This window comes from Xiphophorus maculatus, chromosome 23 (assembly GCF_002775205.1).
Source record: "Xiphophorus maculatus strain JP 163 A chromosome 23, X_maculatus-5.0-male, whole genome shotgun sequence".
Lineage (NCBI taxonomy): Eukaryota > Metazoa > Chordata > Actinopteri > Cyprinodontiformes > Poeciliidae > Xiphophorus > Xiphophorus maculatus.
This window is the reverse complement of record NC_036465.1, coordinates 29,316,414-29,447,539: the sequence shown is the minus strand read 5'-3', so window position 1 is coordinate 29,447,539 and position 131,126 is coordinate 29,316,414. Positions and strand designations below refer to the sequence as shown.

At 43.0% G+C, this 131,126-nt stretch overlaps 136 non-coding genes across 136 annotated transcripts; all 136 read left to right on the top strand.

Annotated features, from left to right (window-relative positions):
• Positions 1–40,814: 40,814 nt before the first annotated feature.
• On the top strand, positions 40,815–40,886 carry trnae-cuc. The gene has a single exon. It is a non-coding gene; the product is annotated as a tRNA-Glu (tRNA).
• A 103-nt stretch (positions 40,887–40,989) lies between these two features.
• Positions 40,990–41,061, top strand: trnae-uuc. The gene has a single exon. It is a non-coding gene; the product is annotated as a tRNA-Glu (tRNA).
• Positions 41,062–41,340: 279 nt separating this feature from the next.
• trnae-uuc lies at positions 41,341–41,412 on the top strand. Its single transcript has one exon. It is a non-coding gene; the product is annotated as a tRNA-Glu (tRNA).
• A 280-nt stretch (positions 41,413–41,692) lies between these two features.
• trnae-cuc lies at positions 41,693–41,764 on the top strand. Its single transcript has one exon. It is a non-coding gene; the product is annotated as a tRNA-Glu (tRNA).
• A 1,041-nt stretch (positions 41,765–42,805) lies between these two features.
• Positions 42,806–42,877, top strand: trnae-cuc. Its single transcript has one exon. It is a non-coding gene; the product is annotated as a tRNA-Glu (tRNA).
• Positions 42,878–43,390: 513 nt separating this feature from the next.
• trnae-cuc lies at positions 43,391–43,462 on the top strand. The gene has a single exon. It is a non-coding gene; the product is annotated as a tRNA-Glu (tRNA).
• A 280-nt stretch (positions 43,463–43,742) lies between these two features.
• On the top strand, positions 43,743–43,814 carry trnae-cuc. The gene has a single exon. It is a non-coding gene; the product is annotated as a tRNA-Glu (tRNA).
• Positions 43,815–44,093: 279 nt separating this feature from the next.
• On the top strand, positions 44,094–44,165 carry trnae-cuc. Its single transcript has one exon. It is a non-coding gene; the product is annotated as a tRNA-Glu (tRNA).
• Positions 44,166–44,679: 514 nt separating this feature from the next.
• trnae-cuc lies at positions 44,680–44,751 on the top strand. The gene has a single exon. It is a non-coding gene; the product is annotated as a tRNA-Glu (tRNA).
• A 279-nt stretch (positions 44,752–45,030) lies between these two features.
• trnae-cuc lies at positions 45,031–45,102 on the top strand. Its single transcript has one exon. It is a non-coding gene; the product is annotated as a tRNA-Glu (tRNA).
• An 864-nt stretch (positions 45,103–45,966) lies between these two features.
• trnae-uuc lies at positions 45,967–46,038 on the top strand. The gene has a single exon. It is a non-coding gene; the product is annotated as a tRNA-Glu (tRNA).
• A 279-nt stretch (positions 46,039–46,317) lies between these two features.
• On the top strand, positions 46,318–46,389 carry trnae-uuc. Its single transcript has one exon. It is a non-coding gene; the product is annotated as a tRNA-Glu (tRNA).
• Positions 46,390–46,668: 279 nt separating this feature from the next.
• On the top strand, positions 46,669–46,740 carry trnae-uuc. Its single transcript has one exon. It is a non-coding gene; the product is annotated as a tRNA-Glu (tRNA).
• Positions 46,741–52,909: 6,169 nt separating this feature from the next.
• Positions 52,910–52,981, top strand: trnae-uuc. Its single transcript has one exon. It is a non-coding gene; the product is annotated as a tRNA-Glu (tRNA).
• Positions 52,982–53,435: 454 nt separating this feature from the next.
• On the top strand, positions 53,436–53,507 carry trnae-uuc. The gene has a single exon. It is a non-coding gene; the product is annotated as a tRNA-Glu (tRNA).
• A 454-nt stretch (positions 53,508–53,961) lies between these two features.
• Positions 53,962–54,033, top strand: trnae-cuc. The gene has a single exon. It is a non-coding gene; the product is annotated as a tRNA-Glu (tRNA).
• Positions 54,034–54,312: 279 nt separating this feature from the next.
• On the top strand, positions 54,313–54,384 carry trnae-uuc. The gene has a single exon. It is a non-coding gene; the product is annotated as a tRNA-Glu (tRNA).
• A 454-nt stretch (positions 54,385–54,838) lies between these two features.
• On the top strand, positions 54,839–54,910 carry trnae-uuc. The gene has a single exon. It is a non-coding gene; the product is annotated as a tRNA-Glu (tRNA).
• Positions 54,911–55,189: 279 nt separating this feature from the next.
• trnae-uuc lies at positions 55,190–55,261 on the top strand. Its single transcript has one exon. It is a non-coding gene; the product is annotated as a tRNA-Glu (tRNA).
• Positions 55,262–55,715: 454 nt separating this feature from the next.
• Positions 55,716–55,787, top strand: trnae-uuc. The gene has a single exon. It is a non-coding gene; the product is annotated as a tRNA-Glu (tRNA).
• A 279-nt stretch (positions 55,788–56,066) lies between these two features.
• On the top strand, positions 56,067–56,138 carry trnae-uuc. Its single transcript has one exon. It is a non-coding gene; the product is annotated as a tRNA-Glu (tRNA).
• A 454-nt stretch (positions 56,139–56,592) lies between these two features.
• Positions 56,593–56,664, top strand: trnae-uuc. Its single transcript has one exon. It is a non-coding gene; the product is annotated as a tRNA-Glu (tRNA).
• Positions 56,665–56,943: 279 nt separating this feature from the next.
• On the top strand, positions 56,944–57,015 carry trnae-uuc. Its single transcript has one exon. It is a non-coding gene; the product is annotated as a tRNA-Glu (tRNA).
• A 103-nt stretch (positions 57,016–57,118) lies between these two features.
• On the top strand, positions 57,119–57,190 carry trnae-uuc. Its single transcript has one exon. It is a non-coding gene; the product is annotated as a tRNA-Glu (tRNA).
• A 103-nt stretch (positions 57,191–57,293) lies between these two features.
• trnae-uuc lies at positions 57,294–57,365 on the top strand. Its single transcript has one exon. It is a non-coding gene; the product is annotated as a tRNA-Glu (tRNA).
• A 279-nt stretch (positions 57,366–57,644) lies between these two features.
• trnae-uuc lies at positions 57,645–57,716 on the top strand. Its single transcript has one exon. It is a non-coding gene; the product is annotated as a tRNA-Glu (tRNA).
• A 280-nt stretch (positions 57,717–57,996) lies between these two features.
• Positions 57,997–58,068, top strand: trnae-cuc. The gene has a single exon. It is a non-coding gene; the product is annotated as a tRNA-Glu (tRNA).
• Positions 58,069–58,347: 279 nt separating this feature from the next.
• trnae-uuc lies at positions 58,348–58,419 on the top strand. The gene has a single exon. It is a non-coding gene; the product is annotated as a tRNA-Glu (tRNA).
• A 454-nt stretch (positions 58,420–58,873) lies between these two features.
• Positions 58,874–58,945, top strand: trnae-uuc. The gene has a single exon. It is a non-coding gene; the product is annotated as a tRNA-Glu (tRNA).
• Positions 58,946–59,224: 279 nt separating this feature from the next.
• On the top strand, positions 59,225–59,296 carry trnae-uuc. The gene has a single exon. It is a non-coding gene; the product is annotated as a tRNA-Glu (tRNA).
• A 103-nt stretch (positions 59,297–59,399) lies between these two features.
• trnae-uuc lies at positions 59,400–59,471 on the top strand. The gene has a single exon. It is a non-coding gene; the product is annotated as a tRNA-Glu (tRNA).
• Positions 59,472–59,574: 103 nt separating this feature from the next.
• Positions 59,575–59,646, top strand: trnae-uuc. Its single transcript has one exon. It is a non-coding gene; the product is annotated as a tRNA-Glu (tRNA).
• A 279-nt stretch (positions 59,647–59,925) lies between these two features.
• On the top strand, positions 59,926–59,997 carry trnae-uuc. Its single transcript has one exon. It is a non-coding gene; the product is annotated as a tRNA-Glu (tRNA).
• Positions 59,998–60,277: 280 nt separating this feature from the next.
• trnae-cuc lies at positions 60,278–60,349 on the top strand. The gene has a single exon. It is a non-coding gene; the product is annotated as a tRNA-Glu (tRNA).
• Positions 60,350–60,628: 279 nt separating this feature from the next.
• Positions 60,629–60,700, top strand: trnae-uuc. Its single transcript has one exon. It is a non-coding gene; the product is annotated as a tRNA-Glu (tRNA).
• A 454-nt stretch (positions 60,701–61,154) lies between these two features.
• trnae-uuc lies at positions 61,155–61,226 on the top strand. The gene has a single exon. It is a non-coding gene; the product is annotated as a tRNA-Glu (tRNA).
• A 279-nt stretch (positions 61,227–61,505) lies between these two features.
• Positions 61,506–61,577, top strand: trnae-uuc. Its single transcript has one exon. It is a non-coding gene; the product is annotated as a tRNA-Glu (tRNA).
• Positions 61,578–61,680: 103 nt separating this feature from the next.
• Positions 61,681–61,752, top strand: trnae-uuc. Its single transcript has one exon. It is a non-coding gene; the product is annotated as a tRNA-Glu (tRNA).
• A 103-nt stretch (positions 61,753–61,855) lies between these two features.
• Positions 61,856–61,927, top strand: trnae-uuc. The gene has a single exon. It is a non-coding gene; the product is annotated as a tRNA-Glu (tRNA).
• A 279-nt stretch (positions 61,928–62,206) lies between these two features.
• On the top strand, positions 62,207–62,278 carry trnae-uuc. Its single transcript has one exon. It is a non-coding gene; the product is annotated as a tRNA-Glu (tRNA).
• A 280-nt stretch (positions 62,279–62,558) lies between these two features.
• On the top strand, positions 62,559–62,630 carry trnae-cuc. The gene has a single exon. It is a non-coding gene; the product is annotated as a tRNA-Glu (tRNA).
• A 279-nt stretch (positions 62,631–62,909) lies between these two features.
• Positions 62,910–62,981, top strand: trnae-uuc. Its single transcript has one exon. It is a non-coding gene; the product is annotated as a tRNA-Glu (tRNA).
• A 454-nt stretch (positions 62,982–63,435) lies between these two features.
• trnae-uuc lies at positions 63,436–63,507 on the top strand. The gene has a single exon. It is a non-coding gene; the product is annotated as a tRNA-Glu (tRNA).
• A 454-nt stretch (positions 63,508–63,961) lies between these two features.
• Positions 63,962–64,033, top strand: trnae-uuc. The gene has a single exon. It is a non-coding gene; the product is annotated as a tRNA-Glu (tRNA).
• A 279-nt stretch (positions 64,034–64,312) lies between these two features.
• Positions 64,313–64,384, top strand: trnae-uuc. Its single transcript has one exon. It is a non-coding gene; the product is annotated as a tRNA-Glu (tRNA).
• A 103-nt stretch (positions 64,385–64,487) lies between these two features.
• trnae-uuc lies at positions 64,488–64,559 on the top strand. Its single transcript has one exon. It is a non-coding gene; the product is annotated as a tRNA-Glu (tRNA).
• Positions 64,560–64,662: 103 nt separating this feature from the next.
• On the top strand, positions 64,663–64,734 carry trnae-uuc. The gene has a single exon. It is a non-coding gene; the product is annotated as a tRNA-Glu (tRNA).
• A 279-nt stretch (positions 64,735–65,013) lies between these two features.
• Positions 65,014–65,085, top strand: trnae-uuc. The gene has a single exon. It is a non-coding gene; the product is annotated as a tRNA-Glu (tRNA).
• Positions 65,086–65,365: 280 nt separating this feature from the next.
• On the top strand, positions 65,366–65,437 carry trnae-cuc. The gene has a single exon. It is a non-coding gene; the product is annotated as a tRNA-Glu (tRNA).
• Positions 65,438–65,716: 279 nt separating this feature from the next.
• On the top strand, positions 65,717–65,788 carry trnae-uuc. The gene has a single exon. It is a non-coding gene; the product is annotated as a tRNA-Glu (tRNA).
• Positions 65,789–66,242: 454 nt separating this feature from the next.
• trnae-uuc lies at positions 66,243–66,314 on the top strand. Its single transcript has one exon. It is a non-coding gene; the product is annotated as a tRNA-Glu (tRNA).
• Positions 66,315–66,593: 279 nt separating this feature from the next.
• trnae-uuc lies at positions 66,594–66,665 on the top strand. Its single transcript has one exon. It is a non-coding gene; the product is annotated as a tRNA-Glu (tRNA).
• Positions 66,666–67,119: 454 nt separating this feature from the next.
• Positions 67,120–67,191, top strand: trnae-uuc. The gene has a single exon. It is a non-coding gene; the product is annotated as a tRNA-Glu (tRNA).
• A 279-nt stretch (positions 67,192–67,470) lies between these two features.
• On the top strand, positions 67,471–67,542 carry trnae-uuc. The gene has a single exon. It is a non-coding gene; the product is annotated as a tRNA-Glu (tRNA).
• Positions 67,543–67,996: 454 nt separating this feature from the next.
• Positions 67,997–68,068, top strand: trnae-uuc. The gene has a single exon. It is a non-coding gene; the product is annotated as a tRNA-Glu (tRNA).
• A 279-nt stretch (positions 68,069–68,347) lies between these two features.
• Positions 68,348–68,419, top strand: trnae-uuc. Its single transcript has one exon. It is a non-coding gene; the product is annotated as a tRNA-Glu (tRNA).
• A 103-nt stretch (positions 68,420–68,522) lies between these two features.
• trnae-uuc lies at positions 68,523–68,594 on the top strand. The gene has a single exon. It is a non-coding gene; the product is annotated as a tRNA-Glu (tRNA).
• A 103-nt stretch (positions 68,595–68,697) lies between these two features.
• Positions 68,698–68,769, top strand: trnae-uuc. The gene has a single exon. It is a non-coding gene; the product is annotated as a tRNA-Glu (tRNA).
• Positions 68,770–69,048: 279 nt separating this feature from the next.
• Positions 69,049–69,120, top strand: trnae-uuc. Its single transcript has one exon. It is a non-coding gene; the product is annotated as a tRNA-Glu (tRNA).
• Positions 69,121–69,400: 280 nt separating this feature from the next.
• On the top strand, positions 69,401–69,472 carry trnae-cuc. Its single transcript has one exon. It is a non-coding gene; the product is annotated as a tRNA-Glu (tRNA).
• Positions 69,473–69,752: 280 nt separating this feature from the next.
• trnae-cuc lies at positions 69,753–69,824 on the top strand. Its single transcript has one exon. It is a non-coding gene; the product is annotated as a tRNA-Glu (tRNA).
• Positions 69,825–70,104: 280 nt separating this feature from the next.
• Positions 70,105–70,176, top strand: trnae-cuc. The gene has a single exon. It is a non-coding gene; the product is annotated as a tRNA-Glu (tRNA).
• Positions 70,177–70,456: 280 nt separating this feature from the next.
• trnae-cuc lies at positions 70,457–70,528 on the top strand. Its single transcript has one exon. It is a non-coding gene; the product is annotated as a tRNA-Glu (tRNA).
• Positions 70,529–70,808: 280 nt separating this feature from the next.
• trnae-cuc lies at positions 70,809–70,880 on the top strand. The gene has a single exon. It is a non-coding gene; the product is annotated as a tRNA-Glu (tRNA).
• A 280-nt stretch (positions 70,881–71,160) lies between these two features.
• On the top strand, positions 71,161–71,232 carry trnae-cuc. The gene has a single exon. It is a non-coding gene; the product is annotated as a tRNA-Glu (tRNA).
• Positions 71,233–72,681: 1,449 nt separating this feature from the next.
• On the top strand, positions 72,682–72,753 carry trnae-cuc. The gene has a single exon. It is a non-coding gene; the product is annotated as a tRNA-Glu (tRNA).
• A 280-nt stretch (positions 72,754–73,033) lies between these two features.
• On the top strand, positions 73,034–73,105 carry trnae-cuc. Its single transcript has one exon. It is a non-coding gene; the product is annotated as a tRNA-Glu (tRNA).
• An 865-nt stretch (positions 73,106–73,970) lies between these two features.
• On the top strand, positions 73,971–74,042 carry trnae-cuc. Its single transcript has one exon. It is a non-coding gene; the product is annotated as a tRNA-Glu (tRNA).
• Positions 74,043–74,322: 280 nt separating this feature from the next.
• trnae-cuc lies at positions 74,323–74,394 on the top strand. Its single transcript has one exon. It is a non-coding gene; the product is annotated as a tRNA-Glu (tRNA).
• Positions 74,395–74,673: 279 nt separating this feature from the next.
• trnae-uuc lies at positions 74,674–74,745 on the top strand. The gene has a single exon. It is a non-coding gene; the product is annotated as a tRNA-Glu (tRNA).
• A 103-nt stretch (positions 74,746–74,848) lies between these two features.
• trnae-uuc lies at positions 74,849–74,920 on the top strand. Its single transcript has one exon. It is a non-coding gene; the product is annotated as a tRNA-Glu (tRNA).
• Positions 74,921–75,200: 280 nt separating this feature from the next.
• trnae-cuc lies at positions 75,201–75,272 on the top strand. The gene has a single exon. It is a non-coding gene; the product is annotated as a tRNA-Glu (tRNA).
• Positions 75,273–75,552: 280 nt separating this feature from the next.
• trnae-cuc lies at positions 75,553–75,624 on the top strand. Its single transcript has one exon. It is a non-coding gene; the product is annotated as a tRNA-Glu (tRNA).
• Positions 75,625–77,073: 1,449 nt separating this feature from the next.
• On the top strand, positions 77,074–77,145 carry trnae-cuc. The gene has a single exon. It is a non-coding gene; the product is annotated as a tRNA-Glu (tRNA).
• A 280-nt stretch (positions 77,146–77,425) lies between these two features.
• trnae-cuc lies at positions 77,426–77,497 on the top strand. Its single transcript has one exon. It is a non-coding gene; the product is annotated as a tRNA-Glu (tRNA).
• An 865-nt stretch (positions 77,498–78,362) lies between these two features.
• trnae-cuc lies at positions 78,363–78,434 on the top strand. The gene has a single exon. It is a non-coding gene; the product is annotated as a tRNA-Glu (tRNA).
• Positions 78,435–78,714: 280 nt separating this feature from the next.
• Positions 78,715–78,786, top strand: trnae-cuc. Its single transcript has one exon. It is a non-coding gene; the product is annotated as a tRNA-Glu (tRNA).
• Positions 78,787–79,065: 279 nt separating this feature from the next.
• trnae-uuc lies at positions 79,066–79,137 on the top strand. Its single transcript has one exon. It is a non-coding gene; the product is annotated as a tRNA-Glu (tRNA).
• A 454-nt stretch (positions 79,138–79,591) lies between these two features.
• Positions 79,592–79,663, top strand: trnae-uuc. Its single transcript has one exon. It is a non-coding gene; the product is annotated as a tRNA-Glu (tRNA).
• Positions 79,664–79,942: 279 nt separating this feature from the next.
• trnae-uuc lies at positions 79,943–80,014 on the top strand. The gene has a single exon. It is a non-coding gene; the product is annotated as a tRNA-Glu (tRNA).
• A 103-nt stretch (positions 80,015–80,117) lies between these two features.
• trnae-uuc lies at positions 80,118–80,189 on the top strand. Its single transcript has one exon. It is a non-coding gene; the product is annotated as a tRNA-Glu (tRNA).
• A 103-nt stretch (positions 80,190–80,292) lies between these two features.
• trnae-uuc lies at positions 80,293–80,364 on the top strand. The gene has a single exon. It is a non-coding gene; the product is annotated as a tRNA-Glu (tRNA).
• A 280-nt stretch (positions 80,365–80,644) lies between these two features.
• On the top strand, positions 80,645–80,716 carry trnae-cuc. The gene has a single exon. It is a non-coding gene; the product is annotated as a tRNA-Glu (tRNA).
• Positions 80,717–80,996: 280 nt separating this feature from the next.
• Positions 80,997–81,068, top strand: trnae-cuc. Its single transcript has one exon. It is a non-coding gene; the product is annotated as a tRNA-Glu (tRNA).
• A 512-nt stretch (positions 81,069–81,580) lies between these two features.
• trnae-cuc lies at positions 81,581–81,652 on the top strand. Its single transcript has one exon. It is a non-coding gene; the product is annotated as a tRNA-Glu (tRNA).
• A 280-nt stretch (positions 81,653–81,932) lies between these two features.
• trnae-cuc lies at positions 81,933–82,004 on the top strand. Its single transcript has one exon. It is a non-coding gene; the product is annotated as a tRNA-Glu (tRNA).
• A 279-nt stretch (positions 82,005–82,283) lies between these two features.
• Positions 82,284–82,355, top strand: trnae-uuc. Its single transcript has one exon. It is a non-coding gene; the product is annotated as a tRNA-Glu (tRNA).
• Positions 82,356–82,809: 454 nt separating this feature from the next.
• On the top strand, positions 82,810–82,881 carry trnae-uuc. Its single transcript has one exon. It is a non-coding gene; the product is annotated as a tRNA-Glu (tRNA).
• Positions 82,882–82,984: 103 nt separating this feature from the next.
• Positions 82,985–83,056, top strand: trnae-uuc. Its single transcript has one exon. It is a non-coding gene; the product is annotated as a tRNA-Glu (tRNA).
• A 279-nt stretch (positions 83,057–83,335) lies between these two features.
• trnae-uuc lies at positions 83,336–83,407 on the top strand. Its single transcript has one exon. It is a non-coding gene; the product is annotated as a tRNA-Glu (tRNA).
• A 280-nt stretch (positions 83,408–83,687) lies between these two features.
• Positions 83,688–83,759, top strand: trnae-cuc. Its single transcript has one exon. It is a non-coding gene; the product is annotated as a tRNA-Glu (tRNA).
• Positions 83,760–84,038: 279 nt separating this feature from the next.
• trnae-uuc lies at positions 84,039–84,110 on the top strand. Its single transcript has one exon. It is a non-coding gene; the product is annotated as a tRNA-Glu (tRNA).
• A 103-nt stretch (positions 84,111–84,213) lies between these two features.
• On the top strand, positions 84,214–84,285 carry trnae-uuc. Its single transcript has one exon. It is a non-coding gene; the product is annotated as a tRNA-Glu (tRNA).
• Positions 84,286–84,564: 279 nt separating this feature from the next.
• On the top strand, positions 84,565–84,636 carry trnae-uuc. The gene has a single exon. It is a non-coding gene; the product is annotated as a tRNA-Glu (tRNA).
• A 279-nt stretch (positions 84,637–84,915) lies between these two features.
• trnae-uuc lies at positions 84,916–84,987 on the top strand. The gene has a single exon. It is a non-coding gene; the product is annotated as a tRNA-Glu (tRNA).
• Positions 84,988–85,090: 103 nt separating this feature from the next.
• Positions 85,091–85,162, top strand: trnae-uuc. The gene has a single exon. It is a non-coding gene; the product is annotated as a tRNA-Glu (tRNA).
• Positions 85,163–85,265: 103 nt separating this feature from the next.
• trnae-uuc lies at positions 85,266–85,337 on the top strand. The gene has a single exon. It is a non-coding gene; the product is annotated as a tRNA-Glu (tRNA).
• Positions 85,338–85,616: 279 nt separating this feature from the next.
• trnae-uuc lies at positions 85,617–85,688 on the top strand. The gene has a single exon. It is a non-coding gene; the product is annotated as a tRNA-Glu (tRNA).
• A 280-nt stretch (positions 85,689–85,968) lies between these two features.
• trnae-cuc lies at positions 85,969–86,040 on the top strand. The gene has a single exon. It is a non-coding gene; the product is annotated as a tRNA-Glu (tRNA).
• Positions 86,041–86,320: 280 nt separating this feature from the next.
• trnae-cuc lies at positions 86,321–86,392 on the top strand. Its single transcript has one exon. It is a non-coding gene; the product is annotated as a tRNA-Glu (tRNA).
• A 280-nt stretch (positions 86,393–86,672) lies between these two features.
• Positions 86,673–86,744, top strand: trnae-cuc. The gene has a single exon. It is a non-coding gene; the product is annotated as a tRNA-Glu (tRNA).
• Positions 86,745–87,024: 280 nt separating this feature from the next.
• Positions 87,025–87,096, top strand: trnae-cuc. Its single transcript has one exon. It is a non-coding gene; the product is annotated as a tRNA-Glu (tRNA).
• An 864-nt stretch (positions 87,097–87,960) lies between these two features.
• trnae-cuc lies at positions 87,961–88,032 on the top strand. The gene has a single exon. It is a non-coding gene; the product is annotated as a tRNA-Glu (tRNA).
• Positions 88,033–89,481: 1,449 nt separating this feature from the next.
• trnae-cuc lies at positions 89,482–89,553 on the top strand. The gene has a single exon. It is a non-coding gene; the product is annotated as a tRNA-Glu (tRNA).
• A 280-nt stretch (positions 89,554–89,833) lies between these two features.
• Positions 89,834–89,905, top strand: trnae-cuc. Its single transcript has one exon. It is a non-coding gene; the product is annotated as a tRNA-Glu (tRNA).
• A 1,212-nt stretch (positions 89,906–91,117) lies between these two features.
• Positions 91,118–91,189, top strand: trnae-uuc. The gene has a single exon. It is a non-coding gene; the product is annotated as a tRNA-Glu (tRNA).
• Positions 91,190–91,463: 274 nt separating this feature from the next.
• Positions 91,464–91,535, top strand: trnae-cuc. The gene has a single exon. It is a non-coding gene; the product is annotated as a tRNA-Glu (tRNA).
• Positions 91,536–91,815: 280 nt separating this feature from the next.
• Positions 91,816–91,887, top strand: trnae-cuc. The gene has a single exon. It is a non-coding gene; the product is annotated as a tRNA-Glu (tRNA).
• An 864-nt stretch (positions 91,888–92,751) lies between these two features.
• Positions 92,752–92,823, top strand: trnae-cuc. The gene has a single exon. It is a non-coding gene; the product is annotated as a tRNA-Glu (tRNA).
• A 1,449-nt stretch (positions 92,824–94,272) lies between these two features.
• Positions 94,273–94,344, top strand: trnae-cuc. The gene has a single exon. It is a non-coding gene; the product is annotated as a tRNA-Glu (tRNA).
• A 280-nt stretch (positions 94,345–94,624) lies between these two features.
• Positions 94,625–94,696, top strand: trnae-cuc. Its single transcript has one exon. It is a non-coding gene; the product is annotated as a tRNA-Glu (tRNA).
• A 1,212-nt stretch (positions 94,697–95,908) lies between these two features.
• On the top strand, positions 95,909–95,980 carry trnae-uuc. The gene has a single exon. It is a non-coding gene; the product is annotated as a tRNA-Glu (tRNA).
• Positions 95,981–96,254: 274 nt separating this feature from the next.
• Positions 96,255–96,326, top strand: trnae-cuc. Its single transcript has one exon. It is a non-coding gene; the product is annotated as a tRNA-Glu (tRNA).
• Positions 96,327–96,606: 280 nt separating this feature from the next.
• Positions 96,607–96,678, top strand: trnae-cuc. The gene has a single exon. It is a non-coding gene; the product is annotated as a tRNA-Glu (tRNA).
• A 512-nt stretch (positions 96,679–97,190) lies between these two features.
• Positions 97,191–97,262, top strand: trnae-uuc. The gene has a single exon. It is a non-coding gene; the product is annotated as a tRNA-Glu (tRNA).
• Positions 97,263–97,542: 280 nt separating this feature from the next.
• Positions 97,543–97,614, top strand: trnae-cuc. Its single transcript has one exon. It is a non-coding gene; the product is annotated as a tRNA-Glu (tRNA).
• Positions 97,615–98,127: 513 nt separating this feature from the next.
• trnae-uuc lies at positions 98,128–98,199 on the top strand. Its single transcript has one exon. It is a non-coding gene; the product is annotated as a tRNA-Glu (tRNA).
• A 279-nt stretch (positions 98,200–98,478) lies between these two features.
• On the top strand, positions 98,479–98,550 carry trnae-cuc. The gene has a single exon. It is a non-coding gene; the product is annotated as a tRNA-Glu (tRNA).
• A 279-nt stretch (positions 98,551–98,829) lies between these two features.
• On the top strand, positions 98,830–98,901 carry trnae-uuc. The gene has a single exon. It is a non-coding gene; the product is annotated as a tRNA-Glu (tRNA).
• A 280-nt stretch (positions 98,902–99,181) lies between these two features.
• On the top strand, positions 99,182–99,253 carry trnae-cuc. Its single transcript has one exon. It is a non-coding gene; the product is annotated as a tRNA-Glu (tRNA).
• A 280-nt stretch (positions 99,254–99,533) lies between these two features.
• On the top strand, positions 99,534–99,605 carry trnae-cuc. The gene has a single exon. It is a non-coding gene; the product is annotated as a tRNA-Glu (tRNA).
• A 513-nt stretch (positions 99,606–100,118) lies between these two features.
• Positions 100,119–100,190, top strand: trnae-uuc. Its single transcript has one exon. It is a non-coding gene; the product is annotated as a tRNA-Glu (tRNA).
• A 280-nt stretch (positions 100,191–100,470) lies between these two features.
• On the top strand, positions 100,471–100,542 carry trnae-cuc. Its single transcript has one exon. It is a non-coding gene; the product is annotated as a tRNA-Glu (tRNA).
• Positions 100,543–100,821: 279 nt separating this feature from the next.
• Positions 100,822–100,893, top strand: trnae-uuc. Its single transcript has one exon. It is a non-coding gene; the product is annotated as a tRNA-Glu (tRNA).
• Positions 100,894–101,173: 280 nt separating this feature from the next.
• On the top strand, positions 101,174–101,245 carry trnae-cuc. Its single transcript has one exon. It is a non-coding gene; the product is annotated as a tRNA-Glu (tRNA).
• Positions 101,246–101,758: 513 nt separating this feature from the next.
• trnae-uuc lies at positions 101,759–101,830 on the top strand. Its single transcript has one exon. It is a non-coding gene; the product is annotated as a tRNA-Glu (tRNA).
• Positions 101,831–102,109: 279 nt separating this feature from the next.
• On the top strand, positions 102,110–102,181 carry trnae-uuc. The gene has a single exon. It is a non-coding gene; the product is annotated as a tRNA-Glu (tRNA).
• A 280-nt stretch (positions 102,182–102,461) lies between these two features.
• Positions 102,462–102,533, top strand: trnae-cuc. Its single transcript has one exon. It is a non-coding gene; the product is annotated as a tRNA-Glu (tRNA).
• A 280-nt stretch (positions 102,534–102,813) lies between these two features.
• On the top strand, positions 102,814–102,885 carry trnae-cuc. Its single transcript has one exon. It is a non-coding gene; the product is annotated as a tRNA-Glu (tRNA).
• A 513-nt stretch (positions 102,886–103,398) lies between these two features.
• trnae-uuc lies at positions 103,399–103,470 on the top strand. Its single transcript has one exon. It is a non-coding gene; the product is annotated as a tRNA-Glu (tRNA).
• Positions 103,471–103,749: 279 nt separating this feature from the next.
• Positions 103,750–103,821, top strand: trnae-uuc. Its single transcript has one exon. It is a non-coding gene; the product is annotated as a tRNA-Glu (tRNA).
• A 280-nt stretch (positions 103,822–104,101) lies between these two features.
• Positions 104,102–104,173, top strand: trnae-cuc. The gene has a single exon. It is a non-coding gene; the product is annotated as a tRNA-Glu (tRNA).
• A 103-nt stretch (positions 104,174–104,276) lies between these two features.
• Positions 104,277–104,348, top strand: trnae-uuc. Its single transcript has one exon. It is a non-coding gene; the product is annotated as a tRNA-Glu (tRNA).
• Positions 104,349–104,627: 279 nt separating this feature from the next.
• On the top strand, positions 104,628–104,699 carry trnae-uuc. The gene has a single exon. It is a non-coding gene; the product is annotated as a tRNA-Glu (tRNA).
• Positions 104,700–105,155: 456 nt separating this feature from the next.
• trnae-cuc lies at positions 105,156–105,227 on the top strand. The gene has a single exon. It is a non-coding gene; the product is annotated as a tRNA-Glu (tRNA).
• Positions 105,228–105,507: 280 nt separating this feature from the next.
• Positions 105,508–105,579, top strand: trnae-cuc. The gene has a single exon. It is a non-coding gene; the product is annotated as a tRNA-Glu (tRNA).
• Positions 105,580–131,126: the final 25,547 nt, after the last annotated feature.

The window sequence follows — 131,126 nt, the reverse complement described above, 5'->3', positions numbered from 1 at the left end:
TCTCAAGGGCCAACATCCTGTATGTTTTATTTGTCTCTCTGCTGGTGGTAACGACCTTTTCAGCAAGTCAATGTTCGTTTTTGGCCTTCTATAGAGCCATCATTAGATTCATGTGTGCTAAACCAGTTAGAGAACTAAAACATGCAGGATGCTGACATATGATGACAGACTTTTGGCACCCCCATTCTAGTGGTAAGTTATGTGCCTAAGCGGCTCATTTGTCTAGGCCAGGGTGTGGCAACTCCAGGCCTCGAGGTTTGTTGTCCTGCTACCTTTCCATGTGTTCCTGCAACACACCTGAATCAAATAATGAGTTCATAAGCAGGACTCTGGAGAACCTAACTGCACGTAGGAGGTGATTCAACTATTTGATTAAGTGTGTTGAACCTGAGAAACATCGAAGAGTTTCAGCACACCGGCCCTCGAGGACCTGGATTGCCCACCCCTGGTAGGGGTATGATTCTTGCGAGAGGTCCTGGTTTCATATCTCGGACGAGCCCCTTTGAACACTTGTAGACAACACACGTAATTCCTGATTGTATTATTAAGTCTTTATCCGCAACAGTGTGGACTAATTTAGGAAATCTTTCAAATGATTTGCAATTTTAATTCTGCAAGTGACTAGTGGACTATAAGCTGATTACGAATGCAGCTACATACCTGGTGGTCTTCAGGGAATGTAAAATGATGGCCTTACTATAGACTTTGAGAGCTGTTTCTCGCTACAAACTTCTCCAAATAGTTTCAGTGTCACTGTAGTAAATGTTATTATGCTAATGGTTAAAATTGGTAATTGAGGCATTCCTTGCTAATGGGTATTTAATTTTTAGATCAAACAAAGTCAACAGGTCTTTTTTGAATCATAATAAAATATGACAGTTTTTTTTTTTTTCCAGGACTAAACAACACTTAGAAAAAACTTTTAAAGGATAAATAATACTGCAGAATTCTGCTTCCAGGGAACCAGGCTTTCTTATAATGCTTTAAAGTGATCTTGATAAATAGCTCCTGAATTTCTGACAGTTTCTTTTCTGGCTTTGGCTTTGTCTCTCCAGTCTTCATATCTGACAAAGACAGATTATTGTGGTGCATGTGGAGAAAATGAGGAATATGGACATATGGAAGCAAAAATGAGAAGTTCCAGGGAAGAAAAAAGAAACAAAAGAAGCTTCCTACAGCAGATGAACAGTACAGGTGCATCTTGAAAAATAAGAATATAGTTGACACGTTAGTTTCAGTAATTCTACTTCTTTACTCAGCTCAGAGTTTGAGATTCAACAATGAAAAAGAAAAAGGGCAAAAATGGTAGCCGTCATGCCAGAGTTCCAAGGTCAAACCTACTGTTGACCAAAAAGAACACATTTCAAGGCTTCGTCTGTTTTAAATGTTGGTTTAAAACAGATAGAATTTTTCAGTTATTCTAAAATTGATACTAAATATACATATGTCAAAATTTGCAGGGTTGTTGAGATAATAGTTTGGGTTTCTCTTTTCCAGTCACATGGAGAGGATGGATTAACACCATCAATGAGTGTGAGACCAGCTATATAAACTTCTGTGTGGGAAAACACACGTTCTTTCTTAGAGTAATGTGATAGAAATTCTATATTATCTTAGAATGATGCGTGCTGAAAGACTATGTCACTGCTATGCCTAATGTGGCCGAGCATTAGACAGTCAGAGCAGCCAGACAGCAGCCCTGGCTCTATAATGCATTGTTCAGTGATGATGTTGAATAAATAAGTTCCCCTACAGAGGTGCACAACTTCTTCAGAATGTGATTCTCTTGTACATATTTTATTTTACCTCATTCAGGGATAAATGTAAGAAAAGGTTCAGCACCACTCAGAATAAAGACAACAGCCAAATGCAGCTGGATTAAAGTGATGTATCTACTGTATTCCTACACCATTGTAGTGAATACATTACCTCTAACAAGGTGACAAAGTGAGGAAATGAAAAGAAAAACGAATGGAAGTTTTAGTAACTAAACCTCATCAACAAACACAAAAAGTAGAAAGATAGTGGCAGGAAACTGAGATTCCGAGGCTAGAAAAGATATTCACCCCGTGGATGTTTTACTCTTTTTGCTTCTTTTACAAATCAATCATCAGTGAAATTAAACTTTTTTGACAAATATAGTAGAAAAGGAACTCTGTAGTGTCAAAGTGAAAGCTGATTGGTACAAAATACTGACAAATAAAAATATGTAACTTAAAATATGACAACTGTAATGATTTTTTTTCACTCCTTTGCTTAGTGCCAGGGTAGCATGTTAAATTCAGATAGTAAGAAAATAGTCTAAGTCTGACCTGATGCGGTTTGTCAAAGAGGAAACATATGTCTGGTGTATAAGACAAACCCAAAATGTATACAGTTAAACTTATTGAAACTTCACAAATTGTACAGTACTTAAAAATGTTTGTACAATGCGTATGAAAAAGCCAATAAGCAAATACAATTTAAAAGAAACTAATTTTTTTTTAAAAGATTCAAAATTATAACAATAAAAATGATGCATTTCAAGTAAAGGTGAGTTTATGGAACAATCATGACACTGAGATAAAACTATTTAAATCACTTACTGAATTTAAAAGAATTTTGAAAATTAGTATGATAAAGTGATATGTCACTGAATAGCTGATGTTTTGCTGTGTATTTTTTGTGTATTCGAAATAAGTCTGCAGTAATCTTCGTTTTATATTTATTATTTTGTTACATGAACTATTCATATCTGTTATTGAGGGAATGAAATAAAAAATAAAAATAATATAATAATATAATATAATATGATATATATATAAAAATGGAGCTACATGCAGACTTGTTGCCATAGCAACAAACAACAATGCCAGGGATTATTAGTCGACGTCACGTTGGTCACCAGCCACTCTGCATGTCGAGACAGGCAAAACATTTTTCTAACTACTTTAACAATTCACAATTAGGCAGATGAAACAATTTACAACTCCTCACCAGCACAGACCACCTCTCTTTTCCCGCTCGACTACTGCACACCTGACGTCACGCTGCAAGGGATCCATACTTACCTATCCAAACACAGGTAGAACGTCTTCTTCATAGAGGAGGCCTTTTCACGACAACTGGGAGTAAAGTCTCCTGTTTCTTTATAACAAGTATTAATTTATAGGTGCAAAACAGTTATCTATTTTAGATCTCACTGGATGTTGAAAACCGAATGTGGATGTACCGAACGCTCCAGGTTCGGTATACCGGGAGAGAACGCCTGACTCCAGGCACACTAAGAACTGCTAGCTTTCCCCTCTCCGTGGAAGTTAAACACTGATATTATTTAGTCAGAGTTATTTAGTTGCCATAATTTGAGACATGGCTGTAAAATCTTGTTGAATCTAAATTTGTTGACAGTAAGTGTATATTTTTTACGAGTAGTTTGATGTTGAATTATTCTTCAAGGTTTTTTTTTTATAGTTCAGAAACTGAACTTCAACTTTTAGTGAAACTGCTTTGGTAAAACTACAGTGGAAATTAGAGCAGCGTCCCAATAAATTCTGTTGGATCTAATCAAAGGTGAACAATTGCCACCTTCCACCTGTTACCATTGCTGATTGAACATATAAAAAGTGTATATAGGTAGAATATGTTCTTATACAGCATAATGCATTACTGCTGTTTATTTTTAACAACATTATTTGACCTCATCTATGGTCATGAGCTTTGGGTCATGACCGAAAGAACGAGATCGCGGATACAAGCGGCCGAAATGGGTTTTCTCCGTAGGGTGGCTGGGCTCTCCCTTAGAGATAGGGTGAGAAGCTCAGTCATCCGGGAGGGACTCAGAGTAGAGCCGCTGCTCCTTCACATCGAGAGGAGCCAGTTGAGGTGGCTTGGGCATCTGGTCAGGATGCCTCCTGGACACCTCCCTGGTGAGGTGTTCCGGGCACGTCCCACAGGGAGGAGGCCCCGGGGAAGACCCAGGACACGCTGGAGAGACTATGTCTCTCGGCTGGCCTGGGAACGCCTCGGGATTCCCCCGGAAGAGCTAGAAGAAGTGGCCGGGGAGAGGGAAGTCTGGGCCTCCCTTCTGAAGCTGCTACCCCCGCGACCCGACCTCGGATAAGCGGAAGAAGATGGATGGATGGATGGATGAACATTATTTGACAAGGTGAGGGCTCAATCTTACAAAGAAGTAAGACCCGGAAGTAGCAGTATTTCATTGTAATTTGGAGGGTTTTTAGCTAATCTATATTCATGATAGAAGTTACATCTCTCTTTTCAGTTATTGTACAATATTTAGTAAACTTGTTATGGACACACCGTCTGCTATCAGAGAGCTGTTCAGTACAGAGGATTGTAATTATGAGTTTAATCACGGGGAGTGACAGGAACACAGCGTTAAGTTTTGTAACGGAATTTCAAAATAAAAGCCTAAATATTCCTCTCAGGGTAGTACTAACTAATATTAGCCTGTACTATATTTTTCTCTCAGGTTTTTGCACTGCCCTGCTGTGCAAGACAGTGAATTAACATTAGCACATACCTTTGCATTTCACTGCCCTCCATTAGCATTAGCCTTTTCCCTAAAAAAAGCTTTTAAATATTTTTCTTATTTATTGGATAGGCTAATAAATAAGAAAAATATTCTTATTTATCTGCGACAGATGGATGGAGTGATGCTCCACATGCTACTGACAGCATTTTGGCTAATGTTAGCAGTTTGGCTCATTTTAACTTGTACACTAATTTCAACATACTGAATGGCATAAGTCCATGTTACTCAACATGTTTGTGACTCTCCACATGCTATTGAGTACATTGTAGCTTACTTTAGCATTGATGCTAATTTGTAGCTTTAGAACGCCCACAAAGTGTGCCAACTGACAGGCACACTTTTGCAGGCCCCGTTTAAATTTCTTCAGAAATGTTCTAGTTTTTAATATTTTCTCCATTGTTTGTTCAATGAGTGTATCAATAAATATATGAATTTGAACAAACAGCAGCACTGCAGGTGGAACTACATCATCATTCCTTCACACAGGACATATTTATGCACTGTAGGATTTAATATGTGAGACAGATGAATAACCCACTTGTGCCGGGGTGTGTGTGTGGGTGTGTGTGCGCGTGTGTGGGCGTGTGTGTGGGCGTGTGTGTGTGTGTGTGTGTGTGTGTGCGTGTGTGTGTCTGTGTGTGTTAGCGCCTGTGTGTGACACTGTGATTTGTCATTGGAGTAAATGCAGCACTATTTGCATATTAAGTGATTTGTTAGAGACGTGTCCCTGGTTGATAGAATATTAGACTTGTGCTCGCTATCATATTCTGGGAGATTTGTCAGTGTTGCCTCGTCTCAACCTTGTTGTCATTCTCCTCTTCTCTGCTCCAAAGTATTTATTCTAAGAGACAACCTTCTTTGTCTTTGTTACTCTCTTCATTCATTCCTTTGTGTTCTTTTACACTCCTGACTTTTACCAGTTATCCTCTCTGATTTTTTTTTCTTGTATCAGAACAAAACATCTATTTCATTGTTTATTTTCATCCTCTTTCAGGAAGTTTTGTAAAATTGAGAAGTAACTCAGTAACACTATTCTGAAAGGTAAGTTGGTGATAGGAACTTGCCATAATGACTGCCGTGACTGGACACTGTGAATGCTAGCCTGGAGACTAATTTTTGGTTTCTAGGTAGGGATGCCACCTTCCAGCAATAAAAAATATGTTATGCCCACCACCGCTCCTCAGGGACATGACCAACATGACTCTGTGTTGCCTGACTCTCATGGAGCAGTGGTGTGGTATGCCTCATTTTATGCTGATGTTTTATGTAAAGCAGTGATCTGATCAATTAAGCTTTCATACACAAAGATTGGTTAGAGTACCTGAAAATTATACTCAAGTAAGCATAATAGAACTGCGGCTGCCATCGGTGGCAGTTGTGCAGTTTGAGTTGATTTGGTGGTTTTGAGTTACAGTAAATAAGTTGAAGTAATGTAGGGTGTTTCCAGAGTGGAACCAGTGTTTGGTTTGGATCTATGTTTTCAGTTGCATGACACACTCAGTAGAGGGCAGTGTGCTCTCTTTTTCTTTTTTCTTTATCTTTTCCTTGTAAAAAATGTTCGCTGCAAATCTGCGATTACACCGAGGGCTGACAGTCCTTATGATTGACAGCTGCTGTCCATCCCCACCGTATCTTTCTTCATTAAAAATGACACAAAAAAATGACAAGTTTGGTTTGCATCCTCGTCTGTTTGTGCAGTTGGCTACACAGCACAATGTGATCATTTTTAAAGTGAAATCAACTAAATAGAAATGACATTAAGTAGGTTACACATGTCTGCTTTTAGCCTAGCTTTAAAGGAGCGCATTGGTTCTTTTGACGTTTGTCATTGTGGAGTGGGCGGAGTTCTGGAGAACGTGACGTCACTTGCAAAGGGTCAGTATGGCACCCCTGGGCAACGTTGCTCCCACTCAATTAATTTCCAGTGGAACTTGCACAATGCAGTGACATGCAGGTCGGCGGTCCAGCAAAAGAAAATTAAAACACATTTGTTGCTGCCGTCGCGCCCGCGTTCCAAGTTTTGGAGTCACCCCAAGAAAACTTTTGCCTTTTGCTGGCGCTTTGTGTATGTCAAGCCTATAATCTCCAAGCTACTCCTCCATGGCAACTTTTTCTCCTGATAATTAAATCTTTATTGCTTGAGCTCACATTCAGACCAGTCTTGGCTGTTACTACTAGATCTTAGGTGGCCAACGTTATATAAATTGAGGTCCGAGTTAATTTTTTCACTAAACTGTAATGTGAAGTTTAAGTGAATATTTTCCCCCCTCGGTGACAGAACACTATAAATATTGGATGCATCAGATCAGATATTTTCAATCATCTTTTTCTGTATATTTTTGAGCATATCTTTCTGGCCCTTTTATCATCAGACAACACACAACACAAATGCTTTGAAGCTGTTTACTGCACACACACAGAGGAACACAATAAATAAAATGAGATCAAAGCAAAATGACTGCAATAAAGCTCGTAGTAATACCTTTTTATGGGTTTCATGTGGCTTTTATTTCCAAGTCTTCTGAAAGGAAATACTGATTATCTATGAAGAAGAATATATCTAAAGGTCATGGATATGTTAAGTGATCTGTGGATTGTGAAATATACCAATTGGTAACAATAGGTCTGTTGGGAAACAGTTACTCTGCAATACTGTCAAAACCTAATGCTATGTAATGTGGGCTACAGGGAAAACTTGCATTGTATTTTAAGCAGATGCAAAGAATCATAAGTTTATCAGTAGTGGTTGGCAAACTTGTGACTTATCTTGAGTTGACATTTGACTTTATATATATATATATATATATATATATATATATATATATATATATATATATATATATATATATATATATATATATATATACAATATCAAGTTTCCTCTGGCTTACTTTGTTAGTAAAACTTTTTTTGTAGTGTAGAGTATGCTGATGGAGGTATTAAATTTTCCAGAGGTATAAAAATATTTGTGCCTAATTGTGTGTATGCTTATTATTTATCTATCTTAATCATGTAAGCAATTTAATACTCAGGATTGGTCACCTCCTCCACCATGTTTTTAGTTGCACAGTCCAGAATGTTCTCCTCTGTCTGTCTGTCTTGATGGTTGTTGCTGGGGCACTATTTTTAGGCAGAACGGTAAAATAGTGTTAGGTGGAAGCACTGCTAGTATCTTTTATTTTGAAAGATGGGCCATTTGTGTTTAAAGTCCTTCCCCACTTTAAACACATGTTGAAGCCTTTGTATAGTAACAGGTCTGAAGTTTACACTATCTTATCCTCTCAAGTTTATACAATAACTCAAATAACAGCTTTATCACCTGACTCACAAAATAAAAAACTACTTTTTTCTGAAAATCTGTTCATTATTCCTTTGTGTATAGCACAGCGTGAGGGCAGATACTGATGTTTTCTGAAGGTGTGGTTACTTCCTTTCTGAGGTCATCATACATTCCCCACATGCATGAGGACCTCTTACAAAACATCACGAAATACCCAAGTGTGTCAGACGTTGGACCCTCCTGAAATGCAATGACGGCTTTTGGTGTGAATTTCTCTCCTTGAAGTTGCAGAGTAGATGGGAATTCACTCAGAGAAAACTGTTTTGGATTGGATTGCTTCAGAGTTGTGGCACAGCTTTTTCCAAGGTCTGTGTCTCTAAAGCTGTAACTGTGACAAACTATCCCTGCACAGAGCATTTTTTCCTGACATATCTGTTTTAAATACTGTTGGACATTATCTTTAAAATGATAATGGCACAAACGAAAATATATTGAATACGGTTGTGAATGTCATTGCATTAACCCACCAGATTTTGTTTACTCAGAGTTTGGTCTCCTCTTCAGTTTGTGTTGTTTAGTTGTAAAATGTTCCATTTGCACTTTCTGAAATACTAAGTCGTTCCCATCAGCACAGTTTTCTCAGCAAAACTCTCATAATCACACCATAACATATAGAAGAAGCTCACAAATTGTTCTTTGATCACTAAAGTGATTATTGGTCCATGTAATCCTCCCATTCTCCTCACACTGACTGTTCTCTGCAAGAATAGCAGACTTCATTTTCCCTTGATTTAAAAAAAACCTGCTGCTGCTTTCATTTGCAGAGTAAAGCATCTTTTTGTGGTTTGTAGAAGTCTGTTTGATCCATAATCTGCTAAATAACTTTTGCTGACTTCCTAGGACCCCACTCTGGTATGCGGTCTTTTGAAGTAGCCATTTTTTAGTTGTGCCCATTGTCAAAATATGCACAACAGACTAGAAACGACGGAAACATTTGAAAACATCATGAATTGATTCGCAGTATTGACTCAAATTTGTGTTACGGCAAATTTAAGAGGTGCTTTGGCATCTGAAAGTGCTTCAGCAGATTATACTGAAGCAGCAAATGAATGGATATTAGCTGTCCTGCTGTGCCCGAAGCCATGGCAACAACAACAAAAGCTGCAGACCGGTGAACACCTTCTTCAAACTGCTTACACTGAAATTTTACATTGACTTATGAAAGTGATTGGAAAGGTTTCTTTGATCTCCATTCCACTGATCTGGTTAAAACAACCTGGAACTTTTTAAAAAGCAAAGCAGGTCCAGACTGAGGATATTGCTCTCACCATAAGAGATCTAAATAGTTTCAGTGACTAGTTGTCTAACACCTATGAAAACTGAAAACATGTTTCATTCTACGTGTTTTCTTTTGTCTCTTTTCCTACACAAACCTGCTGGAGTCGGCCTTTTGAGTTGCTTTTCATGTCATATTTATTATCTAAATGCGATTTCATAGTCATGCAGCCTAGCATATTTCCTCATTTAAAATATATTTACAGCACACAGTCATTCCACTAGTGTGTGTGTGTGTCAGTTGCATGTCAGTCTCCATCATAGTTTTTTTTTTCCTTACGTGATTGTATACATATTTTTTTCTTCTTTTTATGAAACAATTTACAGAGCAAAAATATTTTATTTCCCCATAAAACATTCAAAATAGAGCAAACGATATAAAAAGGTGGAAGAACAGCCAACTGCCATGGCAGTTATAATAGTTAAAATCTGTATAAAACACATTTTTATTTATATGCACATTTACACAGCCAGTACTTGCCAGAAATTCCTGCAGCTTCTTCAGTGTTAATGTCGGCCTCTTGCCAGCTTCCCTGACCAATTTCTTTCTCACCTTAACAACAATTTTGGACGGGTGTCCTGTTCTTGGTAATGTCACTGTTGGCCCATATTTTCTCCACTGGATGATGACAGTCTTCACTGTGTTCCATGGTATATTTAATTTCTTGGAAATTCTTTTGCAGCCTTCACCTGACTGATATCTTTGAATTATAACATCCGTCTGATGTTTTGGAAACTCTCTGAGGATCATGGCTTGTGCTGGAAGATGTAAAATGTAAGGAAAAGCCTCCTAGAACAGCTGAACTTTATTTTGGTTTGAACAGAGGCTTTTTAATTGGTCACAAGTGACAATTCCAAAGGCACCAAAGGTTTTGACTCCAATTTAACATGAGTTTGAATGTAATTGGTAGATGTGTGTGGAGGAGCTGGCTGTGTGCTGAGGATTATGGTCACAGGGTATGTACAGACCCTTTCCAAAGAAGTAGAATATCATGGAAAAGTTGTTTAATTCCCATAATTCCATTCAAAAAGTTAAACTTTCATAGGTTATAGATCCAGGGCCCACAGTTTGAACAATTTCAAGTATTTGTTTATTGTTACATAATTTGGGCTTCCAGCTCATAAAACTCACAAAAACAGGAATTCAAAAAATGAGAATACTATGATCATCATTTATTTATTTATTTATTTATTTATTTATTTATCCTTAGCATCCTAGTTGTGTTTCTACTATATTTTTATATTTATTGAGTTATACTTATTGTTGGGTATTTTAACCTGTACATATAAAGAACCACACAGAGATTAGTATCACTTCAGCCTTTGCAAAGAGGGAGAGTCTCAGTGTTGCCTCAGGACAACACCAACTCGTCCCCCTGCAGCAGTCTGGTTTTATTGAAAGCGGGCTGGGGGTCCGTCATAAAACAGAAACTGAAAGATAAGGGGTAGAGGGGTCTCTCTGAATTAGCTGAAACTGGTTTGTCCAAGAACAGGATGGTCCACCTCACCTTGTTTCCAGAGACAAACTTATTCATGAGATAACTATTTGCAAAAGTCATTCAGTTATCTGGCTTGCCTTCAAGAGTTTTTTTTTTTTTTTTAAATTTTGTTGTGTTTTCTTTTGTACACGACTGTAAAAAATGACTATACTTCCGTTATCCCATGTCTCTTAATTTTTAAAGTTCAAATGTTCAAAACTAACTTTTTATATACAAAAAAATAGATTTTACTTACCAATGTTATTCAGAGAAAACAGTTGAAATTTAGCAGACCAGGGATGTTTTTTTCTGGCTTTGAATATGTTTAGGTAACGGTGCTGCAGTTTTGACCACTTTCAGTCAGGTTTTCCTAAATCCCATTTAACTGAAGCAGATCTTCTGAGAGTAAAGACTTGAATGCAGAATGCTTATTCTGCTTATGTTGGACTTTACCTCTACTTTCTGATTTTTAGTGGACCACCACATTCTGGGTTGCTGTACTGGGATCTGCCTTGGAGTGGTTTTTTTTTATACCTATATGGCAACAGTTTTTTGTGGCTACTTATTAGTACAGACCTCCTGACCCTAACCTCCCTTTGAAACAGCCCCTTGTTCTACGCTTTGCTTTGGAATGACTGTGTTCTGGAGGGTCTGGATACTTGGATTTTGAGAAACTGGAGGCATGGATTCTTTTGAAGTTTTCATTATGATTGGATCTGATTTTACCCAATTATTAACGTTAAGCCGTGACATAGGTCATGCCTACTGTATGTCACGGCATGTTTCAAAGCCAGTTAGAGACACTCATATTCTTAATGTCTTCCGTTTTTATACATTGCTACCTTAAAATGTGGTACATACATAAAGTTTTACGTCCTTATTTAAAAGGCATAAATCATAAAAATGGGAACAAAGAACAAAAACAAAATAATCTGACACAAAGCAAATGATGAATTAGAGACATACCAAATTCTGCCTTACTGTCTGTTGGACACAGACATAAAGAAAATGTACTAAAAATGCTGCCCACAGTGTTAATGAATAATAACTTAGTCAAAGTCACTGCCCTGTCATTAAACCAGCAGTAAATCTGCAGTGGAGTATTTCATTAAATTGGTGTGATGCAGGTTTATTTTTGGGATGTGATTGTTAGTGTGATGTGTGACTCAGAAGGAGTTCAGTCTGGCTCAGTAATAAGACCCAGCTGGGGGTGTATTGCAGAACCTGGCTCTGTTGAGGTTGCCCCCTGCTGCTGATAGCCTTTGTTGTTGTAGGCTGCGACTTCTCTGTACTCAGGGGCACCACTTTGATGTTCTTCTGCTTTATTGTTTAACCTCAATTAAATCCCATTGTAGCTTAGATTTATTTATTTCTTTAAAGCTTTTTCTGGCACAAGTCGCCTTTATGTGCAACTGATCAGTCAGGAAATGGGGTAAGGAGAAGGGAGGAAGAAATGCTGCCGAGGTACCAGAGTTGGGAATTGAACCGTGTACTGGTGCCTGGTGAACCTACAGCTTCTGTGGATTTGGCAGCTGCTTCACCTGTAAGCACCTACCCCCATCTTAGGTTTTTCAGCTTAACCTCACAAGTAGACCAAAATTCCCTCCCATACAATCTTGTTTCTTGCCTTGCTTGCTGGAGGCGTGAACTCGGTTAAAGTTTTAAACTACTGGATTTAATTTTATCCAATCGTTAATGTTGATGCATTGCGCTCGCTTGACCGTGAAGGAAGCTACTCTGTGACACTTACCGGAAATTGATTGCACTGTGAACAGCCATCCCTAAGAGAAGAGTTTAGCCAAACAACATCTTTGCCAGTAATAAAATATCTTAAGCATTTTTCTTGCTCCGACTTTAATTACTTTACTTATTACGTGGAAATATATGCTAGCAACTAGAATATCAATAGTTACAAAGCAGATTTCAAGTCTAGAACTTATTTTTCAAAGTAAAAAATTTTTCGTTTCAAGCTCAAATAAGATCAGATGAGTGGAAGTCTATTGCAGAGGAGTTTGAGGACTTCCCTCTCTGTTGTTGAGCTCTGGATGGGAAACATGTCAAGCTGAAAGTATGGAGGAATCTAAAGGTGCCTAAACTCATGGAATATATAAATAAAGAAATACAGGAGACTTGGAACTCCTTCTGCTCATAGTCGAACAGGAAGAGATTTTAATGCACATCTGCGGAACCAAAACATCACATTCACATTGTCCCAGAAATCCAAAATCTCTTGACTTCTACTTCTGACATCAGTTTTTTATAGAGTCCCAGCTCTACTGGTGTGTATTGGGAAGCCTCGACCAATGGCGTTGCCCTCCTCCATTTGCTTAGCAATTCTGGCTCCATTTTACACTGGATGTGTATTGGAAGTTCCAACAATTAGGAGTTGACTTCCTGGAATAATTAGAGACGTCTTAACCTCAACATCTGCTCCATTTCAGACGAACTATTAGTCAAATTGTTTGTTCCTTATCTGTCCAAACAGCTTGCTTCCCAAGTCATATTTTGGTCCAACTTTGTTCTTCGCAAGCAAGGGAAGGGAGTGTGTCAGGTCAGTTTGACCCAGTCCATTTGACACAATACATTTCTTTTGGGTTAAAATATATCTTAGTGTGAACCAACCAAACAACATACATTTTAACTATTAATATAATTATATTCCTCTACAAAAGCACTCTCCAACATTAACTCCCTTTTCTTTAATTACAAGGGAGACTACTCATTGGTTCTTCTATCCCTTGTTGATTCCCATTACAAGTTCTGGGTGATTGATGTTGGTGGATATGGCAGAACGAGTGATGGTGGGATCTTGGCCACCTCCACCTTTGGTCCGGCTCTGCACACTTCATCTGCCCGACTATCACCTTCCTGAAGTTTTCCACAGAAGACTCCTGCCACATGTCATTGTGGCAGATGAGGCGTTTCCACTCCACAGAAATTTGATGCAGCCCCTTTCTGGACGCAGCTGCCAATACTGGAGCAGCGTGTCTTTAATTATCGACTGTCCCGGGCTCGACTGGTGGTGGAAGACGCGTTCGGCATCTGGTCTTGCTGGTGGAGGATGTTTCGCCGCGAGCTACAAATCTACCTAGAAGTTGTGGAGAAACGTTTGAAGGCATCTTGTGTTCTCAACAATTTCATGAGGGCAGATGGGCAGGCACCTACATAAAGGAGCTAGAATACACAAAGAACCACTTCTAGGTGTGGAGCGGATGGGAGCAAACCGTGCGACCAGTGAAGCAACAAATGCCAGAGAAGCATTCATGGCCTACTTCTGTGAAGAGGGAGCAGTGCCATGGCAGCCCACATCATAGTCATGTCCTCCACAGGATTGACCCACAATGGCTCTTTGAAGTGCTACCCACAACAACTTTAGAGCCTGATCTATATGTAGTTATTATTAACAACCTATTTGAGCTAATGTAATCTAGAGATTTCTTTCTTGTAACATTTTGCTTTTGTTTTGCTTTGTCTTTTCTATATGTCTCCCTCTTGTTTGTATATAGTACCTGCTTGGACAGTATACAGCATGCTATAATTTGAGGTTGATATAGAAATGAAAATGAAAAGCCAGTAACCGCTCAAAGCATGTGTATTTTAAACAAATACATTATGTTTCAGCATAATAAGCTGAAGCTGATGCAGACGGCTCAAAACCCGTGTCTGTGTCTGTATGCACCGACATACAAAAGTCAGCATAAGTTCCTTGTCAGGAGTTAGCATGTATGTCACAATCTGAAACTATGCACATATTTCAAATTTTTGTGCCGAAACCACACTGAAAAAGAAAACTCAACACTGCAAGCTATAGGTTAAAAAGTGTCCCATAGCATCGTTCTGCCACCACCATGCTCACCACATATTCTCACAATTACTTCAATCAGGGCATCATTCCTTTGGTAAAAAGCATTATTGAGTACTGAGAGGGATCTCAGCAGGTACAAACATGTCGATCACAAGTGGTGCTTTGAACAGTTTGTCACATTTACTTTCAGAGCACAAAGCATTTCATTCTCAAGGTTTCACTTTGACTCAGCAGACTAGATAAGACACAGACAGACAGCTGAAATGATATCCAGCATCAATAAACAGACAGAGTAGTGCAGAAGGATAAAGCTGTTCAGGGAAAAAAAACTGTATTTATAGAGTGATGCCAGCAGAGATAGAGTGCCTTATATACCAGAGCACTATGACAGCAGGAAGCTGAGTTCACGCTTAACTGAGAGTGGATTCAATCAAAGAGAAGTTCGGATTCACTAAGCTGAAATGAACCAAACTTCAACACCTTAATATGTTAAGATATTATTCAGTCATAGGACTTTTTGTCCTTTAAGACTGGCGATTATTTCCAGGCCACTGCTTCTGTGATGCTTTTAGAAAGGATCATAGAAGCTACAGAAGTAGTTGCTTTTATGTCTTGAATCTTAACTATACATTGCCTTGCAAAAGCATACATGCCAGAAGTGTAAAGGTACACAAAACGAGGGTTTGTTAGGTTTTAAAGCCATAGTTCAAATTATAGGAATAACGTTTTTGTTGTTTTACTTCATTCAGCTGTGAACAAAATAAATTAAAATACAATTTGATTTCATCAGAATGTTCTAGAATTTCAATATGTTGCCAGTATAGAACTGACTGGATATTTGGTTAAAAATCTGCATGGCATAGCATATAACTCTGCTCTGCATTTCCACAAAAAGACATTATGAATATGAAAGACTCACCAAGATTGTATAGAATATGACTTAGGGACCCCTCCATCAGAACATCACCACCACTAACAGTGTTTCAATACAAATTTCTTGGAATCTGGGGTCAGGAGGGCAGGTTTAACTGGCCGAACTTAAAAGCAATCACTGATAATTGGTTGTTATTTGATGAGACGTACTTTTGAACAAACTGAGCTCAAACACAAAGATTAAACTCATTACATTATAGCCATGGCAATACAGCAATCAAATTATAAATATTGGTGTTTTTTTACACTTTTTAAAAGTAACCCTGACAATTTGTTTAAACCTTAAATTGAAATGTTACGCAGCGTAAAATATTTCAATTGATTTATGCTGAAACCAGTCTCAATGAACAAATGCAAAATTTCCAGATCTATGGTCTGTGCTAAAATTCAATTATTTGTGGAGCCCTCTGGTGTTCGGGAGGGCCTAAGCAGCTGCTTGGTTTGCTCCTGCCTTGGGCTGGCACCATTCACAATAAAAAATATTCTAACACTCAAGAGAACAGCAAAGACACATTCTTTGTGTTAAGTACAATCCAAAGTTACGCAGAGAGGATTATACTGATTACAAATCCACTATTTCACACATACAGGTATTTTGAGACTATTTTCTCTCCATAGATCTCTGTCATCCACCTCCCGACATTGACCTGCTGAAGCAGGTCATCTTTGCTGGGTTCTGACGTTTGGGAGCGGAAAACTCTTTGTAGCCAATTGAGCCCATGATCATTGTTTTGCATAGAAAAATTGAGTTGTATGACTTGTTTCAATGTGCATTTGCTCCATCTAATGTCTCTCTTATTCTATATGCGAATATTTTGTAAAAAGAAAAAAAAGAAAATACAACCCACTTTCTTTTTCATTAACTATTTGTAGGACTGCATTATTTTTCTTCTGTCCTTCTCATGTGAAATTGTGTGTGTAATAAACAGTATAAATAAAAAGTATTTTAATAAAGCTTACATATTTTATAATTTGCTTGGTGAAATATGTTTATTTTGTCATCTAATATGATTTTTACTTGAAAGAGTTTCATTTAAATAAGCATTTTAATCAGTGAATTAAAGTTCTATAATAATTGTCAGGCTACAAGCACAATCATCTCTGTTATAGTCCCAGATGTTCACTTATATTAATCAGTGTACTGCATAGATACTTATTTAACAAATATGGTTTGTAGCCCATATGTATTCTACCATGTGTTAGCAGTCTCGTTTCCCTCTAAAATCTATAACGCTGATAAATGTCCCTGCCACGTCTAAAAACACATTGATTAAACAGATAATTAATTAGTTCTTTATTGCTCAGGTAGTTACCTGAAGTTGTGGAAGAAAGTAGGAAAAGTTGTTTATTTGCATTACGCCTTGCCGGAAGCCCTTCAGACTGACTGACAGGACTGAGATGTTTGGAACTATGAGAGTTTCAACTCTTTAGAGCTACATGGCTGCGTATCAGCGAGTCTGAAGAGAATCCTAACTCTCTCTCTTTAGTGCCTGGTTACTGATCGACATGCTTTGTATTAACAGGAAGCAAAGCACTGTGGGAATATTTCAACCCATCAGTAAATGCCTTTCCCTCAGGATCCATGGGATTTGTGCCAGCAACTTTTGGATGGCTGGAATACCTACTTCTGAAGCTGCAGAAGCGTCTGCCTTTTTGTTAAAAGCCATAAAGAAGCATAGAAACAGAAACATGTTTCCATGGTGTCCCCTACATATATTTGCCTCTTCCACTGGCTTTGTCATCTGTCTGGTGGCACCACGTTTCCACGCTGGCACTTTAATGAATTATGATGTATTGCATTGGAATGAAAAAATAAAATAAAAAAAACTGAAGGGAATCAGTCTCAGATAAATAAAACATCTCTTGCCCTCAGTGGAATACATTTACTCAAGGCTGCATTCCAAATGGGAATGTCATCTGAGGAATAGTTGGAAGATTCATTTCTCCTACGAAGAATGGTAGAACTGGGGCACTTAGCTTTATTTACATTTTTGTTGTGAAGAAATTCTTTTTTTTTCTAAATTAATGAGTAGGGAGGTGTTGGGAGAAACTGAAAAAAGAAAGTGTGAAGGGTGATCAGTAATGGAGTAAGAGAGACTGAGCAAGGTGATATGAAAGACAGCCATTTTTTTAAGTTATCCGTCAAACGTGTTCCTTCCCAAAACAATTTCCACAATGCACAATTTCTCCATTTGAAAAAAGGAGTCAGACTGTGGATATTGGGAATGCACATTTTTCCAATATCAGTTAAGCTAAGCTAGCTCAGGCAACACAAATGCCACTGCCATTTTCAATAAAACAGATAATAATGTCTTTATGCACAGCAAAGCAAGCCATGCTCAGTAATAGAGTGAGAGGACACTCAGGGAGGAAGAAGCTATTACTCAAAAAGCAACACAAAAACGACATGATTCCAACTGCCTCTGGAAATGAATAAATACATTTTATCTTGTGTCTTGAACAGTTCAGGAAAACAGTATGACGAGTTGAGTTGTTTTACTTTGTTAGTAGATGTTGGTTTCCTTAAGTAGAGGTTTGGAGGTTTGAAAGTGGGAATTCAGCTTGTTTAGAGTAAATCTGAGCTGTTTCCTGTGGAACCACAGCTAATCAGTCCCTCCAGGATTTCAAAAATATTTGCATTCATGTAAGGTGGTAAAATGTGACTTTTTATTACTCGGCATATTGACCACTGATGATATGGCGACTTTTACTAGGATGTGTCCGACGTCACTAATTTTCAGGGGAGAGGTTTTAGTTGCACCTCTGTCAACTAGTTTTGCAGAAATTAAAAATAAAAACAGACACAGAGGCTCAGTTTGGCACAGGCCACTTCTTATTTTCTTTGCAAAATTTGCAACAATTCAACAATTTCTCAGGTCGTTCTGGCTGTTTCCAACAAACTTCAGAAGCAAGCTGAAGAAGCAAATGTCATGTGAAAGTAAACTGAATCAAAGCTAACATGAGTTAAAAGGGTTTTTGGAAGACAATGTGGTCTGGTGCTGCTTTAAGAATCCTGGAACTTCTTCGGAATCTCAATGCCGGTAACGTTAATGAAACCTGCTGGCAAGGCATCTTTTTTCAATGTGTTTTACTGGAATCCGACAAACTGCTCAAACGTTGGAAAATAAAGTGAAAAATTATGTTAGAAAAATGTATATATAAATATTTATATGTATACATATATAGACTGCTAACATCTAGCAGTCTATACAGTACAGACCAAAGGTTTGGACACACCTTTTAATTCAATGAGTTTCCTTTATTTTCATGACTACTGACATTGTAGATTCACACTGAAGACATCAAAACTATGAATAACACATGTGGAAATATGCACTAAACAAAAAAGTGTAAAACAACTGAAAATACCCCTTATATTCTAGTTTCTTCAAAGTAGCAACCTTTTGCTGTGATTACTGCTTTGCACACACTCTGCATTTTCTTGATGAGCTTCAAGAGGTAGTCACCTGAAATGGTTTTCACTTCATAGGTGTGTCCTGTCAGGTTAATAAGTGGGATTTCTTGCCTTATAAATAGTCATGAAAATAAAGAAAACCCATTGAATTAGAAGGTGTGTCCAAACATTTGGTCTGTACTGAATATCGAAAGATATCTGTGGATAGCAAACCCACAGATGTACTTTAAATAGATCACTGTTATTTGCTTTCAGCACATTGTATTTATTTTTGTCTATTTTTTCTCTTGGATCATTTTGTATTGACTTTAGTTGTATGATTTTTTTTGTTGTTTAATATACTTTGGAGTTTTATAATTCTTTCTTTTTGTAATTTGGTGCCGTTAATTTGTGGCACTGTTGGACCGCCTATAAATAGGTTGCGCCAGGTAAAGGCGACGCCCTCCCAACAACCACTGAGGATGCGTTCTGATGACGGTGCGCACGACTCCAGCCTGCACACCGCAGGCTGGAGACGTTTGTTTGCTGTTTTTTCGTTGTGATTTTGACCTGGTGGGACCGGTTGTCCTGTTTTCGATTTTTCCTTTGCTGTAGTTTCTTTTTTTCCTGTAGTCCGGTACTAGCAGGGGCTTCGATAAGGTTGGCCCCCTGCTGTACCGTTTTGTTCTTTTGGATCGGCTCACCAGGTCCAACTTTCTGTTTATACTTTGGGATTTTTGTTTTCTTTTTTCTTTGGGACACGGGGAACTGAGGATTTAATTCTCTCTTTTCCTCCACAGGAAAATCAAAATAAGTTGAACTCAGAAAAGAGGTCAAGAGAGTTTTGAAATAAACCTGACTTTTTGAATCCTCATTTTGCCTTTGTGTCCTCAAATATGCTGTGCCCTTTGTGGACGTAACAATCACACAACACAGCACAGGCAACTCAGCACAAACTCAATCAGGAGTTTATTTACAGTAAATTTATAAAATGGCCTTTAAATCATTTATTTTGATAAGTTTGAATGTTATGTTGTCCTTCGGAGACAGATTAAAAATCCCTGCTTCGTGACATGGTGATAATTAGATTTATCTGCTCTGATGATTTCTGAAATAACTAACCAAGCAATTAGTGCTCCTGCTTTTGATGTTATCGCTATGTTCCTTTTTGGCAACAGCAGCCTTTAACCTTTTTTGGCAGATAACAGTTTTTCCAGTCATACTAATAAAACATCAGCCAGGAGGAATAAAATCAAATGAATAAAAAGCGAAGGATTAAATGAAAGATCCCCAAGTTGATGTAACCAAACATAAATGCTGCTAAAAAAGGATTTCAGCACAAATTTAAACATCATCTAGACATGATGAGAGCCGCCGATGGTCTTCTGGGCAGATTACCATTGTTAAATTTGATGGACTGAAACACAACAGTGTGTGTGCAGCAAGAAGAGCAGAAAGCTCAGCATGCAGCCCTGTGGAGAGCCTGTGCTGATGCTGATCCCTCTCTTTAGGTTGCTCCATGCCAAGCGGTAGTGATCCTTGTCCACAGACTTGAAATCAGCATTCCTTTCTCTAAGCAGCTGCTGGACTTCTCTGGTCATCCATGCCTCTTTGTTTGGGAATCGGGATCAGTTTTAGTACGGGTCTTGATGTAACACAGAATGCTACCAGTGAATAATTTCAGGTCTGTATGTTTAGAAATGTCCCAGTTTGTTCTTTCAAAACAATCTTGCAGCTGCAGAGAGGCACCATCAGGCCAGCTTGTGATGGCTCTGATGGTGGTACGTTCAGATTTCCTCATGGGGGTATATGCAGGAATCAAAAACAGTGACATGTGGTCAGACTGCATCAGGTGTGGTAACTGCTTGGCTCTACAAGCCAATGTGATGTAGAGTAGACCTTATCCAATGTATCGAGTCGTCTGGTGGCGCACTTCACATGTTGATGGAATTTGGGGAGCTTTACCTTTAAGTTGACGTGATTAATATCTCCGGCAATAATGAAAACTGCATCTGGATAGCTCTGCGGATAGTGCTGTTATACACTGTTCTCAAAGCCGAATTTGCATATGTCAGAGGGTGTAATGTAAACAACAGTGAGTCCATGGTCCTAATAGAGCGCAGTAGAGACAGCACAATCTGCTACAACTCAGACTGACTCATGACAAAGGCATGAGACAATCCTGTTTAAAGGGGGAAAAAAACTGAGCAAGCAAATTTACAGACTTTCAAACCATAAACAAGACTCAACAACAGCAGTATAATCTTCTTTCTAAATGGTGTGATTTTGATACGTGTAACAGGTAAAAGGATAAAAAATAGTCCTGGTGCTTGTTGCGCTCAGCAGGACTTCAAGATAACATCGTTTCACCAGAAGGGTTCTTTCATGTCCATCTTCCTGCGTTTTGTTGGAGGACTTACAAAGCAGCAAGCAAGACAAAAGAGTTGTGAAAAATATAGTGAAATGGCATCTTAGCCTTCAGTGATAGCTTTAAAATTCAGAGAAATAAAAAAAACTCTGAAAAAAAATGTTTCTGTGAAAAGATCCAGGAGCCAAACACAGAAGTAGCTACAGCCAGTGACGCGCACCTGCAGCCATTACAATACACTGAGTCATGTCAACAAAGCACACTGTTCTGAATTAGAATGAGCACAAATCAATCACAAAACTGTTGATCCTCTTCATGAGACTGTCTTGAGAAAACAAGAGTTTCTTCTCTCAGTGGCTTCTTCAGATTTACTGTTATACAGATTGCTACAACACACGTTTCCTGCCAACAGCTATCACCATCTTCAATAACTCTTTGAAGGATCTGAAATAATGGTTAGAACTTTTCATTTCCCTTTAGGATTAATAAAGTACTTCTGAATTTGAACTTCAATAGTTAAAATATATTTCATCAAACCAGTCAGTCACCAGTCAAGATCTTGTTAACTCTGAAACTTTTACCACGACAAAATGATGTAATTGATTTATAACTGATTCAGTGTGCTGCAGTTCCTCTGACTGAGGAAGATGGTATGTAAGTGACAAGAAGTATGTTGGAAGAAAACTTGAAAGATTAAAGCAAGCAGAATTCCATTTGAATGAGGTCCGAAGGGATACATAACAGATGAAGTCAGATACATATGATGCTGAAAGTCTGTGAAATGATTTAGTCATGACCAGAAGCACTTAAATCTAATGTGGCAGGAATTGAAGACACATAGGTTGAGGCCAAACAGGATGGATTTTTCAAGGTTTTATAATTCCATTGGTGGCATTTGTACAAGTTTAAGACTGCAGTTCAGTGGTCAAAGAAGTAAGATGTTATTAATAGAATGTTCTACAGCTGGAAAATATTCCTTGCTAAAACTCTCTCTACTCTCACTCAGAAAGCACAACAGTGGATTGACTAAAATGTTCACAAAAAGCATTTATTTCATCTTCTCTGTTTGCTGGGTCTGACTTGTGGAAAAGTGCAAACAACCATCAATTGCCATCTAGGATTTTACTAGCCATGAAAGAAACAAGTCCACTTCAACCTGTACAACAATGCGTATGCATTTCACCAGCAGTTTGGCACTCATGTCAGCTTTGGGGCAGAATTATAGAGGAGTTCAGGATTTCCATTACACACAAAACTCAGTCTTTGAGAAAAAGGAAAGGACCAGTAGGTAAGCTGTTTGTAGGTAAGCTAACACAGTTTGTTTTGTCTTCATTATGATCCTAGATATCATAATCTCTTGAAACTATACCAAACTATCAGCCATTTTAGATAAATGTACTGTCCATAACTCAGTTAATCTCACTCATTGTCTTAATCACATGAGTTTAATCTGAAGATGAATTCTTAACCTTTTCAGGGAGTTTTCTTCTGTTTGTAATAACTCTGTGGATGGTTGTTTTATGATTCCTGTTACTTTTCTGTTTATGGCTCACAAGATGATTTTGATTTATTTAGCCCCCCATCCACTCCTTTTGCCCCCCACACCTCCTCCTTTCCCCTCCCAGAGTCAGCCATCTGCCCAAAGGGAAGAGGAGACAAAACAGAGAGAACAGAAAATCAAGACAGGCAGTGGCTTCAGGAGGAAGTCATCAATCTTCTATGACCAAAAGTCCAATTTCTTATGTGTCATCTTTGTCAAAAGAGAAACACAAGGTGTGAACTCCAAAGAAAATATGACAGGAGAGGAAACAGATGTAGCTTCCATTTTCCCCCCTGAGTAACAGGGTTTTGACACCAAAGGCTACGACTGTGGACAAACTGTGGTGATCTTTCCTCTGGACTAAACTCCTATAATCATGGCAGAAACATAAAGATTAAATATCTAATTTAAGACAGACTTATTTGTGTTACTTTACTTTTATTTTTTATTTAATAGAAACACCCTAATTGCAAAATTATGTTTTTTCAAAAGTACCAAAACATCCACTAAGTTTTGTGCTATTTTGCAATGGAAAAACAGCTTGTGTCAAGTGTGTTATAATTATTATTTTTTTTGGTATTATGACTTTCACTGCTCTTAAAATGCAACAGAGCGGTGGAGGAAACTATGTAAAGTGTTTGAGGTATATTTCTTCTTGCACTCTAGAAAACACATTTTAGAATTTTATTTTAAAACTGACTTTTGACGTCAGAAGCGAGATTTTTTTTTTCCAAGCTTCTGGCTTGAACTAAAACAAAGTCAGTGTCAGGCTAGCTTCTCTCCTCTGTGCCACTAACTCTGCTCCTCTGCCAGCGAATTCATCAAGTCCACCCTCGGAGACGAGGAAACGCCAGCAGAGCTCAGCATGGCGGTCTGCGGCTGATAAGAAGCATAAACCTGGCTGCAGGAGCCGTTGCCACGGTAGTTGTAACCTGGACGTGATGGACAGGATTTATTGAGGACAATATCCTTTTACAGGTAACCAAGTTCCTGACACTGTGAATAATTTAGGGTTTTAATTTAATGTCTATAACTTCCTGGAAATATACAGTCTTGACAGACAGTTGCTGCACTTTGGTCATGTTCACTTTCCAGTAGCTAAGGTTGGTAGTGATGTTGCTGTCCCCGTCCTCCCCATCCTGTCTGTCCTGTCTGTCTTCAGGTATTTTAGGGACCTTTTCCATGTGGAGCTTCCTTTGTTACATTCAGGTGGGTTTTTGCTTCCAAACACATGGACGGTATTTAATTGGTAGCTTTAAATAAATCTTTCACAGCGGCCATCGTGGCTGAGCACTATTGGTAAACACATGCTACTCATGACATTATTACAGGTTCTCTAGGGACAAATTAAATGAATGTAATTAGTGTGAATACCTATTATTTCTTGTCATTATGCCTGCTGTATGGAAGGTTAATATAGGGTAAAGATATGGAAAGGTAATGTAGGCGTATAGTGGAGAAATGTCAATGCTATCTAAATGTAAAAAGTAAAAAACATTTTTTTTTAAGGAATGAGAATCATTAAAATAGAGGCCCACACCCAAAGGTGAGAAATAAGTATGCATGCAGTGGATGGACAAGTAGATTATATCTTTCTTTTTTCTTTTTTTTAGGATTCTGCTAAATCATTTTACAAAATTAACCAAATGGGAAAATAGCACAAATCCCTACTTATTTCTGCAAACATTTTTTAAGACATATACATCCTAAGTAGGACAAAATCAGTCATTTACAATAAAATCTCAACGTTGAATGGCTTCTATTCGTGAATTGTTGTCTTGATGCTAAGAAATAAAAGCTTTGTCGGATATTTTGTGGTTTCTCTCAGGTTTAAGGATAGGGAATCACGATATCTAGTTCAGAGTTTCTCTGACAGTGTTACTGATCAGTGCGCTCCGCTTGCAAGCGTAATAAAGCTGTTTTTGTTCTCTAACTTTGACTCTTGGTTTTCCAGATATTTTCAGACTTGACAAGCTAGAGGGCTATAAAGACATGATCACAACAACGGGGCAGGTGAAAAAGAGGTGGCCTTTTTCAAGCTGGACCTTACTTTCAGCATTCCTTCATTCAAACATTGTTTGGAATCAGAAGACATTCTCCATAGAGATTCTCCAGTCTATGGAAACAGATTAGTGAAAATATATCTACATTTTCTGGCTCAACAACCTTCACAATTTGAAGTCATCCTCTTTATTGGCATCTACAATTCATTGTGTTTGGTTTTACCTCTCCTTCTCCTTCTTGTTTACCTAGTCATCAATTCCTTCTTTCTGATTTCTGAGTATTTGTCTCATGTCACTGTTTCTTCTTTCCAAATTTTACTTCCTTTTTTTGTGGGTCAGATTTGAACCTTGAAAGATTCGCAGCTTTTCTTTGATCAGTGTTTCCGTTTGATTCTTCTTCCCTGTCTCGTGTGTCGCATCCTAGCCGTTAACCAGTCAGTGGGAGTAAAACCACGGAGGCTGTTTGATTTTGCCTTTCTTCTGTGTGGTATACATCCTGAGAAGTTGTGTTCACACCAATCCTGGACAGAAATGCTGAGTGGTCGAATCATTGCGAGACATCAGGAGAACTCAGGGGAGCTTTGTGCACAAGTGTACCATTCTGTGTAGCTCAGAACTGTGCTGTGAAGATTTAGATGTGATTAAATAGGTTTATTTGCAAAATACTGTACATTCACACCACAGAGCTCTGAATGCAGCTTGCCTGTTTGAAGTAATTATAAATGTCTGCCACAGATAAGAAAATGACTTCAAATTAAAGTCCTTCTTAGTCACTCAAACAGGAGGCTGCTCTGTTGGCAGGCTATTGTGATTCAAATTCACTTTGGAGAGGAAAAACTTCTTTAATAGTCTAAGAGAAAGTAAACAAAGAAATTATCATATGAATCAACATTTACTCTCTTGGCAGTTTGAGGTACTGGGTTGGCTTATCAGCATTTGTCTTGAACTGGTTTTCTTATCGTTTATTTAGTATGTCTGCTTCAAATGACAGGCTTTACTTAAATCATCTTTTTTATGGTGTACCTCAGGGTTTGGTTTTGGAGCCCTTGTAATTTCCATTTAGATGCCCCCTCTTCAACACATTGAGTACTTTTAGAACGTCTCATATCATTGTTATGTGGATGACAGTCAGTGATACACCATTTTAAGTCTTGTGCTGTCTATAAACGCAGAATTATGGGTGGTCGACATGTGGACCTTTGGGGTTTGGTGAAGCTAGCAAGAGGTCTTTGACGCCCAATACCAAGAGTGCTTGGTCGTAACCTGTCATCAACAAAATGTGGCAGACTAAAAATAAAAGCAGTTTCCCTGATACATTTTTATGCTTGTATCCACACTTTATAGATTTTTACAGTAATACACTGTTGTAATAACAGTACACAGTTTGGTTGCAAGTGACAATTACAGGATCATATCTGCAGTTTAAGTAAAGTGCTAACCAGAATCTAATTTCGAAGAAGCATGTATATATATATATATATATATATATATATATATATATATATATATATATATATATATATATATATATATATATATATATATATATATATATATATATATATATATATATATATATATATATATATATATATATATACTGCTCAAAAAAATAAAGGGAACACTTAAACAACACAATATAACTCCAAGTAAATCAAACTTCTGTGAACTCAAACTGTCCACTTAGGAAGCAACACTGATTGACAATCAATTTCACCTGCTGTGGTGCAAATGGAACTTTGTACAGAACAAAGTATTCAATGAGAATATTTCTTTCATTCAAATCTAGGATGTGTTATTTGAGTGTTCTCTTTATTTTTTTGAGCAGTGTATATAAATATACTATATATCTATATAGATATATAGTATATTAGGATACTAATATTTAAACATAGAGTGGGGTTGTACGTGCATTTTATGTTAAAGCATTTAGAAGTACACTCTACATTCTTTGACTGTGGCAGTTTAGAAAAAAAGTCTGGAATGAAGTTAAACATGTAGGTTTAGGAATATTTAAAAGCAATGTGATGCCATCCATTGTTCTTGGCAACAATTATTAAATATTTGTACATGAACATTGGGTATCAAACTGGTTAGCTTGGGGAAAACAGACTTTCTAAACCTAACAGGGACCCTTTAGAGAAATGTGTGGATGACCCTCACAGGAATGAGGGGTGGTTCCAAACAGATCATCAAGGCTTGCTGCTTTCCCAGTTTTTCCGTTGGTTCTGGGAATCCCTCTGGTGACATGCTGCCCGGTGGTGGTGGGTCCATGGGAGGAAGGAGGAACAGGTTAAAAATCTGTGTTAAACTCTAAATCTCCCACAGTGAACAGACTCTGCAGAGCCTGCTAAGCATATGGCCTGATTAATATTCCTTGATGTGGAAAAGTGTCATAGTTGTCTCATTTATTATTAACAAGATTCTGACCCTCACATTCACTGTGTCCTCTCTGCTTCAAACATCATCATATCGTTTATTTAGAACCTTAAAGTAACAGAGCTGGCTTTAAAGGTGTCTCGCTAAAAATCTCAGTGCATATTTTACCCATTCTGTATCACTGACAGTTATTAATACAATATTAATGGCGGAGCACTGTATCATTTCCTTTGAGCAGACTGACTATCTTTGGATCTTGGAAATCCATAAAAGCCTGGAAGGAGTTTCCCATCAGCCTCTCTGTCTCATTGACATCAGCGTTGTTGTTTTTGTCATCGTCTGCAGTATTTTTGGAGCCATCAGTGGTGCATCATTGTTATCCATGCAGAGATAGATGGCTGTTGTTTAGGTGAGAGATGAGATAAAGAACTCAGCCAGGCATGAACCTCTCCATATCTGTTCTACATTCTTCCTCTGGACCCGTCTCTCATTTTGTCATTGCTCTTCCATTATTCTGTCTTTTTTTGTTCTTCATTGTTAGTATTTTTCCTATTGTTAGTCTGCATCTCCTTCTGTAGCTTTCCCATGACTGAAAATGGACAACCACTGAATTTTGAATCAAAAGACTGATAGAACTGTTCTGCTTTAGCCTATGTTGTGAAGAAGTGTGAAATACAGCCTGACTACACCAAAAATAATCATTATTATTATTGAAAATAAATATTTTGAAGCATGATGTGCTCTGATACTTTCTGCTAGATCACTTCATTGACTGTGGACTTCAGAAAACCCAGTGGATCAAAACCAGCAGATAACATGTTCCCCCCAATCCATCACTGACTGTTGAAACGTCACTCTGGAATTTAACCAACGCAGATTTTAACCTTCCAATCCTCCTCCAGACCCTCAGAGCTCGATTTCTAAATGAAATGCAGAATTTACTTTCATGTGAAAACAGGACTTTGTATGACTGGTCTTGGTCAGTTTTATGATTTGTACATAAAAAAAAAGCAGGTCATATTTCAACCATTTAATCAATGATTTTTATTAAAGTTGAAGAATGTGACAGTAGAGCCCGACTCCAACATCATTCTCATCCTCAAGTCACTGCAAATTCCAGCGTTTATTGCAAATATCTCATTTTCTGCTAAACATTCTAAATCATTCAATCAAGTTCATTTGTTAAGTACATTTGAACAAGAAAGTTCAAAGTGCTTCACATCATAAAAACACAAGAAAAAGAAGTCATAAAAGCAACATACAGTCAACTATTGAGAAACCAATGAGTGACAAATATGACATTATACAATATACATCAAATATGTTGGTCAATGTTCCATTTATTATCGTTCAAAAGCAATTCTAAACAACTGGGCTTTTGACCTTGATTTAAATGAAAGCTTGTTCCAGATTTGTGGTGCATAGAAGCTGAATGCTGCTTCTCTCTATTTAGTTCTCCTTATGGGGAAGACCTTACCTCTATTATTTGTTTCCTCAGTGTGTTTCTGCATGTCATGAAGTTATCTCCCAACATGATGATGTGTCCAGTCAGTAGTCTTCCCCATTGCTTGACTGGTAGTACTTTTACAACCAACATGGTTCGGAGACTTCCACATTACTGTCTGGCTTGTGATCTACCTCTCAAATTGCAAAACATGACATCTACTGTAGATCCCCAGGAGACTTTGCAGGTCTCTTGAAATAATTCGCTTTTTAAGGTGTGGCGTCACACTTTTCTGACATTTAACGTTTTGAGAACATTCTAGTCTTCCGAGACGCTCAATTTTAGGTTTTCATTATCTGTAAACCATGAGTATTAAAAAGGTAATAAGTAAAGGCTTAAAATATTTCACTGTGTTGTGATCAGTATGTAAGGGATTCACTTTCTGAAATGAGTGACAAAATAAACTTCTTCTGGATGTCCTAGAGTTTTTTTATGCTGTATGTCTATACTATTATTATTATTATTATTATTATTATTATTATTATTATTATTATTATTATTATTATTATTATTATTATTATTATTATTATTCCATTGTATCTCAAATTTCCCAAAATTTTGTGACCAACTCTAAAACTGCTGCATTTCCCCCCTCTGGACAGTAAATATCTCCATCATCTCCTGGTTACTGTCTACTTAGACATTTCCCATGAACTAACTTTGGAAGACCCCCTCAATCAATTTATGTGTGCCAACGTTGAGAAATCATCTTCCATTCCTCATCTAACTGGCTCACTCTGTGTTTTTTTTCCCCATCTTCTCGCCCACTCTGTCTCCTTCTTTGATATGCAGTACCTCGCCCAGATCACCAACATAGCTAATGAGCATTTGAGGCTTTTGGGTGACTGAGTGCGGCTGAATGAGACACCTTCCTATCCTCGCCGCTGTGCTCCAACAGGCAATTATTCAACGACAGGACAGTGTAAGGGCTACCAACACTTTGCCCTTCCCGTGTGTAATTAATTCTGTGCGCTGACAGTGCAAATTATACCCTTCCTCTGGCGCACGCTCACACATACAAGCTCAAATAAAGCCATACGGACGGAGATCAAATTGTCGAAAGGCCCACGCACTTTCTGGTTTATAATGGATTAGCGCTATCTGTCATGTGTCATGACACCGATTATGAGAAATGAAGTCTCCACTGGGGGAAAAGCAGCTGCCTTCCATGGGAAATTAGTTCCTCTGTAAAATGATGAAAGCCTCCAACTCCTTTCTAATCTACCTTTTTTTTTTGTCCTTCATATGAAAAAGTTTGGCCTTTCCAATCTGACTCCTTATTAACATCTGGATCTATTTTTTATAATATCTATTTACTACTACCCTGCATGTAGATTCCTTGGCATGCTTTGACTTCAGTTTCTCTGTACAACCCGTGGATCACTAAGAATAACTTTTGCTGAGAGGATATGCTCGATTTCTAACTAATGCTAAAAAAAGATTCTCAATTACTATGATTTAATATAAATTAAAAGTATAACAAAAACCTGTTTGCTGTCAGTCCTCCATTTTTTAACTCCGCGGTATGTTCTGACATCATCACACAGTCAGTACTGCCACAATATAGACACATTACAAAAGTTACAAATGGAGAGATTCAACCGGTTTTTGTTGAAGGCCAACATTTGGACTCATTTTGGTCGTCACTGAAGACGGAGCTTCACCATGTGGAAGGCTCCCAAAATAAAGGTTAAGCACTTTGGGAGCGCCGCAAATAACAGCTTGATATCTGGGCAGACGATAGTCCACATTGACGTGTCCCGGATGACACTGTTACACTGCAAAAGAAATGAGTTGAAACTACTTAACTGAATTGCTTCAACAGGTAGCAAGTAAATCAATTAAGTTTATCCAACTCAATTAATTTCTTTTTACTGAATTCATTAAGTGTGTTTAAAATGACAAATTTAAGTCAGTCTTACTCAAATCATTTAGTTTACTTCAAATGAAGAAGGAAACTAATAAATGATTTCTTTTTTTACCACGGTGTTTTGGTTCAGGCCTTGTACACCTTTATTTGAGAGTAATGACAGAAAGGGAAAACATGAAGCTAAAGTCATCAGGCTGGAATTGAACTTCATTATGGCCTCATGCGAGTTGTGCTTTTTTATTCTCTCAAAGGTTTTGTTGGCTCTAGTAGCCTTTATTTGAAAGTGGTTTGACAGGAAACAGGGTAATGAGAGAGGGAAGACATGTGGCAAATGTCACCAGGCTGGGAATCAAACCTGTGACCACCGCCACGAGGACTAAGGCCTCAATACGTGGGTCGTGCTGTGCCCCTGCACCACCACAGAACCCCAGTGGGTACAGGATCTGTCCTAATGAAGCGTGCATCATGACGTCAGATGTAGGATACAAACACGGCATTGACCTCAACTGTTTCAAATACACTTTTGAGAATGCAATCTAAGAAGTGTATTCTAAAAACACACTTTTTAGAGAGTACTCTAATCCATGACGACATATAATATTAATCTAGAATAGGATCCTAATTTTGTTGCTGTCTGTCTTCAGTAGTAATGGTTACATTTACTTGAACAACTTTTTTGGGTGGGAAAAGCTTTAGGACTTGTAGAACATTTCCTGTCCTTTTTACAGCTAAAATAAAAATAGCTACATTTTGAGGCCTGAATGTAAAAGGATTAAAGAAATTGACTTCAGCAATTGGACACATTAGGCTCTTAGATTTCTGCAACATATGAGCTAATGTTTATGACAGAAAAATAGTTAAAGGACTGAAGAGAGGATGTTGGACACAAAGAGTTCGTCTGTCACATACTCAGTGGTGTCTTTTTAAACGCTATGCTTCAAATATGTCCTGCACCTAGATATTTTCCCCTGTAGCCTGCTGTTCTGTCACCTTCTTTCGTTGCTCTCCCCTATGAAAATAAAGAAGTCGTATATATTAGAATGGCTGAGATTTATAGATTTGTTCACCAGCGAGTAACGCCCTCCATACAAGGCTCAGGTACGGCGAGTGAAAAGATCTTTCTGAAACATTTATTTAAGATGGAACTTTAATGAGAGGAAAGGGTCGAAGAGAAGTGGCCATGCTGTTCTTGGTGGAACTGAGTGTGTGCGTGCGCGCGCGTGTGTGCCTGTACATGAGTGAGACAGAGAGGGAAGCAAAGAGAGTCTGGCTATATAGACCAGGAATCATACAAAATTCATAGCCAGGGTAAAATCTGACACTGCTGTCTGGGGACAGGAGGTGAAGAAGGATGAGAGAGCTGTGTAGTGGAATGAGAGCGAGATCAAGCGGAATGGAAGGAGGATAATGTGGGTGGAAAGCAGAGGAGGGAGAGTATAGGGGGGAGGAGGGGAGCAGGGAAACAGAGGATGAAATGTACAGTGTGAGAACAGAAGTTGGTCTTTCATTAATATCACTCCAACAGAAGGTACAGGAGGTATTAAGGAGCCAAAAGAAACATAATTAATATGGGCAGCCTTCATAACTCTAGAAATCTTCCTGGAACTCTCTGCAAAGCTTCGTAACCTGTTTGCTTTCACCTCAGAGAGGCTCTGATAAGGAACCAGGAGGATGTGCGGTTTCTCCTACCATCCAGAGAGACGTAGGCAGGTAAGACAGGACTGCATATCACAGCATATTCAGCTGTGAGAAAGGCCTAGTCAAAGTCCATATCTAAATCTGATTGAAAATCTGCACCTGCATTTTCATTACAAATGTGGGGAAAAACTGATTCTGCTGATTTAAAAAAAAAAAAAAACAATTTTGCAATTGCGAAGTTTCCTTTAAATAAGAATCACAGTTAAAATCACACATGAATAAGTTTGTTCACACTATAAGTCAAAGGAAAACATCCTCCTCCTGCCACTGCCTGTCATCTTCTTTGTCTTTTCTGTCAGTACTAACATCTTGTTGTTGATCACGTAACTTGTGAAATGCAAAAAAGAAAAGTGTTTCCATTGCAGTTTTTTGAATCAGCTGAAAAACCTTCTCGTCCAAGCACAAAAACTTTTAATTGAAAAACGTGAGTATCTTTGAAATTGAAGGTTTTTTTATGTTTGTGATGAAAAGAAATTTATGATCATAATTCCAATTTGTGCAATCTCATGCACAAACTGGAAATGCAGCTTATAGAAAATTGATGCTTCCAATCAGACTGAGTTTCCAAAAGAAAGTGTTGAGCCTTTTCGTTCTCTCTTCCAACTTTGTACATTCAGAGAAAAAACTTGCATTTTCACCCAAAACTCAAAAGTTGAAAAAATTTTCAGATTTATGCAACTTATACATGGTAAAAGGAGGTGAAATTGATTGGTCCTTCAGCTTTACAATTATGGCTGAATACATTTTGTCATACAGTGGATCTCCAACTGTTTGAGGTCCAGTATCACAAACTCACATATTTGAATATCTTTCTGCGGAACAGAACGCCACAATATTCACAGAAAATTAGCCTATTCATGGATTTTTTTTCATAGAGCATGTCTAAAATATTTGAAAAAAAAAAAAGCAAAAAAGTTTTGTCGCCCTGTGTCAAAATGTGTGAAAGTTTAAAGACACATAAACACTTTGGCGAGCCCTGCATGTTGCATCCACTTTCATCGACTTTAACATCCATCAGTCCTGATATATACTGAAACTTCAGACTTTTACAGAGTATTCTGTCAAAATCAATCTGAGCAAAGAAGAGAGAAAAATAGGTACCCGCACTACTGAAGTTAAGAGGAAGAAAACTTTTAAAAGGAACTGTTATCATTCATTTTCAGGGCGCATTAAATGACAGGTGCATTTTTACAATACTCTGCAGTTTCTCACCTTGTCTGACTGAAAGGTGAGCTACAAATCAGAAAGAAAGAAAAGGCACAAATAAAGGCCACTAGTGCTAGAGAAACCTTTAAAACGAAAACGACCCAGATTAACCATGTGTCTTAGTTCTGCCAAGCTGCAGCAACACATATAAATTGCAAATTGATAAGAATGTAGAGGAATGTCTTTATGCTAATGTGATTGAAGGTGTGAGTGTGTGTGTGTGTGTGTGTGTGTGTGTGTGTGTGTGTGTGTGTGTGTGTGTGTGCGCGTGCGTGTGTGTGTGTGTGTGTGTTGGTGTGCGTGTGGGTGTGTGTGTGTTTTAAGTTGTTGTTTGCATTTGTAATGGGATTATGGTTGCTCTAAAAACCAGGTTTTCCTCCAGTACAGTATAATGTGAACCCAAAAGCCTCCAGCACATCAGTTCACTGAGGACTTAAAGGAAAAAAATAAGTCTGTTAAAATAGCCATGTACATACAGTATATACACACACATATATATTTTAGTTGTGTAACAACATCATATGTTATGAAGCGAGGAGGTTTTTTTTTCACCACTCTGCCCTGCCTGATGGGAGGGGGGAGGTACAAATCATGTGTTGGCAAAGAAGACACATTTTTTTAATGAATGAATGAACGCTCAAATCATCTCATTAGTGTAACAGCAATGTTTAATGTGATTATGGTTATTAAGAAGCTAATGTACCTCACAGTGAGTAACACTTAAGGCTGTGAATATGTTGAAATTTGTTCAGAATACACACACACACACATATATATATATATATGAAAAACACCCAAAAGGATAGTGAGCACAACAAATTACTGCTGAGGGCTTTTCACTGAATCACTGAAGTAGATATAAAAAGGTTCCATCAAGGTATCCATTAGACTTCTTTCTGCCACGTCTGAGAGCGACCGGACGTCACTCAGCGTTCGGCGTGAATCGGAGCTTTTGTGCGTCAAATCTAAACTCAAAGACCTCAACAAACTATCCGTCCAGAAGAATACATTATAAGCTTTCTTATTCTGTTGACCAAGTTCCACATGCATGTCTGCTAATTTCCTGAAGACAAGCCCAACCTCAGAGCTTTTTTGACATGATTTTTAGACTCTTTAAAAGCTATAAATCTTACAAACTTAAGTGATGAATTTGATTTGCAACCTTTTATTTTTTCTCATGGACTCATAGGGATTTGTTACTCCGGCACCTTGAGCATTCTACTATTGTATATTCTTTATGTGTAAATAAAGTTCATCACAATTCTTATTGTATCCACGGCAACAAAAACATTCAATTATGTGACAGCTTGTACATCATAATAACTCTTGCAAAAGAGGAGGAAATTAAATTAAAGACTAATTATTATTTTATTGCAGGAGGTAAGAATGTTTTTTCCCTCTACATTTTATTTTCCGTGGTCATTTCTGTGACCTTTTCCACCGTGGAAACATTTTGAAACAGAGTGAGTATTCTTACCACAGGAACAACGTCTGCCGATCACTCACTCACCAGTGGAGTCACGTTGTTGAAAATAAGTAAAATAAATTACTTCGCTACTTTTAATTCCTCTTTTTTCTTCTGTATACATCTTGAAAGCCTGAACAATGCCACACCGTTACCAGTAGCAACACTTTAGAAAACATCGTCATGGTGTTCAGTAAACCAACACAATACAGTCTTAGAATACATCAAAGCGTTGTTATCCTGCCACATACGGCCTCACTAAAGACACAGACTCTGAGAATATCATATGTTAAGGAAGGATAAACCTTGTTGGAGAGATAATCAAAAATTCTTTTTTATACTCAGTCTCAAAAGGACGATGACATGAAGGAAGATGTCTGAGTTCAGCTGGAGTTCAGCCTTTTCTGTTCTTCCCCTCAGACAGCTTTGGCTTACATCCTCAAAAAGTTCATATAACGATTGTTATGGAACAAGTGACTGGTAACAATTGTACCAAATCAACAAACAAAATAATGAGGAAGTGACACCAGGGGGGGATGGAAGGGATGGTTCAAGGATTCAAAGGTTACAGTTCAGTTTGGTTCATCCATTCTCTATTTCTGTTTCGAAATGAGTCAATATGGTATTGCCAAAACCAAAAAATAAAATAAATAAAGTAGAAAAACAACAATTATCAACAGAAGATTTTCCACCATTGTGAGTTTTTCTGAAGAGAATGTCACACCTCTCTATGAGGTTCAAGATCAATTCTTACTTACAAAACTGGAAGATAATTTTCATTTCAAAAGCATTTTTAACATACCCGTTTTTTTTATTTGTTTCTTTTCATATTGCTCATGGTGTTTACCAGTAGCCTTGTATTTATGTTGACCCGTTAGTTTCGTGGGTTTATTCAGTTTGCTGTGGAAACTTCAAATTATCAGGCTAAATATTTATCTTGCTAATTTGAAGCAGATTATATAGTTTGGTACATAAATTTAACTCCAAACTAATGCTTAGTTAGCAAGATAAGTATTTGGCTTAGCATATAAAAAGTTTAACTATAAAAGCTTAAATTGGAAACTAAATATTTAACTCCAAATTAAATATTCAGCAAACAGGCTAATAAATATGTCAGTAATATGATAATTTACTTATCATAGAAGTTTTTAGAGGCTTGTGAGACTCTGCTTTAATTCTGATGTTCCACTTCCACGTATTAGCAAGTGAATTTGCATATTAGCTAAATATTTAGCTCAGAGCTATTTATTTAGTTCATGAACTAATTGAAGCCTGCTAGCTACAGACTTAGCTTAAAGCTGTGACATTTGTAAATAAACATACAATATGGTGAAATTATAACTTCTTCAGGCTAAATGACCCAAATGATTGCTGTTAATCTTTGACTGTGTAACTTAACAAACGGCAGCTCATATGAGGCAACAGTCCTAAAAATGTAGTCATTTGCAAATTGAAAAATAACTGTAGAAGCGCTCACACTGATATCATTAGATTGCATCATTATTTCAAGGGCGTAATAAAAAACAAAAATTCTTTTGGAACCTTTTCCAAATCTAATTGGGGGCTGGCTTTGACTTTGCAGTGTATCCTTCTATTTCAGATAGATAGACATGGGGACCTACAGAAAAATAAGAGTCACATCATTTCGGTTACTATAAATCAGAAAAATACAGTATAGCAAATAAAAAAAAAACAGCATTATTTCCAAGTAATTATCCATGGTTTCCATGTGAAATGAATGGGATGTGAAGCTGGAGGAGCACTTGCCTTTAAGCTGTGTCCTGTCCTGATCTCTGCTTTCTCAGATTCTTCACCACATGACTGATAAAACATGCCTCAGTCACAGCCGTCCCTCGGCTCATTCAGATGTATGATTGGCATTCAACCAACCAGAAACAGTGCTGCCTCTGTATCGCCTGTCTGAGGTGACACAGCTTCTGGGTTCTGGAATGTCAGCATGTCAACTTCAAGATAAGTGACGAGAAAGGAACTGAAGCAAGCTTTTATTCTCACAGAGCTGGTCTCTGTGGCCCAAGTGTGCTGTTGGATGGAGTCGCTATAAACTATTTATTCTCATAACATGCCTTGGTTGTGCAGGATCGGAAATCTGGAGCCATTTTTAATCTTCCATGCGTACTGGTCTGCCAACTACAACATTGCATTAGGAGACTTTCTTGTTCAAGTGCAAGAATATTGCACTTGTCATATTAATAAAATTACAAAAAAAAAAATTGTTTCACTGAGATAGAGATCAAGGTCTGACATGACCAGCTCGTCTAGTCTGTGATCTTGAAGTAGACTCAGAGGTTTGCAGATCGTTTCAAAGTCCTGCTCCCGATAATAATTTGATGCTTTTGTTGTAAAAGATTAAGTAAGTCCTTATTGGAAAAACCTTCACAACATGTTTAGCATTCCTGATAATACTTTTTTATTATTTTTTTGTGTTGGAGTTAAATCTTAAGACTGAATAAAAAGTGACAAGAAACAAAATGTTTGTGGTTCTATATGATTTTTGTAACCCACTGAATCTTTCTCAAAATTTAAATAAGCTCCGACCTCGGCTGTGACAGCACAATGTGCAAACACTTACTTGTTCATTTCAACGATGAATGGAGGGAAATGACATGGAAGCCTGTTCAGGGTTCAAATTTACGCGTTTTTGATGTAGTGCATCTTAAACTTCTGATGCACAGCATGTTTGAGTATAAATGGAATTTTGCATATATCATACTTGTACGTTTCAGAAAATTTCTTTAAAGTGTAGTTGGACGGAGTGAGACGGAATGATTTCTAAGCAGATTTTTGCCCTTATTCTCACTTTCTGACACGCAGCGGCTGGGGGAATGTGGCTTTCAGCCATTCAGAAGGCGAGGTGATAGAAACACAAAGGGGAACAGAAAGTCTGGTGGACGTCCACAGACTACTGCCATTGTTTCTTCACAGTCGGCCATGTTTGTTTGCTCTGAACTCACGTTTCTCCTCTGCAAGAACCGGTTCTCAATTCCCATCCCTAATCACAAGTCAGCTCAAGTAATGGCTTCTACGAGAAACAATTTGAAAATTGACATTTGGTCGCCTGAGACAAGGAGAGGTTATTATGATATGAGAGGTGAATCTTTATTTTGAGAAGGAAGCGCGCAGTGCTCATCTGGTGTAAGTTCACCAGATGAGCACTATGATGTGGAGGTCAAGTTATTGTACAGTTCTAAACTTCTTCAGTTGTGCTTTTTTGTTCAGCAATTCTTAATAACTAAAAGTAAACATTTTCTTCATTTATTTGGGTAGGTTGTAGTTTTATAGTCCATTAAAGCAGCGATAAAAATAATCGTTAAACAAAACAAGGTTGTGGGGGTTAATCTTATTGTCCATATGTCATTATGGAGGTGAACTGCTCAACATATCATGATTCCAGTTTTAGTCCTCATTGCCCAGCCCTTGTCTGCTGTGTGGCTCCACACCACACACCATCTGCATAACATCCATTGAAGTCGTGGTTCTCAAACTTTTCAGGTTTTCCCACAACAGAAAACTCTTTTCTCCACTGAGGAAATAAACATCTCCCTGGTTGCTACTTATGTCTTTCAGAACTGCAGGTTCCACACCGCAGTAAACATTTACTGCATATTGCCGTTATACTGTATATTGAGTTTGGTTCAACAGAATTTACAACCTTGGACAGCACAGTTACCCAATGTGATATACAGTATCTTCTTTGTCTTCTTCATTACAATAATCACTGTTTAAAATATTCATGAAGCACTTTGAGATTTCAAATAAGATTGATCAATTTTACTGTTTGTATTGCCATTTTTACAAAAGAACAGTTTTTTCACAATAATATCACACTGAAAGGAATCAGAATGATTACTTAATTAAGTGGTTCATTTAGTAAATCAATTAATTTGCTTCTTGATCTAAACAGATTTTAATGGCTCTAGAACTTTTTCTTAAACCCCCCTTCACAAATCCGAGGGACATATCAGAGGGCGTTAACACACCCAAGGGGCTTTCAAGATTAGCACATGTAAAAAGACGGAATGGAACAAACACAGACAGAATCAGCTGCACAGGATGTATCTATAATTAAGAACAGCTACATCCTCTTTTCTGTTTTCCCGTCAAAGTGTCATAATTATTTATTCTTTGTCTGTTGTCAGTCCTCTGATGTGTAGCAAGTAGTTTGAAGCAATAGTCTGGCAGGTTGAGTTCACTGAGGCTGGTGGTTTGGACTTTTCCTGTTTAAACTGTTTTCTGTAAAGAGCTGCAGTTTCTGTCTGCAGAGAGACACAGACAGCCTTAGCAGAAAACAAACACATATAAGTAATAATAATCCTGTAAATGGTTTAATAAACTATTTGATAAAAGTAAACACACTGTGAATAATTATTTTATTCTACAATTCCAGACTTTTTTTTTCTTTTCTTAAAACAATTTAAAAATAATTATAATGGCGTCTGTGATCCAGTTTCACTGATGACATCGTCTGGTATTCTCCATGTTCTTAATTGTGCCTCAGCTATTTACTGGGTGACCTACTGAGCGAGCTGTCGTTGGTGGCCCTATTTTTTAAAGGGGTGCTTAGATGCTTAGATAGAAGCCACTTGGTGGGCTCCTGGGTCGCGTTTTCCAATAACCTTCTTTAAATGTCTCTTTTCTTTAAAGAAGAGACATTCTCTTCTTTAAAGAGAATGTCAAACAGGCGTCAGTAAAAGTCTTGAGTGGGTTCAGCGGGGCCCTGGATGCAGGCTGATATGATATTGTAGCTGGGGCGGATAGGAAACAGTGTGATGAAGGCCTCAGTGAGTTTCTGCAGGGCTGCATCATAATCATCATCGTCCTCGTGGTTTTCTTTGGGGGAATCAATTCCCAACAGACGGCAGTCAGCAAGAAAAACAGGTCCCAGCTTTGAGACAATAGTTGGCCCGTACACATGCAACATCACAGTCTTAAGTTCAAAAATGGTAGGCCGCATGGTTTTGCTGAGATACTCCAGGGCCTCAGCGATGGCTCTGCCGCAATTTTTGATTGGTGGCAGATGTTGTTTGGCTACAGCAACCAGGTCCAAAGGCTCTGAACAGCAGCTCAGGACCCTTCAGACCCAGGATTTCAATCATGGGACAGGCGAGGTTGCCTTGGTCTTCAGCGATCAGGGGTGCAGCATCCAGGGACCTCAGAAGATATTCATGTCCTCTTTGACCTCCATGAGATCTAAATGCAAAACCAGTTTGTTCAGAGGGGTCTTCTTTTGAGTCTGGGGGATCAGTCTTTGGGCAGAGGAGAATGGCCAGGGGCAGGGAATCATCAATAGCATCACAGAATGGATTTTGTGGTCCTGGACCCTGTCCTTTGGTGTTTTGGGGCTGATAGGGCCTTAGTGCTCCAAAGGTTGGAGCACCACCACTTCTTTTTTACCTGCCCGTTGTTTTGATCATGTCGTTAAAGCCCCCTAGGTATTTATAGTCAAAGACCTTTTGTTAACATCAAAGAAACACAAATGTCCCTGATAGTCTAGTGGTCAGGATTCGGCGCTCTCCCTGCCACCGCCCTGGTTTGATTCCCGATCAGGGAAAACAACACTTTTTTTTCACCTGCCCCGTTTTTTTGATCATGTCTTTAAATCACTCTATGTATTCATCGTCAAAAATCTTTTCTTAGCTACACAGTGTCACAAAATTCCCTGATAGACTTGAGGTCAAGATTTGGCGTTATCACCGCCGCGGCCTAGGTTCGATTCCCTGTCAGGGAAGGTCCATGTCTCTTTTATCTGCACCTTTGTTTTGATCGTGTCAATAAAGCAGTCAACGAATTCATTGTCAAACAACTTTTGCAAGCTTTGCAGACACACAAAGGTCAGTGATGGTGTAGTGTTTAGCATTCAGCGCTCTCACCGCAGTGGCCGGGGTCCGATTCCCTGTCAGAGAAAAACCAATTATTTTTCACCAGCCCCATTTTCTGAGTATGACTTTAAAGCATTCGAGGTATTCATGGTCAAAATCCTTTTGCTAAAGACTCAAACACACAAAGTTCCCTGATGGTCTAGTGGTCAGGATTCGGCGCTCTCACCGCCGCTGCCTGGCTTCAATTCCCGGTCAGGGAAAAATCAGTTATTTTTCACCAACCCCATTTTCTGAGTATGACTTTAAAGCATTCGAGGTATTTATGGTAAAAATCCTTTTGCTAAAGAATGAAGCACACAAAATTCCCTGATGGTCTAGTGGTCAGGATTCGGTGCTTTCACTGCAGCGGCCTGGGTTCGATTCCCGGTCAGGGAAGTTCCACTTCTATTTCATCTGCACCTTTATTTTGATCGTGTCTATAAAGCAGTCAAGGTATTCATTGTCAAACACCTTTTGCAAGCTTTGCAGACACACAAAGGTCAGTGGTGGTCTAGTGTTTAGGATTCAGCGCTCTCACCGCCGTGGCCGGGGTCCGATTCCCGATCAGAGAAAAAACAATTATTTTTCACCAGCCCCATTTTCTGAGTATGACTTTAACGCATTCGAGGTATTTGTGGTCAAAATCCTTTTGCTAAAGACTCAAAGACACAAAATTCCCTGATGGTCTAGTGGTCAGGATTCGGTGCTTTCACTGCAGCGGCCTGGGTTCGATTCCCGGTCAGGGAATTTCCACTTCTATTTCATCTGCACCTTTATTTTGATCGTGTCTATAAAGCAGTCAAGGTATTCATTGTCAAACACCTCTTACAAGCTTTGCAGACACACAAAGGTCAGTGGTGGTCTAGTGTATAGGATTCAGCGCTCTCACCGTCGCGGCCGGGGTCCGATTCCCGGTCAGGGAAAAACCAATTATTTTTCACCAGCCCCATTTTCTGAGTATGACTTTAAAGCATTCAAGGTATTTATGGTCAAAATCCTTTTGCTAAAGACTCAAGGAACACAAAATTCCCTGATGGTCTAGTGGTCAGGATTCGGCGCTCTCACCGCCGCGGCCTGGGTTGGATTCCCGGTCAGGGAACGTCCACTTCTATTTCATCTGCACCTTTGCTTTGATCGTTTCTATAAAGCAGTCAACGTATTCATTGTCAAACAACTTTTGCAAGCCTTGCAGACACACAAAGGTCAGTGATGGTCTAGTGTATAGGATTCAGCGCTCTCAGCGCCGCGGCCGGGGTCCGATTCCCGGTCAGGGCAAAAACAGTTATTTTTCACCAGCCCCATTTTCTGAGTATCACTTTAAAGCATTCGAGGTATTTGTGGTCAAAATCCTTTTGCTAAAGAGTCAAACACACAAAATTCCCTCATGGTCTAGTGGTCAGGATTCGGCGATTTCACCGCCGCGGCCTGTGTTCGATTCCCTGTCAGCGAAGGTCCACTTCTATTTCATCTGCACCTTTCCTTTGATCGTTTCTATAAAGCAGTCAACGTATTCATTGTCAAACACCTTTTGCAAGCCTTGCAGACACACAAAGGTCAGTGATGGTCTAGTGCAGGGGTGTCAAACTCCAGTCCTCAAGGGCTGGTGTCCTGCAGTTTTTATAAGTGTCACAGGTACAAAACACTGGAATGAAATGGCTTAATTACCTCCTCCTTGTGTAGATCAGTTCTCCAGAGCCTTGCTAATGACCCAATTATTCCATTCAGGTGTGGTGCAGCAGAGGCACATTTAAAAGTTGCAGGACGCCGGCCCTTGAGGACTGGAGTTTGACACCTGTGGTCTAGTGTATAGGATTCAGCGCTCTCAGCGCCGCGGCCGGGGTCCGATTCCCGGTCAGGGAAGTTCCACTTCTATTTCATCTGCACCTTTATTTTGATCGTGTCTATAAAGCAGTCAACGTATTCATTGTCAAACACCTTTTGCAAGCTTTGCAGACACACAAAGGTCAGTGGTGGTCTAGTGTTTAGGATTCAGCGCTCTCACCGCCGTTGCCGGGGTCCGATTCCCGGTCAGAGAAAAAACAATTATTTTTCACCAGCCCCATTTTCTGAGTATGACTTTAAAGCATTCAAGGTATTTATGGTCAAAATCCTTTTGCTAAAGACTCAAGGAACACAAAATTCCCTGATAGTCTAGTGGTCAGGATTCGGCGCTCTCAGCGCCGCGGCCTGGGTTCGATTCCCGGTCAGGGAAGGTCCACTTCTATTTCATCTGCACCTTTGCTTTGATCGTTTCTATAAAGCAGTCAACGTATTCATTGTCAAACACCTTTTGCAAGCCTTGCAGACACACAAAGGTCAGTGATGGTCTAGTGCAGGGGTGTCAAACTCCAGTCCTCAAGGGCCGGTGTCCTGCAGTTTTTATAAGTGTCACAGGTACAAAACACTGGAATGAAATGGCTTAATTACCTCCTCCTTGTGTAGATCAGTTCTCCAGAGCCTTGCTAATGACCCAATTATTCCATTCAGGTGTGGTGCAGCAGAGGCACATCTAAAAGTTGCAGGATGCCGGCCCTTGAGGACTGGAGTTTGACACCTGTGGTCTAGTGTATAGGATTCAGCGCTCTCAGCGCCGCGGCCGGGGTCCGATTCCCGGTCAGGGAAAAAACAGTTATTTTTCACCAGCCCCATTTTCTGAGTATGACTTGAAAGCATTCGAGGTATTTATGGTCAAAATCCTTTTGCTAAAGACTCTAAGACACAAAATTCCCTTATGGTCTAGTGGTCACGATTCGGCGCTCTCACCGCCGCGGCGTGGGTTCGATTCCCGGTCAGGGAAGGTCCACTTCTATTTCATCTGCACTTTTGCTTTGATCGTTTCTATAAAGAAGTCAACGTATTCATTGTCAAACACCTTTTGCAAGCTTTGCAGACACACAAAGGTCAGTGATGGTCTAGTGTATAGGATTCATCGCTCTCACCGTCGCGGCCGGGGTCCGATTCCCGGTCAGAGAAAAAACAATTATTTTTCACCTGCCCCATTTTCTGAGTATGACTTTAAAGCATTCAAGGTATTTATGGTCAAAATCCTTTTGCTAAAGACTCAAGGAACACAAAATTCCCTGATGGTCTAGTGGTCAGGATTCGGCGCTCTCACCGCCGCGGCCTGGGTTCGATTCCCGGTGAGGGAAGGTCCGCTTCTATTTCATCTGCACCTTTGCTTTGATCGTGTCTATAAAGCAGTCAAGGTATTCATTGTCAAACACCTTTTGCAAGCTTTGCAGACACACAAAGGTCAGTGGTGGTCTAGTGTTTAGGATTCAGCGCTCTCACCGCCGTGGCCGGGGTCCGATTCCCGGTCAGAGAAAAAACAATTATTTTTCACCAGCCCCATTTTCTGAGTATGACTTTAAAGCATTCAAGGTATTTGTGGTCAAAATCCATTTGCTAAAGATTCAAACACACAAAATTCCCTGATGGTCTAGTGGTCAGGATTCGGCGCTCTCACCGCCGCGGCCTGGGTTCGATTCCCGGTCAGGGAAGTTCCACTTCTATTTCATCTGCACCTTTGCTTTGATCGTTTCTATAAAGCAGTCAACGTATTCATTGTCAAACACCTTTTGCAAGCCTTGCAGACACACAAAGGTCAGTGATGGTCTAGTGCAGGGGTGTCAAACTCCAGTCTTCAAGGGCCGGTGTCCTGCAGTTTTTATAAGTGTCACAGGTACAAAACACTGGAATGAAATGGCTTAATTACCTCCTCCTTGTGTAGATCAGTTCTCCAGAGCCTTGCTAATGACCCAATTATTCCATTCAGGTGTGGTGCAGCAGAGGCACATTTAAAAGTTGCAGGACGCCGGCCCTTGAGGACTGGAGTTTGACACCTGTGGTCTAGTGTATAGGATTCAGCGCTCTCAGCGCCGCGGCCGGGGTCCGATTCCCGGTCAGGGAAAAAACAGTTATTTTTCACCAGCCCCATTTTCTGAGTATCACTTTAAAGCATTCGAGGTATTTATGGTCAAAATCCTTTTGCTAAAGACTCAAGGAACACAAAATTCCCTGATGGTCTAGTGGTCAGGATTCGGTGCTCTCACCGCCGCGGCCTGGGTTCGATTCCCGGTGAGGGAAGGTCCACTTCAATTTCATCTGCACTTTTGCTTTGATCGTTTCTATAAAGCAGTCAACGTACTCATTGTCAAACACCTTTTGCAAGCTTTGCAGACACACAAAGGTCAGTGATGGTCTAGTGTATAGGATTCAGCGCTCTCACCGTCGCGGCCGGGGTCCGATTCCCGGTCAGGGCAAAAACAGTTATTTTTCACCAGCCACATTTTCTGAGTATCACTTTAAAGCATTCGAGGTATTTATGGTCAAAATCCTTTTGCTAAAGATTCAAACACACAAAATTCCCTGATGGTCTAGTGGTCAGGATTCGGCGCTCTCACCGCCGCGGCCTGGGTTCGATTCCCGGTCAGGGAAGTTCCACTTCTATTTCATCTGCACCTTTCCTTTGATCGTTTCTATAAAGCAGTCAAGGTATTCATTGTCAAACACCTTTTGCAAGCCTTGCAGACACACAAAGGTCAGTGATGGTCTAGTGCAGGGGTGTCAAACTCCAGTCCTCAAGGGCCGGTGTCCTGCAGTTTTTATAAGTGTCACAGGTACAAAACACTGGAATGAAATGGCTTAATTACCTCCTCCTTGTGTAGATCAGTTCTCCAGAGCCTTGCTAATGACCCAATTATTCCATTCAGGTGTGGTGCAGCAGAGGCACATTTAAAAGTTGCAGGACGCCGGCCCTTGAGGACTGGAGTTTGACACCTGTGGTCTAGTGTATAGGATTCAGCGCTCTCAGCGCCGCGGCCGGGGTCCGATTCCCGGTCAGGGAAAAAACAGTTATTTTTCACCAGCCCCATTTTCTGAGTATCACTCTAAAGCATTCGAGGTATTTATGGTCAAAATCCTTTTGCTAAAGACTCTAAGACACAAAATTCCCTGATGGTCTAGTTGTCATGATTTGGCGCTTTCACTGCAGCGGCCTGGGTTCGATTCCCGGTCAGGGAATTTCCACTTCTATTTCATCTGCACCTTTATTTTGATTGTGTCTATAAAGCAGTCAAGGTATTCATTGTCAAACACCTCTTACAAGCTTTGCAGACACACAAAGGTCAGTGGTGGTCTAGTGTATAGGATTCAGCGCTCTCACCGTCGCGGCCGGGGTCCGATTCCCGGTCAGGGCAAAAACAGTTATTTTTCACCAGCCACATTTTCTGAGTATCACTTTAAAGCATTCGAGGTATTTATGGTCAAAATCCTTTTGCTAAAGACTCTAAGACACAAAATTCCCTGATGGTCTAGTGGTCAGGATTCGGCGCTTTCACTGCAGCGGCCTGGGTTCGATTCCCGGTCCGGGAAGTTCCACTTCTATTTCATCTGCACCTTTATTTTGATCGTGTCTATAAAGCAGTCAACGTATTCATTGTCAAACACCTTTTGCAAGCTTTGCAGACACACAAAGGTCAGTGATGGTCTAGTGTATAGAATTCATCGCTCTCACCGTCACGGCCGGGGTCCGATTCCTGGTCAGAGAAAGACCAATTATTTTTCACCAGCCCCATTTTCTGAGTATCACTTTAAAGCATTCGAGGTATTTGTGGTCAAAATCCTTTTGCTAAAGAGTCAAACACACAAAACTCCCTGATGGTCTAGTGGTCAGGATTCGGCGCTTTCACCGCCGCGGCCTGGGTTCGATTCCCGGTCAGGGAAGTTCCACTTCTATTTCATCTGCACCTTTATTTTGATCGTGTCTATAAAGCAGTCAACGTATTCATTGTCAAACACCTTTGGCAAGCTTTGCAGACACACAAAGGTCAGTGGTGGTCTAGTGTTTAGGATTCAGCGCTCTCACCGCCGTGGCCGGGGTCCGATTCCCGGTCAGAGAAAAACCAATTATTTTTCACCAGCCCCATTTTCTGAGTATCACTTTAAAGCATTCGAGGTATTTGTGGTCAAAATCCTTTTGCTAAAGAGTCAAACACACAAAATTCCCTGATGGTCTAGTGGTCAGGATTCGGCGCTTTCACTGCCGCGGCCTGGGTTCGATTCCCGGTCAGGGAAAAACCAATTATTTTTCACCAGCCCCATTTTCTGAGTATGACTTGAAAGCATTCGAGGTATTTATGGTCAAAATCCTTTTGCTAAAGACTCTAAGACACAAAATTCCCTCATGGTCTAGTGGTCAGGATTCGGCGCTTTCACTGCAGCGGCCTGGGTTCGATTCCCGGTCAGGGAAGTTCCACTTCTATTTCATCCCTACTGACCGCCAGAGGCGGTGCTTCAAGCACTGAATGATCATTCTTGCGCATGCGCAGGTCGAGTACTAATGACAACAAAGTCACCTGTGACCTGCCGGGGACCCACGTGACTCTATATAGTCACGTGGCACCCGGCAATCAATCCCTTTTGTTCTTCTCGCGCGCAGGTGTGTTGAGGACAGGTGTGTGGTCGTGTGAAGCCGGTTGCTTCTGTGTATACCACTAATTTCCTAGCTGCTTGTTGCTGGTAGCCCCGTGACCGGGTTTGGTCGGAGCTGCGGGTAAGTCTCGCCCTCCAGGGGCTGCACAAGCTGCTTTCACCTTACCAGATCCGCGGTGACTGGTAAGTTTTTGTTCTTTTCTCAGCAGTAGTTTACTGTTCGCTTTGATTTGCCTCTTTTGTGGCTCTTTTGTCTCACAGTAGCGTTTCTGCTCGCGCTGAGTTTTCAGTTTGTTTATCTACACTCACCAGTAGCGTTTCTGCTCGCGTTGAGTTCTTCTACAGTTGTTTATCTACACTCCCCAGTAGCGTTTTCTGCTCGCGTTGAGTTCTTCTACAGTTGTTTATCTACACTCACCAGTAGCGTTTCTGCTCGCGTTGAGTTCTTCTACAGTTGTTTATCTACACTCCCCAGTAGCGTTTTCTGCTCGGGCTGAGTCCATTTTACTTTGCTGTTGTTTATCTGACTCACCAGTGGCGTCTCTGCTCGTGCTGAGTTCATCTTTGGTTGATTATCGATTTGCTAGTGGCGTTCTGCTCATGCTGAGTTTGGAACCTCTACGGGGGGTTTTCTGCAACGGAGTCGCCGGTAGCGTTTTCTGCTCGTGTTGACTTCTGTTGGTGGCAGGCTAATCACGCCTTTCAGCGGTATGATGCTGGATAATTTATGCTGCTCGTCCTGTCTGGCTCCACTTCAGCCCGACGACGGACATGACTTGTGTCCCTCCTGCCTCGGTGTGGAACATCTCCGGGAGGCGCTGTCAGATAACGCTTGCCCCAACTGTTGCGTCATGCCCCGGTCAGTCAGACTGGATCGGTTGGCTGCGCTGGAGCAGCCTACCGACTGGGCGGGCGCTGCGCCGCGTACTCATTTGCCGATGGGGAAAGCGATGTGCAAACGGTCTACTGTGGCTGCACCTTCGGTACCGACAAAACGAGCCAGACGGACCGATGCAGGGCGGTTGTCCACGAGAGTGGATCATCTCACTACTGAACTGGCCCAAATGAAAGCCCTCCTCCAGTCCTTTCAGACTGCTGATGATCGCGGCCCGGCTCTCCCTTCCGAGCAGGATGAAATGTCAGTCAACGCCGATGATGCTGTTTCTGTGGCGGCCTCTGGCACCCATTTCTGTGAGGACCTGCCGGAGCTGGGCTCCGGGGCCTCTGGGTCGGACTCCATTGCCTCCCTGGAGGATATGGCGGAATCTGTGACATCCGCTATTAGAACGGCTCTTGCCCGTTTACAGATTAGTGTTCCTCAGGCCCAGCCTACGGCTTCCAGCGCCTTCTTTAAGCGCAGTAGGTCAGAGACTGCCTTTATGGTTCCTCCCTCGGCGGAGTACGTGCGGGAACTCCATGCTTGCTGGTCAGACACCAAGGCGCTTTCGCGTCTGACGACGGATGGCAGGGTCCTGGCAGCTATGCTGGAGGCCCCCAAGGTTGGCTTGGGGCAGATGCCAGCGGTGGAACCGGGCATTGCCTCTCTTATTATCCCACCTGATGAGGCTTTGCGGTCCAATGCCCGTTGTCCGCGCCCTCAGTGCCGTATTACCGATGACCTTCTCTGCAAGGCCTATGACTCTGGGGCCCGCATGGGCCGGATTGGGAACTCTCTATCCCATCTTATGCTGGCCCTGTCTTCCTCCTTGGAATCTGTTCCACTGGATCATGCCACGCAAGGCCTGGTTGATGCATCTCTGCAGGCCTTTGCTCTTATGTCGAGGGAACTTGGACGCACACTATCCACACTGGTTCACGCTCGCCGCCAAGTCTGGTTGGCGCAGTCACCACTTACTGAGCCTTGTAGGAGGACCCTCCGGGCCCTGCCTGTGGTTCCGGGGGAACTTTTTGGTTCTGCGGCACTGGACGCCTTGGACCGTACAGCTCAGGCTTCTAGAACGAGGCAACAGCTGGCAGGGCTTCACAGACGTGATCGCCAGCCAGTCAGCACCTGGGCGGCTGCGGGTCCTTCACGGAGGTCCTCAGGGCCTTCTCCTTCTTCCACTGAGCCCCAGGGGCTGGTACCAGGTCAGAGATCGGTCCAGAGACCTGCTCCAGATCGGAGAAACAGGGCTCGAGACCAAGCTGGGACGAGGTCCTTTCATCCCTTTCGAGCCGCGCAGTCTGGCCGACGTCCTCCCGGGCCTTCGAAGGGCCGGGGGGCCCGCAGATGATGCCTTAGGGCCGGCGGTCGGTTATTTTTCCCCGGGTCAGCTCAGCTTCTGGGCTGCCCACACCCCGGACTTGTGGGTGTTGTCCACCCTGTCCCGGGGGTACCGTCTTCAATTCCGCCGCCGGCCACCTATCCCTGGCCGGGTCAGGATGACTGCGATCTGCGACCCGGTGAAGGCACAGGCACTGAACCAAGAAATCTGCACCTTGCTGGCCAAGGGTGCTATAGTGCCTGTGGACCCCCTGCTGGATCCAGGGGGCTTTTATTCTATGTATTTTCTGGTTCCGAAGAAGACCGGGGGCCTGCGTCCAGTCTTGGACCTCAGAGGCCTGAATGTGTACTTGAAGGTCATGCCCTTTCATATGCTGACCACCAAGGAAGTGTTGCAGGCGATTTCCCCAGGCGATTGGTTCACTTCCGTAGATCTCAGGGATGCTTATTTTCACATCCCAATCGCTCCGCCCCATTGGCGGTTTCTTCGTTTTGCTTTTCAGGGGAGGCATTTCCAGTTCAGGGTCCTCCCGTTCGGACTTTCACTGTCTCCCAGGGTGTTCACCCGATGTGTTGCGGCGGCCCTCTCTCCTCTGCAGGCACAAGGATTGAGGATCCTCCCATATCTGGACGACTGGCTCATTTGTGCCGCGACACAGGACCAGGCGGTTCGGGATACTCGGTTAGTGCTCCATCATGTGGGATGCTTGGGCTTGCAGGTGAACATGGAGAAAAGCACTCTGACTCCCTCACAGGAGACTGTCTTCCTGGGCATTGCCATGGATTCCATCTCAATGGCTGCTTGCCCGTCACCCCAGCGGGTGGACAGTATATTGAGCATGCTCCCGGAATTCGGGCGCGGCATGGCACCGCCTCTTGTGCGGTATCTTCGACTTTTGGGCATGCTCACAGCTGCGTCTGCCGTAGTGCCCTTGGGGCTGCTGTCATTGCGGCCCCTCCAGATGTGGTTGAACAGCTTGAATCTGGATCCCGCACGGTACACTCATCGTCTCCGCAGACTTCGGGTGGGGCCTCAGTGTCTTCAGTCTCTGTCCCAATGGAGGGTGAGGTTGTTTATGACCACAGGGGTCCCGCTCGGTTCCCTCCCGTGTCGTCGGGAAGTTGTGTTTACGGATGCATCCTCCACGGGCTGGGGTGCGACTTGGCGGGGTCAAATGGCACAGGGGACATGGTCCCGGCGGCTGAGCAGGGAACACATCAATGTCCTAGAGTTACAGGCTGTCTTTCTGGCTCTTCAGAGCTTTCTTCCAGGCTTGCAGGGGAAGCATGTGCTGGTGAGGTCAGACAACACCACAGTGGTTTTTCACATCAACCACCAGGGGGGAACCAGGTCAAGGAAACTGTTGTGCTTGACTCGACGGCTTCTGACCTGGGCAGCTCCATGCATAGCCAGCCTCAGAGCAGCCTACATACCAGGGCCGGAGAATGTGCCAGCAGATTTTCTATCCCGTCGGAAGCCGCTTCCAGGGGAGTGGAAGCTTCACCAAGAGGTAGTGGAGCGCATCTGGACGGTCTTTGGCAGGGCGGCCGTGGACCTCTTTGCCTCAAGGGACGCATTTCACTGTCCCCTTTGGTTCTCATTGGACAACACCAGCCCTCTGGGCCGCGATGCCCTGGCACACGACTGGCCCCGGGCCCTCCTTTATGCCTTTCCGCCATTCGGCCTCCTTTTTCAGACTCTCCTCAGGGTGCGTCAGGAGGGGCACAGGGTTCTGCTGGTGGCCCCCTACTGGCCAGCGAGGACTTGGTTTCCTCTACTGTGCGAGCTCAGCTCCGGCTCGCCAATGCGTCTCCCCTCCAGGAGAGATCTTCTTTCCCAGGTGGGGGGTCAGATTTTGCACCCCGAACCGGACCGGCTCCAGCTCTGGATTTGGCCCCTGCAGGGCCGGGGTCCACCTTCTCAAGATACCCTGGGTCCATAGGGCATACGATGGCTAATGCATGGGCACCGTCCACGCGAGCTGTCTATGCTAACAAGTGGACGGTCTTTGCGACCTGGTGCCGTGATAGGGGGCAGGACCCGGTGCAGTGTTCAGTTTCGGACATCCTGACCTTCCTGCAGGCATTGCTGGATCAAGGACGGTCTCCATCTACCTTAAAGGTGTATGTGGCTGCCATTTCCTGTTGGCATGTTGGGCTGAATGGTTTTTCTGTGGGCCGAGACAAAGAGGTTGTACTGTTTTTAAGGGGTGCTCGGCGTTTGCACCCACCCAACCGCCCTGTGGCACCGGCCTGGGACCTTTCTCTTGTGCTTGAGGCTCTTCGGTCCCTCCCATTTGAGCCCCTGGCATCGGCAGACCTCAAATGGCTCTCACTAAAGACGGCGTTCCTTTTAGCTATGGTTTCTGCAAAACGTGTGGGGGAATTACAGGCTCTCTCGATAGCCGAGCCCTGCTGCCGGTGGAATCCTGATGGCTCGGGTGTTACACTGTGGTCTGACGTTGCATTTATTCCTAAGGTATCACTGGCGGCTGGCAGTACCCAGCCGCTCCATCTTGCTCGGCTTGACACCGGGAGCCCCTCTGAACCACTGTGTCCTGTTCGTGCCCTTGAGACGTATATCGATGCCACGGCATCCTTCCGAAAGACTAATAGCCTTTTTGTTTGCTACGCTGGCTCACGGAAAGGGCAGGCACTTTCCAAGCAGCGACTTGCACACTGGGTTGTGGATTTGATCTCCAAGGCTTATGCCTTGCAGGACCGGCCACTGCCGGCGGGAGTGAAGTGCCACTCTACACGGGGCATGTCGACGTCGTTTGCTGCCATGACTGGGGTGCCATTGGATGTTATATGCCGTGCGGCCTCCTGGAAATCACCTAGTACCTTTACTCGGTTCTACAGGGTGAATGTGGCTGCGCCCCATCCGCTTCAAGGAATTTTGGAGCAGCATGCCTCTACATCACATTAGGTGGGTGGTGTAGTCGCTGTTCCTTGTTGCTGATTCCTCGTGACCTTGTTGATATGAGTCATCCAGTGCTTGAAGCACCGCCTCTGGCGGTCAGTAGGGATGAAATAGAACGAAAGTTACTACCGTAACTACGGTTCTATGAATCCCGGATGACCGCCAGAGTGCTTGGTCCCTCGGAATCTCTGCTTTCGCGAGAAGATTGAGGGATTGATTGCCGGGTGCCACGTGACTATATAGAGTCACGTGGGTCCCCGGCAGGTCACAGGTGACTTTGTTGTCATTAGTACTCGACCTGCGCATGCGCAAGAATGATCATTCAGTGCTTGAAGCACCGCCTCTGGCGGTCATCCGGGATTCATAGAACCGTAGTTACGGTAGTAACTTTCGTTCTATTTCATCTGCACCTTTATTTTGATCGTGTCTATAAAGCAGTCAACGTATTCATTGTCAAACACCTTTTGCAAGCTTTGCAGACACACAAAGGTCAGTGATGGTCTAGTGTATAGGATTCATCGCTCTCACCGTCACGGCCGGGGTCCGATTCCTGGTCAGAGAAAGACCAATTATTTTTCACCAGCCCCATTTTCTGAGTATCACTTTAAAGCATTCGAGGTATTTGTGGTCAAAATCCTTTTGCTAAAGAGTCAAACACACAAAACTCCCTGATGGTCTAGTGGTCAGGATTCGGCGCTTTCACCGCCGCGGCCTGGGTTCGATTCCCGGTCAGGGAAGTTCCACTTCTATTTCATCTGCACCTTTATTTTGATCGTGTCTATAAAGCAGTCAACGTATTCATTGTCAAACACCTTTGGCAAGCTTTGCAGACACACAAAGGTCAGTGGTGGTCTAGTGTTTAGGATTCAGCGCTCTCACCGCCGTGGCCGGGGTCCGATTCCCGGTCAGAGAAAAACCAATTATTTTTCACCAGCCCCATTTTCTGAGTATCACTTTAAAGCATTCGAGGTATTTGTGGTCAAAATCCTTTTGCTAAAGAGTCAAACACACAAAATTCCCTGATGGTCTAGTGGTCAGGATTCGGCGCTTTCACTGCAGCGGCCTGGGTTCGATTCCCAGTCAGACAAAAACCAATTATTTTTCACCAGCCCCATTTTCTGAGTATGACTTTAAAGCATTCAAGGTATTTGTGGTCAAAATCCTTTTGCTAAAGATTCAAACACACAAAATTCCCTGATGGTCTAGTGGTCAGGATTCGGCGCTTTCACCGCCGCGGCCTGGGTTCGATTCCCGGTCAGGGAAGTTCCACTTCTATTTCATCTGCACCTTTATTTTGATCGTGTCTATAAAGCAGTCAACGTATTCATTGTCAAACACCTTTGGCAAGCTTTGCAGACACACAAAGGTCAGTGGTGGTCTAGTGTTTAGGATTCAGCGCTCTCACCGCCGTGGCCGGGGTCCGATTCCCGGTCAGAGAAAAACCAATTATTTTTCACCAGCCCCATTTTCTGAGTATCACTTTAAAGCATTCGAGGTATTTGTGGTCAAAATCCTTTTGCTAAAGAGTCAAACACACAAAATTCCCTGATGGTCTAGTGGTCAGGATTCGGCGCTTTCACTGCAGCGGCCTGGGTTCGATTCCCAGTCAGACAAAAACCAATTATTTTTCACCAGCCCCATTTTCTGAGTATGACTTTAAAGCATTCAAGGTATTTGTGGTCAAAATCCTTTTGCTAAAGATTCAAACACACAAAATTCCCTGATGGTCTAGTGGTCAGGATTCGGCGCTCTCACCGCCGCGGCCTGGGTTCGATTCCCGGTCAGGGAAGTTCCACTTCTATTTCATCTGCACCTTTATTTTGATCGTGTCTATAAAGCAGTCAACGTATTCATTGTCAAACACCTTTGGCAAGCTTTGCAGACACACAAAGGTCAGTGGTGGTCTAGTGTTTAGGATTCAGCGCTCTCACCGCCGTGGCCGGGGTCCGATTCCCGGTCAGAGAAAAACCAAATATTTTTCACCAGCCCCATTTTCTGAGTATCACTTTAAAGCATTCGAGGTATTTGTGGTCAAAATCCTTTTGCTAAAGAGTCAAACACACAAAATTCCCTGATGGTCTAGTGGTCAGGATTCGGCGCTTTCACTGCCGCGGCCTGGGTTCGATTCCCGGTCAGGGAAAAACCAATTATTTTTCACCAGCCCCATTTTCTGAGTATGACTTGAAAGCATTCGAGGTATTTATGGTCAAAATCCTTTTGCTAAAGACTCTAAGACACAAAATTCCCTCATGGTCTAGTGGTCAGGATTCGGCGCTTTCACTGCAGCGGCCTGGGTTCGATTCCCGGTCAGGGAAGTTCCACTTCTATTTCATCTGCACCTTTATTTTGATCGTGTCTATAAAGCAGTCAACGTATTCATTGTCAAACACCTTTTGCAAGCTTTGCAGACACACAAAGGTCAGTGATGGTCTAGTGTATAGGATTCATCGCTCTCACCGTCACGGCCGGGGTCCGATTCCTGGTCAGAGAAAGACCAATTATTTTTCACCAGCCCCATTTTCTGAGTATCACTTTAAAGCATTCGAGGTATTTGTGGTCAAAATCCTTTTGCTAAAGAGTCAAACACACAAAACTCCCTGATGGTCTAGTGGTCAGGATTCGGCGCTTTCACCGCCGCGGCCTGGGTTCGATTCCCGGTCAGGGAAGTTCCACTTCTATTTCATCTGCACCTTTATTTTGATCGTGTCTATAAAGCAGTCAACGTATTCATTGTCAAACACCTTTGGCAAGCTTTGCAGACACACAAAGGTCAGTGGTGGTCTAGTGTTTAGGATTCAGCGCTCTCACCGCCGTGGCCGGGGTCCGATTCCCGGTCAGAGAAAAACCAATTATTTTTCACCAGCCCCATTTTCTGAGTATCACTTTAAAGCATTCGAGGTATTTGTGGTCAAAATCCTTTTGCTAAAGAGTCAAACACACAAAATTCCCTGATGGTCTAGTGGTCAGGATTCGGCGCTTTCACTGCCGCGGCCTGGGTTCGATTCCCGGTCAGGGAAAAACCAATTATTTTTCACCAGCCCCATTTTCTGAGTATGACTTGAAAGCATTCGAGGTATTTATGGTCAAAATCCTTTTGCTAAAGACTCTAAGACACAAAATTCCCTCATGGTCTAGTGGTCAGGATTCGGCGCTTTCACTGCAGCGGCCTGGGTTCGATTCCCGGTCAGGGAAGTTCCACTTCTATTTCATCTGCACCTTTATTTTGATCGTGTCTATAAAGCAGTCAACGTATTCATTGTCAAACACCTTTTGCAAGCTTTGCAGACACACAAAGGTCAGTGATGGTCTAGTGTATAGGATTCATCGCTCTCACCGTCACGGCCGGGGTCCGATTCCTGGTCAGAGAAAGACCAATTATTTTTCACCAGCCCCATTTTCTGAGTATCACTTTAAAGCATTCGAGGTATTTGTGGTCAAAATCCTTTTGCTAAAGAGTCAAACACACAAAACTCCCTGATGGTCTAGTGGTCAGGATTCGGCGCTTTCACCGCCGCGGCCTGGGTTCGATTCCCGGTCAGGGAAGTTCCACTTCTATTTCATCTGCACCTTTATTTTGATCGTGTCTATAAAGCAGTCAACGTATTCATTGTCAAACACCTTTGGCAAGCTTTGCAGACACACAAAGGTCAGTGGTGGTCTAGTGTTTAGGATTCAGCGCTCTCACCGCCGTGGCCGGGGTCCGATTCCCGGTCAGAGAAAAACCAATTATTTTTCACCAGCCCCATTTTCTGAGTATCACTTTAAAGCATTCGAGGTATTTGTGGTCAAAATCCTTTTGCTAAAGAGTCAAACACACAAAATTCCCTGATGGTCTAGTGGTCAGGATTCGGCGCTTTCACTGCCGCGGCCTGGGTTCGATTCCCGGTCAGGGAAAAACCAATTATTTTTCACCAGCCCCATTTTCTGAGTATGACTTGAAAGCATTCGAGGTATTTATGGTCAAAATCCTTTTGCTAAAGACTCTAAGACACAAAATTCCCTCATGGTCTAGTGGTCAGGATTCGGCGCTTTCACTGCAGCGGCCTGGGTTCGATTCCCGGTCAGGGAAGTTCCACTTCTATTTCATCTGCACCTTTATTTTGATCGTGTCTATAAAGCAGTCAACGTATTCATTGTCAAACACCTTTTGCAAGCTTTGCAGACACACAAAGGTCAGTGATGGTCTAGTGTATAGGATTCATCGCTCTCACCGTCACGGCCGGGGTCCGATTCCTGGTCAGAGAAAGACCAATTATTTTTCACCAGCCCCATTTTCTGAGTATCACTTTAAAGCATTCGAGGTATTTGTGGTCAAAATCCTTTTGCTAAAGAGTCAAACACACAAAACTCCCTGATGGTCTAGTGGTCAGGATTCGGCGCTTTCACCGCCGCGGCCTGGGTTCGATTCCCGGTCAGGGAAGTTCCACTTCTATTTCATCTGCACCTTTATTTTGATCGTGTCTATAAAGCAGTCAACGTATTCATTGTCAAACACCTTTGGCAAGCTTTGCAGACACACAAAGGTCAGTGGTGGTCTAGTGTTTAGGATTCAGCGCTCTCACCGCCGTGGCCGGGGTCCGATTCCCGGTCAGAGAAAAACCAATTATTTTTCACCAGCCCCATTTTCTGAGTATCACTTTAAAGCATTCGAGGTATTTGTGGTCAAAATCCTTTTGCTAAAGAGTCAAACACACAAAATTCCCTGATGGTCTAGTGGTCAGGATTCGGCGCTTTCACTGCCGCGGCCTGGGTTCGATTCCCGGTCAGGGAAAAACCAATTATTTTTCACCAGCCCCATTTTCTGAGTATCACTTTAAAGCATTCGAGGTATTTGTGGTCAAAATCCTTTTGCTAAAGAGTCAAACACACAAAATTCCCTGATGGTCTAGTGGTCAGGATTCGGCGCTTTCACTGCCGCGGCCTGGGTTCGATTCCCGGTCAGGGAAAAACCAATTATTTTTCACCAGCCCCATTTTCTGAGCATGACTTTAAAGCATTCGAAGTATTTGTGGTCAAAATCCTTTTGCTAAAGAGTCAAACACACAAAATTCCCTGATGGTCTAGTGGTCAGGATTCGGCGCTTTCACTGCCGCGGCCTGGGTTCGATTCCCGGTCAGGGAAAAACCAATTATTTTTCATCTGCACCTTTATTTTGATCGTGTCTATAAAGCAGTCAAGGTATTCATTGTCAAACACCTCTTACAAGCTTTGCAGACACACAAAGGTCAGTGGTGGTCTAGTGTATAGGATTCAGCGCTCTCACCGTCGCGGCCGGGGTCCAATTCCCGGTCAGGGCAAAAACAGTTATTTTTCACCAGCCCCATTTTCTGAGTATGACTTTAAAGCATTCGAGGTATTTGTGGTCAAAATCCTTTTGCTAAAGAGTCAAACACACAAAATTCCCTGATGGTCTAGTGGTCAGGATTCGGCGCTTTCACTGCCGCGGCCTGGGTTCGATTCCCGGTCAGGGAAGTTCCACTTCTATTTCATCTGCACCTTTATTTTGATCGTGTCTATAAAGCAGTCAAGGTATTCATTGTCAAACACCTTTTGCAAGCTTTGCAGACACACAAACGTCAGTGGTGGTCTAGTGTTTAGGATTCAGCGCTCTCACCGCCGTGGCCGGGGTCCGATTCCCGGTCAGAGAAAAACCAATTATTTTTCACCAGCCCCATTTTCTGAGTATGACGTTAAAGCATTCAAGGTATTTATGTTCAAAATGCTTTTGCTAAAGACTCAAGGAACACAAAATTCCCTGATGGTCTAGTGGTCAGGATTCGGCGCTCTCACCGTCGCGGCCTGGGTTCGATTCCCGGTCAGGGAAGTTCCACTTCTATTTCATCTGCACCTTTATTTTGATCGTGTCTATAAAGCAGTCAACGTATTCATTGTCAAACACCTTTTGCAAGCTTTGCAGACACACAAAGGTCAGTGATGGTCTAGTGTATAGGATTCATCGCTCTCACCGTCACGGCCGGGGTCCGATTCCTGGTCAGAGAAAGACCAATTATTTTTCACCAGCCCCATTTTCTGAGTATCACTTTAAAGCATTCGAGGTATTTGTGGTCAAAATCCTTTTGCTAAAGAGTCAAACACACAAAATTCCCTGATGGTCTAGTGGTCAGGATTCGGCGCTTTCACTGCCGCGGCCTGGGTTCGATTCCCGGTCAGGGAAAAACCAATTATTTTTCACCAGCCCCATTTTCTGAGTATGACTTGAAAGCATTCGAGGTATTTATGGTCAAAATCCTTTTGCTAAAGACTCTAAGACACAAAATTCCCTCATGGTCTAGTGGTCAGGATTCGGCGCTTTCACTGCAGCGGCCTGGGTTCGATTCCCGGTCAGGGAAGTTCCACTTCTATTTCATCTGCACCTTTATTTTGATCGTGTCTATAAAGCAGTCAACGTATTCATTGTCAAACACCTTTTGCAAGCTTTGCAGACACACAAAGGTCAGTGATGGTCTAGTGTATAGGATTCATCGCTCTCACCGTCACGGCCGGGGTCCGATTCCTGGTCAGAGAAAGACCAATTATTTTTCACCAGCCCCATTTTCTGAGTATCACTTTAAAGCATTCGAGGTATTTGTGGTCAAAATCCTTTTGCTAAAGAGTCAAACACACAAAACTCCCTGATGGTCTAGTGGTCAGGATTCGGCGCTTTCACCGCCGCGGCCTGGGTTCGATTCCCGGTCAGGGAAGTTCCACTTCTATTTCATCTGCACCTTTATTTTGATCGTGTCTATAAAGCAGTCAACGTATTCATTGTCAAACACCTTTGGCAAGCTTTGCAGACACACAAAGGTCAGTGGTGGTCTAGTGTTTAGGATTCAGCGCTCTCACCGCCGTGGCCGGGGTCCGATTCCCGGTCAGAGAAAAACCAATTATTTTTCACCAGCCCCATTTTCTGAGTATCACTTTAAAGCATTCGAGGTATTTGTGGTCAAAATCCTTTTGCTAAAGAGTCAAACACACAAAATTCCCTGATGGTCTAGTGGTCAGGATTCGGCGCTTTCACTGCCGCGGCCTGGGTTCGATTCCCGGTCAGGGAAAAACCAATTATTTTTCACCAGCCCCATTTTCTGAGTATCACTTTAAAGCATTCGAGGTATTTGTGGTCAAAATCCTTTTGCTAAAGAGTCAAACACACAAAATTCCCTGATGGTCTAGTGGTCAGGATTCGGCGCTTTCACTGCCGCGGCCTGGGTTCGATTCCCGGTCAGGGAAAAACCAATTATTTTTCACCAGCCCCATTTTCTGAGCATGACTTTAAAGCATTCGAAGTATTTGTGGTCAAAATCCTTTTGCTAAAGAGTCAAACACACAAAATTCCCTGATGGTCTAGTGGTCAGGATTCGGCGCTTTCACTGCCGCGGCCTGGGTTCGATTCCTGGTCAGGGAAAAACCAATTATTTTTCATCTGCACCTTTATTTTGATCGTGTCTATAAAGCAGTCAAGGTATTCATTGTCAAACACCTCTTACAAGCTTTGCAGACACACAAAGGTCAGTGGTGGTCTAGTGTATAGGATTCAGCGCTCTCACCGTCGCGGCCGGGGTCCAATTCCCGGTCAGGGCAAAAACAGTTATTTTTCACCAGCCCCATTTTCTGAGTATGACTTTAAAGCATTCGAGGTATTTGTGGTCAAAATCCTTTTGCTAAAGAGTCAAACACACAAAATTCCCTGATGGTCTAGTGGTCAGGATTCGGCGCTTTCACTGCCGCGGCCTGGGTTCGATTCCCGGTCAGGGAAGTTCCACTTCTATTTCATCTGCACCTTTATTTTGATCGTGTCTATAAAGCAGTCAAGGTATTCATTGTCAAACACCTTTTGCAAGCTTTGCAGACACACAAACGTCAGTGGTGGTCTAGTGTTTAGGATTCAGCGCTCTCACCGCCGTGGCCGGGGTCCGATTCCCGGTCAGAGAAAAACCAATTATTTTTCACCAGCCCCATTTTCTGAGTATGACGTTAAAGCATTCAAGGTATTTATGTTCAAAATGCTTTTGCTAAAGACTCAAGGAACACAAAATTCCCTGATGGTCTAGTGGTCAGGATTCGGCGCTCTCACCGTCGCGGCCTGGGTTCGATTCCCGGTCAGGGAAGTTCCACTTCTATTTCATCTGCACCTTTATTTTGATCGTGTCTATAAAGCAGTCAACGTATTCATTGTCAAACACCTTTTGCAAGCTTTGCAGACACACAAAGGTCAGTGATGGTCTAGTGTATAGGATTCATCGCTCTCACCGTCACGGCCGGGGTCCGATTCCTGGTCAGAGAAAGACCAATTATTTTTCACCAGCCCCATTTTCTGAGTATCACTTTAAAGCATTCGAGGTATTTGTGGTCAAAATCCTTTTGCTAAAGAGTCAAACACACAAAATTCCCTGATGGTCTAGTGGTCAGGATTCGGCGCTTTCACTGCCGCGGCCTGGGTTCGATTCCCGGTCAGGGAAAAACCAATTATTTTTCACCAGCCCCATTTTCTGAGTATGACTTGAAAGCATTCGAGGTATTTATGGTCAAAATCCTTTTGCTAAAGACTCTAAGACACAAAATTCCCTCATGGTCTAGTGGTCAGGATTCGGCGCTTTCACTGCAGCGGCCTGGGTTCGATTCCCGGTCAGGGAAGTTCCACTTCTATTTCATCTGCACCTTTATTTTGATCGTGTCTATAAAGCAGTCAACGTATTCATTGTCAAACACCTTTTGCAAGCTTTGCAGACACACAAAGGTCAGTGATGGTCTAGTGTATAGGATTCATCGCTCTCACCGTCACGGCCGGGGTCCGATTCCTGGTCAGAGAAAGACCAATTATTTTTCACCAGCCCCATTTTCTGAGTATCACTTTAAAGCATTCGAGGTATTTGTGGTCAAAATCCTTTTGCTAAAGAGTCAAACACACAAAACTCCCTGATGGTCTAGTGGTCAGGATTCGGCGCTTTCACCGCCGCGGCCTGGGTTCGATTCCCGGTCAGGGAAGTTCCACTTCTATTTCATCTGCACCTTTATTTTGATCGTGTCTATAAAGCAGTCAACGTATTCATTGTCAAACACCTTTGGCAAGCTTTGCAGACACACAAAGGTCAGTGGTGGTCTAGTGTTTAGGATTCAGCGCTCTCACCGCCGTGGCCGGGGTCCGATTCCCGGTCAGAGAAAAACCAATTATTTTTCACCAGCCCCATTTTCTGAGTATCACTTTAAAGCATTCGAGGTATTTGTGGTCAAAATCCTTTTGCTAAAGAGTCAAACACACAAAATTCCCTGATGGTCTAGTGGTCAGGATTCGGCGCTTTCACTGCCGCGGCCTGGGTTCGATTCCCGGTCAGGGAAAAACCAATTATTTTTCACCAGCCCCATTTTCTGAGTATCACTTTAAAGCATTCGAGGTATTTGTGGTCAAAATCCTTTTGCTAAAGAGTCAAACACACAAAATTCCCTGATGGTCTAGTGGTCAGGATTCGGCGCTTTCACTGCCGCGGCCTGGGTTCGATTCCCGGTCAGGGAAAAACCAATTATTTTTCACCAGCCCCATTTTCTGAGCATGACTTTAAAGCATTCGAAGTATTTGTGGTCAAAATCCTTTTGCTAAAGAGTCAAACACACAAAATTCCCTGATGGTCTAGTGGTCAGGATTCGGCGCTTTCACTGCCGCGGCCTGGGTTCGATTCCTGGTCAGGGAAAAACCAATTATTTTTCATCTGCACCTTTATTTTGATCGTGTCTATAAAGCAGTCAAGGTATTCATTGTCAAACACCTCTTACAAGCTTTGCAGACACACAAAGGTCAGTGGTGGTCTAGTGTATAGGATTCAGCGCTCTCACCGTCGCGGCCGGGGTCCAATTCCCGGTCAGGGCAAAAACAGTTATTTTTCACCAGCCCCATTTTCTGAGTATGACTTTAAAGCATTCGAGGTATTTGTGGTCAAAATCCTTTTGCTAAAGAGTCAAACACACAAAATTCCCTGATGGTCTAGTGGTCAGGATTCGGCGCTTTCACTGCCGCGGCCTGGGTTCGATTCCCGGTCAGGGAAGTTCCACTTCTATTTCATCTGCACCTTTATTTTGATCGTGTCTATAAAGCAGTCAAGGTATTCATTGTCAAACACCTTTTGCAAGCTTTGCAGACACACAAACGTCAGTGGTGGTCTAGTGTTTAGGATTCAGCGCTCTCACCGCCGTGGCCGGGGTCCGATTCCCGGTCAGAGAAAAACCAATTATTTTTCACCAGCCCCATTTTCTGAGTATGACGTTAAAGCATTCAAGGTATTTATGTTCAAAATGCTTTTGCTAAAGACTCAAGGAACACAAAATTCCCTGATGGTCTAGTGGTCAGGATTCGGCGCTCTCACCGTCGCGGCCTGGGTTCGATTCCCGGTCAGGGAAGTTCCACTTCTATTTCATCTGCACCTTTATTTTGATCGTGTCTATAAAGCAGTCAACGTATTCATTGTCAAACACCTTTTGCAAGCTTTGCAGACACACAAAGGTCAGTGATGGTCTAGTGTATAGGATTCATCGCTCTCACCGTCACGGCCGGGGTCCGATTCCTGGTCAGAGAAAGACCAATTATTTTTCACCAGCCCCATTTTCTGAGTATCACTTTAAAGCATTCGAGGTATTTGTGGTCAAAATCCTTTTGCTAAAGAGTCAAACACACAAAATTCCCTGATGGTCTAGTGGTCAGGATTCGGCGCTTTCACTGCCGCGGCCTGGGTTCGATTCCCGGTCAGGGAAAAACCAATTATTTTTCACCAGCCCCATTTTCTGAGTATGACTTGAAAGCATTCGAGGTATTTATGGTCAAAATCCTTTTGCTAAAGACTCTAAGACACAAAATTCCCTCATGGTCTAGTGGTCAGGATTCGGCGCTTTCACTGCAGCGGCCTGGGTTCGATTCCCGGTCAGGGAAGTTCCACTTCTATTTCATCTGCACCTTTATTTTGATCGTGTCTATAAAGCAGTCAACGTATTCATTGTCAAACACCTTTTGCAAGCTTTGCAGACACACAAAGGTCAGTGATGGTCTAGTGTATAGGATTCATCGCTCTCACCGTCACGGCCGGGGTCCGATTCCTGGTCAGAGAAAGACCAATTATTTTTCACCAGCCCCATTTTCTGAGTATCACTTTAAAGCATTCGAGGTATTTGTGGTCAAAATCCTTTTGCTAAAGAGTCAAACACACAAAATTCCCTGATGGTCTAGTGGTCAGGATTCGGCGCTTTCACTGCCGCGGCCTGGGTTCGATTCCCGGTCAGGGAAAAACCAATTATTTTTCACCAGCCCCATTTTCTGAGTATGACTTGAAAGCATTCGAGGTATTTATGGTCAAAATCCTTTTGCTAAAGACTCTAAGACACAAAATTCCCTCATGGTCTAGTGGTCAGGATTCGGCGCTTTCACTGCAGCGGCCTGGGTTCGATTCCCGGTCAGGGAAGTTCCACTTCTATTTCATCTGCACCTTTATTTTGATCGTGTCTATAAAGCAGTCAACGTATTCATTGTCAAACACCTTTTGCAAGCTTTGCAGACACACAAAGGTCAGTGATGGTCTAGTGTATAGGATTCATCGCTCTCACCGTCACGGCCGGGGTCCGATTCCTGGTCAGAGAAAGACCAATTATTTTTCACCAGCCCCATTTTCTGAGTATCACTTTAAAGCATTCGAGGTATTTGTGGTCAAAATCCTTTTGCTAAAGAGTCAAACACACAAAACTCCCTGATGGTCTAGTGGTCAGGATTCGGCGCTTTCACCGCCGCGGCCTGGGTTCGATTCCCGGTCAGGGAAGTTCCACTTCTATTTCATCTGCACCTTTATTTTGATCGTGTCTATAAAGCAGTCAACGTATTCATTGTCAAACACCTTTGGCAAGCTTTGCAGACACACAAAGGTCAGTGGTGGTCTAGTGTTTAGGATTCAGCGCTCTCACCGCCGTGGCCGGGGTCCGATTCCCGGTCAGAGAAAAACCAATTATTTTTCACCAGCCCCATTTTCTGAGTATCACTTTAAAGCATTCGAGGTATTTGTGGTCAAAATCCTTTTGCTAAAGAGTCAAACACACAAAATTCCCTGATGGTCTAGTGGTCAGGATTCGGCGCTTTCACTGCCGCGGCCTGGGTTCGATTCCCGGTCAGGGAAAAACCAATTATTTTTCACCAGCCCCATTTTCTGAGTATCACTTTAAAGCATTCGAGGTATTTGTGGTCAAAATCCTTTTGCTAAAGAGTCAAACACACAAAATTCCCTGATGGTCTAGTGGTCAGGATTCGGCGCTTTCACTGCCGCGGCCTGGGTTCGATTCCCGGTCAGGGAAAAACCAATTATTTTTCACCAGCCCCATTTTCTGAGCATGACTTTAAAGCATTCGAAGTATTTGTGGTCAAAATCCTTTTGCTAAAGAGTCAAACACACAAAATTCCCTGATGGTCTAGTGGTCAGGATTCGGCGCTTTCACTGCCGCGGCCTGGGTTCGATTCCCGGTCAGGGAAAAACCAATTATTTTTCATCTGCACCTTTATTTTGATCGTGTCTATAAAGCAGTCAAGGTATTCATTGTCAAACACCTCTTACAAGCTTTGCAGACACACAAAGGTCAGTGGTGGTCTAGTGTATAGGATTCAGCGCTCTCACCGTCGCGGCCGGGGTCCAATTCCCGGTCAGGGCAAAAACAGTTATTTTTCACCAGCCCCATTTTCTGAGTATGACTTTAAAGCATTCGAGGTATTTGTGGTCAAAATCCTTTTGCTAAAGAGTCAAACACACAAAATTCCCTGATGGTCTAGTGGTCAGGATTCGGCGCTTTCACTGCCGCGGCCTGGGTTCGATTCCCGGTCAGGGAAGTTCCACTTCTATTTCATCTGCACCTTTATTTTGATCGTGTCTATAAAGCAGTCAAGGTATTCATTGTCAAACACCTTTTGCAAGCTTTGCAGACACACAAACGTCAGTGGTGGTCTAGTGTTTAGGATTCAGCGCTCTCACCGCCGTGGCCGGGGTCCGATTCCCGGTCAGAGAAAAACCAATTATTTTTCACCAGCCCCATTTTCTGAGTATGACGTTAAAGCATTCAAGGTATTTATGTTCAAAATGCTTTTGCTAAAGACTCAAGGAACACAAAATTCCCTGATGGTCTAGTGGTCAGGATTCGGCGCTCTCACCGTCGCGGCCTGGGTTCGATTCCCGGTCAGGGAAGTTCCACTTCTATTTCATCTGCACCTTTATTTTGATCGTGTCTATAAAGCAGTCAACGTATTCATTGTCAAACACCTTTGGCAAGCTTTGCAGACACACAAAGGTCAGTGGTGGTCTAGTGTTTAGGATTCAGCGCTCTCACCGCCGTGGCCGGGGTCCGATTCCCGGTCAGAGAAAAACCAATTATTTTTCACCAGCCCCATTTTCTGAGTATCACTTTAAAGCATTCGAGGTATTTGTGGTCAAAATCCTTTTGCTAAAGAGTCAAACACACAAAATTCCCTGATGGTCTAGTGGTCAGGATTCGGCGCTTTCACTGCCGCGGCCTGGGTTCGATTCCCGGTCAGGGAAAAACCAATTATTTTTCACCAGCCCCATTTTCTGAGTATGACTTGAAAGCATTCGAGGTATTTATGGTCAAAATCCTTTTGCTAAAGACTCTAAGACACAAAATTCCCTCATGGTCTAGTGGTCAGGATTCGGCGCTTTCACTGCAGCGGCCTGGGTTCGATTCCCGGTCAGGGAAGTTCCACTTCTATTTCATCTGCACCTTTATTTTGATCGTGTCTATAAAGCAGTCAACGTATTCATTGTCAAACACCTTTTGCAAGCTTTGCAGACACACAAAGGTCAGTGATGGTCTAGTGTATAGGATTCATCGCTCTCACCGTCACGGCCGGGGTCCGATTCCTGGTCAGAGAAAGACCAATTATTTTTCACCAGCCCCATTTTCTGAGTATCACTTTAAAGCATTCGAGGTATTTGTGGTCAAAATCCTTTTGCTAAAGAGTCAAACACACAAAACTCCCTGATGGTCTAGTGGTCAGGATTCGGCGCTTTCACCGCCGCGGCCTGGGTTCGATTCCCGGTCAGGGAAGTTCCACTTCTATTTCATCTGCACCTTTATTTTGATCGTGTCTATAAAGCAGTCAACGTATTCATTGTCAAACACCTTTGGCAAGCTTTGCAGACACACAAAGGTCAGTGGTGGTCTAGTGTTTAGGATTCAGCGCTCTCACCGCCGTGGCCGGGGTCCGATTCCCGGTCAGAGAAAAACCAATTATTTTTCACCAGCCCCATTTTCTGAGTATCACTTTAAAGCATTCGAGGTATTTGTGGTCAAAATCCATTTGCTAAAGAGTCAAACACACAAAATTCCCTGATGGTCTAGTGGTCAGGATTCGGCGCTTTCACTGCCGCGGCCTGGGTTCGATTCCCGGTCAGGGAAAAACCAATTATTTTTCACCAGCCCCATTTTCTGAGTATGACTTGAAAGCATTCGAGGTATTTATGGTCAAAATCCTTTTGCTAAAGACTCTAAGACACAAAATTCCCTCATGGTCTAGTGGTCAGGATTCGGCGCTTTCACTGCAGCGGCCTGGGTTCGATTCCCGGTCAGGGAAGTTCCACTTCTATTTCATCTGCACCTTTATTTTGATCGTGTCTATAAAGCAGTCAACGTATTCATTGTCAAACACCTTTTGCAAGCTTTGCAGACACACAAAGGTCAGTGATGGTCTAGTGTATAGGATTCATCGCTCTCACCGTCACGGCCGGGGTCCGATTCCTGGTCAGAGAAAGACCAATTATTTTTCACCAGCCCCATTTTCTGAGTATCACTTTAAAGCATTCGAGGTATTTGTGGTCAAAATCCTTTTGCTAAAGAGTCAAACACACAAAACTCCCTGATGGTCTAGTGGTCAGGATTCGGCGCTTTCACCGCCGCGGCCTGGGTTCGATTCCCGGTCAGGGAAGTTCCACTTCTATTTCATCTGCACCTTTATTTTGATCGTGTCTATAAAGCAGTCAACGTATTCATTGTCAAACACCTTTGGCAAGCTTTGCAGACACACAAAGGTCAGTGGTGGTCTAGTGTTTAGGATTCAGCGCTCTCACCGCCGTGGCCGGGGTCCGATTCCCGGTCAGAGAAAAACCAATTATTTTTCACCAGCCCCATTTTCTGAGTATCACTTTAAAGCATTCGAGGTATTTGTGGTCAAAATCCATTTGCTAAAGAGTCAAACACACAAAATTCCCTGATGGTCTAGTGGTCAGGATTCGGCGCTTTCACTGCCGCGGCCTGGGTTCGATTCCCGGTCAGGGAAAAACCAATTATTTTTCACCAGCCCCATTTTCTGAGTATGACTTGAAAGCATTCGAGGTATTTATGGTCAAAATCCTTTTGCTAAAGACTCTAAGACACAAAATTCCCTCATGGTCTAGTGGTCAGGATTCGGCGCTTTCACTGCAGCGGCCTGGGTTCGATTCCCGGTCAGGGAAGTTCCACTTCTATTTCATCTGCACCTTTATTTTGATCGTGTCTATAAAGCAGTCAACGTATTCATTGTCAAACACCTTTTGCAAGCTTTGCAGACACACAAAGGTCAGTGATGGTCTAGTGTATAGGATTCATCGCTCTCACCGTCACGGCCGGGGTCCGATTCCTGGTCAGAGAAAGACCAATTATTTTTCACCAGCCCCATTTTCTGAGTATCACTTTAAAGCATTCGAGGTATTTGTGGTCAAAATCCTTTTGCTAAAGAGTCAAACACACAAAACTCCCTGATGGTCTAGTGGTCAGGATTCGGCGCTTTCACCGCCGCGGCCTGGGTTCGATTCCCGGTCAGGGAAGTTCCACTTCTATTTCATCTGCACCTTTATTTTGATCGTGTCTATAAAGCAGTCAACGTATTCATTGTCAAACACCTTTGGCAAGCTTTGCAGACACACAAAGGTCAGTGGTGGTCTAGTGTTTAGGATTCAGCGCTCTCACCGCCGTGGCCGGGGTCCGATTCCCGGTCAGAGAAAAACCAATTATTTTTCACCAGCCCCATTTTCTGAGTATCACTTTAAAGCATTCGAGGTATTTGTGGTCAAAATCCTTTTGCTAAAGAGTCAAACACACAAAATTCCCTGATGGTCTAGTGGTCAGGATTCGGCGCTTTCACTGCCGCGGCCTGGGTTCGATTCCCGGTCAGGGAAAAACCAATTATTTTTCACCAGCCCCATTTTCTGAGTATCACTTTAAAGCATTCGAGGTATTTGTGGTCAAAATCCTTTTGCTAAAGAGTCAAACACACAAAATTCCCTGATGGTCTAGTGGTCAGGATTCGGCGCTTTCACTGCCGCGGCCTGGGTTCGATTCCCGGTCAGGGAAAAACCAATTATTTTTCACCAGCCCCATTTTCTGAGCATGACTTTAAAGCATTCGAAGTATTTGTGGTCAAAATCCTTTTGCTAAAGAGTCAAACACACAAAATTCCCTGATGGTCTAGTGGTCAGGATTCGGCGCTTTCACTGCCGCGGCCTGGGTTCGATTCCCGGTCAGGGAAAAACCAATTATTTTTCATCTGCACCTTTATTTTGATCGTGTCTATAAAGCAGTCAAGGTATTCATTGTCAAACACCTCTTACAAGCTTTGCAGACACACAAAGGTCAGTGGTGGTCTAGTGTATAGGATTCAGCGCTCTCACCGTCGCGGCCGGGGTCCAATTCCCGGTCAGGGCAAAAACAGTTATTTTTCACCAGCCCCATTTTCTGAGTATGACTTTAAAGCATTCGAGGTATTTGTGGTCAAAATCCTTTTGCTAAAGAGTCAAACACACAAAATTCCCTGATGGTCTAGTGGTCAGGATTCGGCGCTTTCACTGCCGCGGCCTGGGATCGATTCCCGGTCAGGGAAGTTCCACTTCTATTTCATCTGCACCTTTATTTTGATCGTGTCTATAAAGCAGTCAAGGTATTCATTGTCAAACACCTTTTGCAAGCTTTGCAGACACACAAACGTCAGTGGTGGTCTAGTGTTTAGGATTCAGCGCTCTCACCGCCGTGGCCGGGGTCCGATTCCCGGTCAGAGAAAAACCAATTATTTTTCACCAGCCCCATTTTCTGAGTATGACTTTAAAGCATTCAAGGTATTTATGGTCAAAATCCTTTTGCTAAAGACTCAAAGAACACAAAATTCCCTGATGGTCTAGTGGTCAGGATTCGGCGCTCTCACCGCCACGGCCTGGGTTCGATTCCCGGTCAGGGAAGGTCCACTTCTATTTCATCTGCACCTTTATTTTGATCGTGTCTATAAAGCAGTCAAGGTATTCATTGTCAAACACCTTTTGCAAGCTTTGCAGACACACAAACGTCAGTGGTGGTCTAGTGTTTAGGATTCAGCGCTCTCACCGCCGTGGCCGGGGTCCGATTCCCGGTCAGAGAAAAACCAATTATTTTTCACCAGCCCCATTTTCTGAGTATGACTTTAAAGCATTCAAGGTATTTATGGTCAAAATCCTTTTGCTAAAGACTCAAGGAACACAAAATTCCCTGATGGTCTAGTGGTCAGGATTCGGCGCTCTCACCGCCGCGGCCTGGGTTCGATTCCCAGTCAGGGAAGGTCCACTTCTATTTCATCTGCACCTTTATTTTGATCGTGTCTATAAAGCAGTCAAGGTATTCATTGTCAAACACCTTTTGCAAGCTTTGCAGACACACAAACGTCAGTGGTGGTCTAGTGTTTAGGATTCAGCGCTCTCACCGCCGTGGCCGGGGTCCGATTCCCGGTCAGAGAAAAACCAATTATTTTTCACCAGCCCCATTTTCTGAGTATGACTTTAAAGCATTCAAGGTATTTATGGTCAAAATCCTTTTGCTAAAGACTCAAGGAACACAAAATTCCCTGATGGTCTAGTGGTCAGGATTCGGCGCTCTCACCGCCGCGGCCTGGGTTCGATTCCCAGTCAGGGAAGGTCCACTTCTATTTCATCTGCACCTTTATTTTGATCGTGTCTATAAAGCAGTCAAGGTATTCATTGTCAAACACCTTTTGCAAGCTTTGCAGACACACAAACGTCAGTGGTGGTCTAGTGTTTAGGATTCAGCGCTCTCACCGCCGTGGCCGGGGTCCGATTCCCGGTCAGAGAAAAACCAATTATTTTTCACCAGCCCCATTTTCTGAGTATGACTTTAAAGCATTCAAGGTATTTATGGTCAAAATCCTTTTGCTAAAGACTCAAGGAACACAAAATTCCCTGATGGTCTAGTGGTCAGGATTCGGCGCTCTCACCGCCGCGGCCTGGGTTCGATTCCCAGTCAGGGAAGGTCCACTTCTATTTCATCTGCACCTTTATTTTGATCGTGTCTATAAAGCAGTCAAGGTATTCATTGTCAAACACCTTTTGCAAGCTTTGCAGACACACAAACGTCAGTGGTGGTCTAGTGTTTAGGATTCAGCGCTCTCACCGCCGTGGCCGGGGTCCGATTCCCGGTCAGAGAAAAACCAATTATTTTTCACCAGCCCCATTTTCTGAGTATGACGTTAAAGCATTCAAGGTATTTATGGTCAAAATGCTTTTGCTAAAGACTCAAGGAACACAAAATTCCCTGATGGTCTAGTGGTCAGGATTCGGCGCTCTCACCGTCGCGGCCTGGGTTCGATTCCCGGTCAGGGAAGTTCCACTTCTATTTCATCTGCACCTTTATTTTGATCGTGTCTATAAAGCAGTCAAGGTATTCATTGTCAAACACCTTTTGCAAGCTTTGCAGACACACAAAGGTCAGTGATGGTCTAGTGTATAGGATTCAGCGCTCTCACCGTCGCGGCCGGGGTCCGATTCCCGGTCAGAGAAAAAACAATTATTTTTCACCAGCCCCATTTTCTGAGTATGACTTTAAAGCATTCAAGGTATTTATGGTCAAAATCCTTTTGCTAAAGACTCAAGGAACACAGAATTCCCTGATAGTCTAGTGGTCAGGATTCGGCGCTCTCACCGCCGCGGCCTGGGTTCGATTCCCGGTCAGGGAAGGTCCACTTCTATTTCATCTGCACCTTTGCTTTGATCGTTTCTATAAAGCAGTCAAGGTATTCATTGTCAAACACCATTTCAAGCCTTGCAGACACACAAAGGTCAGTGATGGTCTAGTGCAGGGGTGTCAAACTCCAGTCCTCAAGGGCCGGTGTCCTGCAGTTTTTATAAGTGTCACAGGTACAAAACACTGGAATGAAATGGCTTAATTACCTCCTCCTTGTGTAGATCAGTTCTCCAGAGCCTTGCTAATGACCCAATTATTCCATTCAGGTGTGGTGCAGCAGAGGCACATCTAAAAGTTGCAGGACGCCGGCCCTTGAGGACTGGAGTTTGACACCTGTGGTCTAGTGTATAGGATTCAGCGCTCTCAGCGCCGCGGCCGGGGTCCGATTCCCGGTCAGGGCAAAAACAGTTATTTTTCACCAGCCCCATTTTCTGAGTATCACTTTAAGGCATTCGAGGTATTTGTGGTCAAAATCCTTTTGCTAAAGAGTCAAACACACAAAATTCCCTCATGGTCTAGTGGTCAGGATTAGGCGATTTCACCGCCGCGGCCTGGGTTCGATTCCCGGTCAGGGAAGTTCCACTTCTATTTCATCTGCACCTTTATTTTGATCGTGTCTATAAAGCAGTCAAGGTATTCATTGTCAAACACCTTTTGCAAGCTTTGCAGACACACAAAGGTCAGTGGTGGTCTAGTGTTTAGGATTCAGCGCTCTCACCGCCGTGGCCGGGGTCCGATTCCCGGTCAGAGAAAAACCAATTATTTTTCACCAGCCCCATTTTCTGAGTATGACTTTAAAGCATTCAAGGTATTTATGGTCAAAATCCTTTTGCTAAAGACTCAAGGAACACAAAATTCCCTGATGGTCTAGTGGTCAGGATTCGGCGCTCTCACCGCCGCGGCCTGTGTTCGATTCCCTCTCAGCGAAGGTCCACTTCTATTTCATCTGCACCTTTCCTTTGATCGTTTCTATAAAGCAGTCAACGTATTCATTGTCAAACACCTTTTGCAAGCCTTGCAGACACACAAAGGTCAGTGATGGTCTAGTGCAGGGGTGTCAAACTCCAGTCCTCAAGGGCTGGTGTCCTGCAGTTTTTATAAGTGTCACAGGTACAAAACACTGGAATGAAATGGCTTAATTACCTCCTCCTTGTGTAGATCAGTTCTCCAGAGCCTTGCTAATGACCCAATTATTCCATTCAGGTGTGGTGCAGCAGAGGCACATTTAAAAGTTGCAGGACGCCGGCCCTTGAGGACTGGAGTTTGACACCTGTGGTCTAGTGTATAGGATTCAGCGCTCTCACCGTCGCGGCCGGGGTCCGATTCCCGGTCAGAGAAAAACCAATTATTTTTCACCAGCCCCATTTTCTGAGTATGACTTTAAAGCATTCGAGGTATTTGTGGTCAAAATCCTTTTGCTAAAGAGTCAAACACACAAAATTCCCTGATGGTCTAGTGGTCAGGATTCGGCGCTCTCACCGCTGCGGCCTGGGTTCGATTCCCGGTCAGGGAAGGTCCACTTCTATTTCATCTGCACCTTTATTTTGATCGTGTCTATAAAGCAGTCAACGTATTCATTGTCAAACACCTTTTGCAAGCTTTGCAGACACACAAATGTCAGTGGTGGTCTAGTGTATAGGATTCAGCGCTCTCACCGCTGTGGCCGGGGTCCGATTCCCGGTCAGAGAAAAACCAATTATTTTTCACCAGCCCCATTTTCTGAGTATGACTTTAAAGCATTCAAGGTATTTATGGTCAAAATCCTTTTGCTAAAGACTCAAGGAACACAAAATTCCCTGATGGTCTAGTGGTCAGGATTCGGCGCTCTCAACGCCGCGGCCTGGGTTCGATTCCCGGTCAGGGAAGTTGCACATCTATTTCATCTGCACCTTTATTTTGATCGTGTCTATAAAGCAGTCAAGGTATTCATTGTCAAACACCTCTTACAAGCTTTGCAGACACACAAAGGTCAGTGGTGGTCTAGTGTATAGGATTCAGCGCTCTCAGCGCCGTGGCCGGGGTCCGATTCCCGGTCAGAGAAAAACCAATTATTTTTCACCAGCCCCATTTTCTGAGTATCACTTTAAAGCATTCGAGGTATTTGTGGTCAAAATCCTTTTGCTAAAGACTCAAGGAACACAAAATTCCCTGATGGTCTAGTGGTCAGGATTCGGCGCTCTCACCGCCGCGGCCTGTGTTCGATTCCCTCTCAGCGAAGGTCCACTTCTATTTCATCTGCACCTTTCCTTTGATCGTTTCTATAAAGCAGTCAACGTATTCATTGTCAAACACCTTTTGCAAGCCTTGCAGACACACAAAGGTCAGTGATGGTCTAGTGCAGGGGTGTCAAACTCCAGTCCTCAAGGGCTGGTGTCCTGCAGTTTTTATAAGTGTCACAGGTACAAAACACTGGAATGAAATGGCTTAATTACCTCCTCCTTGTGTAGATCAGTTCTCCAGAGCCTTGCTAATGACCCAATTATTCCATTCAGGTGTGGTGCAGCAGAGGCACATTTAAAAGTTGCAGGACGCCGGCCCTTGAGGACTGGAGTTTGACACCTGTGGTCTAGTGTATAGGATTCAGCGCTCTCACCGTCGCGGCCGGGGTCCGATTCCCGGTCAGAGAAAAACCAATTATTTTTCACCAGCCCCATTTTCTGAGTATGACTTTAAAGCATTCGAGGTATTTGTGGTCAAAATCCTTTTGCTAAAGAGTCAAACACACAAAATTCCCTGATGGTCTAGTGGTCAGGATTCGGCGCTCTCACCGCTGCGGCCTGGGTTCGATTCCCGGTCAGGGAAGGTCCACTTCTATTTCATCTGCACCTTTATTTTGATCGTGTCTATAAAGCAGTCAACGTATTCATTGTCAAACACCTTTTGCAAGCTTTGCAGACACACAAATGTCAGTGGTGGTCTAGTGTATAGGATTCAGCGCTCTCACCGCTGTGGCCGGGGTCCGATTCCCGGTCAGAGAAAAACCAATTATTTTTCACCAGCCCCATTTTCTGAGTATGACTTTAAAGCATTCAAGGTATTTATGGTCAAAATCCTTTTGCTAAAGACTCAAGGAACACAAAATTCCCTGATGGTCTAGTGGTCAGGATTCGGCGCTCTCAACGCCGCGGCCTGGGTTCGATTCCCGGTCAGGGAAGTTGCACATCTATTTCATCTGCACCTTTATTTTGATCGTGTCTATAAAGCAGTCAAGGTATTCATTGTCAAACACCTCTTACAAGCTTTGCAGACACACAAAGGTCAGTGGTGGTCTAGTGTATAGGATTCAGCGCTCTCAGCGCCGTGGCCGGGGTCCGATTCCCGGTCAGAGAAAAACCAATTATTTTTCACCAGCCCCATTTTCTGAGTATCACTTTAAAGCATTCGAGGTATTTGTGGTCAAAATCCTTTTGCTAAAGAGTCAAACACACAAAATTCCCTGATGGTCTAGTGGTCAGGATTCGGCGCTTTCACTGCCGCGTCCTGGGTTCGATTCCCGGTCAGGGAAAAACCAATTATTTTTCACCAGCCCCATTTTCTGAGTATGACTTGAAAGCATTCGAGGTATTTATGGTCAAAATCCTTTTGCTAAAGAGTCAAACACACAAAACTCCCTGATGGTCTAGTGGTCAGGATTCGGCGCTTTCACCGCCGCGGCCTGGGTTCGGTTCCCGGTCAGGGAAGTTCCACTTCTATTTCATCTGCACCTTTATTTTGATCGTGTCTATAAAGCAGTCAACGTATTCATTGTCAAACACCTTTGGCAAGCTTTGCAGACACACAAAGGTCAGTGGTGGTCTAGTGTTTAGGATTCAGCGCTCTCACCGCCGTGGCCGGGGTCCGATTCCCGGTCAGAGAAAAACCAATTATTTTTCACCAGCCCCATTTTCTGAGTATGACGTTAAAGCATTCAAGGTATTTATGGTCAAAATGCTTTTGCTAAAGACTCAAGGAACCCAAAATTCCCTGATGGTCTAGTGGTCAGGATTCGGCGCTCTCACCGTCGCGGCCTGGGTTCGATTCCCGGTCAGGGAAGTTCCACTTCTATTTCATCTGCACCTTTATTTTGATCGTGTCTATAAAGCAGTCAAGGTATTCATTGTCAAACACCTTTTGCAAGCTTTGCAGACACACAAAGGTCAGTGATGGTCTAGTGTATAGGATTCAGCGCTCTCACCGTCGCGGCCGGGGTCCGATTCCCGGTCAGAGAAAAAACAATTATTTTTCACCAGCCCCATTTTCTGAGTATGACTTTAAAGCATTCAAGGTATTTATGGTCAAAATCCTTTTGCTAAAGACTCAAGGAACACAGAATTCCCTGATAGTCTAGTGGTCAGGATTCGGCGCTCTCACCGCCGCGGCCTGGGTTCGATTCCCGGTCAGGGAAGGTCCACTTCTATTTCATCTGCACCTTTGCTTTGATCGTTTCTATAAAGCAGTCAAGGTATTCATTGTCAAACACCATTTCAAGCCTTGCAGACACACAAAGGTCAGTGATGGTCTAGTGCAGGGGTGTCAAACTCCAGTCCTCAAGGGCCGGAGTCCTGCAGTTTTTATAAGTGTCACAGGTACAAAACACTGGAATGAAATGGCTTAATTACCTCCTCCTTGTGTAGATCAGTTCTCCAGAGCCTTGCTAATGACCCAATTATTCCATTCAGGTGTGGTGCAGCAGAGGCACATCTAAAAGTTGCAGGACGCCGGCCCTTGAGGACTGGAGTTTGACACCTGTGGTCTAGTGTATAGGATTCAGCGCTCTCAGCGCCGCGGCCGGGGTCCGATTCCCGGTCAGGGCAAAAACAGTTATTTTTCACCAGCCCCATTTTCTGAGTATCACTTTAAGGCATTCGAGGTATTTGTGGTCAAAATCCTTTTGCTAAAGAGTCAAACACACAAAATTCCCTCATGGTCTAGTGGTCAGGATTAGGCGATTTCACCGCCGCGGCCTGGGTTCGATTCCCGGTCAGGGAAGTTCCACTTCTATTTCATCTGCACCTTTATTTTGATCGTGTCTATAAAGCAGTCAAGGTATTCATTGTCAAACACCTTTTGCAAGCTTTGCAGACACACAAAGGTCAGTGGTGGTCTAGTGTTTAGGATTCAGCGCTCTCACCGCCGTGGCCGGGGTCCGATTCCCGGTCAGAGAAAAACCAATTATTTTTCACCAGCCCCATTTTCTGAGTATGACTTTAAAGCATTCAAGGTATTTATGGTCAAAATCCTTTTGCTAAAGACTCAAGGAACACAAAATTCCCTGATGGTCTAGTGGTCAGGATTCGGCGCTCTCACCGCCGCGGCCTGTGTTCGATTCCCTCTCAGCGAAGGTCCACTTCTATTTCATCTGCACCTTTCCTTTGATCGTTTCTATAAAGCAGTCAACGTATTCATTGTCAAACACCTTTTGCAAGCCTTGCAGACACACAAAGGTCAGTGATGGTCTAGTGCAGGGGTGTCAAACTCCAGTCCTCAAGGGCTGGTGTCCTGCAGTTTTTATAAGTGTCACAGGTACAAAACACTGGAATGAAATGGCTTAATTACCTCCTCCTTGTGTAGATCAGTTCTCCAGAGCCTTGCTAATGACCCAATTATTCCATTCAGGTGTGGTGCAGCAGAGGCACATTTAAAAGTTGCAGGACGCCGGCCCTTGAGGACTGGAGTTTGACACCTGTGGTCTAGTGTATAGGATTCAGCGCTCTCACCGTCGCGGCCGGGGTCCGATTCCCGGTCAGAGAAAAACCAATTATTTTTCACCAGCCCCATTTTCTGAGTATGACTTTAAAGCATTCGAGGTATTTGTGGTCAAAATCCTTTTGCTAAAGAGTCAAACACACAAAATTCCCTGATGGTCTAGTGGTCAGGATTCGGCGCTCTCACCGCTGCGGCCTGGGTTCGATTCCCGGTCAGGGAAGGTCCACTTCTATTTCATCTGCACCTTTATTTTGATCGTGTCTATAAAGCAGTCAACGTATTCATTGTCAAACACCTTTTGCAAGCTTTGCAGACACACAAATGTCAGTGGTGGTCTAGTGTATAGGATTCAGCGCTCTCACCGCTGTGGCCGGGGTCCGATTCCCGGTCAGAGAAAAACCAATTATTTTTCACCAGCCCCATTTTCTGAGTATGACTTTAAAGCATTCAAGGTATTTATGGTCAAAATCCTTTTGCTAAAGACTCAAGGAACACAAAATTCCCTGATGGTCTAGTGGTCAGGATTCGGCGCTCTCAACGCCGCGGCCTGGGTTCGATTCCCGGTCAGGGAAGTTGCACATCTATTTCATCTGCACCTTTATTTTGATCGTGTCTATAAAGCAGTCAAGGTATTCATTGTCAAACACCTCTTACAAGCTTTGCAGACACACAAAGGTCAGTGGTGGTCTAGTGTATAGGATTCAGCGCTCTCAGCGCCGTGGCCGGGGTCCGATTCCCGGTCAGAGAAAAACCAATTATTTTTCACCAGCCCCATTTTCTGAGTATCACTTTAAAGCATTCGAGGTATTTGTGGTCAAAATCCTTTTGCTAAAGACTCAAGGAACACAAAATTCCCTGATGGTCTAGTGGTCAGGATTCGGCGCTCTCACCGCCGCGGCCTGTGTTCGATTCCCTCTCAGCGAAGGTCCACTTCTATTTCATCTGCACCTTTCCTTTGATCGTTTCTATAAAGCAGTCAACGTATTCATTGTCAAACACCTTTTGCAAGCCTTGCAGACACACAAAGGTCAGTGATGGTCTAGTGCAGGGGTGTCAAACTCCAGTCCTCAAGGGCTGGTGTCCTGCAGTTTTTATAAGTGTCACAGGTACAAAACACTGGAATGAAATGGCTTAATTACCTCCTCCTTGTGTAGATCAGTTCTCCAGAGCCTTGCTAATGACCCAATTATTCCATTCAGGTGTGGTGCAGCAGAGGCACATTTAAAAGTTGCAGGACGCCGGCCCTTGAGGACTGGAGTTTGACACCTGTGGTCTAGTGTATAGGATTCAGCGCTCTCACCGTCGCGGCCGGGGTCCGATTCCCGGTCAGAGAAAAACCAATTATTTTTCACCAGCCCCATTTTCTGAGTATGACTTTAAAGCATTCGAGGTATTTGTGGTCAAAATCCTTTTGCTAAAGAGTCAAACACACAAAATTCCCTGATGGTCTAGTGGTCAGGATTCGGCGCTCTCACCGCTGCGGCCTGGGTTCGATTCCCGGTCAGGGAAGGTCCACTTCTATTTCATCTGCACCTTTATTTTGATCGTGTCTATAAAGCAGTCAACGTATTCATTGTCAAACACCTTTTGCAAGCTTTGCAGACACACAAATGTCAGTGGTGGTCTAGTGTATAGGATTCAGCGCTCTCACCGCTGTGGCCGGGGTCCGATTCCCGGTCAGAGAAAAACCAATTATTTTTCACCAGCCCCATTTTCTGAGTATGACTTTAAAGCATTCAAGGTATTTATGGTCAAAATCCTTTTGCTAAAGACTCAAGGAACACAAAATTCCCTGATGGTCTAGTGGTCAGGATTCGGCGCTCTCAACGCCGCGGCCTGGGTTCGATTCCCGGTCAGGGAAGTTGCACATCTATTTCATCTGCACCTTTATTTTGATCGTGTCTATAAAGCAGTCAAGGTATTCATTGTCAAACACCTCTTACAAGCTTTGCAGACACACAAAGGTCAGTGGTGGTCTAGTGTATAGGATTCAGCGCTCTCAGCGCCGTGGCCGGGGTCCGATTCCCGGTCAGAGAAAAACCAATTATTTTTCACCAGCCCCATTTTCTGAGTATCACTTTAAAGCATTCGAGGTATTTGTGGTCAAAATCCTTTTGCTAAAGAGTCAAACACACAAAATTCCCTGATGGTCTAGTGGTCAGGATTCGGCGCTTTCACTGCCGCGGCCTGGGTTCGATTCCCGGTCAGGGAAAAACCAATTATTTTTCACCAGCCCCATTTTCTGAGTATGACTTGAAAGCATTCGAGGTATTTATGGTCAAAATCCTTTTGCTAAAGACTCTAAGACACAAAATTCCCTCATGGTCTAGTGGTCAGGATTCGGCGCTTTCACTGCAGCGGCCTGGGTTCGATTCCCGGTCAGGGAAGTTCCACTTCTATTTCATCTGCACCTTTATTTTGATCGTGTCTATAAAGCAGTCAACGTATTCATTGTCAAACACCTTTTGCAAGCTTTGCAGACACACAAAGGTCAGTGATGGTCTAGTGTATAGGATTCATCGCTCTCACCGTCACGGCCGGGGTCCGATTCCTGGTCAGAGAAAGACCAATTATTTTTCACCAGCCCCATTTTCTGAGTATCACTTTAAAGCATTCGAGGTATTTGTGGTCAAAATCCTTTTGCTAAAGAGTCAAACACACAAAACTCCCTGATGGTCTAGTGGTCAGGATTCGGCGCTTTCACCGCCGCGGCCTGGGTTCGGTTCCCGGTCAGGGAAGTTCCACTTCTATTTCATCTGCACCTTTATTTTGATCGTGTCTATAAAGCAGTCAACGTATTCATTGTCAAACACCTTTGGCAAGCTTTGCAGACACACAAAGGTCAGTGGTGGTCTAGTGTTTAGGATTCAGCGCTCTCACCGCCGTGGCCGGGGTCCGATTCCCGGTCAGAGAAAAACCAATTATTTTTCACCAGCCCCATTTTCTGAGTATCACTTTAAAGCATTCGAGGTATTTGTGGTCAAAATCCTTTTGCTAAAGAGTCAAACACACAAAATTCCCTGATGGTCTAGTGGTCAGGATTCGGCGCTTTCACTGCCGCGGCCTGGGTTCGATTCCCGGTCAGGGAAAAACCAATTATTTTTCACCAGCCCCATTTTCTGAGTATCACTTTAAAGCATTCGAGGTATTTGTGGTCAAAATCCTTTTGCTAAAGAGTCAAACACACAAAATTCCCTGATGGTCTAGTGGTCAGGATTCGGCGCTTTCACTGCCGCGGCCTGGGTTCGATTCCCGGTCAGGGAAAAACCAATTATTTTTCACCAGCCCCATTTTCTGAGCATGACTTTAAAGCATTCGAAGTATTTGTGGTCAAAATCCTTTTGCTAAAGAGTCAAACACACAAAATTCCCTGATGGTCTAGTGGTCAGGATTCGGCGCTTTCACTGCCGCGGCCTGGGTTCGATTCCCGGTCAGGGAAAAACCAATTATTTTTCATCTGCACCTTTATTTTGATCGTGTCTATAAAGCAGTCAAGGTATTCATTGTCAAACACCTTTTGCAAGCTTTGCAGACACACAAAGGTCAGTGGTGGTCTAGTGTTTAGGATTCAGCGCTCTCACCGCCGTGGCCGGGGTCCGATTCCCGGTCAGAGAAAAACCAATTATTTTTCACCAGCCCCATTTTCTGAGTATGACGTTAAAGCATTCAAGGTATTTATGGTCAAAATGCTTTTGCTAAAGACTCAAGGAACACAAAATTCCCTGATGGTCTAGTGGTCAGGATTCGGCGCTCTCACCGTCGCGGCCTGGGTTCGATTCCCGGTCAGGGAAGTTCCACTTCTATTTCATCTGCACCTTTATTTTGATCGTGTCTATAAAGCAGTCAAGGTATTCATTGTCAAACACCTTTTGCAAGCTTTGCAGACACACAAAGGTCAGTGATGGTCTAGTGTATAGGATTCAGCGCTCTCACCGTCGCGGCCGGGGTCCGATTCCCGGTCAGAGAAAAAACAATTATTTTTCACCAGCCCCATTTTCTGAGTATGACTTTAAAGCATTCAAGGTATTTATGGTCAAAATCCTTTTGCTAAAGACTCAAGGAACACAGAATTCCCTGATAGTCTAGTGGTCAGGATTCGGCGCTCTCACCGCCGCGGCCTGGGTTCGATTCCCGGTCAGGGAAGGTCCACTTCTATTTCATCTGCACCTTTGCTTTGATCGTTTCTATAAAGCAGTCAAGGTATTCATTGTCAAACACCATTTCAAGCCTTGCAGACACACAAAGGTCAGTGATGGTCTAGTGCAGGGGTGTCAAACTCCAGTCCTCAAGGGCTGGTGTCCTGCAGTTTTTATAAGTGTCACAGGTACAAAACACTGGAATGAAATGGCTTAATTACCTCCTCCTTGTGTAGATCAGTTCTCCAGAGCCTTGCTAATGACCCAATTATTCCATTCAGGTGTGGTGCAGCAGAGGCACATTTAAAAGTTGCAGGACGCCGGCCCTTGAGGACTGGAGTTTGACACCTGTGGTCTAGTGTATAGGATTCAGCGCTCTCACCGTCGCGGCCGGGGTCCGATTCCCGGTCAGAGAAAAACCAATTATTTTTCACCAGCCCCATTTTCTGAGTATGACTTTAAAGCATTCGAGGTATTTGTGGTCAAAATCCTTTTGCTAAAGAGTCAAACACACAAAATTCCCTGATGGTCTAGTGGTCAGGATTCGGCGCTCTCACCGCTGCGGCCTGGGTTCGATTCCCGGTCAGGGAAGGTCCACTTCTATTTCATCTGCACCTTTATTTTGATCGTGTCTATAAAGCAGTCAACGTATTCATTGTCAAACACCTTTTGCAAGCTTTGCAGACACACAAATGTCAGTGGTGGTCTAGTGTATAGGATTCAGCGCTCTCACCGCTGTGGCCGGGGTCCGATTCCCGGTCAGAGAAAAACCAATTATTTTTCACCAGCCCCATTTTCTGAGTATGACTTTAAAGCATTCAAGGTATTTATGGTCAAAATCCTTTTGCTAAAGACTCAAGGAACACAAAATTCCCTGATGGTCTAGTGGTCAGGATTCGGCGCTCTCAACGCCGCGGCCTGGGTTCGATTCCCGGTCAGGGAAGTTGCACATCTATTTCATCTGCACCTTTATTTTGATCGTGTCTATAAAGCAGTCAAGGTATTCATTGTCAAACACCTCTTACAAGCTTTGCAGACACACAAAGGTCAGTGGTGGTCTAGTGTATAGGATTCAGCGCTCTCAGCGCCGTGGCCGGGGTCCGATTCCCGGTCAGAGAAAAACCAATTATTTTTCACCAGCCCCATTTTCTGAGTATCACTTTAAAGCATTCGAGGTATTTGTGGTCAAAATCCTTTTGCTAAAGAGTCAAACACACAAAATTCCCTGATGGTCTAGTGGTCAGGATTCGGCGCTTTCACTGCCGCGGCCTGGGTTCGATTCCCGGTCAGGGAAAAACCAATTATTTTTCACCAGCCCCATTTTCTGAGTATGACTTGAAAGCATTCGAGGTATTTATGGTCAAAATCCTTTTGCTAAAGACTCTAAGACACAAAATTCCCTCATGGTCTAGTGGTCAGGATTCGGCGCTTTCACTGCAGCGGCCTGGGTTCGATTCCCGGTCAGGGAAGTTCCACTTCTATTTCATCTGCACCTTTATTTTGATCGTGTCTATAAAGCAGTCAACGTATTCATTGTCAAACACCTTTGGCAAGCTTTGCAGACACACAAAGGTCAGTGATGGTCTAGTGGTCAGGATTCGGCGCTTTCACTGCCGCGGCCTGGGTTCGATTCCCGGTCAGGGAAAAACCAATTATTTTTCACCAGCCCCATTTTCTGAGTATCACTTTAAAGCATTCGAGGTATTTGTGGTCAAAATCCTTTTGCTAAAGAGTCAAACACACAAAATTCCCTGATGGTCTAGTGGTCAGGATTCGGCGCTTTCACTGCCGCGGCCTGGGTTCGATTCCCGGTCAGGGAAAAACCAATTATTTTTCACCAGCCCCATTTTCTGAGCATGACTTTAAAGCATTCGAAGTATTTGTGGTCAAAATCCTTTTGCTAAAGAGTCAAACACACAAAATTCCCTGATGGTCTAGTGGTCAGGATTCGGCGCTTTCACTGCCGCGGCCTGGGTTCGATTACCGGTCAGGGAAAAACCAATTATTTTTCATCTGCACCTTTATTTTGATCGTGTCTATAAAGCAGTCAAGGTATTCATTGTCAAACACCTCTTACAAGCTTTGCAGACACACAAAGGTCAGTGGTGGTCTAGTGTATAGGATTCAGCGCTCTCACCGTCGCGGCCGGGGTCCAATTCCCGGTCAGGGCAAAAACAGTTATTTTTCACCAGCCCCATTTTCTGAGTATGACTTTAAAGCATTCGAGGTATTTGTGGTCAAAATCCTTTTGCTAAAGAGTCAAACACACAAAATTCCCTGATGGTCTAGTGGTCAGGATTCGGCGCTTTCACTGCCGCGGCCTGGGTTCGATTCCCGGTCAGGGAAGTTCCACTTCTATTTCATCTGCACCTTTATTTTGATCGTGTCTATAAAGCAGTCAAGGTATTCATTGTCAAACACCTTTTGCAAGCTTTGCAGACACACAAACGTCAGTGGTGGTCTAGTGTTTAGGATTCAGCGCTCTCACCGCCGTGGCCGGGGTCCGATTCCCGGTCAGAGAAAAACCAATTATTTTTCACCAGCCCCATTTTCTGAGTATGACGTTAAAGCATTCAAGGTATTTATGTTCAAAATGCTTTTGCTAAAGACTCAAGGAACACAAAATTCCCTGATGTTCTAGTGGTCAGGATTCGGCGCTCTCACCGTCGCGGCCTGGGTTCGATTCCCGGTCAGGGAAGTTCCACTTCTATTTCATCTGCACCTTTATTTTGATCGTGTCTATAAAGCAGTCAACGTATTCATTGTCAAACACCTTTGGCAAGCTTTGCAGACACACAAAGGTCAGTGGTGGTCTAGTGTTTAGGATTCAGCGCTCTCACCGCCGTGGCCGGGGTCCGATTCCCGGTCAGAGAAAAACCAATTATTTTTCACCAGCCCCATTTTCTGAGTATCACTTTAAAGCATTCGAGGTATTTGTGGTCAAAATCCTTTTGCTAAAGAGTCAAACACACAAAATTCCCTGATGGTCTAGTGGTCAGGATTCGGCGCTTTCACTGCCGCGGCCTGGGTTCGATTCCCGGTCAGGGAAAAACCAATTATTTTTCACCAGCCCCATTTTCTGAGTATGACTTGAAAGCATTCGAGGTATTTATGGTCAAAATCCTTTTGCTAAAGACTCTAAGACACAAAATTCCCTCATGGTCTAGTGGTCAGGATTCGGCGCTTTCACTGCAGCGGCCTGGGTTCGATTCCCGGTCAGGGAAGTTCCACTTCTATTTCATCTGCACCTTTATTTTGATCGTGTCTATAAAGCAGTCAACGTATTCATTGTCAAACACCTTTTGCAAGCTTTGCAGACACACAAAGGTCAGTGATGGTCTAGTGTATAGGATTCATCGCTCTCACCGTCACGGCCGGGGTCCGATTCCTGGTCAGAGAAAGACCAATTATTTTTCACCAGCCCCATTTTCTGAGTATCACTTTAAAGCATTCGAGGTATTTGTGGTCAAAATCCTTTTGCTAAAGAGTCAAACACACAAAACTCCCTGATGGTCTAGTGGTCAGGATTCGGCGCTTTCACCGCCGCGGCCTGGGTTCGATTCCCGGTCAGGGAAGCTCCACTTCTATTTCATCTGCACCTTTATTTTGATCGTGTCTATAAAGCAGTCAACGTATTCATTGTCAAACACCTTTGGCAAGCTTTGCAGACACACAAAGGTCAGTGGTGGTCTAGTGTTTAGGATTCAGCGCTCTCACCGCCGTGGCCGGGGTCCGATTCCCGGTCAGAGAAAAACCAATTATTTTTCACCAGCCCCATTTTCTGAGTATCACTTTAAAGCATTCGAGGTATTTGTGGTCAAAATCCTTTTGCTAAAGAGTCAAACACACAAAATTCCCTGATGGTCTAGTGGTCAGGATTCGGAGCTTTCACTGCCGCGGCCTGGGTTCGATTCCCGGTCAGGGAAAAACCAATTATTTTTCACCAGCCCCATTTTCTGAGTATGACTTGAAAGCATTCGAGGTATTTATGGTCAAAATCCTTTTGCTAAAGACTCTAAGACACAAAATTCCCTGATGGTCTAGTGGTCAGGATTCGGCGCTTTCACTGCTGCGGCCTGGGTTCGATTCCCGGTCAGGGAAAAACCAATTATTTTTCACCAGCCCCATTTTCTGAGCATGACTTTAAAGCATTCGAAGTATTTGTGGTCAAAATCCTTTTGCTAAAGAGTCAAACACGCAAAATTCCCTGATGGTCTAGTGGTCAGGATTCGGCGCTTTCACTGCCGCGGCCTGGGTTCGATTCCCGGTCAGGGAAAAACCAATTATTTTTCATCTGCACCTTTATTTCGATCGTGTCTATAAAGCAGTCAAGGTATTCATTGTCAAACACCTCTTACAAGCTTTGCAGACACACAAAGGTCAGTGGTGGTCTAGTGTATAGGATTCAGCGCTCTCACCGTCGCGGCCGGGGTCCAATTCCCGGTCAGGGCAAAAACAGTTATTTTTCACCAGCCCCATTTTCTGAGTATGACTTTAAAGCATTCGAGGTATTTGTGGTCAAAATCCTTTTGCTAAAGAGTCAAACACACAAAATTCCCTGATGGTCTAGTGGTCAGGATTCGGCGCTTTCACTGCCGCGGCCTGGGTTGGATTCCCGGTCAGGGAAGTTCCACTTCTATTTCATCTGCACCTTTATTTTGATCGTGTCTATAAAGCAGTCAAGGTATTCATTGTCAAACACCTTTTGCAAGCTTTGCAGACACACAAACGTCAGTGGTGGTCTAGTGTTTAGGATTCAGCGCTCTCACCGCCGTGGCCGGGGTCCGATTCCCGGTCAGAGAAAAACCAATTATTTTTCACCAGCCCCATTTTCTGAGTATGACTTTAAAGCATTCAAGGTATTTATGGTCAAAATCCTTTTGCTAAAGACTCAAAGAACACAAAATTCCCTGATGGTCTAGTGGTCAGGATTCGGCGCTCTCACCGCCACGGCCTGGGTTCGATTCCCGGTCAGGGAAGGTCCACTTCTATTTCATCTGCACCTTTATTTTGATCGTGTCTATAAAGCAGTCAAGGTATTCATTGTCAAACACCTTTTGCAAGCTTTGCAGACACACAAACGTCAGTGGTGGTCTAGTGTTTAGGATTCAGCGCTCTCACCGCCGTGGCCGGGGTCCGATTCCCGGTCAGAGAAAAACCAATTATTTTTCACCAGCCCCATTTTCTGAGTATGACGTTAAAGCATTCAAGGTATTTATGGTCAAAATGCTTTTGCTAAAGACTCAAGGAACACAAAATTCCCTGATGGTCTAGTGGTCAGGATTCGGCGCTCTCACCGCCGCGGCCTGGGTTCGATTCCCAGTCAGGGAAGGTCCACTTCTATTTCATCTGCACCTTTATTTTGATCGTGTCTATAAAGCAGTCAAGGTATTCATTGTCAAACACCTTTTGCAAGCTTTGCAGACACACAAAGGTCAGTGGTGGTCTAGTGTTTAGGATTCAGCGCTCTCACCGCCGTGGCCGGGGTCCGATTCCCGGTCAGAGAAAAACCAATTATTTTTCACCAGCCCCATTTTCTGAGTATGACGTTAAAGCATTCAAGGTATTTATGGTCAAAATGCTTTTGCTAAAGACTCAAGGAACACAAAATTCCCTGATGGTCTAGTGGTCAGGATTCGGCGCTCTCACCGTCGCGGCCTGGGTTCGATTCCCGGTCAGGGAAGTTCCACTTCTATTTCATCTGCACCTTTATTTTGATCGTGTCTATAAAGCAGTCAAGGTATTCATTGTCAAACACCTTTTGCAAGCTTTGCAAACACACAAAGGTCAGTGATGGTCTAGTGTATAGGATTCAGCGCTCTCACCGTCGCGGCCGGGGTCCGATTCCCGGTCAGAGAAAAAACAATTATTTTTCACCAGCCCCATTTTCTGAGTATGACTTTAAAGCATTCAAGGTATTTATGGTCAAAATCCTTTTGCTAAAGACTCAAGGAACACAGAATTCCCTGATAGTCTAGTGGTCAGGATTCGGCGCTCTCACCGCCGCGGCCTGGGTTCGATTCCCGGTCAGGGAAGGTCCACTTCTATTTCATCTGCACCTTTGCTTTGATCGTTTCTATAAAGCAGTCAAGGTATTCATTGTCAAACACCATTTCAAGCCTTGCAGACACACAAAGGTCAGTGATGGTCTAGTGCAGGGGTGTCAAACTCCAGTCCTCAAGGGCCGGTGTCCTGCAGTTTTTATAAGTGTCACAGGTACAAAACACTGGAATGAAATGGCTTAATTACCTCCTCCTTGTGTAGATCAGTTCTCCAGAGCCTTGCTAATGACCCAATTATTCCATTCAGGTGTGGTGCAGCAGAGGCACATCTAAAAGTTGCAGGACGCCGGCCCTTGAGGACTGGAGTTTGACACCTGTGGTCTAGTGTATAGGATTCAGCGCTCTCAGCGCCGCGGCCGGGGTCCGATTCCCGGTCAGGGCAAAAACAGTTATTTTTCACCAGCCCCATTTTCTGAGTATCACTTTAAGGCATTCGAGGTATTTGTGGTCAAAATCCTTTTGCTAAAGAGTCAAACACACAAAATTCCCTCATGGTCTAGTGGTCAGGATTAGGCGATTTCACCGCCGCGGCCTGGGTTCGATTCCCGGTCAGGGAAGTTCCACTTCTATTTCATCTGCACCTTTATTTTGATCGTGTCTATAAAGCAGTCAAGGTATTCATTGTCAAACACCTTTTGCAAGCTTTGCAGACACACAAAGGTCAGTGGTGGTCTAGTGTTTAGGATTCAGCGCTCTCACCGCCGTGGCCGGGGTCCGATTCCCGGTCAGAGAAAAACCAATTATTTTTCACCAGCCCCATTTTCTGAGTATGACTTTAAAGCATTCAAGGTATTTATGGTCAAAATCCTTTTGCTAAAGACTCAAGGAACACAAAATTCCCTGATGGTCTAGTGGTCAGGATTCGGCGCTCTCACCGCCGCGGCCTGGGTTCGATTCCCGGTCAGGGAAGGTCCACTTCTATTTCATCTGCAACTTTGCTTTGAAAGTTTCTATAAAGCAGTCAAGGTATTCATTGTCAAACACCATTTCAAGCCTTGCAGACACACAAAGGTCAGTGATGGTCTAGTGCAGGGGTGTCAAACTCCAGTCCTCAAGGGCCGGTGTCCTGCAGTTTTTATAAGTGTCACAGGTACAAAACACTGGAATGAAATGGCTTAATTACCTCCTCCTTGTGTAGATCAGTTCTCCAGAGCCTTGCTAATGACCCAATTATTCCATTCAGGTGTGGTGCAGCAGAGGCACATCTAAAAGTTGCAGGACGCCGGCCCTTGAGGACTGGAGTTTGACACCTGTGGTCTAGTGTATAGGATTCAGCGCTCTCAGCGCCGCGGCCGGGGTCCGATTCCCGGTCAGGGCAAAAACAGTTATTTTTCACCAGCCCCATTTTCTGAGTATCACTTTAAGGCATTCGAGGTATTTGTGGTCAAAATCCTTTTGCTAAAGAGTCAAACACACAAAATTCCCTCATGGTCTAGTGGTCAGGATTAGGCGATTTCACCGCCGCGGCCTGGGTTCGATTCCCGGTCAGGGAAGTTCCACTTCTATTTCATCTGCACCTTTATTTTGATCGTGTCTATAAAGCAGTCAAGGTATTCATTGTCAAACACCTTTTGCAAGCTTTGCAGACACACAAAGGTCAGTGGTGGTCTAGTGTTTAGGATTCAGCGCTCTCACCGCCGTGGCCGGGGTCCGATTCCCGGTCAGAGAAAAACCAATTATTTTTCACCAGCCCCATTTTCTGAGTATGACTTTAAAGCATTCAAGGTATTTATGGTCAAAATCCTTTTGCTAAAGACTCAAGGAACACAAAATTCCCTGATGGTCTAGTGGTCAGGATTCGGCGCTCTCACCGCCGCGGCCTGTGTTCGATTCCCTCTCAGCGAAGGTCCACTTCTATTTCATCTGCACCTTTCCTTTGATCGTTTCTATAAAGCAGTCAACGTATTCATTGTCAAACACCTTTTGCAAGCCTTGCAGACACACAAAGGTCAGTGATGGTCTAGTGCAGGGGTGTCAAACTCCAGTCCTCAAGGGCTGGTGTCCTGCAGTTTTTATAAGTGTCACAGGTACAAAACACTGGAATGAAATGGCTTAATTACCTCCTCCTTGTGTAGATCAGTTCTCCAGAGCCTTGCTAATGACCCAATTATTCCATTCAGGTGTGGTGCAGCAGAGGCACATTTAAAAGTTGCAGGACGCCGGCCCTTGAGGACTGGAGTTTGACACCTGTGGTCTAGTGTATAGGATTCAGCGCTCTCACCGTCGCGGCCGGGGTCCGATTCCCGGTCAGAGAAAAACCAATTATTTTTCACCAGCCCCATTTTCTGAGTATGACTTTAAAGCATTCGAGGTATTTGTGGTCAAAATCCTTTTGCTAAAGAGTCAAACACACAAAATTCCCTGATGGTCTAGTGGTCAGGATTCGGCGCTCTCACCGCTGCGGTCTGGGTTCGATTCCCGGTCAGGGAAGGTCCACTTCTATTTCATCTGCACCTTTATTTTGATCGTGTCTATAAAGCAGTCAACGTATTCATTGTCAAACACCTTTTGCAAGCTTTGCAGACACACAAATGTCAGTGGTGGTCTAGTGTATAGGATTCAGCGCTCTCACCGCTGTGGCCGGGGTCCGATTCCCGGTCAGAGAAAAACCAATTATTTTTCACCAGCCCCATTTTCTGACTATGACTTTAAAGCATTCAAGGTATTTATGGTCAAAATCCTTTTGCTAAAGACTCAAGGAACACAAAATTCCCTGATGGTCTAGTGGTCAGGATTCGGCGCTCTCAACGCCGCGGCCTGGGTTCGATTCCCGGTCAGGGAAGTTGCACATCTATTTCATCTGCACCTTTATTTTGATCGTGTCTATAAAGCAGTCAAGGTATTCATTGTCAAACACCTCTTACAAGCTTTGCAGACACACAAAGGTCAGTGGTGGTCTAGTGTATAGGATTCAGCGCTCTCAGCGCCGTGGCCGGGGTCCGATTCCCGGTCAGAGAAAAACCAATTATTTTTCACCAGCCCCATTTTCTGAGTATGACTTTAAAGCATTCGAGGTATTTATGGTCAAAATCCTTTTGCTAAAGACTCTAAGACACAAAATTCCCTGATGGTCTAGTGGTCAGGATTCGGTGCTCTCACCGCCGCGGCCTGGATTCGATTCCGGATCAGGGAAGGTCCACTTCTATTTCATCTGCACCTTCGCTTTGATAGTTTCTATAAAGCAGTCAACGTATTCATTGTCAAACACCTTTTGCAAGCCTTGCAGACACACAAAGGTCAGTGATGGTCTAGTGTATAGGATTCAGCGCTCTCAGCGACGCGGCCGGGGTCCGATTCCCGGTCAGGGAAAAAACAGTTATTTTTCACCAGCCCCATTTTCTGAGTATGACTTTAAAGCATTCGAGGTATTTATGGTCAAAATCCTTTTGCTAAAGACTCAAAGACACAACATTCCCTCATGGTCTAGTGGTCAGGATTCGGCGCGTTCACTGCAGCATCCTGGGTTCGATTCCCGGTCAGGGAAATTCCACTTCTATTTCATCTGCACCTTTCTTTTGATCGTGTCTATAAAGCAGTCAAGGTATTCATTGTCAAACACCTCTTACAAGCTTTGCAGACACACAAAGGTCAGTGATGGTCTAGTGCAGGGGTGGGCAATCCTGGTCCTCGAGGTCCGGTGTCCTGCAACTCTTAGATGTCTCCCTGGTCCAACACATTGAATCCAACAGCTGAATCACCTCCTCAGTGCAGTCAAGTTCTCCAGAGTCCTGCTAATGACCTCATTATTTGACCCAGGTGTGTTGAAGTAGAGATACATCTAAAAGTTGCAGGAGGCCGGCCCTCGAGGCCTGGAGTTGCCCACCCCTGGTCTAGTGTATAGGATTCAGCGCTCTCACCGTCGCGGCCGGGGTCCGATTCCCGGTCAGGGAAAAAACAGTTATTTTTCACCAGCCCCATTTTCTGAGTATGACTTTAAAGCATTCGAGGTATTTATGGTCAAAATCCTTTTGCTAAAGACTCAAAGACACAAAATTCCCTGATGGTCTAGTGGTCAGGATTCGACGCTTTCACAGCCGCGGCCTGGGTTCGATTCCCGGTCAGGGAAGTTCTATTTCATCTGCACATTTTTTTTGATCGTGTCTATAAAGCAGTCAAGGTATTCATTGTCAAACACCTTTTGCAAGCTTTGCAGACACACAAAGGTCAGTGGTGGTCTAGTGTTTAGGATTCAGCGCTCTCACCGCCGTGGCCGGGGTCCGATTCCCGGTCAGAGAAAAACCAATTATTTTTCACCAGCCCCATTTTCTGAGTATGACGTTAAAGCATTCAAGGTATTTATGGTCAAAATGCTTTTGCTAAAGACTCAAGGAACACAAAATTCCCTGATGGTCTAGTGGTCAGGATTCGGCGCTCTCACCGTCGCGGCCTGGGTTCGATTCCCGGTCAGGGAAGTTCCACTTCTATTTCATCTGCACCTTTATTTTGATCGTGTCTATAAAGCAGTCAATGTATTCATTGTCAAACACCTTTTGCAAGCTTTGCAGGCACACAAAGGTCAGTGATGGTCTAGTGTATAGGATTCAGCGCTCTCACCGTCGCGGCCGGGGTCCGATTCCCGGTCAGAGAAAAACCAATTATTTTTCACCAGCCCCATTTTCTGAGTATGACTTTAAAGCATTCAAGGTATTTATGGTCAAAATCCTTTTGCTAAAGACTCAAGGAACACAGAATTCCCTGATAGTCTAGTGGTCAGGATTCGGCGCTCTCACCGCCGCGGCCTGGGTTCGATTCCCGGTCAGGGAAGGTCCACTTCTATTTCATCTGCACCTTTGCTTTGATCGTTTCTATAAAGCAGTCAAGGTATTCATTGTCAAACACCATTTCAAGCCTTGCAGACACACAAAGGTCAGTGATGGTCTAGTGCAGGGGTGTCAAACTCCAGTCCTCAAGGGCCGGTGTCCTGCAGTTTTTATAAGTGTCACAGGTACAAAACACTGGAATGAAATGGCTTAATTACCTCCTCCTTGTGTAGATCAGTTCTCCAGAGCCTTGCTAATGACCCAATTATTCCATTCAGGTGTGGTGCAGCAGAGGCACATCTAAAAGTTGCAGGACGCCGGCCCTTGAGGACTGGAGTTTGACACCTGTGGTCTAGTGTATAGGATTCAGCGCTCTCAGCGCCGCGGCCGGGGTCCGATTCCCGGTCAGGGCAAAAACAGTTATTTTTCACCAGCCCCATTTTCTGAGTATCACTTTAAGGCATTCGAGGTATTTGTGGTCAAAATCCTTTTGCTAAAGAGTCAAACACACAAAATTCCCTCATGGTCTAGTGGTCAGGATTAGGCGATTTCACCGCCGCGGCCTGGGTTCGATTCCCGGTCAGGGAAGTTCCACTTCTATTTCATCTGCACCTTTATTTTGATCGTGTCTATAAAGCAGTCAAGGTATTCATTGTCAAACACCTTTTGCAAGCTTTGCAGACACACAAAGGTCAGTGGTGGTCTAGTGTTTAGGATTCAGCGCTCTCACCGCCGTGGCCGGGGTCCGATTCCCGGTCAGAGAAAAACCAATTATTTTTCACCAGCCCCATTTTCTGAGTATGACTTTAAAGCATTCAAGGTATTTATGGTCAAAATCCTTTTGCTAAAGACTCAAGGAACACAAAATTCCCTGATGGTCTAGTGGTCAGGATTCGGCGCTCTCACCGCCGCGGCCTGGGTTCGATTCCCGGTCAGGGAAGGTCCACTTCTATTTCATCTGCAACTTTGCTTTGAAAGTTTCTATAAAGCAGTCAAGGTATTCATTGTCAAACACCATTTCAAGCCTTGCAGACACACAAAGGTCAGTGATGGTCTAGTGCAGGGGTGTCAAACTCCAGTCCTCAAGGGCCGGTGTCCTGCAGTTTTTATAAGTGTCACAGGTACAAAACACTGGAATGAAATGGCTTAATTACCTCCTCCTTGTGTAGATCAGTTCTCCAGAGCCTTGCTAATGACCCAATTATTCCATTCAGGTGTGGTGCAGCAGAGGCACATCTAAAAGTTGCAGGACGCCGGCCCTTGAGGACTGGAGTTTGACACCTGTGGTCTAGTGTATAGGATTCAGCGCTCTCAGCGCCGCGGCCGGGGTCCGATTCCCGGTCAGGGCAAAAACAGTTATTTTTCACCAGCCCCATTTTCTGAGTATCACTTTAAGGCATTCGAGGTATTTGTGGTCAAAATCCTTTTGCTAAAGAGTCAAACACACAAAATTCCCTCATGGTCTAGTGGTCAGGATTAGGCGATTTCACCGCCGCGGCCTGGGTTCGATTCCCGGTCAGGGAAGTTCCACTTCTATTTCATCTGCACCTTTATTTTGATCGTGTCTATAAAGCAGTCAAGGTATTCATTGTCAAACACCTTTTGCAAGCTTTGCAGACACACAAAGGTCAGTGGTGGTCTAGTGTTTAGGATTCAGCGCTCTCACCGCCGTGGCCGGGGTCCGATTCCCGGTCAGAGAAAAACCAATTATTTTTCACCAGCCCCATTTTCTGAGTATGACTTTAAAGCATTCAAGGTATTTATGGTCAAAATCCTTTTGCTAAAGACTCAAGGAACACAAAATTCCCTGATGGTCTAGTGGTCAGGATTCGGCGCTCTCACCGCCGCGGCCTGTGTTCGATTCCCTCTCAGCGAAGGTCCACTTCTATTTCATCTGCACCTTTCCTTTGATCGTTTCTATAAAGCAGTCAACGTATTCATTGTCAAACACCTTTTGCAAGCCTTGCAGACACACAAAGGTCAGTGATGGTCTAGTGCAGGGGTGTCAAACTCCAGTCCTCAAGGGCTGGTGTCCTGCAGTTTTTATAAGTGTCACAGGTACAAAACACTGGAATGAAATGGCTTAATTACCTCCTCCTTGTGTAGATCAGTTCTCCAGAGCCTTGCTAATGACCCAATTATTCCATTCAGGTGTGGTGCAGCAGAGGCACATTTAAAAGTTGCAGGACGCCGGCCCTTGAGGACTGGAGTTTGACACCTGTGGTCTAGTGTATAGGATTCAGCGCTCTCACCGTCGCGGCCGGGGTCCGATTCCCGGTCAGAGAAAAACCAATTATTTTTCACCAGCCCCATTTTCTGAGTATGACTTTAAAGCATTCGAGGTATTTGTGGTCAAAATCCTTTTGCTAAAGAGTCAAACACACAAAATTCCCTGATGGTCTAGTGGTCAGGATTCGGCGCTCTCACCGCTGCGGTCTGGGTTCGATTCCCGGTCAGGGAAGGTCCACTTCTATTTCATCTGCACCTTTATTTTGATCGTGTCTATAAAGCAGTCAACGTATTCATTGTCAAACACCTTTTGCAAGCTTTGCAGACACACAAATGTCAGTGGTGGTCTAGTGTATAGGATTCAGCGCTCTCACCGCTGTGGCCGGGGTCCGATTCCCGGTCAGAGAAAAACCAATTATTTTTCACCAGCCCCATTTTCTGACTATGACTTTAAAGCATTCAAGGTATTTATGGTCAAAATCCTTTTGCTAAAGACTCAAGGAACACAAAATTCCCTGATGGTCTAGTGGTCAGGATTCGGCGCTCTCAACGCCGCGGCCTGGGTTCGATTCCCGGTCAGGGAAGTTGCACATCTATTTCATCTGCACCTTTATTTTGATCGTGTCTATAAAGCAGTCAAGGTATTCATTGTCAAACACCTCTTACAAGCTTTGCAGACACACAAAGGTCAGTGGTGGTCTAGTGTATAGGATTCAGCGCTCTCAGCGCCGTGGCCGGGGTCCGATTCCCGGTCAGAGAAAAACCAATTATTTTTCACCAGCCCCATTTTCTGAGTATGACTTTAAAGCATTCGAGGTATTTATGGTCAAAATCCTTTTGCTAAAGACTCTAAGACACAAAATTCCCTGATGGTCTAGTGGTCAGGATTCGGTGCTCTCACCGCCGCGGCCTGGATTCGATTCCGGATCAGGGAAGGTCCACTTCTATTTCATCTGCACCTTCGCTTTGATAGTTTCTATAAAGCAGTCAACGTATTCATTGTCAAACACCTTTTGCAAGCCTTGCAGACACACAAAGGTCAGTGATGGTCTAGTGTATAGGATTCAGCGCTCTCAGCGACGCGGCCGGGGTCCGATTCCCGGTCAGGGAAAAAACAGTTATTTTTCACCAGCCCCATTTTCTGAGTATGACTTTAAAGCATTCGAGGTATTTATGGTCAAAATCCTTTTGCTAAAGACTCAAAGACACAACATTCCCTCATGGTCTAGTGGTCAGGATTCGGCGCGTTCACTGCAGCATCCTGGGTTCGATTCCCGGTCAGGGAAATTCCACTTCTATTTCATCTGCACCTTTCTTTTGATCGTGTCTATAAAGCAGTCAAGGTATTCATTGTCAAACACCTCTTACAAGCTTTGCAGACACACAAAGGTCAGTGATGGTCTAGTGCAGGGGTGGGCAATCCTGGTCCTCGAGGTCCGGTGTCCTGCAACTCTTAGATGTCTCCCTGGTCCAACACATTGAATCCAACAGCTGAATCACCTCCTCAGTGCAGTCAAGTTCTCCAGAGTCCTGCTAATGACCTCATTATTTGACCCAGGTGTGTTGAAGTAGAGATACATCTAAAAGTTGCAGGAGGCCGGCCCTCGAGGCCTGGAGTTGCCCACCCCTGGTCTAGTGTATAGGATTCAGCGCTCTCACCGTCGCGGCCGGGGTCCGATTCCCGGTCAGGGAAAAAACAGTTATTTTTCACCAGCCCCATTTTCTGAGTATGACTTTAAAGCATTCGAGGTATTTATGGTCAAAATCCTTTTGCTAAAGACTCAAAGACACAAAATTCCCTGATGGTCTAGTGGTCAGGATTCGACGCTTTCACAGCCGCGGCCTGGGTTCGATTCCCGGTCAGGGAAGTTCTATTTCATCTGCACATTTTTTTTGATCGTGTCTATAAAGCAGTCAAGGTATTCATTGTCAAACACCTTTTGCAAGCTTTGCAGACACACAAAGGTCAGTGGTGGTCTAGTGTTTAGGATTCAGCGCTCTCACCGCCGTGGCCGGGGTCCGATTCCCGGTCAGAGAAAAACCAATTATTTTTCACCAGCCCCATTTTCTGAGTATGACGTTAAAGCATTCAAGGTATTTATGGTCAAAATGCTTTTGCTAAAGACTCAAGGAACACAAAATTCCCTGATGGTCTAGTGGTCAGGATTCGGCGCTCTCACCGTCGCGGCCTGGGTTCGATTCCCGGTCAGGGAAGTTCCACTTCTATTTCATCTGCACCTTTATTTTGATCGTGTCTATAAAGCAGTCAATGTATTCATTGTCAAACACCTTTTGCAAGCTTTGCAGGCACACAAAGGTCAGTGATGGTCTAGTGTATAGGATTCAGCGCTCTCACCGTCGCGGCCGGGGTCCGATTCCCGGTCAGAGAAAAACCAATTATTTTTCACCAGCCCCATTTTCTGAGTATGACTTTAAAGCATTCAAGGTATTTATGGTCAAAATCCTTTTGCTAAAGACTCAAGGAACACAAAATTCCCTGATAGTCTAGTGGTCAGGATTCGGCGCTCTCACCGCCGCGGCCTGGGTTCGATTCCCGGTCAGGGAAGGTCCACTTCTATTTCATCTGCACCTTTGCTTTGATCGTTTCTATAAAGCAGTCAACGTATTCATTGTCAAACACCATTTCAAGCCTTGCAGACACACAAAGGTCAGTGATGGTCTAGTGCAGGGGTGTCAAACTCCAGTCCTCAAGGGCCGGTGTCCTGCAGTTTTTATAAGTGTCACAGGTACAAAACACTGGAATGAAATGGCTTAATTACCTCCTCCTTGTGTAGATCAGTTCTCCAGAGCCTTGCTAATGACCCAATTATTCCATTCAGGTGTGGTGCAGCAGAGGCACATCTAAAAGTTGCAGGACGCCGGCCCTTGAGGACTGGAGTTTGACACCTGTGGTCTAGTGTATAGGATTCAGCGTTCTCAGCGCCGCGGCCGGGGTCCGATTCCCGGTCAGGGCAAAAACAGTTATTTTTCACCAGCCCCATTTTCTGAGTATCACTTTAAAGCATTCAAGGTATTTGTGGTCAAAATCCTTTTGCGAAAGAGTCAAACACACAAAATTCCCTCATGGTCTAGTGGTCAGGATTCGGCGATTTCACCGCCGCGGCCTGGGTTCGATTCCCGGTCAGGGAAGTTCCACTTCTATTTCATCTGCACCTTTATTTTGATCGTGTCTATAAAGCAGTCAACGTATTCATTGTCAAACACCTTTTGCAAGCTTTGCAGACACACAAAGGTCAGTGGTGGTCTAGTGTTTAGGATTCAGCGCTCTCACCGCCGTGGCCGGGGTCCGATTCCCGGTCAGAGAAAAACCAATTATTTTTCACCAGCCCCATTTTCTGAGTATGACTTTAAAGCATTCAAGGTATTTATGGTCAAAATCCTTTTGCTAAAGACTCAAGGAACACAAAATTCCCTGATGGTCCAGTGGTCAGGATTCGGCGCTCTCACCGCCGCGGCCTGTGTTCGATTCCCTGTCAGCGAAGGTCCACTTCTATTTCATCTGCACCTTTCCTTTGATCGTTTCTATAAAGCAGTCAACGTATTCATTGTCAAACACCTTTTGCAAGCCTTGCAGACACACAAAGGTCAGTGATGGTCTAGTGCAGGGGTGTCAAACTCCAGTCCTCAAGGGCTGGTGTCCTGCAGTTTTTATAAGTGTCACAGGTACAAAACACTGGAATGAAATGGCTTAATTACCTCCTCCTTGTGTAGATCAGTTCTCCAGAGCCTTGCTAATGACCCAATTATTCCATTCAGGTGTGGTGCAGCAGAGGCACATTTAAAAGTTGCAGGACGCCGGCCCTTGAGGACTGGAGTTTGACACCTGTGGTCTAGTGTATAGGATTCAGCGCTCTCAGCGCCGCGGCCGGGGTCCGATTCCCGGTCAGGGAAAAAACAGTTATTTTTCACCAGCCCCATTTTCTGAGTATGACTTTAAAGCATTCGAGGTATTTATGGTCAAAATCCTTTTGCTAAAGGCTCTAAGACACACAATTCCCTGATGGTCTAGTGGTCAGGATTCGGCGCTTTCACTGCAGTGGCCTGGGTTCGATACCCGGTCAGGGAATTTCCACTTCTATTTCATCTGCACCTTTATTTTGATCGTGTATATAAAGCAGTCAACGTATTCATTGTCAAACACCTTTTGCAAGCCTTGAAGACACACAAAGGTCAGTGATGGTCTAGTGTATAGGATTCAGCGCTCTCAGCGCCGCGGCCGGGGTCCGATTCCCGGTCAGGGAAAAAACAGTTATTTTTCACCAGCCCCATTTTCTGAGTATGACTTTAAAGCATTCGAGGTATTTGTGGTCAAAATCCTTTTGCTAAAGAGTCCAACACACAAAACTCCCTGATGGTCTAGTGGTCAGGATTCGGCGCTCTCACCGCCGCAGCCTGGGTTCGATTCCCGGTCAGGTAAAGTCCACTTCAATTTCATCTGCACTTTTGCTTTGATCGTTTCTATAAAGCAGTCAACGTATTCATTGTCAAACACCTTTTGCAAGCTTTGCAGACACACAAAGGTCAGTGATGGTCTAGTGTATAGGATTCAGCGCTCTCACCGTCGCGGCCGGGGTCCGATTCCCGGTCAGAGAAAAGCCAATTATTTTTCACCAGCCCCATTTTCTGAGCATGACTTTAAAGCATTCGAAGTATTTGTGGTCAAAATCCTTTTGCTAAAGAGTCAAACACACAAAATTCCCTGATGGTCTAGTGGTCAGGATTCGGCGCTTTCACCGCCGCGACCTGGGTTCGATTCCCGGTCAGGGAACTTCCACTTCTATTTCATCTGCACCTTTATTTTGATCGTGTCTATAAAGCAGTCAACGTATTCATTGTCAAACACCTTTTGCAAGCTTTGCAGACACACAAAGGTCAGTGGTGGTCTAGTGTTTAGGATTCAGCGCTCTCACCGCCGTGGCCGGGGTCCGATTCCCGGTCAGAGAAAAACCAATTATTTTTCACCTGCCCCATTTTCTGAGTATGACTTTAAAGCATTCAAGGTATTTATGGTCAAAATCCTTTTTCTAAAGACTCAAGGAACACAAAATTCCCTGATGGTCTAGTGGTCAGGATTTGGCGTTCTCACCGCCGCGGCCTGGGTTCGATTCCCGGTGAGGGAAGGTCCACTTCTATTTCATCTGCACCTTTGCTTTGATCGTGTCTATAAAGCAGTCAAGGTATTCATTGTCAAACACCTTTTGCAAGCTTTGCAGACACACAAAGGTCAGTGGTGGTCTAGTGTTTAGGATTCAGCGCTCTCACCGCCGTGGCCGGGGTCCGATTCCCGGTCAGAGAAAAACCAATTATTTTTCACCAGCCCCATTTTCTGAGTATGACTTTAAAGCATTCAAGGTATTTATGGTCAAAATCCTTTTGCTAAAGACTCAAGGAACACAAAATTCCCTGATAGTCTAGTGGTCAGGATTCGGCGCTCTCAGCGCCGCGGCCTGGGTTCGATTCCCGGTCAGGCAAGGTCCACTTCTATTTCATCTGCACCTTTGCTTTGATCGTTTCTATAAAGCAGTCAACGTATTCATTGTCAAACACCTTTTGCAAGCCTTGCAGACACACAAAGGTCAGTGATGGTCTAGTGCAGGGGTGTCAAACTCCAGTCCTCAAGGGCCGGTGTCCTGCAGTTTTTATAAGTGTCACAGGTACAAAACACTGGAATGAAATGGCTTAATTACCTCCTCCTTGTGTAGATCAGTTCTCCAGAGCCTTGCTAATGACCCAATTATTCCATTCAGGTGTGGTGCAGCAGAGGCACATTTAAAAGTTGCAGGACGCCGGCCCTTGAGGACTGGAGTTTGACACCTGTGGTCTAGTGTATAGGATTCAGCGCTCTCACCGTCGCGGCCGGGGTCCGATTCCCGGTCAGGGCAAAAACAGTTATTTTTCACCAGCCACATTTTCTGAGTATCACTTTAAAGCATTCGAGGTATTTGTGGTCAAAATCCTTTTGCTAAAGAGTCAAACACACAAAATTCCCTGATGGTCTAGTGGTCAGGATTCGGCGCTTTCACCGCCGCGGCCTGGTTTCGATTCCCGGTCAGGGAAGTTCCACTTCTATTTCATCTGCACCTTTATTTTGATCGTGTCTATAAAGCAGTCAACGTATTCATTGTCAAACACCTTTTGCAAGCTTTGCAGACACACAAAGGTCAGTGGTGGTCTAGTGTTTAGGATTCAGCGCTCTCACTGCCGTGGCCGGGGTCCGATTCCCGGTCAGAGAAAAACCAATTATTTTTCACCAGCCCCATTTTCTGAGTATGACTGTAAAGCATTCAAGGTATTTATGGTCAAAATCCTTTTGCTAAAGACTCAAGGAACACAAAATTCCCTGATGGTCTAGTGGTCAGTATTCGGCGCTCTCACCGCCGCGGCCTGGGTTCGATTCCCGGTGAGGGAAGGTCCACTTCAATTTCATCTGCACTTTTGCTTTGATCGTTTCTATAAAGCAGTCAACGTACTCATTGTCAAACACCTTTTGCAAGCTTTGCAGACACACAAAGGTCAGTGATGGTCTAGTGTATAGGATTCAGCGCTCTCACCGTCGCGGCCGGGGTCCGATTCCCGGTCAGAGAAAAACCAATTATTTTTCACCAGCCCCATTTTCTGAGCATGACTTTAAAGCATTCGAGGTATTTGTGGTCAAAATACTTTTGCTAAAGAGTCAAACACACAAAATTCCCTGATGGTCTAGTGGTCAGGATTCGGCGCTTTCACTGCCGCGGCCTGGGTTCGATTCCCGGTCAGGGAAGTTCCACTTCTATTTCATCTGCACCTTTATTTTGATCGTGTCTATAAAGCAGTCAAGGTATTCATTGTCAAACACCTTTTGCAAGCTTTGCAGACACACAAAGGTCAGTGGTGGTCTAGTGTTTAGGATTCAGCGCTCTCACCGCCGTGGCCGGGGTCCGATTCCCGGTCAGAGAAAAACCAATTATTTTTCACCAGCCCCATTTTCTGAGTATGACTTTAAAGCATTCAAGGTATTTATGGTCAAAATCCTTTTGCTAAAGACTCAAGGAACACAAAATTCCCTGATGGTCTAGTGGTCAGGATTCGGCGCTCTCACCGCCGCGGCCTGGGTTCGATTCCCGGTCAGGGAAGGTCCACTTCTATTTCATCTGCACCTTTACTTTGATCGTTTCTATAAAGCAGTCAACGTATTCATTGTCAAACACCTTTTGCAAGCCTTGCAGACACACAAAGGTCAGTGATGGTCTAGTGCAGGGGTGTCAAACTCCAGTCCTCAAAGGCCGGTGTCCTGCAGTTTTTATAAGTGTCACAGGTACAAAACACTGGAATGAAATGGCTTAATTACCTCCTCCTTGTGTAGATCAGTTCTCCAGAGCCTTGCTAATGACCCAATTATTCCATTCAGGTGTGGTGCAGCAGAGGCACATCTAAAAGTTGCAGGACGCCGGCCCTTGAGGACTGGAGTTTGACACCTGTGGTCTAGTGTATAGGATTCAGCGCTCTCAGCGCCGCGGCCGGGGTCCGATTCCCGGTCAGGGAAAAAACAGTTATTTTTCACCAGCCCCATTTTCTGAGTATGACTTTAAAGCATTCAAGGTATTTATGGTCAAAATCCGTTTGCTAAAGACTCTAAGACACAAAATTCCCTGATGGTCTAGTGGTCAGGATTCGGCGCTTTCACTGCCGCGGCCTGGGTTCGATTCCCGGTCAGGGAAAAACCAATTATTTTTCATCTGCACCTTTATTTTGATCGTGTCTATAAAGCAGTCAAGGTATTCATTGTCAAACACCTCTTACAAGCTTTGCAGACACACAAAGGTCAGTGGTGGTCTAGTGTATAGGATTCAGCGCTCTCACCGTCGCGGCCGGGGTCCAATTCCCGGTCAGGGCAAAAACAGTTATTTTTCACCAGCCCCATTTTCTGAGTATGACTTTAAAGCATTCGAGGTATTTGTGGTCAAAATACTTTTGCTAAAGAGTCAAACACACAAAATTCCCTGATGGTCTAGTGGTCAGGATTCGGCGCTTTCACTGCCGCGGCCTGGGTTCGATTCCCGGTCAGGGAAGTTCCACTTCTATTTCATCTGCACCTTTATTTTGATCGTGTCTATAAAGCAGTCAAGGTATTCATTGTCAAACACCTTTTGCAAGCTTTGCAGACACATAAACGTCAGTGGTGGTCTAGTGTTTAGGATTCAGCGCTCTCACCGCCGTGGCCGGGGTCCGATTCCCGGTCAGAGAAAAACCAATTATTTTTCACCAGCCCCATTTTCTGAGTATGACTTTAAAGCATTCAAGGTATTTATGGTCAAAATCCTTTTGCTAAAGACTCACAGAACACAAAATTCCCTGATGGTCTAGTGGTCAGGATTCGGCGCTCTCACCGCCGCGGCCTGGGTTCGATTCCCGGTCAGGGAAGGTCCACTTCTATTTCATCTGCACCTTTATTTTGATCGTGTCTATAAAGCAGTCAAGGTATTCATTGTCAAACACCTTTTGCAAGCTTTGCAGACACACAAAGGTCAGTGGTGGTCTAGTGTTTAGGATTCAGCGCTCTCACCGCCGTGGCCGGGGTCCGATTCCCGGTCAGAGAAAAACCAATTATTTTTCACCAGCCCCATTTTCTGAGTATGACTTTAAAGCATTCAAGGTATTTATGGTCAAAATCCTTTTGCTAAAGACTCAAGGAACACAAAATTCCCTGATGGTCTAGTGGTCAGGATTCGGCGCTCTCACCGCCGCGGCCTGGGTTCGATTCCCGGTCAGGGAAGGTCCACTTCTATTTCATCTGCACCTTTACTTTGATCGTTTCTATAAAGCAGTCAACGTATTCATTGTCAAACACCTTTTGCAAGCCTTGCAGACACACAAAGGTCAGTGATGGTCTAGTGCAGGGGTGTCAAACTCCAGTCCTCAAAGGCCGGTGTCCTGCAGTTTTTATAAGTGTCACAGGTACAAAACACTGGAATGAAATGGCTTAATTACCTCCTCCTTGTGTAGATCAGTTCTCCAGAGCCTTGCTAATGACCCAATTATTCCATTCAGGTGTGGTGCAGCAGAGGCACATCTAAAAGTTGCAGGACGCCGGCCCTTGAGGACTGGAGTTTGACACCTGTGGTCTAGTGTATAGGATTCAGCGCTCTCAGCGCCGCGGCCGGGGTCCGATTCCCGGTCAGGGAAAAAACAGTTATTTTTCACCAGCCCCATTTTCTGAGTATGACTTTAAAGCATTCAAGGTATTTATGGTCAAAATCCGTTTGCTAAAGACTCTAAGACACAAAATTCCCTGATGGTCTAGTGGTCAGGATTCGGCGCTTTCACTGCCGCGGCCTGGGTTCGATTCCCGGTCAGGGAAAAACCAATTATTTTTCATCTGCACCTTTATTTTGATCGTGTCTATAAAGCAGTCAAGGTATTCATTGTCAAACACCTCTTACAAGCTTTGCAGACACACAAAGGTCAGTGGTGGTCTAGTGTATAGGATTCAGCGCTCTCACCGTCGCGGCCGGGGTCCAATTCCCGGTCAGGGCAAAAACAGTTATTTTTCACCAGCCCCATTTTCTGAGTATGACTTTAAAGCATTCGAGGTATTTGTGGTCAAAATACTTTTGCTAAAGAGTCAAACACACAAAATTCCCTGATGGTCTAGTGGTCAGGATTCGGCGCTTTCACTGCCGCGGCCTGGGTTCGATTCCCGGTCAGGGAAGTTCCACTTCTATTTCATCTGCACCTTTATTTTGATCGTGTCTATAAAGCAGTCAAGGTATTCATTGTCAAACACCTTTTGCAAGCTTTGCAGACACACAAAGGTCAGTGGTGGTCTAGTGTTTAGGATTCAGCGCTCTCACCGCCGTGGCCGGGGTCCGATTCCCGGTCAGAGAAAAACCAATTATTTTTCACCAGCCCCATTTTCTGAGTATGACTTTAAAGCATTCAAGGTATTTATGGTCAAAATCCTTTTGCTAAAGACTCAAAGAACACAAAATTCCCTGATGGTCTAGTGGTCAGGATTCGGCGCTCTCACCGCCGCGGCCGGGGTCCGATTCCCGGTCAGAGAAAAACCAATTATTTTTCACCAGCCCCATTTTCTGAGTATGACTTGAAAGCATTCGAGGTATTTATGGTCAAAATCCTTTTGCTAAAGACTCTAAGACACAAAATTCCCTCATGGTCTAGTGGTCAGGATTCGGCGCTTTCACTGCAGCGGCCTGGGTTCGATTCCCGGTCAGGGAAGTTCCACTTCTATTTCATCTGCACCTTTATTTTGATCGTGTCTATAAAGCAGTCAAGGTATTCATTGTCAAACACCTCTTACAAGCTTTGCAGACACACAAAGGTCAGTGGTGGTCTAGTGTATAGCATTCAGCGCTCTCACCGTCGCGGCCGGGGTCCAATTCCCGGTCAGGGCAAAAACAGTTATTTTTCACCAGCCCCATTTTCTGAGTATGACTTTAAAGCATTCGAGGTATTTGTGGTCAAAATACTTTTGCTAAAGAGTCAAACACACAAAATTCCCTGATGGTCTAGTGGTCAGGATTCGGCGCTTTCACTGCCGCGGCCTGGGTTCGATTCCCGGTCAGGGAAGTTCCACTTCTATCTCATCTGCACCTTTATTTTGATCGTGTCTATAAAGCAGTCAAGGTATTCATTGTCAAACACCTTTTGCAAGCTTTGCAGACACACAAACGTCAGTGGTGGTCTAGTGTTTAGGATTCAGCGCTCTCACCGCCGTGGCCGGGGTCCGATTCCCGGTCAGAGAAAAACCAATTATTTTTCACCAGCCCCATTTTCTGAGTATGACTTTAAAGCATTCAAGGTATTTATGGTCAAAATCCTTTTGCTAAAGACTCAAAGAACACAAAATTCCCTGATGGTCTAGTGTTTAGGATTCAGCGCTCTCACCGCCGTGGCCGGGGTCCGATTCCCGGTCAGAGAAAAACCAATTATTTTTCACCAGCCCCATTTTCTGAGTATGACTTTAAAGCATTCAAGGTATTTATGGTCAAAATCCTTTTGCTAAAGACTCAAAGAACACAAAATTCCCTGATGGTCTAGTGGTCAGGATTCGGCGCTCTCACCGCCGCGGCCTGGGTTCGATTCCCGGTCAGGGAAGGTCCACTTCTATTTCATCTGCACCTTTATTTTGATCGTGTCTATAAAGCAGTCAAGGTATTCATTGTCAAACACCTTTTGCAAGCTTTGCAGACACACAAACGTCAGTGGTGGTCTAGTGTTTAGGATTCAGCGCTCTCACCGCCGTGGCCGGGGTCCGATTCCCGGTCAGAGAAAAACCAATTATTTTTCACCAGCCCCATTTTCTGAGTATGACTTTAAAGCATTCAAGGTATTTATGGTCAAAATCCTTTTGCTAAAGACTCAAGGAACACAAAATTCCCTGATGGTCTAGTGGTCAGGATTCGGCGCTCTCACCGCCGCGGCCTGGGTTCGATTCCCAGTCAGGGAAGGTCCACTTCTATTTCATCTGCACCTTTATTTTGATCGTGTCTATAAAGCAGTCAAGGTATTCATTGTCAAACACCTTTTGCAAGCTTTGCAGACACACAAAGGTCAGTGGTGGTCTAGTGTTTAGGATTCAGCGCTCTCACCGCCGTGGCCGGGGTCCGATTCCCGGTCAGAGAAAAACCAATTATTTTTCACCAGCCCCATTTTCTGAGTATGACTTTAAAGCATCCGAGGTATTTGTGGTCAAAATCCTTTTGCTAAAGACTCAAAGACACAGAATTCCCTGACGGTCCAGTTGTCAGGATTCGCTGCGCTCACTGCTATGGCCCTGGTTAAATTCCCGATCAGGGAAAAACCCCTTTTTTCACTTGCCCCATTGTTTTGATCATGTCTTTAAAGCACTCTATGTATTCATCGTCACAGAACTTTTCTTAGCTACAAACAGTCACAAAGGTCCCTGATGGTCTAGTGCAGGGGTCTGAAACTCCAGTCCTCGAGGGCCGCAGTCGTGCAACTTTTAGACGTTCCTCTGCTGCACCACACCTGAACAGAATAATTAGGTCATTAGCTCGGAGAACTGATTTACACAAGGAGGAGGTAATTAAGCCATTTCATTCCAGTGTTTTGTACCTGTGGCACATCTAAAAACTGTAGGTCTGTGGCCCTCGATGACTGGAGTTTGAGAGCATCTTAAAATGCATTAGCATCTGGTGGGATGTACACACCGGTTACCATGACTACGGTGAACTCTCTGGGGAGGTATATTGGTCTGCATTTAACCGTCACATACTCCAGGTCTGGAGAGCAATGGCTGATGACAGTTGCTGTGTTAGTACACCAGGTGTTGTTCACGTACACACATAGCCCTCCTCCTCTGCTCTTACCGGAGTCCTTCGTTCTGTCGTGGCGCTGTACTGCGTAGCCTGCTCGCTCGATGGCAGAGTCCGCTACGTCTGGATGCAGCCAGGTCTCCATGATCAGAAGGATACAGCTGTCCTTCACTGCGCTGTGAGATGCAGCCTGTAGTCTCAGTTCATCCATCTTGTTTGCAAGGGATCTGGCGTTCGAGAGAAACAGGCTGGGGAGCGGCGGTTTGTGTGGTTGCCTCTGTAGCCTAGCTAGCACGCCGGCCCTGCAGCCCCGCTTCTGCCTTCTCTCTCTACGCCGCCGTCGCTTCCTCCCTGCTGTGATGGTAATCCACGGCGCGCCGGGGCTCCTCGCTATGTCCCCCAGAGTATTGAACAAGCGTTGAAAATCAGCTGTAACATCTAGTTCGTAGCGGGCACCGATCGTCAGGAGATCGTCCCGACTGTATATCTTGTTTGTCCGACATGACGAGTATTGAGCACAAATCAACACCTACACAAGCAGCCAAACATAGCACCGACCGAGAGAGCAATGAGCCGCTGCAACTGCGTGTGCCGCCATCTTGGGAAAAAAAAAAAAAAAAAACTGTGTTGTACAGCGAATAGTGCATGTAATTCTGGCTTCAAAGAACTCAAATTTCTTTTATTTTCAGTCTTGCCCTCAACATCAACCTATCCTGATATCAGCTAAATCACACAGTGGAATTAATCCGACTTCACAAACCCCCTGCTAAAGCCACAGTGCGTGTTTTTTTTTTCTCTCCTATGTGTTAAAGGCTTTTACCTAACAAACTTTGGTGTGTAAAGTAGCTAAACACCAAAGCGATTGCTGAGAATAGTTGCGGAATGCTAAAAGTCTTTGCATGTTGTTGTGACAGATGCACACAGAGCAGCAGAGGCACGTGCTCACACTCAAACAAAGATAAAAAAAAAATATCCGCCGCCTGTGGGCAAACCCAAATGACCAGAGTGGATGCACCAAAGTACTCTGCTCTTATATATAACCTTTTTCAGTCAGGATAAAACAGTGACAACAAGTCGAGTAGCCTCTGTTGGGGAATACAAATTGCTCCTGTCTTTCCTCCAAAGCTACACTCTCCCCCCAGGACAGCAGCTGCAGCAAAGAACACTTAAAGTTTGATCTTGTTCACTCAAAGCTCCGTTGTCATATTGGAGCAGAGTCAGGATGGGCAGGAACAACAGCAGAGCCGCTGCTGGTGAGAGCTCACACAAACCAAACATGTGTGCAGAGGTTAGACAGTCAAGTTTAGGTAACGATGGAGTTTGAAGGATAAGAGGAAGTATCCACCGAAGGATCACACTAGCTGTTCCCATTACAAATGTGCACAAATCTTTGTCGCTCTTCTTCCAGTGTCAGTCCACCAATTCCACACACACAATTCTACAACTGTATTGTTTACATTAAAAAGGAAGCTAAATTGGCTTCCTATCTGGGCAAATGGAGTAGACGGGTGCGTCAGAGCCTCTCTCCCACCTTAATTTCAAAATACTCCGTTCAAAACTTGTTAATCTGGTCACTATTTAGATAAAATAATTTGTGAACGGAAGGAGAAACATGTCGAGCCATAAAAAATCGACAAAAATGCCCAAAGCTCAGGATAAAAGTGCCCAAGTAGCTCAGGCTAACACGTGTCTGAAGCAAGCTAACGTGGCTAGTTCGGAAGCTGAGAGCCCCGGAACGAACATGGACTCGGAGGGAATAATTAAGGCTATCGATGATTTGAAGACTGCTCTAAAGGGTGATAACGCAAAGCTGCAACAAAATATTGACCATCTGGGACATGAGATCAACGGTAAGCTGGACAATATTGCTACTGAGGTCCAGGGCCTGGCAGAGCGGGTTGACGAGGCGGAGGCCCGCGTTCATCAAGTGGAGACCTGGGCAAAGGAGGCAACCGAGGCGCTGTGCTTCTGCATCGAACAACAGAGGAAAACACAGCTTAAGGTGCTTGATTTAGAGTCTCGCTCCAGAAGAAACAACGTCCGTGTATTTGGGGTACCAGAGGGAAAGGAGGGGAACTCAACTACACAGTATATCGAGACGTTTCTGAGAAGCCAGCTACAACTACCGGAGGACCTGGACTTGAACATACAGCGCGCACATCGCACTCTGGCAACTAAACCCCCACCCGACTCACCACCGAGGGCGATTATTGTCAATTTTCTGGAATTTTCCACAAAGGAAAAGATCTTAAGAGAAGTGTGGAAAAAGGGCAAGATTCAGGTGGGCTCTTCTACTATTCACTTCGACCACGATTATGCACCTGAGATAGTGAAGAAGCGCAGAGAATATAACGTTATCAAGAAAGCGCTCAAAGCGAAAGGCATCCGCTTCCAAACACCGTTTACCAACATGAGGATCCACTGGGAATCAGGAACCCGCACATATTCCAGCGCTCGGGAAGCCTACAACGAGCTGAAGAGACGAGGAATCCAGTCGGAGGAACCGGTAACAGCTGACGGTGGATCCAGAGCGGAGTGGAGTCTCCGGGAGCGGCTGGGCTGGCAGCCGGCGGATAGCAGCGGCGCTGCGGTTGCGCTGAGAGCCAAGAACAAACTGCAGGATTTCCAGCGGAGCATAGCCGAGTGAAAATAGGCAGAATAACATAACATAACGCAGCATTATTTTGACTGGGCTCTGATTTTCTATTTGGTGGGAGAGGACACTGGTTGTTTTTTTTTTTCAACGTTGGACTAATAGGATGGACGTGTTTTTTCCTAAAGGCGCTTCTACTGTCCTTTTTGGGCCCTCTCAGTTCGAGAGGTTTAACCCTCGACTTGCCAACGGGGTCATGAGTGAGAAGAGGGAGCTTCTCCTCACCTTGGAAGTCAGTTTGTTACTGTTTTGTTTTGTTTTGTTTGGTTTTGTTATTGTTCGTGTTCTGGATTCAGGGGCCAAATCAATCAAGGTATTTCTATACATTACTGTCATATAATTTAAAAATTGCTTCCTTGAATGTAAACGGTTTGAATAGTCCAGTGAAAAGAAAAAGGGTCTTAGCTAAATTGAAGAAAGATGGGATACAAATCGCTCTTTTACAAGAGACACACATGTCTAAACAAGAACATGACAAGTTTAAGTCATTTGGTTACCTGAACACGTTTTATAGCTCCTGTAGAAATAGTAGAAAGAGGGGGGTAGTCACCCTAATTTCTAATTCATTGAACTTTGAATTGATATCTGAGAAGGGAGATAAAGAGGGCAGATTTGTTATAATAAAGGGGAGAATTGATGATGTTGTGGTCACAATTGCTAATATATATGTACCGCCAGAGAGCGACAGGGCTTTCTTGAAGATGTTCTTTGATACCATTATCTCATTTAGTGAAGGAGTTCTTATTTGTGCTGGAGACTGGAACACAATCCCTAATTATGTCCTAGATACAACTAGCCATAAGAAACAAAAAACTGGTCGGTCAAAAGATCTAAATATCCTGATCAGGGAGATGGGCCTGTTTGATGTTTGGAGGGATCTTCATATTAAAGAAAGAGAATTTACTCATTACTCTTCTACTCACAAGGTCCACTCCAGGATTGACCTGTTTCTGATGAACACCATTGATAGATCTAAAGTGAAGGAATGCTTAATTGGAACATCGGATATTTCAGACCACAACATTATTTATCTGACCATCGGTTTGTATAATAGGCCTAAAACAACATTATGGCGCCTAAATATAGGCATTCTTAATAATGAAACCACAACAAAGGAAATTAGAAAAGAAATAACGGAGTGTGTAAAGGACAATAATAATGGGCAGGTAAATCCCACCTTAGTTTGGGACACTGTCAAGGCAGTAATGAGAGGGAGACTAATTTCTAGAACTGCTTATCTGAAAAAAATAAAAAGGTTAAAATACGATGAATTGGAAAAAACATTGAGGAAATTAGAATTAAAACAGCAAATGACTAATAATGGAGGATTTTCAGAACAAATAACAAAAACTAAAAACAAAATAAATGATATGATACTTGAGGAACTTGAGGAAAAATTACGTTTCTGCAAACAAACATTTTATGAATCAGGCCCAAAAGCTACACGGATCTTAGCTAGACAACTTCGTAAACACCATTTGAAGCATTCGATTACCAAAATTAGAGAATCCTCTACTGGTAACTTAACCTATGACATGGATAAAATACACAAGACCTTTGAAAATTACTTTAAAACACTATATTCTGCTCCAGGACCAGTTAACGTAACTGCTATTGAGGATTATTTGGCAGCTTTGGATCTACCCTCACTTGGTCTAATCCAAAACAAAACTCTATCTGCTCCCATTACGCAGAAAGAATTAGATACAGTTATTGGACAATTGAAAAGTAATAAGAGCCCAGGCAGCGATGGATTTCCAAATGAATGGTACAAGACGTTCAGGAAGGAGCTTTCTCCTGTCCTGCTCGAATCTTTGAACTGGACATTGAGCAGAGCTGAGATCCCACCATCTTGGAGAGAGGCTGTAATATCTGTCCTCCCTAAAGAGGGGAAAAATGTTGAATACTGTGAATCATATCGCCCAATCTCTATCCTGAATGTCGATTATAAAATTTTTACATCAATAATTTCTCGGAGAATGGAGTATTACTTGTTAGACCTAATACACGAAGACCAGACGGGATTCATCAAAGGCAGACAAACTCATGACAGCATAAGACGAACATTACATATCTTAGACCAAACCAAAAAGCAGGGTCTCAACGCCGCATTAATTAGTCTAGACGCAGAAAAGGCCTTTGATCGGGTCAACTGGACCTTTCTATATAAGGTACTAGAACGCCTGGGCTTTAATAACCAGTTTATTAGGTGCTTGCGGTCACTTTATGATGAACCACGGGCCAGGGTTAAAATCAATGGGCACCTAACAAACAGCTTCCAACTACACAGAGGAACCCGTCAGGGTTGTTGTCTAAGCCCATCGCTTTTTGCAATATTCATTGAACCCTTGGCACAGGCCATTAGAGAGGATAATGGAATAAAGGGAATTAGTTTTGCAAATACTGAACACAAAATTGCCCTTTTTGCAGATGATGTAATCACATACCTCCAAAACCCAGATATAACGCTCCCTAAGGTTATGTCAGCTCTAACGGAGTTTGGTCAACTGTCGGGCTACAGTCTAAACATCACAAAAACACAGGTCCTGGCAATTAACTACTCCCCTAGTAAATTCATAAGAAAGAACTATGGACTTAAGTGGGATGCCAAAAAGCTAAAATACCTGGGAGTATTTGTTTCTCAAGATTTGGATGAGTTACTTAGTTTGAACTTTGATAACCTTACTGAAAACATACAAAAAGACTTATCAGCCTGGTCAAGGTTACTGTTGGACTTCACAGCTAGAATGGAAATAGTGAGGATGAATCTGCTTCCTAGATTTTTATATCTTTTCATGTCATTGCCTATTAGAATATCTAGCGCACAGTTCCATACTTGGGACAGGTTGATCTCCAGATTTATTTGGTCCGGGACCAGACCAAGAATAAAATTTAAAATACTCCAAATTAACAGGGACCAGGGGGGTCTGGGCCTTCCAAATTTGAGGGAATACTATTATGCATCTCAGATGAGATTCATGGTCTGCTGGTGCTCACCAGAAATGGAGACCGGATGGAAACAGATAGAACTAAGGCAGGGTGGGGCCCAACCCCAAACACGTCTGGGAGGTAAAATAGTCACAGACAAAAATGGGAATGGTATAGTTGAAGGCACATTGTTAATCTGGAAGGAAGTGGTTGATAGATACAGATTGGCGGATGTCACTGGACTCCTGATGTGGCCCTCCTGTAACTCTGACTTTCGGCCAGGAGAATTAGATTCTTCTTTTTTAGGCTGGAAAGATAGAGGACTTGTGGCTTTGTGCCAGTTTGTAGAAGGTAACACCTTTAAAACGTTTGAGCAACTGAAAAGGGATTATAATCTTGAGAACAGAGATTTATTTAAATATTTCCAGGTAAGACATTTTTACAATACAAAAATAAAAAAAGGTGTTCCTCCAGAAGGTAGTGCTGTTGTGAACATTTTTACGAAAGCTTATACTCACCTCCCTTGTAAAATTGTTTCCAAACTATATAAAGGGTTGCAGAAACTTAATGGAAATAACACCTTGAACATTAAGTCCAAATGGGAAAGAGAATTGGGAGTAATAATTACAGAGGATGATTGGCTTTCAATGTGTGTGACACAACAGACATCTACTAGCTCCAAAAGATGGAAGGAATTCGGATGGAAGTGCTTAATCAGATACTTTATTACACCTCAAATTACTAGTAGACATAGAGGAGAAGAACAGCAATGTTGGAGACAGTGTGGCCATCAGAACGCCAACCACTCTCATGTATTTTGGTCCTGCCCAAAGTTGGCAACTTATTGGGATGAAATCTGTCAGACTACTGGGATAATTTTGGGGTATGTCATCCCCAAGGACCCTAGAATTTTTCTGCTGGGGTTGATGTCCGAAAAGGTGTTTCAAAAAGAAGATCAGTACCTTTTTAAAGTTCTGTCAATTGCAAGCAAAAAAGCAATTACACGGTCTTGGCTAAAGAAACTCCCACCACAGCTGAACCACTGGCGAGATGTCGTGGAGGAGATTCACTCCATGGAAAAACTGACATATCTTTTACGTATGAAAGGACATTCTTACAACAAACGCTGGTCTAAATGGCTGACGTACAAGAGCAAGGAAGCATAACAAGGTGTATCATCTTGTAATGTATTATTTTGTTTCTGTCTTTCTACTTATCTAAGTATCAGTGCCCCTAGTTCTGTGTGTGTGTGTTGTATGTTTTATTGTAATGAAAAATGTTAAATAAAGAGTATAAAAAAAAAAAAAAAAAAAAAAAAAAGGAAGCTAAATTAAAATCACACATGAATAAGTTTGTCCAGTCATCAAAAATCATGGCAGCGATGGATGTAAACAGTTGCATAAGATATATTCATAATTCAGCCATGGCTAATGCTCATCATCTTATCAGTAAACCAGAGGAGACATCGGGGTCTTACTCAAGCGTTGGAGTGGATATGTATGCGACGTTTTGGGGAAAATGTAGTCAGATTTTTAACAGTAGAGTTCTGGATTCAACCCATTGCAATGACATATAACTTTTTATGATCTGCGTGATACTGTGAGAGCTCTGGTGGAGCAAAAAAAAGAAAAAAAGTCAAAACAAAAGCAAACCACAATCCTAATACTACTTCCTGCTTCTTGTCATCTTCTTCATTGATTTCATCAGTAGTATCATCCGGCAGTTGATCATGTGACTTGTGTGATGCAAAAAAATGTTTTTCCATTGGAGTTTTATGAAATATGTCTACTTGAATCCAGCTGAAAAACATACTAACACAAAAACTGTTTTTAAATTTGCGTATTTGAGCAAATGTATTGTCATAATTTCAATTTGCGCATTCTGTGGTTAATGGACACAAGTATAGAAATAAAGCATTACAGTAAGTCACAATCATGGGTTCAGAAGGATTGCAGCATTGGGGCTTTTCAATCTTGTCGGGATCATAAGGATCTGACCTCTTGGGGAGAGAGAAACAAACTGACAGGAAGAGTTGTCAGGGAAACAGACATGCAAGAGTGTTGCTTTGCCAGAAAAACATGTATTCTCTGAATGTAATCATAAAGCTGAAGAAGACCAATCAGGATGGTTCAGTCATGGAAGTAAAGAAGAGACAGAACCATTCAAGGATGTGTTAACAGTCAGACAGCATTGTTCACTGGAAGTGTGCAGGTTTTTCACATGGTGGGGCAGAAAGCGTGCTGACCGTGTTGTTTGGCTTCCTTTATCAAGTAACACCAACCTTGAAAGCCCTGTGTAGTTTTCAACAAAGTGAGTTCATCTTGAGCTTTTTACACCCATTTTGTTCCAAAAGTCAGAGAACACCACACTGACTTTGGTACATCAGTGTTATTCTCCACCTTGCTCTTGCTTACACACACTGACCTCATTTCCTTGCTTGTTACAACCCTCTGCATCCTCACTCGCCTTGCAGCAGCAGCAGCAGCTCAGGGGTCACTGGATGCTTTTAAGCAGTCAAATAAACATCTTACCCCATCTTTCCCAAAGCCACCTTCTTTCATCTCAGATGAAAACATCTGAAGCTAAAAGGAGACGATGTGGCATGAACCGAACCTCTCTGACACAACGCTGGGGTTTGGAAGTATACCACTAAGACTGCGATGTTTAAAATAACTATGCAAACAGTGTAACATGTCATGAAGTCTTTCGTCTGCCTTTTTGTACATAACGTAACGTCCATGTCATGTTTCACTGTAACATCACTTGATCTATCTGGAATCTTTGAAACTCTTATTGGTAAATGAACAGCAGTTTCTTATGATTTCAGCACTTCGGACTTTGTCTTTTGGTGAGAGATGTTTGACAACGAGCCAGATTAGTTTTGCTCAGCTGGTGTGGGGAGCCCACTGGAGGCAGCTTTTCCTGTCTTTTTGTTTAGATTTATCAGTTCTTGCATTGCTTTTACTTGTGCACATTTTCCTCTCAAACATTTTTTCTTCTAGCTTTAGAGGTTTCTGTTGCCCAAGGCCATTCTAAAGCTCCGCAAAACAGATGTTTTTCATAATCTACCTTTAGAAAAGATGTGTAATCCCACAACAAACTTCCTAACAACTTCACTTGCCCACTGTACAGGATGTCTGTGGTTCTAGTTACTGCTCAAGAAAACTCAGTAGGTGTTGGTCGTTTAACTTGAGAATGAGTTTTAGTTTGAAAGTCAAAATGGAAATACATTTTATTTGAGTTAGTTGGAAGATGGACTGAACAATGATTACATTATTTTTAATTAAGGGTTCATTCATACTAACCCTGTGTTAGGCCTGTCAAAATAATCAATAAATCAATTACTCGCATGATAAATTAAAACAAACTCAATAACTTCCTTTGGCATGATTTATCTTTTTTTTTTCTAACAAAAACTAGATGACAAAAGTCTTTTTGAAGGATAGTTTTGTTCACAGAGACTTCATAGTTCAATTTATTTTTTGTTTCTGTTGTTTTGTTTATTTATTTTGGATATTTAAAATGTCTTTCAGTTCCACTGTTAAATGTTCATTAGATTTTGAAGTTTATAGATTTCTCAGAATGTATTTTTGCTTTATTGCTATGCCATTACCATTATATTACTTAAGAAATATCTCAAAACAACAATTTTATTGTCCATCGCAATAACTTCTGGAACAATTTATCGCCCAAGAAAATTTGTTATTTTTTACACAGGCTTACCCTGTGTAGTCGGCTTAATCCAATTGTACAGCTCCCCAAACAAACCAGACTCTAGGTTCGTTTGGGGAGCTGCACAAAAAAATGCAAGAAACGCAAAGTAGCTGAAATTTGACGCCACTCCATTTGTATCTACTTTTTTGTGAAGAAGGACTTTGTCCTGTTCAGAGGTTTTTGTGTTGCTTCCTTCAGTGGTTCTTGGTGCTGCGCCTCCACAGGCGAGGGGTGAACCGGAACAATGCACTGAGAAAGCAAACCGCACCAACTGAAAACACAAATGTTGTAATTTAGTCCACCAGGCTATCAGGTGTGAAAACACCCTTAGACATAATGCAAATGTTATCCTCTAGTGCTGTGATAAAATAATGTCCTCTGGCATAACACTTGTTAAACAACTTGATCAAAATAAAATATATTGGATAATGTGTTTAGTCAGATGGTAAATGCTCTGTAGTCAACAATGGGGTGATTATCCTGATGCACTTTAAAAACACTCCATTGATTGAAGTTTTATGTGACTCATTACCATGTTTATATGCACCGCAGGGATCACTTAGAAAGTTATTTAAGTGATTGGCTGATATTTGCATGATCTTGGCCAGGTGGAAGTGTCAGTCACAAATCTTCCTATCAACTGTCAATCTGATTTCCAAACAGCTGACAAACGTTTCTGTATCTGCAGACTAAAGAGGAAGACACAAAGGGACAAATACTTGCTTATTGCTGGAAGCACTGGAGCATTGGTACCATTGGCCTTATGTAACAGTGTTTAGGTTTAAGTTGTAGAATCCCACTTGCTTTATATGTATCAGTGCAATGGGGAGATAGCGCCCCCTCTCTGTGTGGTTGGTTATATGTTGCTGGCTCCTGTACTCAGTGCCAGTCTGTGAAAGCTGCACGAGAGGTGAGTTGCATTCTTCAGCACATAGTAGAAAAGTGTTAGCAATATAATAAAACATAATTTTTACTAACTTAGACAAATAGTGTGTAATGACTTTTTACTAGATGTGTGCCTGGCACCAATTTTTGTACTTTTAGTTGTGTGAATATTGTAAAACACTTCATGTGCTAAGTTAAAAGCTAACATAACGCTCTGTTGTAGTGTGCTGATTGAAGCTCAGCCGTTGCACTGATTCGAACCCCGATATGTTCTCATTCAGGAAATAAACTGCCTGTTCACCCAGAAACTCGTCTTCATTAAAAAAATTACACAACGCAGAGTTGAGGGGTTACTTGGGCCGTCTTGGTACAGTGAAGTGAAGCAGAACCCAGTTGCACTTACAGCAAACACATTGGCAATCGATGGAGATGTGTTTTGTGAATGGCAAGAGCAGCGTGGGGGTCTCTGATAGATCATTCCCCCTGACACCAAATGGAATTTCCCCTCTAATGTCCGCATATGTCCGCAGCATGGGCGGACATATGCAGCATTTGTTAGCTCGCATAGAAGATTTGGGTGAATGCCCAGGAGGGCTGCGCTGCTATCAGCAAGTGTTTATTGGTGGGGTGGAGGATCAGCTTTGGAGAGAGGTTCAAAAGTCAGAATAGTGAAAGGGTTCGAAATTTGTATTGACAGGGCTAATTGGCAACCTTAGTGAGTCGTTATTGTTGAGGCAAATACGGTGCTGACTGGGAACGATCTGAGCCTCACCTCTGGACGACGAACAAAGACGCAAAGATGAGGAATCAATCAGAGTCAAACAGGCCTGAACAGGAAATGTGAGCTTAAACGAGTCGGCACCCAGCAGACAGACTAAAGCATAAAATAAAACCCACATATTCCGGAGCTAATTTAAGCGTTTATCACTTTAATTAAAGCAGTTCTGAATTAAACCAGAGAAAGGTTTAGCTTTGGCTTGGCCACCACGAAGGATTACTCTTTGTTTAATTATGTTGTCTTACACAGCAGAGACGTGGAGACGCACGGGACTCAGATTGCAGGTTTGGCAGTTTATATTCAGGAATATGCAAGTGATCTATAATAGTCTATTCCAGGGGCAACGCCAGAGCCAGCCATTGATTACCGGAGGCAGTGAATGTCATCCGCTCACCACTCAAAACATTTGTCAGAGGATAACAAGCAGGGGAGACTCATGCATGGTAAACACAATCATTTACATTCACAATTCAGCCTTTTTACATGTCACTGTTCTGCTGCTGCCTCTTTGTTTTTCATTTGATGGCCCACACCGTTCGCCCCCTGCAGGTGTCACTTTGACATGCCACTCAGACAGATATTTATAGCTGCCAATATTTTGGGGGTTCCTGTTGCTACAGCCATGGTAAATCAGTTAAAATGCATTCTATACCTGCAACAAAGACAACAAACAGGATTGAATTTGCAATGCTGCTCGGTGAGACCAGAATGTTTGATTTGCAATGTGACAACAAAATGTGGCAGGAAGTGGTACAACCCAAAACACTTTTCAATTTAGTTTTTGGAAAACTGAATTCAAAACATGTAGTTTTAGAGACAAAATTTATCAGTGTCTGTGTGTTTGCTGCAAGGTTCTTAAAAAAAACACATTTAAACCCAGCAGGTGGTAGAGGTGTGGAATACTGGGATTTTTTGATCTTGGTCCTATATCAAGTAAGTAAGCCTCTGGTATTGCAGATACCGATATCAATATCGATACTTTTTTCCTACGATGTCATCATTGAATAATTTGGTCATTTGACATCAGTAAGTTGATTATAATTATGATAAAATACATCATAACTTCATCATCATTGTTTTTTCTTCTACTCTCTGAAAGAAACTCTGACCAATCAGAACGCCTCATGTTGGTAGAGGTCAATATTTCAGATCAGGACTGGATTCAACATATCTGTTCACCAAGCTTATTAACCCTCCGTGTTTTTCAGTACGGAACTGTGAGCCTCTCCTTCTCAGCCTGTTAGTTGAGGTAACATTTGTGTTCATTATTAAGGGGAATTTTTTTACAAACCACTTTACGGGGTGGACTTTCTTTTGACTAACCAAAGAGGTCCGAGCTCTAATTCTCTTTCTTTCTTTAATTCTCGGCTTCAGTCGGATGGAATCTGAGTGACAGAGTTTTAAAACGAATTAACAGAACCTAACGATTTCATACTTCTCTTCGTTTTATTGAAACTTTTTCCTTGCTGAGAAACTTCCTGCCGGTAGTTAAACACCTACACATCTGATCCCGACTAACCTCTGAGTCGAATTGTCTCCGAGTTAATGAAGATTCTATAGAAAACTGGCTTCTAATTTAAAATGTGCAGCCGCAGGGGCTGGTTTCTTGTCTGCTTATGATTACCTCCTCAGTAATATAAGGTTTCAGAAATGCTAAACATCCAGGTTGTGAAAAGCTTTTTCGGCCCAACCCTTCACAAAGCCGAAGCTAAACACGTTTAATAATTCCAGGGAGAAGAGCGACGGAAGGCTTGGGAGCGCTCTGGGCTTGAGCAAACTATTATTCATTCAAGTCATTTCACAGACCCAAACTCTTTCATTTACATAATGTCTGCAATGTGACTTTCTCTCCTATTATACTTTAATTCTTCCTTTTTTCTTTCTCGCTGCACTTAGCCTGGCTCTCTCTTCCCAGAAACTAATTTCACAAAACTTCTTCCTCTGCTAAAAATAAGGACACAAACAGAGTGCTGTTGTCACAGTTTTAACCTCCAGCCCTTTGTGACCCACTTCCAGCTAAAGAAATGGGGGGAAAAAAATCTTATTGGAGAGCATCTCTCTCTGTCACTATTTCTGTCCCATCCTCTTCATTCTCTTACCTTCCCAGTTCTTCTCTGTGTGTTTGTCTCATTTCCTGTTTGTTCTTTGATGGTTTGTGACTTTGTTCAGTGGAATTTCGGTTTTTCCCAGAGTTGGATAAGAGATCTATCTCTGGGAATTTGTTGTTTTCAATCTTCCAGACTGGACAAAAGAAGTGAGACTTATTCAGATTAAATTCAAATCTTTTTCTTTATATCTGGCTGGTATAGTCAGATAAAATGCAACTAAAGTAGAGCTATAATTTTGCACAACACTTGTTCAACAATTACAGGTAAAAACAATGAAATCGGTACGTAAAAAAAAAAAACAGAAAAAAATCTTACTGTGATTTACTGTATTTGTTATGGCTTTTCTGTGAGCTTTTTAATGTCTCCATAACAGTTTTCCATACGTAACTTGCACTTTATTTGGCACAGGTAAGTAATGAAGTACATTTTATTTTAGGGTTTTCCAAACATCCAGACAAAGTGGCATTAAAGTGATAAAAGAACAGCAAAGTCCTAAAAACTAAGACTGGGTCGACATCAGTCCGGATTTGTCCTACAGGTCAAACTGAACTGCCTGAGATATTTAGATTTAACACAGTGAATGTTGACTTTTTGCTAGCAGAAGGGAAATGTTTGTTGTTTATGGATTTTTAGGTTTGATGGGGTATTTTTATGTAAAATCAAGTGTTTGGGGTTTTACACCATATTAGTGTTATTCCTTCATCAGAAACATACCTGGGGTGTTGCTTTGATCCTTTCATATTTGAGAAATCCTTTAATCTCCCATGGCAACCAGTGAAACACAGGTAAAAATGTTGTTGAAGGGTTAATAGAGGAGTTAAATATCACAATTTCATGGCGTTAAATATCAAAGTCAAATTTCTTGTAAGTCCATCCATCTCCAGCTAATGTTCCAGGCGAGAGGCGGGGTCACCCTGGACAGGTCGCCAGTCTGTTGCAGGGCAACACAGAGACACACAACCATGCACACACTCACACCTAGGGAGAATTTAGAGAGACCAATTAACCTGACAGTCATGTTTTTGGACTGTGGGAGGAAGCTGGAGTGCCCAGAGAGAACCCACGCACAGGGAGAACATGCAAACTCCGTGCAGAGTGACCCTGGGGAATCAAACCCAGGACCTTCTTGCTGCAAGGCAACAGTGCTACCAACTGCGCCACTGTGCAGCCCTTCTTGTAAGTCATATTTGATATATATGGCATTTTTATAACAACTGAATGTAACATAATTACTTGACTGTGCTGTAAAACTGGACTATGTGCTTTGAAATCACCTGATTCTGCCCCTTTAGAGAGCAGAGGATCTATGTAGTCCTACACAGATCCATTATCTGTGGAGAACGAGCTGCATCTGATTTCATTGGAAAATTCCCACCTGTCTTTGCTGATTTGGACAGGAAAACAAAAATGCGTACAGATGCACTGTTTCCTTTGCTTGTCTCCACTGGTCCCCCATTGAGCTGTAGTATTCACAGGCATGGCAGCAGGCCAGCAATACGGAGCTAAAGCGAGAGAGAGAACAGCATTTCATATCCAGCCACTTGAAGTCAGCCTCAAACGTCTGATTTTAAAAAAACAAATGCGTTTTGCTGCCTTTGTGTCCCCCTGGTATCCCCCCAGCCTCTCAGCTGAGCGGCCTCCTGCAGCTTTCTAAAGACGCCCTGTCTGACCACTGTGGGAACTGGCAGCCAGCTGGCTGGAGTGAGACACCTTGGCTGTTGCGACTTAACAAGAATTTAAAGCCTTTGGTTCTGTCCATTTGGATGGTTTCTCTGAATGGATTACCCCGTCGTGATTCTTCATCCTCGCTGACACCTCGACATAGCCGTACTCCAGGAACATTCAGGACAGAAGCTGTAGCTCAGTGTGGTTTAACAGACAGAGACAGTTTCTTCTTTGTGGGTCTTAGTCAGTGCTAAGATGTTTTACAGTAATTTAAAGCCTGGAATTTCCACACAAATGTTCTGAAACAATGTTTTATTGCAATATTTTGGATGGGAATGTACTTTGGAATGTGTGGTTGGGGTTTTCCAGAGTCCCACTTCATATTGTGACATCAGCGTCTGCCATACAAAAGGTAGAAATTCAATCCAATCCATTTCTACCTGGTTTAGAGACCTCAAATGGCCTCCAGTAGCCAGAAACCCAAGAAACAAGCTTAAGCTTTTAACTGCCTATAATAGCAGGTATGACACTAAATAAACCTTCAATACACATAATGGAAACCATCTTACCACTATAGCAGAGGCTAACATGTCTTGTGGCAACAATCTCTGCTGATGGGGCAAGCAGAAGTATTATGTCCAGGTATTTCAGCTTCTGAACGTTCATTTCTTTTGAATAGATTAGATATGTTCTATGAAAAAATCTCTCAGTATGCTAAGTCATCAGCCACTGAAAAATCAGGAAATAGGCGGGGGTCCAATATTAACATCTGTATTGGTCCCAAAATTGAAAACAATCCTAGATTGGGTACTTGTGACAATATGCTCGATCCATAAGGGCAGATCTATTCAGTCCAATTCTATGCTTGTGCTCTGAGCAACTTCATGCTTTATTATTTATTTTACATTATATTTCAGTAGCTTCATTTTCTGAACCATTACACAGAAGATTTGTTAATGTTTATTTATTTTATCAAGCTATTCAATCTATTGTTTTGTCAGCTTCAGTCTCTTTATCATTTATTTTGTATTGGTTGTTTTACTCTAGCCTGCACTGTAGTGAAGCAGGTAGCACTGTTGCCTTGCAACAACCTGGGGTCTTTCTGCATGGAGTTTGCGTGTTCGCTGTGTGCATGGTGGGTTCTCTCCAGGTACTCCAACTTCCTCCCGCAGTCCAAAATCATGACTGTTAGGTTGGTCTGTATAAATTTTCCTTAGGTGTAAATGTGTGTGTGTGTGTGTCATGGTTGTTTGTCCTGTCTGTCTCTGTGTTGCCCTGTGATGGACTGGTGACCTGTCCAGGGTGACCCTGCCTCTCGCCCATTGACAGCTGGAGATAGGCACCAGCACCCCTCAACCCCAATGGGATAAGAGTGTAAGAAAATTGATGTTTTACTCCTAATTACACTGACTGAACAAATGAAAGTTGTTTTTAAATGTTCGAATTTGGCCTCAGAGTTTGTCTTGGACATGTTGACGTCTGAGATTTAATATCTGAGACTGTATGACATTCTATGTGATATTAGAGGCTCTTTTTTTAGAAATTTACCATCAGTCTAACCTGTGAACTTCTGTCTGTGAGGAGGAACTGCTTTTGCTTCTCTAAATGTTTCATTAGAACAGTTATTGTTGCAGCTCCCACAGACCGGAACCCTCTCTGGAACCTCTAACCTGTTATAGCTTGATAAAAACACAAAGGCACCTATTTAGTGTTTTACTTTTTGCAAACTTGTCACGGAAAGCCTTTTGATTTTTTTGTCCTTCACAGCAGAAAATGCAGAAATACAGGGAAACTCCAGTTTTTTTCAGATCCCACCAGTTTTCTCTTCAACCTATGAGCCCTGACTGTTGGCTTTAGTTAATGCTAACATCTCTTCTTGGTGTATTATGTTGCATATCTCGTATAATAACGAATAATAGTTTCTCAAAAGAAGCTTTAATTTCCTGTAACCATGGTTTTCATTGCACAGGGCGAACTCTAAGTCTAGTCCTGTCTGGTACGTTATCATTTTACAAAATCACTGTTGTTTTTTCTTTTCCGACTCTCAGCTATTGTTGCTGGGAGCATCCGGCAGCACAGGTCCTAACAGAACTTAATCCTCATTACTACACATGCTGTAATAACCCTGCAAGAGCTAAGGAAGCCCTCAGGGTGTAATTTACACACAGTGCTTTAAAATCTCAGGCCCTTGAATTTAAAGAATATGCCTCGTTTTGTGGCTAAACCATCTCTAAAAGTAATGAGTTGGTTTGAACTGGAGGTTTTTCCTGTGTTCCTGATTCTTATCAAGACTCTTGCTGTTTGTTACTGAGAGACTCTCATACCTATTGTACACCCACACAAGCTCACGCCGACAGTAGCAGCCGGATCAGTGAGCCTATGTAGCAATGCACATTGGCTGTCATGGCTGAGGATTTTGCCTTACATTCTGGTGTGTAGGTGTGTGTGTGTGGATGTTGCCAGCCCCTGAGGGGTTTCTCCCAGTGACATTTTCTCAGCGAGCTGCAGCTGCTGAACGGACATCGCTGATAGAAAGTGATGAGATCCGGGATGCAGCTCTGCTCAGGGAGCTGAATCCTGAGGTGATCCCAGCAGATCTGTCTGGGCTTTAGGTGCAGAGGCTTCCACACTGTGGGGATTGGAAAGAATGGATTAGTTTGTGGAAAAAAAAAAAGCCTATTAATACAATCTCCTTCTTGTGCAGCTGTTCGTTTCGTTTGGGTTTTTCATTATGAAACTGATTAATTCCTCAGTCAGCTCAACTCTGTTGTTGTCTTTTGAAAGAGTTCCATCGTGTTTAATGACGATGATACAAACACATAGACAGAAGAAAGTATAAAACTTTGACGATGCTGGAGAAAACTCAGAGGAAGTCAGTAAAGGCTTGCAGGCTCTGGAGCCCCGAGTTAAAATGCAAATACTGAGGTGATCTGATGTCACTGGAAGGTGTTGAGTAATGGTTGAGGGTTCTTGTTTTCTCAGCCACATGAGAGGCGCGGACACATCACAGTGGATAACGGATGAGCAGTCGATACCTGTAATCAGTTTAAAGAAACACTTTCTGCAAGACAGATATGTTTGGATGGTAGAGGTACATATTTTAAGGCCTGAGTGAGCAATAAGTGATGAAGTGACAGATGGATCTGTTACCAAACGAGGGAAAGTAAGTTGACGCACTACATCACAGGTGTCAAACTCCAGTCCTGGAGGGCCGTTGTTCTGACACTTTGTAAACGTGTCTCTGCTTCAACGCAGCTGGTTCAAATAATTAGTTCATTAGCGGGACTCTAGAGGATGACTGGAGGTGATTCAGCCATTTGATCCAGGTGTGTTGAACCAGGGACACGGCTAAAGGTTGCTGGACCCCAGATCTTGAGAACCGGAGGTTGACAGTGCTGTATTACTATTTTCAATAATTTAAATTAATTCCAGGGAGAGACTAGTTGTGCATCGAACAAAACTGGTGAGGATGGTTTCCTGGGTGGTATTGGAGAGTTGCCGGTAGATGAGGAGACTGTGAAGATTGTTGCAGAAAAAAGTAGTAGGGTGTAATTGGTTTCTCATGCAATTATCGGCTGAGTGCCAGTCTCCTAAAATGAAGGAACTTGGGTTTGCTTTCAAACTGCAAATGACTTGCATGACTTGTGTGACGTGAGATCAACCTTCATTCATTTCTGTTATGCCATTGTTATATTAGTGAACAAGAGTTGACTTCTTCACCATTCATTTTAATAGCAAAAACTAAATGATCCACATTTTTACAACTTTTTGTAATTTCATTGGATATATTTTTTTCTTTTATTTATCCTCCCAGTGTACATAAAAGTTACCCATGAACAGTGGCTCTTTATCAGCTCAACACATGTTTGCCCAGTACTCTCACAAGTTCTCCAACTCAGACTAAGAAGAAAACTAAGAGGTAAAGTTGACAGTCGAAAGGAGCTCTAAGTTCCAGAGGGAAAAATCTGAGCCTATTACCATGGTAACATGAAGAAGGTGATTGTTACTATAGTAACTGTCACTGTGAGCCCAATGTGCTGACTGGGGTGTTTGCCACAACAAACTAAGTTTTCACCTGAATCCTTTGCTTCCTAATGTGTTGCCATAGCTACCGTTTTCTTATAAGTTTTACAATTAATGAGCTTAAAGCTACAACATGTACTTGTTATTTTAAAAAATACATGTTTTTTTCACACATTTCTTAAAACTATCACTACGTACAACATGAGATAGATAATTTTTGAAAATAAATTGAGCTGCCTTCTGGCTACAGCCGAACACTCTGAGAATATACAGTACACACACACACACACACCCGCACACTAGGGTGATTGGCAGCACTGAGACCCTCCCTCTGGCTCTGATTGGTTGTTTTATGAAGGAGCTGCATATTTCCTGTTTGTAATATTGCACATTAAAGCATATTTGTTTTTTTTAACTGTTGATGAAGGCACAACTATGAATATCAGGGGTTCAATGTGTAAACGTATAAAATACATGACAGAAGAATATTCATTAACGGTCATTTTATTTATACTGTATAGCACATTTTCAGCAACAAGACAATACAAAGTGCTTTACAGGAATGAAAAGGAAATGCAAACAAAATAGCAAATATTGAGGAGGGTTTTTCCAAACAGCTGCTCATGCTGCATTCAGGTACAGCTGGGACACTGGAAAATCTAAAACAACAAAACAACGCCAAAGTGATTTAAATAGTTTTTATTCTCATATTCATATGTAGAAGTTGCTAAGCAATTACAATGTTTTTTAGCAGATTTGTTGTTTAATAATCTCTTTATGCAAGTATTGGATATGTCTGCTTTCTTTAATTTTAAAATATTCAACCATCTCTCCAGTCAGCTGTATACTTCCACTTTTTAAAGTTTTAGAACATAACATCTAAACAATTTCAGAAATTGAAAAAGAATCCCAGTTTACTGCTGACTGAAGTAAAAACTTAAGAAAAATAATAATAGTAATTTATTTTTTTGATTGACACAAACTGAAATGATACCAAACCATGATTTTTGATAATTGTGGATAAACAAAAATTCCATAGTAAATAACAAAACTTTCCTAGTTCCATTACTAGTTTAGTAATTAACTTTAATAAGACTGAAGAATAAAAGTCTAAATCTTTGACAATGCAGGACTTGCGTGCTGTGACTTCGGACTTGAAAAGAAAGAATTGAGAATTATTTGTGATTTGCTAAACGATGACTTAGTCTCTCCTCTGTGGCGCACTAACAAAAATGTCTCTGCCTGTTTGAGGTTTTCATTTTATTTATTTATTTTTTTATTTTTTTTTTGCCAAACCCATACAGAGCTGTGTTCAAAGCAAATTGTGATTTGTTGTTACATACCTACTTTTTTGGACCACAATCAAATCTATATTTTAAGCAAATAATGAGTGAAGAACAAGCGACAGCTCACCAATCTCTGAAATATTCTCATGCAGGATCTTTCAATTCTGCCTGAGAACTGTTTGGTTTTAAGGGCAGAGCAGATTGATTCCTCAGTCACGGATCGATCGGAGACCGCTGCACTCTGCTGCCGACAATTTTTTACCATAGTGGGCAGAAGTCAGCACTAAAAAGGCCTGAATCCCAGACGGAATGCAGTTAGGTCGGAGATCCAGGCGGTACATGGACACAGAGTGGGCCACTCATTCTTGTGCGTGCTCAATAAAAGTTAAAACCCTATTTGGAGAGTGCTTGTCCTATTGATTATGCATCAGCCTGGTAACATGGACTCTCTGTAGAACTGCAGTCGTGCACAGCTCCATTCAGCATGAGAGACAGTGAAGGCAGATTTTGCAGGATCAGGAACACATAATGATTTAGTCATTGGTTTGTCTGGATAAATTATCATCATCATCATCATCAACAACATGTATTTGCAGCTCCTGATTTTTTCATTAATGTCACCGTTACGCAGAAGAGCAGAGTGGGGCTTGAGACCTTTTCTTTGGATGGTACACAGAGTGCAGATATATTAGCAATTATGTAAAACTCATGCTAATCCACAAGGCTGCAGGAGGCAGAGATGGAAATAAGAAATTATTTCAATTTGCCACAATTAGTTCACGGCGAAATTCAGGAGCTAATTAGTTTAATATTTTTCCAGCTCCGAGTTTATTCAAAGTTTTGTTAAAAAAAGAAACAAAAAAATCTTTACTTGCTTATCATCCCCACTGATCTGATGTTGTGCATCTGAGCAACATTTTACAAAAATGGTTTCATTTTTGCAGTGTCTGAACAGACACTGCAAAGAAAAATTATTTCACATAAGAAAATGTATAGTTCAAAAAAAATTGTAGTTTGTGCCACCTATTTAAAAAAAGGAAGTGAGACATTTACAGAAACTATCCACTTTATCACATATTCCTTCCTAATACTGAGACAAACTGAATTGATTCCTTACGGATAATGTTACGACAAAACAAATCTTACCAAGGTACTTAGATTTTTTGAAAATGTGGATTTTAATCTTTCTAATGATGTCAAACACAAACACTTTTTTTTTTTAAAAGACAGTTTGATCATTTGAGTGTTGGCACTCATGCAAACAGAATCATTGAGAAAACAGGCCTCACAGTTTCAGCAGAATCGTCCTCAAACCTAATCATCTCCAAGTAAAGCTGGAGGTTCCATCACCATGTTTCTCCAACCATTGTTTTCATGACATGCATCATATAAAACATGTTTGCACTGAAGTTGTTACCAAGAACTTGCTTTTAAAAAAACTGAATACAGAGAGAAATAGTTTAGTTTTCCTCCTCCTCATAACAAACATGAATTTTAAACTAACATCTGCTTATGCTGTCAGAGCACCAAACTAACTGAGGTTCTTGGTTTGAAGTTAGTTCAGCTTGGAGATAAATATAAAGCTTTCTAACTAAATATTTAATTTGGAGCTGAATATTTAGTTTGAAAACTAAATATTTGTAAACTTTGTAAACAAACGCTAAATGTCTCGCAAGCTAAATATTTAAATAATTAACAAACTATTTCAGTTGGAGCTAAATAATTAATTTGCAAATTAAATGTTTATCTTGAAGCTAAACATTTACTTTGGTAACTAAACATTTGATTTGTAGCTAAATATTTACTTTGCAAACTAAATATTTAGCCTGATGCTGAAGATTGAGGTCGCTAAATACGTCAAACTGTGACATTTACAAATTAATATATACCTCAAACTTTAAAACATGAATTGTCTTCTCTCTGACAGGCTTTATAACTCGAATTGTTGCTGTTATTTTTTTCATACTGTGTAACTTTACAAACAACACAACATTTGTTGTCAACTAATTAGATTAAGGGTTTTTAGATTATATAGGCTTGCAAACGCAACACTTTTCAGATTATTTCCAGCTCACCATCATGTGCCCCTTCGTGTTGGTCTGTCTGTATGTAAATAAGACCCATTAACGTTCATAGTTGGAAAAAGACAGAATGCTAAAGCATTCTCTAATATCTGTCACAAAACACTGACTGATTGCATGGAACGTATTCAGACAGAGGGTAACACATTAACTCCTAGGGAGGGGTTGGAGTTTGGCGCACTCTGTTGTTCCACAGTGGAACAGACATTAACGTCTATTCAATATGGCAGATGTTTTCTTTCACACCAATATTTGCTGCTTAGTGTCAAGATAACCTAATCTTTGCCCCCGCCTTCATCTGTTTACGCCTCGGTTTTCTTCCGCCTCACATTAAGCTGCAGCTCTTCCTGCCTGCTCGGTGGGCCCGTGGTGAAGCCTGATCCAGCCACCCACCCACACAACTTAATGATCCTCACGCTCATTTCCCTTCCACTCACTCTGTGTCCCATCTGTTTACCTAATTGGCTGTAATTAATTATGTCACACCAAATTAGGAACCTGGTTAGTCATTCAGTAAAAAGAAACTATTTAAAAATGTGTTGCTCAGCTTCAGTCCAAATCTTAATCTGCGTCTGATTCTGAGTGGGTTGCTGTTGTTCATATATGTGGAGTCTTTGTTATGCGTGCGCGTTTCCAAGATTTGGCTTTGGCCCAGCAGAACGTCTGGTTTGACAGTAAGTTTAATGCAGGGCGAGCAGTTTTTAAAGATTAGGTTGAATGGCAATAATCAGCTCAGAGCTCAGTGCCTGTCCTCTCTTTCTACTCCGTTTCAGATAAACCTAATCAGGAGTCAGGGCCTTTCTTTAATTACTCTGGAGAAAAAAAGGCCTGTTGATTGCTACATGAATTAGAATGAAGTGAATCATTAAAAAATGCCCATTTGCAAAGCTTACAACTCAGCCTTAGGCTGTGGACTTTATTTTTGCTGACCTCATGGCTCATGCTAGTGCTTAGAGTATCCTGAAGTAAAACACACAGCGCTGGAGAAATCTTTAATAACAATAATATTCAGTGCTGTTATTGAATATTCCAAAAGGAATCATACCCCTACATCTTTTTACATTGTCTCCAGTTCCAAACTTTAATGTGTTTAGATTTCATTTTATCTGATAAAATTTGATTAAATGTGCTTATTTGAAAAGAGGAATGAAAAATATACAGGTTGTTAAAAGAAGTTTTAACAAATTAAAATCTGAAATGTGTCGCACCCATATGGATTCAGTCTCTTTACTCTGATGCTCCTAAAGAAAGTGCAACCATCTGGTTCCTACTCTTCTGTTGTTCTAAGATGTTTCACCTTCATAAAACCAGACGGCTGCACTGGTCGTAATCATGAACTGTGAGAATCAGACTTACACATTTTTGTCAGAACGATCCCACAAATCGGAGTATTTATACCACAGGTCGCTGAGCCAGGGCTGACTCCTGGCTGTTCTGATAAAGTCAAAATGTCCACGTGTTTTAACGCGGCTGTGGTTTTTAATGTTTAAAACAAATGCTCATCTGTACAGAATACAAACTCTGGAAACCGAGGAAGTCGGTACCTCTCACTTATCAGTCTCAGTGGGGAAGCAACGCCGCAGAAGCATAAGGGCTCCTTTATGAACATTCAGAAAATGAATAACAGGTAAAAAAATAAAATAAAATAACGTTTCTGCTGAAGATCAATCAGGAAAGTTCAGATGCTAAGCTAAAGTAATTCCCAGCCTCCCTCTGAGGTGTGAAATATTTGCCCCTTGGCACACTACACATCCACAAAAAGCATCTCTCAAGACTAATATGTACAGCTACCTTAAGCCTGGGGCTATATTTTGAAATGTCATATTCACATAAATGCGAAGAAAAATGTGACACCAGGATAAAAGATGCTTTTGGGTGGTGGTGGTATTGGTGATGGGGGTACATGTAACCAGACCAGAGGAAGATAAAAAGAAACCCAATACATTTCAATTTTTGAACTATTAAAATTATGAAATAAAAAGTGTTACCTTTATCTTTCTTTCAAATAAAACTTAGAATCAGGCTGTGCAGTGGTACAGATGGTCGTGATGTTGCCTAGCACCCAGAAGGTCCTCAGTTCAAAACCCTACTGGGGGTCTTTCTGCATGGAGTTTTCATGTGGGAGTGTGTGCTAGGTTGTGTGTCTGTGATGGAGAGGCCACCTGTCCTCAAAAGCAGTGGTAGACTTAGACTCACTTTATTGTCATTTTGCATGCACAGGGTGTATACAGAACGAAATTTCGTTGCATACGGCTCAGGACAGTGTTTTGAGCTTTCAATGTTGTGAGGTCAATTACCCAAACTTTTTATCACCACAGACCAGTCAAGGCTTGGGGAGGAGGTCACCTGACACAGTTTTCAATTTTTTTGCCCTGATTTTCCACTTATGACATTCTTAGAACGTTCCGAGTTCTAAGATTGTTGCTGTAATAATCCTGTTTGGTGTGTTACGTAGAGCATCGGGACCGCTTTGATCTAAAATCAGGCACATTCAACATGATGGATTGTCTTGGCCCTTTTATAGCAGCGAGTGAGGTTTCCCATAACTGGGAGCAAGAACGCAACTTGTGGAATGTGACAGGTAGCCAATCAGAAAG